The 144179-nt window shown below is 41.8% G+C and overlaps 1 protein-coding gene and 1 long non-coding RNA gene across 6 annotated transcripts; both read left to right on the forward strand.

The window, feature by feature from the left end:
• Window positions 1-4404: 4404 nt before the first annotated feature.
• DNAJB6 (DnaJ heat shock protein family (Hsp40) member B6) lies at window positions 4405-98809 on the forward strand. Of its 5 annotated transcripts, none has more exons than XM_070726453.1 (10): window positions 4405-4629; window positions 32874-32963; window positions 35288-35397; window positions 37626-37682; window positions 38282-38392; window positions 52210-52341; window positions 52839-52980; window positions 53422-53492; window positions 92225-92419; window positions 97220-98809. In XM_070726453.1, the coding sequence occupies exons 2-10, from the start codon at window positions 32899-32901 to the stop codon at window positions 97300-97302; spliced, it is 966 nt and encodes a 321-aa protein (XP_070582554.1). In that variant the 5' UTR covers window positions 4405-4629; window positions 32874-32898; the 3' UTR covers window positions 97303-98809. The 5 variants fall into 5 exon arrangements, with proteins under 5 accessions (XP_070582554.1, XP_070582556.1, XP_070582551.1 ...); XM_070726450.1 differs by having other exon boundaries at window positions 4411-4629; window positions 52836-52980; XM_070726454.1 differs by lacking the exon at window positions 4405-4629 and adding an exon at window positions 4864-5026.
• Window positions 98810-106156: 7347 nt separating this feature from the next.
• Window positions 106157-121157, forward strand: LOC139154919 (uncharacterized). Its single transcript, XR_011556984.1, has 2 exons — window positions 106157-106215; window positions 118337-121157. It is a non-coding gene; the product is annotated as an uncharacterized lncRNA (long non-coding RNA).
• Window positions 121158-144179: the final 23022 nt, after the last annotated feature.

Below are 144179 nucleotides of genomic sequence, written 5' to 3' on the forward strand. Positions count from 1 at the left end.
TGTGCCGGTGAGGCAGGTGCCGAGCTCTGGCTGTGCTGCCCGGCTTGCTTCCTGCGCCGGTGAGGCAGAAGACGCCGGAGCAAGAAAGTGGCGTGACGGTAGGGAAAAAACACTTTTACACTAAAGAGGCAGTGACGCAGAGGGAAACCTTTTGAACAAGGGAGGGAGGGGGTGGACATGGAGTTAGTTGGGCTGGGGAACCTTTTGGAACAAGGTGGGAGTTTGGGGGGGGGGCGGAGTTCTCACCTGTGCCGAGAGTTGCCATCTTTCTGCTCCTGGACCTCTTGCGTTGTGTGGTGTAGCTGGTGGAAAGCAAAGAAATCTCCCAAAATTGGTGAAATGTCGTGTGCGTGATTTGGCTTCTCAGCATGTGCAGGAAGCCAAAGTATACGTGCATGTGTACGCTCCCCGCCCACTACCGGTAGTGCTCCAGTAGCACCGGCGAGGAACTGCTCGTCACTGTGTATATGTATAACTTTCTTGAATAGTTTTTATCCCAGAATTATAGTTGCACTTAACAACAAACTAAAGGGTCGCCATCAGTGAGCTGTTGGACAGCATTACTTGTTCTGTTGTGTAGATGTTTGGGTGATTCAGGAAAGGCAATTTGTGGTGGGTGGGCATTTTTTTCCTGATGGTATATGTGGTGGGACTGGTCTATGGGCGTCCTGTGACTTTCGTTGTCAACGACAATTGGTTGTATTGATAATGACAATAAAGTACAGTGGTACCTCTACTTCCGAACTTTTCTAGATAAGAACCGGGTGTTCAAGATTTTTTTGCCTCTTCTTAAGAACCATTTTCTACTTAAGAACCCAAGCCTGGAAAAATTTCCCAGGAAATATGAGAGCGGCATGAAGGCCCGGCCAGTTTCCTGCCATTCCCCCTTTAATCCCAGCCATCTCGGGTTTTTCCGGGCTGCCACAGGAGCCTTTCAATGGCACTTAAGGAGGCTTTGGAAGTCCAGAGCGAAAGAAGCATTTTCCTTTCTATGGGCACTTGGAGAGGGCACTTCACTGTTATGACTCCCTCCTGGATCAATTCAGCTTCAGCCAAATCGAAGTGTCACCAGAGTGAAGGAAAGGCGCCGGCTACAAAGTGAGTGAGCGAGAGGAGAGGGGAACTCTTCAGCATGGGAAGGAAGAGGAAGCAGGAAGTAGTAACAGCAGCAGCCTTTCAGTCAAAGGAGCGGGAGGTTCTCCCCTCTTGCCTGCCTGGGTTTATCTCTGGCGCAGTGTAGGGGAGGCAGCCTCGCGTCAGCTGTATGGGAGGCGCATACTCCTCCCCGCCTCAAAGTCCCTATTTTTTTAAGCCTTAGGGTTTTAGATTTTTTTTATTCCCCTCCCCTCACCACCTTCCTTCGGCAGAGACTGTCCTCCTCCTCCTCCCACCCAAATTTTGAGCTTTTATTTCTTTCCTAATGGTTTTGCATGCATTATTTGCTTTTACATTGATTCCTATGGGGAAAATTGCTTCTATTTACAAACTTTTCTACTTAAGAACCTGATCACGGAACAAATTAAGGTCTTAAGTAGAAGTACCACTGTATTTATAGTATATGTATATGTTTAGACTAAAATAGAATTTTATCAGCCAAGTGTGATTGTACACACAAGGAATTTGTCTTTGGTGCAGATGTTTTCAGTGTACATTAGAAAAAAGTTTGTCAAGAATCATAATTTGAAACTACTAAAAATTATTGAGTTTTCGTCAATCTCAGAAAGTTCCAGAGATTGTGATGGCTATTGCTTCTTCATTTATAACTATATCTGGAATTCACACACACACACTTGTATGTGTTGGGCAGCTACTGGTATGCCCTGGAGTTGTGTTCTGGTAGTGGTCAGCAGATTGCACAATTTACATGTGATTACTCCGGTGCCGTCTTCGCTGCTCCTTCGGGCAGCGCCATTCCCCTCCCCCCAAAAAATATTTGGGCCTTTGGTTTCCTCCATACATGTGTGAGATTTCGGCAATATTTTGCTTCCGTGCATGCGTGAAAGCAAAGAATTGTTGATATTACCTGTGTGAGCTTCCCCTCACAAGATTTAGGTGCCTTTTTGCTTCCTGCACAAGGGAATGTGCGGGCAGGCGCAAATGCCCGAATCAGCAAGATGCGCATGCAGTGCACCAGTATGTAGATAAGTGGAAGCCACTGCTGATATATATAGGATGGTCCCATTTCGGCCTTGTTCTGGCCTCATCAGCTAGCCACACCCTTCCTTACTGGGATTCGATCCGGTGGACTCTGCCTTGTAAGGCAGAGAATTAGCAGTTGAGCTATCAGATCAGATCCCTTCCAGCTCTGTACCAGGGAGGGGCTATATGTTTTTTTTTAAAAAAAATGTCGGATCACCCTGGCATACTGAAGGAACGTCACAGCTCCTTTTTGCCTCTAGGCCCAACCCAGGACCATTTCAAGGCAGTTAATTATATACCTACCTCCATGTGGTCAGGTATTTAGGACTTCAAATCCATGAGGTCCTTTCCACCATTAAACCTTCTTTCCAAGCAGCCTCCATTTTTTCAGTTCCCATTTGGAACTGGAATTTCTTCCAACAGAAGCAAAGGCAAACCCTAGGAAGCTTTCAGGAATTAGCCGAGGCAGTTGCCGTGGCTCAACCTGGGCTTAAGAGGCACACAAACTCAATAATTTTAAATACCATCTCCGTGTGTATATACGCAGTGGTACCTTTACTTAAGAACTTAATTTGTTCCGTGACCAGGTTCTTAAGTAGAAGCGATTTTTCCCATAGGAATCAATGTAAAAGCAAATAATGCGGGCAAACCAATGGGGGGAAAAAACAAAAGCTTGGAATTTGGGTGGGAGGAGGAGGAAGAAGAGGAGGACAGTTACTGGCGAAGGAAGAAGGTGAGGGGAATAAAAAAAAATCCAAAACATTTAAGGCTTAAAAAAAGGGGACTGAGACAGAGGAGCACACGCTTCCCATAAACTGGCTGCTGCTGCTACCTGCTGCCTCTTCCTTCCCATGCTGAAGGCTCGCTCGCTTTGTAGCCAGAGCCTTTCCTTCGCTGTGGTGACTCCTTAGCTGCCCTTTTCTTTTCTCTGGACGCTGGCAGAGGTTTATTCCCTGTCCAAGCACCCAGAGAAAGGAAAATGCTTCATTCACTCTGGACTGCCAAAGCCTCCTTAAGCTCCACTGAAAGGCTCCTCTGGCAGCCCAGATGGCTGGGATTAAACGGGAATGGCAGGAAACTGGCCGGGCCTTTGTGCCGCTCTCTAATTTCCTGGGAAATTTTTCCCGGCTCAGGTTCTTAAGTAGAAAATGGATCTTAAGTAGAGGCAAAAAAAATCTTGAACACCCGTTTCTTATCTAGAAAAGTTCTTAAGTAGAAGCGTTCTTAAGTAGAGGTACCACTGTACAGGGCTAGCATGCATGATATTTTGCTTTTTAGCCTGGAATGCTTAACCATTACACGACCCTTCCTCTTTTCAGCGACTTAAAAGGAAGTATGCAGTGAACTCCAGCCTTTGAAAGCAATTTTTCTAATAAAAGAAAGAAAACAGGAAGTTGTGGAAAAGTAAGATATTTGAGTTTCACTGCCTACTTCAACTAAGTAAGTAGAGGCAAAAAAAATCTTGAACACCCGGTTCTTATGTAGAAAGTTGTTAAGTAGAGGCGTTCTTAAGTAGAGGTACCACTGTATACATTTTCTGTCGCCATCCTTTTTGTGTTGCGGGAGATGCTATTTTCGAGGTAGCCACTAGGGGGCGAATTCAGCACCAGCTTTTCCCAAGAGAAGGTGCGGGAGGAGGGAGTAAACATTCAGGCGACTTATTCTAGAACCTTCCGGAACACTGACCCCTGACGAAATTCCTCGGGCGGTACCTCCCTCTCCTTTCCCGGAAGTAAGTTACATAGAGACGCGTTGTTTAGAGTGACTCGCCCCATGACTTCAGGGGAATTTCCGGATCCAAAGCCAGCCTTGCTCTCCGCCCCCACTCCTTTGTTTCCGTTTTTTCCCCAGCCGTCTCGAGGAGGAAGTGAAACCGGGAACAAATCCCAGGTTTGCTCACGGCTGTAAAACAAGTTCCGGGCTAGAGTGGTCCGCATCTTTCTAAATTTCTTTTCTGTGGCGCGTGGAATCCCAGAGACAAGGCGAGGTATTGGCCCTCCTCGCTCCTTAATAGGCCTAAGCCTAGGAGGAAAAAGGTTCAAAGCATCCATGTTAGCCACATCTCCCCGGCCCGAAGGAGCTCTTTCTCAGATGTCACTCAGAGCACACTTCGATCTTTAAGAAAGGCGCGTCAGTCAGGGAACAGAGACCTCAGGCCTTCTCTTTCCGGGATTTCCCCCACCACCACCACCAAAGGGGTGGGAACTCTTATCCCGGAAGTTCGCAGCTCTCCGTGTATATATATACACATATATATACACACCCCTCTTCAGATTTTACTCGCTCTATGAGCGCGGGGAATAATACAGGACGTGCCTGCGCGTGGCGCACTTCCTGTTTGCGGCCCTGCCCAGAAGCGAGTGGAAGCTCTGCTGCTTCTGTTTGCTGCTACCGCCACCACCAAAGCCGGAAGGCAGCCGGGAGGAGAGACAAGAAGAGACCCGAGTGCATTTGTCGCTGCTCGCCAAAGGAGAAACGAGGAGCGAGCGGGTGAGGCGGCCAAAGGCGAGGGGGAAAAAAAACCCCAGTTACGGATTGTCAATCAATTTAGCGCGCGCACTTGCGCGCGCGGCGGGAAGTGGAGAGGGCGCGCGCACCACCACAGGGAAATTAAAAGGGGGGGGGGTCTCGTCTCTCAACGGGTTTTGCGTTCTCCCCCCTCCGCACCCCTCCCTTTTTTGGCTCGTGCTTTCTGCTGATTGGCCAAAGCGCGCCGCGCGCTGTGGGAAGGCGGGTCGCGGGTCGCCTGCAATACAGGAGTGAGGAGAAGGGGGTTGTATTAATTTGACAATCCCACCCAGTTTCCCCTGCCTTTACCTCCGGTGAGGAAACTTGGTGGAGTCCGGCGCTTTGCCTCCTTCATCTTTGGATGTCGCGTGAGCTCCAGGTCCTTTTTCTTGCCGTTTTCTCCGCGGCGTCGCCTTTGGCCTCGGGGGTGGGTTGAGGAGGGGATGTCTTATATCCAAGCGAAAACCGAGGCTCCGTTGAAGCACAAAAGGGCCCCGGCCTGCAGGGGGGCGGGAAAATCCGCCAGAGCAGAGTAGTTCAACTGTGACGGGCGGGCTTCGACTCGAGAAGTCTGGCCGACGAATGGTGGTGGGAAATTCTGGTGTTAAAATTTAAAGGTGAAATGTGTGTGTGTGTGTATATTTCACCTTTAAATATTTATATCTGGACCTGGAAGATTAGGACGGTTGGCAAACGAGGGCCATGAAGAATAATGAAAATGCCAGTATAACAACCTTTGGTGAATTAATCAGAAATTTATTTATTTAGGTTTATATGCCGCCCTGAACTCTGGGCGGCTCACAGCCAAATAGGCATAAAGTACAATATAAACCCCATATTTTATAATTTATATTATGTATTATAGTATAACATGTTATATATTATATATTATATTCACAACCAGTTACTAATAAATGGTGGAATATTTGCTTGCTGGAAAATTTGCGGAGTTGGAAGTCCACACATCTTAAAAGATGCATATATTGTTTCAGGATCATCCTTTATAAAATGGGTTTAAGGCAGTGGTTCTCAACCTGGGGGTTGGGACTTTTGGGGGGGTTGTATGACCGTTTCACAGGGGACACCTAAGACAACGGGAAAATCAAATTAAAGCTATTTTGGCCCCTTGGAACATATTTTTACAATCCACCAATCAGATGTTTACAGTGGGGATGTCCCTCAGACCTTCCTGCCAATCAGCTTAAAGTTCTCTTGGGAGAATTGGCACTAGACTTATGGTTGAGGGTCACTGCAACATGAGGAACTGTATTAAAGGGCCACAGCATTAGAAAGGCTGAGAACCACAGGGTTAAGGGGAAAAGGGTGCTGCAAACTTAAAAGGGTGTCTTATTTTAAGGGAAAATGTTGAGACAGATAAAATCATGCAATAGTATCCATTCTTGGGGGTTAGAGATAGTTTTTATTTCAACTGCTTTGTTTTTAAATAAAGTACTTCTTCACCTTGGAGTAACGTGAGTGGAAAGTTTGTGGTGCCTCTGAGTGTGTTTGTATGGAACAGGCAGCTGATCTCAGTAGCACCACAAGGATTCAGTGTGTTGCAACTAGAAAATGTGATGGTGTGTGGAATTTATTGCTGATAGCAGTATTTCTGTTCTGTGCATTGCCTAATGAAGTGGAGGAAGGGAACTTTTTGTCCTTTTTTACTCTAACCAGGTTTAATTTTTGTTCTTTGCCATCAAAATTTATATTGTTATAAGAAGGCTTATAGCCAGAAATTATTCTATAACACTTGGTCTCTTATGATTGAACCATTGATGGTAGTTCCTCCACCCCCCCACCCCCCGCCCCCAGCAAGTGTTTTAACTGAAATGAGAACTAATTTAGCCTCAGATTTCTCACACATCATGCATATAATCATTAAAAGTTCTATTACTTTGAATATGTCTTAAAATTTCTGTGATAGAAATTGAAAGAATAGCTGGCCGTTAAAATTTCCTTGAGGTAGGAAACAAATATTTTGTAGACAGTATTCAAAGAGTTTTAATGCTAGATGTTTTTTTATAGATAACATACTTTGCCTAACACTACCATTTTGTTAGTAAATCTGGAAGAAAAAATATGCATACAGTTCTTAACTTACAACCCCAATTGAGGCCATTTTTGTTGCTAAGTGAAACATTTGTTAAGTGAATTTTGCCCCATTTTATGACCACTGTTAAATGAATCACTGCAGTTGTTAAAATTAGTAACAAACTTAATAAGTGAATCTGGCTTCCCCAATGCCTTTTCTTGTCAGATGGCTGCAAAGGGGGGGGGGGTCACATCACTCAGGACACTGCAACCAATTTTCAAGCACCTGAATTTTGGTCATATGACCGTGGGGATGCTGCAGTGGTTGTATGAAAAACAAGTCACTTTTTTCCGTGCTGCTATAATGTTGAATGGTCACTAAATGAACTGTATAAGTATTAAAAAATCTTCCAGTGTATTAAAAAAAACTCACATCCATCTCTGTTCTAATAATTCTTGGCAGTAAGTGTTCTAAATAATATTTTGTGTAGTATCTTCATAAAGCTGCTGAATGATGTCGTTTGTCCACATGGAATAAAATATACTGATGATATTCAGTTGTCTAACTTTGCCTTGGGCTACTCATAATCCTGTCAAGTTCTTCTCTGTGTGTGGATGCTGTAGGGGCCTGCATAGAGAAGAATGTGCTTCAACTCCATCCTAGTGAGTCCAGGTAATTATAGGATTTTAGCCTGCCTGTATCTGGAATTGGAGATTTTGCACCTTTGCTTCTGGAGGAGTTTGCAGTCCCCAACTCCGAACCAGTGTGCACTTTGGGGAACCTTCACAGTTCACACTTCCAGCTCAAGTAGTAAAAGACATTTGTGGCCAGGCAGGCCTTTGCACAACTCTATCTTGTGTTCTAATTATGCTTGTTACGAGCATAATTATTTTGGGTAGTGCATTATATGGATTGTTCTTGAAGGCTGATGGAAGCTGTATTGATCTAGAGCAGGGGTCCCCAACCACCGGGCCGCGGACCAGTACCGGGCCGCGGGGCATGTTGCACCGGTCCGTGGAGTCAGCAGCTGCCGGCCCTCATGCCGCCACCCCCTCCCTCCAGCGCTTTGCCTCCCGCCAGGCAAGAGGCCTCAGGAGGCAGGTTCTGCCGGCCACAGGACGATGGACGGGACAGAGGGGCGGGAAGGACCGAGAGGCTCAAGCCTCTTTTGGCTTCTGCTGCGGGGCGCTTTTGCGTTTTTGGCTGGGGAGAGGCAGGAGGGCCAGCCTGACCCCCTCTCTCCAGCGCTTAGCTCCCGCTGGGCAAGAGGGCTTGGGAGGCAGGTTCTGCCAGCCATAGAGCGATGGCGGTAAAGAGGGGTGGGGAGGACCAGCACCCCCATGCTTAATCCCGCCCCCAACCACACCCCTTTCCGCTCTCACCGGGCCATAGAAAAATTGTCTTGCTGAAACTGGTCCCTGGTGGAAAAAACGTTGGGGACCACTGATCTAGAGGTCTTCTCTGAGGGCCTTTTTTCTTTGCAGTTGTTTCCAATATCTTCATGGTTCACAGATTCTATGCACTCTTTGGGATGGATATTAATTATCTCATAGTTAACTTTATGGTGTAAGCCTCCCTGAGTCCATTGGAGAAGGGAGGCCTAGAAATTCAATAAACAAATAAGTAAAAATAGTGAAGGTATTCATGGTAGAAAAATAGCATGAAATTCCAGATTCTGCAGTTTCTGACTGCTAACTAAAGAAGCTTCAGTCAAACTCTTTTTACTGACGAAGATATAATTACCATTTATAGTAGGCATATATAGCTTCTTCTCCCATGCTGTTCTAGAATTTTTTTAGTCTTTTGCAGATTGAATTTTCAAAAGGGTACTGAGGAGGGCACAATATTTTTTTTCTCAATCTAAGATATCTCAGCAGTTAATAATTCTGTTATTTAAAATTATATGGAATAGTAAATTAATATTCCATGGAAAATAGAATTTGTAGAGTCAGGAATTAGTTGAATTATTAATCTGGATGCTCCGAAGCAACCTAATATTTACATCTCCTTTACTTTTGGTCATTTAGCTTTTGAAATTATCAATCATCAATGACTTTGATGAAATAGAAGTAAATAACTATTTGTGAAATAGTCATCTGCATTGCTGTATCGCTCCTTTTCCTTCAGCTGCTACTATTTTTAGTATATCATCCTTCCAGATGTCCATAGATGTTTTGTGTAGTATACTGTCCCACAGCCCCTTTTTACTGTCATTTTGCCTTTATTAGCTATTCTTTCTATTTCCTGGCTCCTCCTCTTTTATTTATCATATATTCTTTAGCCTTCAGCCTTCTTTTTGACAACAGAACACACATGCACACAAACACATACACACTTATTTTTTGGAATATAAGCTGCACCTCTCCCCCCCAAAAGAGACTGAAAATTTGGGTGTGTGTTTTATTCCAAATGTAGCTTTTACTAAGCTTTTTTTCAGCCCTAACAAGGTGCTAACAGGATCTTTCATGCTTTGCTAGTGATCTATCTCCAACCTGTTCTGGTTTCTGGTAGAATTTTAGGTATTACAAATAACTTTTACTAAATGCAGTACAGTGGAACCTCAAGATACGAACTTAATTGGTTCCAGGGAAAGGTTCGTAACACGAAAGGTTCGTAAGACGAAACATTGTTTCCCATAGGAAACAATGTAAAGTCAATTAATCCGTGCAACAACAAAAAAACAACCGCAAAAAAACGCTGCCGCCCGGCTGTCACCTTTAAAAACAGCCGGGCGGCTTCCCTCTCTCTCTCTCTCCTTCCTCCCTCCTCCTCCTCTTCCTCCTCCTCCCGTATTCCACCTCCCTCCCAGCCCGCTAGGCAGGCCAGTGGTCCCCGTCACGGCGGCCCGATTGAGGGGCCGGCGGTCTCCGCCAGGGAGAGCTTCCTGGCTTTCGTTCTTGTTGGATTCGCGCGTTTTCATGCCCAGGAAGCTCTCCGAAGTGAGGAGAACCGCCGCTGTCGCCGCTCGGCCGCGCCTCCTCGCCCGCCGCCCGCCTGCCTGCCCAGGATGCAGACCTGCTGCCTCGCCCTGCGCCTGCTGCCGGCCCGATCCTGCGTCTATTGCTTCTGGGCTGGTTCCATTCTGTTCCCTACCGGCCCGATTGAGGGGCCGGCGGGAGGAAAGCGAATGCCTCTCTTCGTTGCGCTGCCTGGCTGGCAGCGGAAGATGTAAACGAGCCCACGGGGCCGGTCTCCGTGGCCGACAGGGAACGGAGCCTTCCATGGCGGCTGCCTGCTGGGCTGGTAAGAGGGGGAGCCGAGCCCAGCCCCGTGAGCTCGGTTACATCTTCCGCTGCCAGCCAGGCCATGCTGGTGGAAGCGCAACAAAGAAAGGCACAATCTTTGGGGTTTTCGCTGGGGGGGGGAGGAAGTTAGGAAGGTCCTACCTCTCCCCCCAGCGAAAACCCCAAAGATTGTTTGCTGCCATACGATTTAGCAGCAAAGTGACGTGGATGGATGGAAAGCTGAAACAGCCCGGTTTCAGCTTTCCATCCCTTCACGTCACTTCGCCGCTAAATCGTGTGGCAGCAAACAATCTTTGGGGTTTTCGCTGGGGGGGGGAGGAAGTTAGGAAGGTCCTACTTCTCCCCCCAGCGAAAACCCCAAAGATTGTTTGCTGCCATACGATTTAGCAGCAAAGTGACGTGGATGGATGGAAAGCTGAAACAGCCCGGTTTCAGCTTTCCATCCCTTCACGTCACTTCGCCGCTAAATCGTGTGGCAGCAAACAATCTTTGGGGTTTTCGCTGGGGGGGGGAGGAAGTTAGGAAGGTCCTACTTCTCCCCCCAGCGAAAACCCCAAAGATTGTTTGCTGCCATACGATTTAGCAGCAAAGTGACGTGGATGGATGGAAAGCTGAAACAGCCCGGTTTCAGCTTTCCATCCCTTCACGTCACTTCGCCGCTAAATCGTGTGGCAGCAAACAATCTTTGGGGTTTTCGCTGGGGGGGGGGAGGAAGTTAGGAAGGTCCTACTTCTCCCCCCAGCGAAAACCCCAAAGATTGTTTGCTGCCATACGATTTAGCAGCAAAGTGACGTGGATGGATGGAAAGCTGAAACAGCCCGGTTTCAGCTTTCCATCCCTTCACGTCACTTCGCCGCTAAATCGTGTGGCAGCAAACAATCTTTGGGGTTTTCGCTGGGGGGGGAGGAGGAAGTTAGGAAGGTCCTACTTCTCCCCCCAGCGAAAACCCCAAAGATTGTTTGCTGCCATACGATTTAGCGGCGAAGTGACGTGGATGGATGGAAAGCTGAAACAGGCGAAAGGCGAGGAAGCCTATTGTAGCAGCTGCCACAGCGGAGACATTTGGGGTTTTGGCTGGGGAGGGAGGGGAAGGCAGGAGGTCCGGCCCTTCATTTGCCCTCCCAGCAAAAGGCAAAGCCGCGCAGCTCCGCATCGCCGAAGGAGGCTTAACCCCACCACTCTGTCCCACCCCTCGGCCGTATCCGGCATAACTTCCTCCTGCCTATCCCCGCTCTTCTGCCGGCCACGGCCGAGGGGTGGGACAGAGGGGTGGGGTTAAGCCTCCTTCGGCGATGCGGAGCTGTGCGGCTTTGTCTTTTGCTGGGAGGGCAAATGAAGGGCCGGACCTCCTGCCTTCCCCTCCCCCCCCCCAGCCAAAACCCCAAATGTCTCCGCTGTGGCAGCTGCTACAATAGGCTTCCTCGCCTTTCGCCCGTGCCTGGCGGGAGCTGAAGAGTGCTTTGCCCAGTGCAAAGTTGACAGCAAGCAGCTCCGCAGTCCCGAAAGGAGGCTTAACCCCACCCCTCTGTCCCACCCCTCGCCCGTGGCCGGCAGAAGAGCGGGGATAGGCAGGAGGAAGTTATGCCGGATACGGGCGAGGGGTGGGACAGAGGGGCGGGGTTAAGCCTCCTTTGGGGACTGCGGAGCTGCTTGCTGTCAACTTTGCACTGGGCAAAGCACTCTTCACCTCCCGCCAGGCACGGGCGAGGGCGTGGAAGCTTATTGTAGCTCGCCCATGGCCGGCAGAAGATCGCTCTTGCCCGGCTTCCCCGCGAGGCATCAGGTCAGCATTCTGGGCGGGCGGGCGGCGGACGAGGAGGGGGAAAGCCTCCTGCAGCAGCTGCCACAGCCGCCGGCTTCCCCGCCGCCCGCCCCACAGAATGCTGACCTGATGCCTCGCGCGGAAGCCGGGCAAGAGCGATCTTCTGCCGGCCACGGCCGAGGGGTGGGACAGAGGGGTGGGGTTAAGCCTCCTTCGGCGATGCGGAGCTGTGCGGCTTTGTCTTTTGCTGGGAGGGCAAATGAAGGGCCGGACCTCCTGCCTTCCCCTCCCCCCCCCAGCCAAAACCCCAAATGTCTCCGCTGTGGCAGCTGCTACAATAGGCTTCCTCGCCTTTCGCCCGTGCCTGGCGGGAGCTGAAGAGTGCTTTGCCCAGTGCAAAGTTGACAGCAAGCAGCTCCGCAGTCCCGAAAGGAGGCTTAACCCCACCCCTCTGTCCCACCCCTCGCCCGTGGCCGGCAGAAGAGCGGGGATAGGCAGGAGGAAGTTATGCCGGATACGGGCGAGGGGTGGGACAGAGGGGCGGGGTTAAGCCTCCTTTGGGGACTGCGGAGCTGCTTGCTGTCAACTTTGCACTGGGCAAAGCACTCTTCACCTCCCGCCAGGCACGGGCGAGGGCGTGGAAGCTTATTGTAGCTCGCCCATGGCCGGCAGAAGATCGCTCTTGCCCGGCTTCCCCGCGAGGCATCAGGTCAGCATTCTGGGCGGGCGGGCGGCGGACGAGGAGGGGGAAAGCCTCCTGCAGCAGCTGCCACAGCCGCCGGCTTCCCCGCCGCCCGCCCCACAGAATGCTGACCTGATGCCTCGCGCGGAAGCCGGGCAAGAGCGATCTTCTGCCGGCCATGGGCGAGCGGCAGGGAGTCGGGGCTGCTGGCAAGCGCCCCAGCCTGGCTGTGACCTTTTAAAACAGCCGGGGGGCTTCCCAGGAGCCTCCGGAAGCCAAACGCCAAACCCGAACTTCCGCGTTCGGCGTTGGGAGGCTCCTGAGAAGCCGCCCGGCTGTTTTAAAAGGTGACCGCCGGGCTGGGGGGCTTCCCAGCACCCCCCCGAACCCCGAACCTGGAAGTTCGGCAAAAGTTCGGGATTCGGGAGGTTGCTGGGAAGCCCCCCAGCCCGGCGGTCACCTTTTAAAACAGCCCGGGGGCTTCCCAGGAGCCTCCCAATGCCGAACCCGGAAGTTCGGGTTTGGCGTTCGTAACTTGAAAAAAGTTCGTAAGAAGAGGCAAATTTTTTCTGAACCCCGGGTTCGTATCACGAATTGTTCGTAAGACGAGGGGTTCGTATCTTGAGGTACCACTGTATTTCATAAACAAAGAAATTCCATCTTTATTCTCTTCCTTCCGTATTCAAAATACACTTCATACCAGTGTTCCCTCTAATTTTTTTTTGGGGTGGGCGGAAAAGTATAGTGTCTGAGCGGCAGTCCCTTCGGGACTGGGCGGCACAGAAATATTAAATAAATAAATAAACAAACAAACAAACAAAAAACCCACCCTGTTTTGCCTCAGAGAATTTCAAAATAAAATACTGTACTGTGTGTCTATAACAGTGAGCTCATAATAGGGCAACTCTATCAATATCAAAATGCCACTTAAATAGTTGAGCTAGTTTCAAACTAGATTTTGATTTTCTTTCTCTCTTCCTTACTCCCATTCTTTTTCTTTCTCTTTTCCTTCCTCTCTTTTTTCTGTTTCTCTCTCTTCCTCTCTCTCTCCTTCCTCTCTTCCTCTCTCTCTCCTTCCCTCTCGGCTTCTGGGCAGGTTTGGAAAACTCTGAGTTGATGATGATTTTTAAGTGAGCGATTGCTCACTGCTCAGCTTAGAGGGAACTATGCTTCATACTAACACATTTCTTGTTCTCCCGTTATCTCTCCTAATTACATTCCTTTTGCATTCCTCCCAGCCTCCTCCGCTCACCAAGATTTATGTACTCATAGCATGATTCAAAAACAGCAGAAATGACTAGAAAATAACACAGAATGAGTTTGCTTGCTTGGGAGCTGAACGGGAACACATTCCGTTTTTGTTCTACAACATTGAAACTCCACCCTTCTTCCCCACTGACCCTCTGATTTACCAAATACATCACTCCAGTATTTAACCCATTCCTCCCCTTAATATCTTCTTCCAAACACCTGCTCCTTAAGTTTTTGGACCCTTCTGAATTTAGGATCGACCCAGCGAACGTCTGATTCTTCCTCGCTAGATTCTGGACTCATAGCAACATCCTGTGGCTGGCCTTCCACCTGTTCTACTACCTATAACCCTGGGCCCACCACTAATTCATAAACACTATCTGTATCAGAGTCCTCAAGTTCTTCATCATCCTCCAACTGACCAGGAATATGTACAACACAACCAGGAGATAAAAAGCAAACATGAGCATGCAAAACAAGCAAACTAATGCCCTGAAACTGACCAGACTAAGGACTAGCCAGATGAATACCTGATAAACAGATTATGTTTTCCCTTATTTTCCTTCTGTAAAATTAAGTTGTGTCTTACACTCTGAAAAATGTGGCACCTTGCTTTTTGCTATCTCAGATCTGTTGCTATAAGTCAGTGATGGCGAATCTATGGCACGGTGCACGTGTATGTGCAGGGGGCATTGAATTATGGGTGTGGGCACTAGTGCACGCAATAGCACACCAGTCACACTTTCGGCACCCAAGGGAAAAAAGATTTGCCATCACTGCTATGAGTTATACTGATCAGCTCTGGACCATCTAGAGGCCACCAAACTGCCAACTTCTGATATAAATCAAATAAATAAATAAATAAATAAATAAATAAATAAATAAATAAATAAATAAATAAATAATACTAAGGACATACTTAATACATTACCTTAATTAGCAATGGCTCCCAATATGAAATATTATTGAAAGATGTATGTGAACAGCTGATTTCAATGAAACTAGATTGCCTATCTAGTTTCATTGAAATTAGCTGTTCACATCTTTCTGAAGACAATGTTGTAATTAGAAAAACTTATTTATACTGTCTTCAGTTTAGTTTCCAAGATGTAATTATGTAATATCAGAAGAATGTTTACTTATCTATTGAGCCTTTGCAAGATAAATACTATTTAAGCACATCAATATTTACAGGGCTTTAAATAGGTACAATACATGACTTGATATAGGTTGTTACCTAATTAACCCTGGCCGAACTTAATTTTTTTAGCTGGGTTGCACCTGCTATTTGTTAGTGATTTATACTGATTTAATTATATCAGTTATCTCTTCAAATATTCATGCTTGCTTAAAGAAATAATAATACTAGGCCTGCAAGCTAGATTTAAATATTGGAAAAAATGCTGGAAGTTTAAAAATTAATTTCATATTGCTGTCAAGAAAACTCCATGTCCATGCCATGTTCCTAATGTAATCAAATATCAAGCTTGACTTGGATATCTGTATTTTATACGATTACTAGTTATTTCATAAATAATTAAATTGTGAATGGATGCATTATGATAAATCACAATATTACATCCTGTAGTTCACTTTTTTGTTTTTTAATGAACCATTATTTCACTTCTTTAAGTAAAGGAAGAACAGATTTAAATAGGGATGTCAAACTCAAAACCTCTGTGCTGAATCTGGCTCATGGGGTGCTTAAATCTGGCCTATGGGGCCAGCCTGTAAATTTCAAAGGACTGGCTCGCGTTGCCTCTGCTGGCCAAAATGGGTTGTGGGGGGCAGTTTTTAGCCTCCCTAGCCTTATGAAGCACTGCTAGCCAAAATGGCCTGTGCAGAGGTCCCTGTGAGGCCCTATATTGATCACAGAGTGCTGCTGAAGGTTGGGGAAGCCAAAAATGGACCTTATGGAATCCTATTTTGGCTGACAGAGTGCTGCTGGATGCTAGGGAGGCTGAAAACAAGGTGCAGGGGGGCCTCACGTGGCCCATTTTTGATCAGCAAGAGACATCGGGTCCCATCTCCCCTCTGCTCCCTCCTCCTCAGGCTTGTGGAGAACTGCAGTGCTGATCTGGTCCTTGAAGAAATCCAGTTTGACATTCCTGGATTTTAACATCTTTTCTTTCTTTTATGATACATTGTAGCATATTGGAGAGACTGGAATACATTCCTGCTGTTTTCTTACCCTAATCTTTATGCAAATGAAATATCATATTTTTCAGAGTATAAGATGGATTCCTCCCCCTAAAGTTGGATGGAAGTATCTGTGTGTCTTATGCAGCGAATGTTGCCGAAACCCTGCCTCCCCTCTTAATCTGTTTTTGGCCTCTACAGGTCATGTTTCTAGCTTCTACATGCTTCATTTAAGGCCCTATTACGAGCTGCGAGTATTGCCACATGGATTTCTGCTGGATGGAACTAGCCAAAAGCACAACGTACAAAGGTCAAAAACGGCTCATTTGGAAGCTAAAAATATGACATGGAGGTGGTGATCAGCAGCGATATGCTGTGGCATCCCCTCAGCCTGGAATGGATCTAAAGTGGAGCGTGTGGAGGCCAAAGACATGTGCATAGGTGGTGATGGGCTGTTGTGATCCCTGCCGCCTGGAACAGCTGATTAATGATATTCCGGGAGGCCAATCCAACCACCAATCAGCTACTTGTGCTGAATCAGGCAGTGATAACATGGTGAAACTACTAGGCAGTTGGCTGTTTGCTCCAAGGGTGAATATTAATAGGATACTAATAGGCAGGGGCATATTTTTTTCTTCTCCCAAAACTAATGTGTGTCTTATCTTCTGGAGCATTTTGTATTCAGAAAAATATTTTTACCTTCTGCACTTCTAGAAGACGTGAAGGAAGGTGGAGTTCTGGTCCTGACAGTAAAGTAATATCAAATTCTCCAGCTGAGAACCTCCCTGGTTCAGAAGCAATAGTATGCTTCTCTCAAATCTAGCTTGATAAATATCTTGTCTTTGAACAAGTGGTCTTTCATGAGCGGAAGTCGAAGTCCCTCGAAAGTCAATATGTAATCTGACCCCTCCCATATTTCTTCTTGAATTGCATGGGGGATGGCAACCCTCGATTTTGTTCATGACCCCCTCTCCACGTTGGCATCGATATACCTTCTTAGCTCTTCCTTTGGAAATGAAATACATCTTCGGCTTCAGGAGTATTGCACCTGGCTCGAATTCTGTCGCGCAGTTGATAGGCCAGTGGGGGAAAGTTCATTACATTCTTCCTCATGAAATACCCTCTCTAAGTCTCGATATTCTCTCGGCACCTGAAAACCTAGTGGAGTGGATTGGTCGGCGCCATTTGAGGATTGGTCGGTGCTCTTCTCAGTGCTTCTGGTCTGTCAGAGTGGGTGTTGGGCTGATGTGCACGGTTAACTTCTGGTACACATCCTCCATTCTTATGGTAGGCGTCAACTTGTCTAGCCACACCAGGCACAGGATGATGACCTCTGACATCTTGGGGGCTACTGTGAAAGGAAGACTTGTGCAATGTCAGCCCATACTTAACTCTACTTGCTCATGAGGAAAGTGGCTTGGGCTCCCCTGATTAGCAATCTGTTCACCTGTTGGTACTGGATGGGGCTCGCTAGGACTTTGGTATGAATACCCAGCTTTTCCATCACTACTTTTGCTGATTAGGCACTGTGAGCAACCGTGTTTATTATGGCATCTACCTCCCCCTCCTTTCCCGTTCTGGGCACTTAATCTTTGTCTTTATGAGGAACAGGCGAACTGCTTCACTCACCTTGGGATCATCTTCATCAATGTTCCCTTTATCACAACGGGTTCCTGCTCCTCCTCTAGACAAGGTCTCGTCATCGTCCGTAGGGGAAGGAGGCTCTCCAGACTGCATTGCTAGCCATCTCAATTCTGGTGCTCTTGGGCCCCTGTTCCTGAAAGTGGAAGATGGCCTTGCATTTGACTGAGGAATGGTGGCTGATTCCAGGCACTCAGCATGGTGGCCGCCCTGGCCAAACCGATAAGCATTTTATGCACCTTGTTGGCTCAAGCGCGGGGTTGCTGTGCCCTTTGGTAGAACCTTATGACCCAACTGCTTTCTGGATGGTCAGTTGATGGGAGTTTCCTTTTGCTTTTTGACCACCCGATGTAGAGCGATGGGGTAGAATACCAATGTTGGACTTGGCATTGTACTCCCCTGATCTCGCATGTCTCTTTCAATTCTGGGTCCAGCGCATCTTGGAATGTGTGCACCAAGAGGCATTCGGGCCAGTCTCGCACCTTTCTGGCTGCTGTTCTAAATTCTTTTACCAGTTCTTTTACTGGGCGCCCAGCTTGCCTCAACTTTTGAATCTGTTCCTCAGTGTCTACCTGCTGGGCCTTGTCATGGAATCTGACTTTCATTAACTGGATGAAGTTACCTGTGTCATCTAGCTCAGAGGTCCCCAACCTTTTTTGCACCAGGGACCGGCTTTCAGCTAGACCAGTTTTCCATGGCCCGGTGGGGGGGGGGGGGAGCTAGCTGTCAGCGGCGCCGTAAAAGGGGCGATCAAGAGAGGAATGGGTGAATGAATGGACGGAGGGTGGGAAGGAAGGAAGGAAAAAGGGAAGGTACAGGAACAGAAGAAGGGTGCAAAGAAGCAAAGAAAGGTGTGAAAGGGGAGAGCAAGAGAGGAAGGAGTGAAAGAAGGGAATGAGGGAGGAAAGAAGGGAGGAAGGAAAAGGAAAGCAAGAAATGGAGGGAGGAAAGGAAGGGAGGAAAGGAAGGAAGGAAGGAAGAAAGAAGGAAAGAGGGAAGGGACAGGAACAGAGGAAGGAAGCAAGGAAACTTATGAAAGGGGAGAGTAAGAGAGGAAGGACTGGAGGGAGGGAGGGAAGAAGGTAGGAAGGAGAAAGAAAAGAAATAGAGGAAGGAAAGGTAAAAGAGAGAAAGAAAAAGAGCAAGAAAGAAAGAAAGAAAGAGAAAGAAAGAAAGAAAGAAAGAAAGGCAACTTCAAAGAAAGGCTCACTGAGCATCTCTCACTCTCTCTCTCTTTCTATCCCTCTTTCTTTCTTTCTCTTCCTTTCTCTCTCTCCTCTTCCTTTATCTCCTCTTTCCCTCCCCCCTCTCTCCCCCTTTCCCTCTCTCTTTCTCTCTCCCTCTCTTGCTATCTCTCCCCCCTTTCCCTCTCTTTCTCCCTCTCTTTCTCTCTCTCCCCCCTCTCTCTTTCTTTCTCTCTCCCCCTCTTTCTCTCTCTTCTTCTCACTTCTCCGTACTGAAGGAGCGGGTCCAGCAGTCACATGGGGTTGCTCATGTCCAATCCGGTGGAACTGAGCCTAGTGTTAAAAAAGCTTGCCGGATCCGCCCCTTCCCCAGAATTCGCTCAGTTCGCATATCCTGCGGTTGTATTGTGATAGCTCGTTCAACATTCTAACACCTTCCCTTCGATCTTTTCCTTCAAAAGTAGTAAGAATTGTTTTACCATTATTATTTACTTGCACGAATAGCGCCAGCCGTTTGAGGCTCGGCTTTTTTCCTTTGGAGAAGTTGCGGTTTCGTTTTCCCCCGGCGGTTTTGCCGTGTACGATTCCCGCTGCCGCTTGTGGATTCCTTTAATCCTTTGGCCTGGAGGTCTCGGTGCAAGTATTGATTTATTGATTCATTATTGTATATGATTAAAGGGCTTTAATATACCTCCTGCGGAGTGAGACGCCTTTCTAGTCTCCTGGACTTAGTCGATCGCTTCCCCTTTAAAAATCCTATTTCGGAGCGATTTTTCGGCGCGAAGGCCTTCGCGCCCTTTTTAAATTTAGGCCTCTCGTGTTGGCCTTCTGCCAGCCGCGTAGGCCTCAGTCCACCGCGTGGATCCCGGAGCGGGCCTTGGGACGCCCAGGCTTAATTCTCCACCGGCTAAGCCTCCAACCAGAGTGCCTTGGTTTACTTAATTAAAAAGTTTAGGGAGGCTGGGCCCCGCTGGATCTGGGGACACGAACTCTGGGTTTGCCCAGATTGCCCTCAAGTCTCAGCAGCTTCGAGGCCTCGAAGCAGGATCCATTCCTCTTGGGAAGTACTTGAAATTCTTCTCCTTAATTATTCAGTTATTGGCTCAGCCTTGTCTTCTGTTAATTGTCAGACTATGGCTACTTTTCCCAAGAGAGGCACAACTAAAGGTCCTAGAGAGGCCAGGCCTACAGGCGATGAAATTACTAGTATCCCCCAGGCCTCTTCCTCCTCTTCTCCAGGGGCCCGCCCCTCGACCAAGGTCACCAGGGCCGAGAAGAGAAGGGACCTAGCCCTACAAAGAATCCATGATAAATCAGCAAAACGTTTGAAAGTACAGGCCCAAGTACTCAGTAGTCAAGACCCCCCAGAGGCTTCTAGTCTACCTCCTTCTGGGGTCCCTGTGTTATCTCTGGATGAGCCTAACCTAGACAGACCCCAACCTAACCTATGGGGCATAGGTCCAGAGGAACCAGATATTATTGAAGATTCCCCCCAGCCAGGATCCTCCCAGGCCTTTAGGGATTCTTCTGCCATTCCTGCTGATATTTCTAGTTTACCTCCTGAGTTCCAATCTATTTTTTCTGTGTTGTCCAAGGCCATTGATGCCAAACTCTCTACCATCAATGAGCTTTCCTTACCTCCTCCTCCTCCTCGCCCCTCCCGCCCCTTGGGTTCCTCCCCAGCGGTTAGAGCTCCTATTCAGGAGGATTCAGATTCCTCTCAGGACGAATATGAGGATTTGGAGGATGATGAGGATCCTTTTCAAGGCCTCTCAGATGATGAGGAATCCCAAATAAAGGTTCCTTCTCCAATTACTATTTTTCCTTCTCAATTGTTCAAATCTCTCCTCCTCAAAGCTAGAATTTCTACGGGATTAGCGGCCCAGGAGAAATAAGCCTCCACTTCCACTGATCCCCCGGAGGAGAATTTACCTTACTTCACAGAGGAACAGGAGGATAACGAGGTAATTCCTATGCCTAAATTGTTTAAAGATGCCTTACTTAAACAGTGGGATTTCCCAGCCTCTGGCCTTAATCCCTCCACCAAGGACAGAAAATTGTACAAACTTTCCTCTTCCTATGAAGAGCTCCTATCCTTTCCTAAACCGGATGAACCTGTCAAGATCCTTCACTCGGCAGCGGCTGTGCCAGGCGAAGCGGAGGAAGTCCTCCGCCCAGAGGACAAGCGGATTGAACAAATGCTCAAAAGAGGATTCACCGCAGATTCCTGGGCCATTAAAAGTTCTGCAGCAGCTTCCTTTTTCTCCAGAGCCATGCTTCTGTGGCTTCGCCAACTACAACAGCATATTCCTCCCGATGACTTGAGAGGTCAACAAGACTTCAACAAGGTCTTTGCAGCTGCCCAGTACGTGGCTGATGCCACCTTGCAATCTACTAGATTTTCTGCCAAGTCTATTGCAGCTTCTACAACGGCAAGAAGACTCCTATGGATTCGCCCTTGGCAAGCGGGAGTACGCCAGAAGTGGCAGTTATCCCAGGGCCCCTTAAAGCGCGACCTTCTCTTCGGTGATCTTCTGGATCCACTCCTCACGGAAACCACGGACAAGAAGAAAGTCTTGGGCCCAACCACCAAAAAGGCTACCAAAACGCAGTCCTTTCGTCGCCCAGGGCGCCAGCCAGATCAAGCGGCTTCCTATCAGAGATCTCCAGGTCAGTATTCCCCCCGCTTTCGTTCCCAAGGTAGGAACTCCAGGGGCAGAGGTTTTCGCTTCCAAAGGGGAGCGTCCTCTAACAGGGCTTCAAAAAAACCTAGATGGTAATTTTTCCTCAATTCCCATAGGGGGTCGCCTAGCCCATTTCGCCTCTAATTGGCGTCTCACCTCCAAGGACCCCTGGGTCATTGACACTGTTCAAACAGGCCTTCTGTTAGAATTTGTTTCTCCTCCCCCGAAACGTTTTATTTCCTGCCCTTCTCCCAGATCCTCCTCAGATTGTGACCGTATGGAGGAGGCCATTTCTCATTTATTGTCCATCAGAGCCATTCAACCGGTCCCTTCCGGTCAGAAGGGCCTAGGATTTTACTCCATCCTATTTATGGTGCCAAAGTCCTCCGGAGGTTGGAGAGCTATTTTGGATTTAAAGAAGCTGAACCTATTCATCTAATATAGGAAGTTTAAGATGCACTCCTTATCTTCTATTTTGGCCGCCATCCACACGGGAGATTTCATGGTCTCCTTAGACCTCACTGAGGCCTACCTCCATATTCCTATAGCCAAGTGCCACAGAAAATTTTTACGTTTTTCCTTTCAAGGCAGGCATTTCCAGTATAGGGCAATGCCATTTGGCCTTTCCTCGGCCCCTCGGGTCTTTACAAAGCTCTTGGGGTCCCTGGCGGCCTATATCCGGGCGTCTCCCATCCACATTTTATGTTATCTTGATGATATTTTGATTCATGGGAACTCCCTAGAGAAAGTGAAAACAGACCTGTCTGTCACCATGTCAGTCCTTCAGGACCATGGATTTTCCATCAACTTTGATAAAAGCCATCTCCAACCTTCCACATCCATCTTACACCTGGGTTCCATTATTAATTCAGAATCCTCCCAGGTTTTTCTCTCTCCCGAGAGAAAATTCAGTATAGGGGAGTTAATTTCCAACATTTTATCCAAACCTTCAGTATCCATAGTAACTCTGTCTTCCCTTTTGGGGAAGATGGTGTCATGCATAGGCATCATTCCCTGGGCTCGCCTTCATGCTAGGGAACTTCAGTGGCTCCTATTACCCTTTCAGAGATCGGGGCACAGCAACTCAAATCGTCGCATTGTCATCCCACCAAGTGTTCGCAGATCCTTCAAGTGGTGGAAGTCTCCGGCCATGGACAAAGGATCCCCGTTCAGGTGCCCGGATCAATTTGTCATCACCACAGATGCCAGTCTATCGGGATGGGGCGCCCACGCCCAGGGGATGATAGCCCAGGGCACGTGGTCCCCGGAGGAAGCTTCCAGGCCAATCAATTGGCTAGAATTAAGAGCCGTTTCCCTGGCTCTGAAACATTTCTCCCCTCGCATTCCCAACCGGCACGTTCTCATTCTCACCGACAACATTGCCACAAAAAGCCATATCTGCAGACAGGGGGGCACGAGATCCAAGGCACTCATGAGGGAGGCCCTCATGTTAGGCCTTTGGGCGGAAAAACATCTTCGGTCGCTCCTAGCCGACCACATCTCGGGGAGCCTCAACGTCCAGGCGGATTGGCTATCTCGAGCAACGATAGACCCAGGAGAGTGGAACCTCCATCAGGACCTGTTCCATCAAATCTGCCTCAGATTCGGCCTACCTATTCTGGATCTCTTCGCGACCAATGCGAACGCCCAACTCCCTCGCTTCTTTTCCAGATTTCCATCCCCGGGAGCGGAAGCAATCAATGCCCTCCGGAGCCCATGGCCTCCAGGCCTTCTTTACGCATTTCCTCCAATTCCAATTCTCCCGGACGTGATTCACAAGGTCCTCACCGAGAGGGCCCGAGTAATCTTAATCGCCCCTCATTGGCCCCGCCGACCCTGGTTCGCGGATCTCCAACAGTTGTCCGTCCAGGACCCCTGGCGACTCCCCGTTTCGGGGGATATGCTGCGGCAGGGGGCCTCATTCCATCCAGACCCGGAGTGGTTCCACCTCACCGCCTGGCTGTTATCAGGAGAGACTTAGAACTGCGTGGTCATGACCCCGATACAGCGGAGGTCATTTTAAAGGCCAGAAGGAGTTCGACCAATCGAATCTACGACCACACGTGGTCCAAGTTTCACCAGTGGTGTCTACAGGAAGGCCTCTCTCCTCTGTGCATCCCCATACACAGAATCATTTCCTTCCTTATGCAAGGCTTCCATAAAGGACTTTCTACCAGCACCCTCCGGCGACATCTGGCAGCCATTTCATCTGTCCTAGGGGGCCCCCGCAGACAGCCTCTCCGATCCTTTCCAGAGGTTCAGGAATTCCTCAAGGGCATAGCCAACCTCAGACCTTCCAAGGTCCACAGGTATCCATCTTGGGATTTGCCACGGGTTCTCCATTCCCTCACGCAGGCACCATACGAACCCCTAAAATCAGCGTCCCTAAGGTACTTATCCTTTAAGGTAGCATTCCTGGTGGCTATTACCTCTGCACGACGCATTTCGGAGCTGGCTGCCCTCTCAATCAGGCAGGACCTTTGTCAGTTTCATCAGGACAAGGTAGTCTTGCGACTGGACCCTACCTTCTTACCCAAGGTCAGTTCCATGTTCCACAGAACTCAGGATATTGTCCTACCTTCCTTCTGCCTCCAACGAGACCATCCCTTGGCAATTAGATGGCACACTCTGGATCTTATTAGAGCGCTGAGAATCTATATCCAACGCACAGGACCCTTTCGGAGGTCAGAAGCACTGTTTATAGCCTATCACCCCAGAGTCATGGGGGCCAAAGTGTCTTCAACAGTGATAGGCCGTTGGATCAGAGGGACTATATCTAAGGCCTATGAATCGGCCTCCCTCTCAGTTCCAAGGAACATCACAGCGCATTCCACCAGGAGCGCAGCCACCTCGGCCGCTTGGGCGACTCAAGCCCCGTTGGAGGAGGTCTGCAAAGCAGCCACTTGGGCCTCGCCAAATTCCTTCATCAGGCACTACAAGATTGATGCTTACGCTTCAGCGGACGCTGCCTTCGGCAGAAGGGTACTCCAATCCGTTATCTCACACGATAGCAATCTAATCCCACCCTAGGGACCATCTATTGGGTATGTCCCATGTGACTGCTGGACCCGCTCCTTCAGTACGGAGAATAGGCGTTGATTGCTTACCTGAACGCCTCTTCTCGTACGGTGAGCGGGTACAGCAGTCACTTCCCGCCCTTGTATGTGTCTTCCTTACCTTTCTATAATCCTTTTTCCTCTAACAATAAGAGTTGAACACTACAGAGCTTCACAGCTGAGCCTAGTCTATGGATTCGCGAATTCTGGGGAAGGGGCGGATCCGGCAAGCTTTTTTAACACTAGGCTCAGTTCCACCGGACTGGACATGAGCAACCCCATGTGACTGCTGTACCCGCTCACCGTACGAGAAGAGGCGTTCAGGTAAGCAATCAACGCCTATTTCTCTCTCTTGTTTTCTTTCTGTCTCTTTTGCTTTCTCTCTCTCTCACTCTTTCTCTCTTGTTTTGTTTCTCACGCTCTTTCTCTCTCTTGTTCTCTCTCTCTTGCTATCTCTTTCTCTCCCCCCTTTCTCTCACTCTCTCTTTCTCACTTTCTCTCTATCTTGCTGTCTGTTGCTTTCACTCACTCTCGTTCTCTCTCCGTTCTTCTCAGCGGTGACGCGCGCACGCCCTGCCTAGAGAGCCTAGGGAACCCCCAACACTGGCAGTTGGGAGGAGGGGAGTACCACCAGCCGGGGTTTCCCCAAGCGCGCGCGCGTTGCTGGGGCTGCTCCCCAGCTGGGGAGCGGAGCCGGGGTTTCCCCAAGCGCGCGCGTGTTGCTGGGGCCGCTTCCCAGCTGGGGAGCAGCCCCAGCAACGCGCGCGTGCTTGGAGAAACCCCGGCTCCGCTCCCCAGCTGGGAAGCGGCCCCAGCAACGCGCGCGCGCTTGGGGAAACCCCAGATCCGCTCCCCAGCTGGGGAGCGGCCCCAGCAGCGCGCGCGCGCTTGGAGAAACCCCGGCTCCGCTCCCCAGCTGGGAAGCGGCCCCAGCAACGCGCGCGCGCTTGGAGAAACCCCGGCTCCGCTCCCCAGCTGGGGAGCGGCCCCAGCAACGCGCGCATGCTTGGGGAAACCCCAGCTCCGCTCCCCAGCTGGGGAGCGGCCCCAGCAACGCGCGCGCGCTTGGAGAAACCCCAGCTCCGCTCCCCAGCTGGGCAGCGGAGCTGGGGTGTCCCCGCGCGTGCCGCCCGCCCGCCCACGCCGTTGCTCGCGCCGCCGCTGGGGTCTTACGGGGCAAGAGGGGAAAGACCCAGGGAAGCCGCCCAGCTTCCCAGCTGGGGAACTCCACCATCTACGCACACATGCGCAGATGGTGGAGTTTACTTCCGGGTTTAAAACTCGCGAAATAGCCCTTTCGCGATGCTTGAGGACGCGAAACTCGAGGGTTCACTGTATAATTAAAAAAACCAGGCATACATTACAATCAATCTGATTCTAGGCCTGCTGGAAAAGCCAGGTCTTAACAGCTTTCCGGAAGACTGGTAGGGAGGAAATAATGCAGATCTCTGAGGGCAGTTGATTCCACAGGGTCGGAACCGCCACAGAGAAAGCCCTTCCCTGAGGTCTCACCAGCCGACATTGTTTGGCAGATGGGATCTGGGAAATGCCGATTCTGGGGCCCTTACTGGTATGAGGATGGAGGCAGTCCCATAAATAGTCTGTCCCTGAGCCATTTAGGGCTTTAAAAGACGTAACCAACACCTTGAATTGAGTTCAGAGACCGACTGGCAACTAATGCAGCTCATGTAAAGGTTGGCCTAGGGATCAACCTCTGCCTTTCTACTAACACTGATAGCGATTGGCCAGAGAGGTAGGAGAACCATTGTAAAATGGGGCCTCCCACTCCCAACCCCTCCAGCCATTGCAGAAGGATACCATGGTCGATGGTATTGAAAGCCACTGAGAGGTCAAGAAGCACCAGGATAGAGGAGATCATCCATCAGCATGACCAAAGTGGTTTCCGTGCTGTAACTGGGTCTGGAGCCAGATTGAAATGGGTTTAGATAATTCGCTTCTTCCAAGATCTGCAGGAATTGGAGTACCACCACTTTTTCAACTACCTTCCCAACAAAGGGAAGGTTGGAGACAGGATAGTTATTCAATGAGGCTGGATCCAGGGAAGGCCACATAACCGCTTTCTTCAAAGGTTGCAGAAAGGACCCCTCACTCAAAGAAGCATTGACTAACACCTGGAGCCAGCTGCATGTCATCTCCCTACTGGCCGAGACCAGCCAGTAGGGACATGGATCCAACAAACAAATGGAGGTGCTCATCACTCCGATGGCCTTTATCAGAGGTCACAGGGTTAGAGTCCTCCCACACAACGGGAATAAGACTTGCCCCAGTCACCCAGTCATTGCCCAGAGTCCAGGTCTACCCGAATCTGAATGATTTTGTCTGACAGAAACTGAACAAATTCCTCGGCTCTAACCCTGCAAGGGATCTTCTGCTCTCTCCACATCAAGAAGCGAGTGGGTCACCCTAATCAGGGCATCTGGGCAGGACTGCAGATGCAATAAGAGCAGAAAAATACACACATTTTGCCACCCTTGTCGCTACTAAATAAATCCTAATATAGGTTCTTAGCCGGGTTCAATTGGACTCTAGATGTTGCTCTAGATATCTCTTGTGGCGTTTCACCTCCCAAAGTTCGTCGATAAACCAAGGAGCCCTTTAGGATTCACTGCCATGGAGAGGTCACACCAGTGCAATCTGATCTAGAGCCCCAGATGCCACCGTATTCCAGACAGACATTAGGGACTTCGCCAGACTGTGGACAAGGGAATCAGGTGGCTTCCCAAGCTCCCCCTGGAACCAGGCGACTGGGGCAGAACCATGTAATCTGCCGACAAGCCCGCACAGGGTAGGATGGGGGTGGGCAGCCGGTTGCAAGAGGCTTGTCTTCATATCTCGGCTTACCTGTGGCCCACATGGTGTATCAGGATTGCTTCCCTTCCTTTCCCAAGCTTCTGCTTTTGTTTACTGTTGGTGCTGCTGCATGAAGATGAGCCATGGTTGGCCACTGGTTCTAGCCTACAGACTTGGCTTTTCTCTATGGTGCATCAGGATCGGGTGCCTCCCTCAAAGAGCCTCTGCCTCAGTTTGCTTCTTGGACAAGTAATTGATTTACCTGCGCTGTGCTGGTTGGGCAGCTCCAGAGTGTGCTGACCATGGGTCGGCAGACTGCAGCTACTGCTAGACACATCGGCCCCTAAATGCTCACATCCTCTTGTCCATGTTCTGAGAGATGGGATGCCCAGCCAGGCTGATCAAACTGATATTGTGTATCCGGAAAATAAGTCATAATGCTTATCTTGAAGCCCCTACAAATATAAGACCAGGTCTTATTTTCTAGGGAAACATAGCATATGCTTAATTCTATTTCAGTTTTCCTTTATGAGAGTATAATTCATATGGGTGGAGACATTAATCAGAGATTATTAGAATTTGCCATACAAGAAAGATTGAAAATTATTAATACTAAAGTAAAGGAAGAGTTTATTTCAGAGGAAGATCTGATTCTACAGAATAACAATATTTTTTCTGTAATAATGGTTTATCAACATAATAAAGTATTCACTTCTTTTTGTGACTTTTCTTCTACTTTTTCTAGATTTGGCATTCTATTTTTCTTATAATCTAGATTACACTTCATTTGGTTATCAAATTGTTTCTTTAAAACTGAATGTTCTAATTAAACAATTATTTTTGGAAGCCTTTTGACAATGTTCTAAAAAAGTGGAAGATTTGTCAAGGATACAAAAAGTTAGGATACAATTACTACGGTGTTATAGTTTGGATGAAATTTAACATGACGATATAGGTGTACATTGCAATAGAAGAGGCCCTATAGCCAAAAAACTACAACCTAGATATTAGATATAATATTCCTTTCAGAAGAATATGATGGATTAGATTTATTTTCTTCTAAAAATGCTCCTTGTCTGACATGAAAATCTTCATAGTTCTGTGAGCAGCTTGGAGAGTCCAAGCATAGACTAACTTCTGTCTTTGCTCTGGGACTGAGTAAGGAAGATCTGATCATGCTGCTTCCTCACCTCCTCTGAGACCAGTTTTTCCACTCACTCTAGGCTAGAGGTACATACAAATCTTTCTCTAATCAGATTTTGAGGAAAAAACCAGAAGAATTCAGCTTGGGCTCTCCTCTAAATGCTTAATTAGCACAAATTAGATCCAATGCTATTTTGGAACTTCCTTGCAGCTCAGTGGCTTACTGCTGCTGGTAAGTGTGCTGGTTTTCCCAGCACCGGCAAGAACTGTCACCATCTATAGCATCAAGGCAGCCTGAAGTCACTGTTAGAAGATTGGATTACACTCTGAATACCACGAAAATCAGCTGAATATTGGGAGAGTTTGTTTATTTAGTTTGACTTCTATGCTGCCCAATCCCAAAGGACATGGATCCCATTTGGAAAAATCAATGATCGTGGCGAGTTTGGTGCCGGGAAAGTTCACACACCCTTCAGCCACCATTTTGTTTTGTTTGATTGTAGTGTGTGTCGCCAGCTCTGTCCTGCCGCCAGTGAGTGTGCTGGCCACACCTGGTTCGCTGGTAAGACCACCATCACTAGATTCCAACTGAAATAGGCGTCTCTTGAGTCCCTTCCCATCTCACAGGCTACACTCTATGATAGAGGAACACTCCTAAATGCCTTAGGCTTGGAGTCCTTGCGCCTAACAATAACATAACACCAGGGGGTGAGTGATAAGGACTTGATTGATTGATTGATTGGTTTGATTTATATGTTGCCCCTCTTTGAGGAGTTGCCTTGGTCCTCCATCGGAACTTGCTCCTTTTATTGCTCTTTTTCCCACCTTGCTATCTGAGCTGATTAAGATATCTCAGACTTCAGAGGCCCTAATTTGATCATAAGCCTCAAAATCCAAGGTAGGCAGACCTGAAGTGCGAGAGGCCTCTTCCAGGCACCAAGACACTACCAAATCTGCTGACTCTAAATGATACTGCAGATAAAAAAGCCCCTAACAGAGTAGAGCCCAGAAGGATCCCAATAGAAGGCCATGCTTGGCTGATGACAGGGACAATCCAAGGACTCTAAAGGCCCTAGAGAAGCAGTTCTCAAAAGAAAGGAAGCAGGTGGAAGCTAGCAATCCTCAGAACTCTCTCTTTTTCACAGCAGGACTGCTTTCCGATAGTCATTGATACTAATCAGGGTTGGTCACCTGATAATGCCAATGATCCTTGGGATCTTGAAGCAACAGGTTATAGGCCATCAACTGATCCCTTTATGGGTTGTAGCTCAGCTTATTTGGGTCCTCCTGTCTAGCCAACAGGGCTTCACCAACTGCTAAATTCACCCCCACAGCAGCTGGACTCTGCTCTGGAGATTTCCAGAAGATGGGCCTACCCGTACAAAATTTGGGATATTATATATCTATGGCCATTTCTCTGGAGATCACTGCAGCACTAAAACGAAGAGGCGTATCCCTTGGCTTGCAGACACAGGCCCAGTTTTCCTGGTCTTCCCTATAAGGGCCCATATTTTTCTCATTCCTCCCTTCCTAGTGAAGAGTTGGTAATGGGGACAAAAGCATTGTAGACCAGGAGCTATCTGATGATGAAGGTCTGGTTCCAGACCAACCTACCTTCTCTGGCCTTTTTAAACCAGCCTTGTTCAAGTCTGTTCTGAACAAGGAAAAAACTACTGCTTACATAGCGTTGCCAGACACCCAGGTGGAAACAATATTGTACCTCAATCCAATTGAAGGACTAGTTTCTGAGCCAGTTCTAGAGAGAGATTCCATTCCGGCCCCCAAGATTTTTGTTGATGTTATTCAATGCCAATAGAGTCAACCTGCCTCCTTCAATGCTCCTAGCAGTGCCGCTAGGAAACTCTAGTCTGGATTCTGAACTTGAGGAACTTCTTCATTTTCCTTATGTAGATACCCCAGTAGCCAATTTAATCTCTGTCTCTGAATTCTCAGAGGGCTTGTAGTCAGAAGACCATAAGGTTGAGATGACTTTTCTTAAGATGACCTAGCATTAATCAATTAGGGCAGCCACGGCTGCATCTTTCTTTAACAGAGCCTAAATCTTATGGCTCAGGTAAATGCAGTATAGAGTGTCTCCCAAGGACATACGCCTGTATCAAGTTTTAAACAAATTAGCAGTAGCAGCAGATCTACCAACGCAACCTTTAATGTGGTCAAATTTGCATCTAGGGCCATAGGAGTTATAGTAACATCCAATTGCCTTCTAGGGTTACACCAACAGCAGGCAGATATGAGATCTAAGTGGCATCTCTTTGGAGAATCCCTCGATTCCATCCTTGTGGAGAATAGGGATAAAAGGAAGTTGTTGCCTTATATACATTGATGAGCAGATCTCGGTATAATACCTTACTTTTGCCCACAGCCATTTCTGCAAGAATCTGGCCCATATCAAAGGCCATACTACCAGGAGACAGATCATTCACATGATAGGTCCGCAGGTCGGGGTAGAGGCAAGCAATTTACCCAGGCCAGGTGGCCATTTTGAGGGTCCAGCAACTATCCCTTTCACAAATACAAATGACTTCGGGTCAAGTGGTGCCATCGGAGGTTGTTTACAACTATTTCTCCACCAATAGGAGGTGACAATGTCAGATACCTGGGTACTTCAAACAGTGAGACTTGATCTCACAGTAGAATTCCTCTTCAGGCCTCAGAGACATTTCATTTGCTGCCCCATTCCTGTCAATTTCAATAAGAGGTCTCTCATGAAAACTGAAATCCAACACTTGTTGGACATAGCTGCCATAGAGACAGTTCCCTCGGGACAAGAAGGGCTAGGCTTTTGTTCTATCCTGTTCCTAGTTCCCAAAAGCTCAAGAGGTTGGAGAGCTATTCTGGGCTTAAAACAGCTCAACATCCACTGACCGTACAAGCGCTTCAAAATGCAATCCCTGAAATCTTTCTGGATTGCATCAGGCAGGACGATCTATTGACATCCACAGATCTCAAGGAAGCCTACCTCCATGTGCCTATCCGATCATCGCATAGCAGGTTCTATGGTTTTGCTTCTCAGGGTTTCTCTATGAGTTCAAAGCCCTGCCATTCAATTTGTCATTAGCCCCTCGAAGCTTCACCAAGTTATTGGCGGTGGTGGCGTCACATCTCAGGGCACGGCCAATAAGGCTTCAGTGTTACTTAGATGACATCCTGATCCAGTTGTCTTCTCTGCAAGCACATGAGGATCTCCAAGTTACAATCTAGACTCTGCAAGAGCATGGCTTCCCTGTCAATGCTTCCAAAAGACATCTGGTCCTGACCATCAGTCTTCTGCATCTGGGTATTTATTTATTTATTTATTGGATTTGTATGGTGTTAAACACCAAAACCTGCAAGGTTTTTTAATCTCAAGATCTCGCCTTCTATGGCTTCCTGTCTTTTATCACTTCCTGTCTCTTGTCATTCAAATCTGGAATCAGAGATCAGTCCACTGGCTGTCCTTTCTCAGCTTCTGGAAAAAATGATCTCAGAATGCGAACAACAGCAACTCTAGAACCAAAGTATAGGTTCCATTGACTGTCCTTTGAGCCCTTTGTTGGTGGATATCCAGCGCCATGATAAAAGGCCATTTATTCCAAGAGAGCCCCTGCCTCGTATCATGGTAACTACAGATGCCAGTCTCTTCGGGTGAACAGCTCACATCCAGTCCCAAGTGACACAAGAACATTGGAACCCATCAGACTTGTCAAACAATATAAACTGGATGGCGTACGCGGGGGGGGGACGGGACGTGATCATCACCATCACCCTTCATTAAACATTACCGGCTGGATGTTTTTGCTTCCGCAGAGGCCTCATTCAGCAGGAGAGTACTGCAGAGGGTTCACTCCATCTCAGGGACCCTGGACCAGGCTTTTCCCTACCCTTGAGACATTAAGTTTGGGTACATCCCATGCTTGGACTTTCAAGGCAGAGCATAGGAAAAGGAACATTGGTGTTACCTGAACATTCTTTCGCTGTGCGCTGCAGGAGAATACAAACCCATCATGAGGAGCGTCATGGTCCAGGTTGTAGGGATTATTGGACTTAACTACATTTTGGACTCCCTGGAGGTCTACACCTTCAAACCAAAACTGGACTCAGAGAAGCCAAGGCAGAGGCATGGCTGGATCTTTCTTTACTCAGTTCCTGGACAAACAGAAGTTAACCCATGCTTGGACTCTCCTGCAGTGCACATAGATAGAACATTCAGGTGGGATCAACGTTCCTTTTGATGGAATAAAAATATTTCAGATGATTGCAAAATGTTTGTCTGGTTGAGCCTTCTCAATTTTTTGGGAAAAGTTAAGAGTCAGATACTAATTTAGCTGATTAAAAACTTTATTAAAAACAGTTATTATTCAAAATTTTGCTATTTTTTTGTTTGATAATCGAGACCTGGAGTTCCCCATACCTGGGCAATGGTTTGGAAGCAGGTCAAGACCCCACCAAGTACTGACTACAAAACTCTTTTCTTACAGTTATTTTTTTTTGTGGCTGTCATTTAACAATCCATCTTTTTATAGAGTGCATCATATCTTTTAAGAGAAATGTGTGTGTTTGTATACTGAAAGTGTATTGAGGCCTTGTTTTTTACAGGATTCTTAGCCGAACACAATAAAACATGGTGGATTATTATGAAGTTCTAGGAGTGCATAAACATGTCTCCCAAGAAGATATAAAAAAAGCGTAAGTATTCATTTTTAAATCTATGGCAGGTTATATTCCTTGCATCAGCTGTTTTTTGAGGGAGGCTTTAAATCTGGGTGTCTATAAACAATTTTCCTATGCTTCCTTTACTACTACTTGGGTGTTTGTTTATATGTTTACCTAGAATCAAATCTTACAGTTGAAATTATGGTTGGTCACTCAGCCAAATATTCATTAGCTACAAAAGATTGTGTAAAGCAGAAATATTTTAAAATGTTCTAGCACAGAGGTCCCCAACCTTTTTTGCACCAGGGACCGGCTTTAAGCTAGACCAGTTTTCCATGGCCCGGTGGGGGGGGGAGCTAGCTGTCAGCGGCGCCGTAAAAGGGGCGATCAAGAGAGGAATGGGTGAATGAATGGACGGAGGGTGGGAAGGAAGGAAGGAAAGAGGGAAGGGACAGGAACAAAAGAAGGGTGCAAAGGAAGCAAGGAAAGGTGTGAAAGGGGAGAGTAAGAGAGGAAGGAGTGAAAGAAGGGAATGAGGGAGGAAAGAAGGGAGGAAGGAAAAGGAAAGCAAGAAATGGAGGGAGGAAAGGAAGGAAAGAAAGAAAGAAAGAAAGAAAGGGGGAAGGGACAGGAACAGAGGAAGGAAGCAAGGAAACTTATGAAAGGGGAGAGTAAGGGAAGAAGGTAGGAAGGAGAAAGAAAAGAAGAAATAGAGGAAGGGAAGGTAAAAGAGAGAAAGAAAAAGAGCAAGAAAGAAAGCAAGAAAGAGAAAGAAAGAAAGGCAACTTCAAAGAAAGGCTCGCTGAGCATCTCTCACTCTCTCTATCCCTCTTTCTTTCTTTCTCTTCCTTTCTCTCTCTCCTCTTCCTTTATCTCCTCTCTCTCTCCCTCTTTCTCTCCCCCCCCTCTCCCCCTTTCCCTCTCTCCCTCTCTTGCTATCTCTCCCCCCTCTCCCTCTCTCTTTCTCCCTCTCCCTCTCTTTCTCTCTCTCCCCCCTCTCTCTTTCTCTCTCTCTCCCCCTCTTTCTCTCTCTTCTTCTCACTTTCTCTCTCGTTTTCTTTCTGTCTCTTTTGCTTTCTCTCTCTCTCACTCTTTCTTGTTTTCTTTCTCACGCTCTTTCTCTCTCTTGTTCTCTCTCTTGCTATCTCTTTCTCTCCCCCCCTTTCTCACTCTCTCTTTCTCACTTTCTCTCTATCTTGCTGTCTGTTGCTCTCACTCACTCTCGTTCTCTCTCCGTTCTTCTCAGCGATGACGCGCGCACGCCCTGCCCGCCTCACCTTTGCGAGAGCACTTTCACCCCGGGCTCTCAGCAAGGGGGTTTGCAGGAGAGGCGGGGCCGGCGAAGGTGATATTGAATGTCGGGGGAGAACGGGCGGTTGCGCGCGCTCCCTATCCCCCTGCTAGCCCACTCGGAATATTCAAAATAAGAAAAGCCTTCGCCGGCAAAGGTTTTTCTTATTTTGAATATTCCGAGTGGGCTAGCAGGGAGATAGGGAGCGCGCGCAACCGCCCGTTCTCCCCCGACATTCAATATCACCTTCGCCGGCCTCCGCTGAGGAAAGCCTTTGCCGGCATTTCCTCTCGGCGTCAAGGAGGCGCAGCGGCGGGCGGAGAGAGGGAAGGGGGGGCAGCGGCGTCCCTCCTGGCCTTGGCGGGCCGCCCAACCCTCCCCACCTCCTGCAAACGCGGCGGGCGGCGGGGGGAGAGCGAGGAGCCGGTTCCGGCGGGCGCGGGGCTTGGCTGGCTGGCGGGGGGAGCGCCGCTGGTGGTGCGGAAAGGCCGAGGGGGCCCTGGTGCCGCGGACCGGCTGAAAAGCCCCAACGGCCCGGTCCCGGTCCGCGGACCGGCGGTTGGGGACCTCCAATGTAACTGCAGAAAAAAAAATCATGTAAGAAACTTACATCAAGAATAAACTTACAATCTTAGAAAAACTACTTCCTAGAATTGGTACAAATTTATTGATCAGCTGATAAATTAAAAAATTGGTGGGTAATATTGATTTCCTAATCATTTCTTCCTATATTTCAGTTGTAGATCAATAAAATTATCAGAATGGAAGCCAGTAAATAGTTAATAGTATAATTATTATGGCACTTTATATACTATTTAGAACTGCAGAGTATGGATGATACTTTAATTAATCAATTTAACAATTAATCTCTCAAATTTGAGTAATCCATTAGGGACAAATTATTATATTGATCATGCATTAGGAAATTAACATTTGCAACAAGTATTTCTTTAGTTGTTTAAAATATTAAAAATTCTTAGTTCATCAGGGTAACTTGTTCTTTGTTATTTTTTTTAATGCAGTGTTGTTCTTGAATAAAGTATACAGTATTTGGTTTTGATTTCAGATACCGCAAACTTGCATTAAAATGGCACCCTGACAAAAATCCAGATAATAAAGAGGAAGCTGAGAGACAATTCAAACAAGTTGCTGAAGCTTATGAAGTGCTGTCAGATGGTGAGTAATAATATGAAAGACTTCCACATCAATGTGGAAATTAGAATATGCCTAAAACTATTGAATATATATTTGGTGTCAGGATATCAAAGAAATTCTGCAAGACTGGACTGAGTGGAAGTAGTCTCCACCTTTAAACTTTACTTGAAAAAATAGAGAGACTCTGCACTGGATAATTGTATACAGCTGTGGAGAAGGAAGGAAAGGAAAGTGCTATCAAGATGGGGGTCAGGTGGAATATTTAAGGGAAAGTTAATTTATATTTATATAATTTATATTTAAGCACAGGTAGTTTTAGTTACGATGTCAGTAAAAAATATGACTTATGACCATTTTTCACTGTTATGACCTTTGCAACATCCCTGTGCTCATATGATTAAAATTCAAATCCTTGGTAATTAGTTCACATATGATTGTTGCTGTGTCCGAAGGTTATGTGATCACCTTTTGCAACTTTCTGACAAGCAAAGTCAATAGGGAAGCCAGGTTCACTTAACAACTGTTTTATTAACTTATTAACTGCAGTGATTCACTTATCTGTGGCATGTAAGGTCATAAAATAGGACAAAACTCACTTAACAAATGTCTCATTTAACAACACAAATTTTGTACTGAGGACCTGGATTGTGGGGGCAATAGCCTAGCTCTGTTTAAAGGTGCTATTGCTAACATGTTGTAAGCCGCCCTGAGTCTAAGGAGAAGGGCGGCATAAAAATTGAATAAATAAATAAATTGTGGTTGTAAAGAGAGAATTATTTGTAATGTAAATTATATAAATTAGGCCAAGCTAAGAACTTGATCTACTTGCACTCTCCTCGCCCACCAATATGTCAGTTGAGAATTTTAACAAATACAGTGTTCCCTCGATTTCCGCGGGGGATGCGTTCCGAGACCGCCCGTGAAAGTCGAATTTCCGCGAAGTAGAGATGCGGAAGTAAATACACTATTTTTGGCCATGGACAGTATCACAAGTCTTCCATTAACACTTTAAACCCCTAAACTGCAATTTCTCATTCCCTTAGCAACCATTCAGATTATTACTCACCATGTTTATTTATTAAAGTTTATTAAAAAAATATTTATTAAGGGTGGACTAAAGTTTGGCGATGGGAAGTATTTTTTAATTAATATTTTTGAAAAACCGTGGTATAGCCGTTTCGCGAAGTTCGAACCCGCGAAAATCGAGGGACCACTGTATACCATTTTTTATCATATGCTAGTTTTTCCCTAAGTATAATATCCCTTGGGGAAATGTGGAAAGAGCAAGAGAAAAGGTGTTAAGAATCTGTTGGTTGTGCATGTTGCAATAAATATATCTTTCCCAAAGTTTCATTGTATCCTTTTCATATCATTTGTGTTGATTTTGGTGTTTGGATTTTTGGGGGAGACATATAAATTAAGATTGCAAATAGTCCTTGATTAATGATGGTAATTGGGACTAGAATTTCTATCACTAAGCAATATAGTAATAGAATATGTGATGTTATGTGATTATGCCATTTCTATATGGAAGTTTTGGCAGTCCCCAGTTACTACTAAACAAATTACTGCAGGTTGTTAAGCAAGCACTTCGTGTGACCGTCGTTTCTGACTTCCTGTGGTCTTCCCCATTAACTTTGTTTGTGAGAAAATGATAGGGAAGATTCCAAATAGTGAGCATGGTGCTGTGTCAGCCAGAATGTCAAGATCTGATCATAAATGCCAACATTGTAAGTTTGAATGATACCTTAAGGGAAAGATTTAGGAACTTCTGTCATATAGTTCCTGAACAAATTTTGGTTGCAAAATTTAGGAAATCCTTCCTCAGTCTGTCATATTGAACATTTTGCTAACTTTTGACTGAATTGAAGAACAAAGTTTTTTGCTGCATAACCCAGAATCAAACTATTTACTCAGAAAAACGATGTCAGTTTTATCACATAGTTCAATTATATTCATGGTGCCTTTATAAATGAAATTGTAATGCACCCCCTAAAGTTTTTTCATAATCTTTGGATTTATGGCAAATACCAGAGATTAAGAAGTATTCAATGAAGAGACTGGTTTGTCTTCTCTTTTACCTTTGTATCCTCAATATGGTGTTTTAAAAGTCAGGGAATTTTGCTGAATAGGATTGTTAGGTTGGGAGATATTTAGAGGGGAATCCATAGAACAGAGCAAATATGAGATCTTCAAATTAGTTTGCCTTGGATTTATATTTGCAGTTTAACTATCTCCTTTCTTTGCAGCTAAAAAGCGTGATATTTATGACAAATATGGAAAAGAAGGGTTAAATCCAGGTGGAGGTATGTAGGGATTTAATTCTACTGTTCCTATTTTTTTTTAATATAAATGTGAAACTACTTATAGTTTTAATAATTAAAAGGTAAAATATGGAAAGAGGATAAAATAAAAAACCTGATAAAATAATTGCAATAAAAATGGAACATCTTCTTTGCATTTTCTTTTCTTTTTTCTATTTTTTAACCATTTTTAAAAATTGTATTTTTATGTGTAAATTTTTTTTAATAAAAAATAATTTAAAGTAGTAAATGTTTGGGAACAGTCTAGTAATGTATTTTAATATGTTTTGTACTGATTTGAGTAGGATATTGAAGATTTAAATCTGGATTCTGTCTTAGAAATAGAGATTATGATAGATATGTCACAAGTTTCATGGATTTCAGTAGTCTATTCCCAACTATGCTACATCTAATTCAATTTTTTACATCCTATCTGGCAGAAAGAAAAATAAGAGATCACATGCTATGCTGAGCTTCATAAAATGACAAAAATTCAAGAAATACAGTTATTACAACAATTAGTTATTAAAATGGTACTCATGCTAAATTATATAAGGAATATTTTAATAGTCTGTAAAATTGTAATATTGTTCTTTTTATAGGTGGAAGTCATTTTGACAATGCATTTGACTATGGTTTTACATTCCGGAATCCTGATGATGTCTTTAGGGAGTTTTTTGGTGGAAAAGACCCATTTTCTTTTGATTTCTTTGGTGAGTAATTTTAAATTAAATTTTCACCTTTCCCATACTTTTAAGAATTCGCATAATTGCTGCTTCTAATCCTCTGATTTTCCATGTGTGCTGGCAAAAAGATACTCTCAATATGTTCAAAATCTGATTTGGTTTTTTTGTTTATAATCCTTGTAATATTGAAGATCTGTGCAATAATCTGTGGTCTATATCTGTATAATCCTTTCAGATATTTCAGAATTATTATTATTTTATGATGGCCTTGAAATTGATTAATTCATAGTATTACAGTGCTGACAAGGACCTTCGAGGAATTCTAGTCCGTACCCAGGATAGAAAATCACATACCATCCTGAATAAATAGTAGTATTTTTCTTGAAAATTGCAGCCATAACTTCAGGAGGCAGGGTGTTTCATTACTTAATAATTCTAATCTTTTATAGTTGTATAGATATAATTTAACATTTTAGATGCAAGTTTTAATGTTTTCCAATGTAGGCAAAATTAGAACGGGTTCATTTTTTTTACTCAGTTTGAAATGAATAGCAAATTACATCCTACATCCTTCTTTATATTTGTGCAGTGGTCAAGAGGTGAAGATGCTCGCCTCCCACTCAGAAGGTTGAGAGTTCAATTCTAGGTAGTGACAGAAGTTTTTCTACCATGGCACAAAGAGAAATCATTTGCTGTGAACTCCACATAGGTGACAGGAAGGGCATCCAGCCAGTAAACATTCAGCTACATTCAAGTCATTCTGACTCTGCCCTCAAGCAATGGATTACAGAGTGGTAAAAAAAACCTTTATATGTTTGTTTGTTTATTGGATTTACATGCCACCCCTCTTTGAGGACTTGGGATGGCTTACAACATACAAAAAGAAACAATAAAATAAAGCAGGTAAATCCAATTAATTAAAACTAAGTAAACTACTCTAAAATCCTTAATTATATTAAAAATCAATCATACCCATTCAAACAACAACCATATGTAACATTTGTCAGCCAGGTGGCTAAGGTCTAATCGCCCCAAGCCTGGCTAAATAAAGACTCTTAACGGAAGGCGAGGAGGGTGGGGGCAGTGCAAATCTCTGTGGGAGCTGATTCCAGAGGGCCGGCCACAGAGAAGGCTCTTCCCCTAGGCTGCACCAAGCGACATTGTCTAGTTGATGGGACCTGGAGAAGGCTGACTCTGTGGGAACTAACCGGTCACTGGGACTCATATAGCAGAAGGCCGTGAGTGATTGTGATTAGAGACTCCCTGTCCAAATAGGGCCGCAACTGGTGCGCCAGATGGACCTGGCCAAACGCCCCCCCTAGCCACAACTGAAAGATGATGTTCCAAAGTCAGCTGTGGATCGAGGAGGATGCCCAAGTTGCGGACCCTCTCTGAGGGGATCAAAAGTTCCCCTCCAGAGTAATGGACAGACAGATGGAAGTGTCCTTGGTAGGCAGAACCCACAGCCACTCTGTCTTGTCAAGGGTTGAGTCTGAGCTTGTTAATACCCTCCAGACTCTAAGAGCCTCCAGACACTGGCACATTACTTCCAGTGCTCTACTGAGGGGACACAGGGTAGAGATGTACAGCTGAGCATCAGCATACTGAGAGTAACTCACCCCGTGCCCTCGGATGACCCCACCCAGCGGTTTCATGTAGATATTAAGACCGTTGGAGCTGGAGTGACACCATCTCAACAATCTTCGCCATAAATGGAAGTTTGGAGAACGGATGATAGTTACTGAATACAGCTGGGAAGGTTTCTTGAGGAGGGGGTACACAAGTGCCTCCTTGTAGGCATCCGGAAAGGACCCTTCCCTCAAGGAAATGTTGACAGTCTCTTGAACCCAGCTCCGTGTCACCTCCCTGCTGGCCGAGACTAGCTAGGAGGAACGTGGGTCCAACAAACAGGTGGCAGATCTTAAAATTCCCTTGGCCTTGTCCACTTCATCAGGTGTTACCAGGTCAAACTCTTCCCACACAACAGAAGTAAGATCGGCCCCTGTCACCTTGACTGACTTGTTATCAGCCGACACTGCATTCTAATTGTAATCAAGGTCCATCCGAATCTGGGTGATTTTATCTGCGAAAAACCTATTAAAATCCTCCTACCCTGCAAAGGTTCGTCAACAAACACACAAACACACTGGTTAAGGAGGGAGCAAGTCACTCTAAACAGGGTGGCTGGGTGAGATTCCATGGATGCAATCAAGACAACATGATATGCGCATTTTGTCGCCCTGAGCACCACTTTGTAAGTCTTAAACTGAGCACCGACAAGTGTTCGGTCAGATTCAGATTTGCTTTTTCTCCAACGCTTCTCTAGACATCTCCTGGCATTTAATCCCCCAGAGCTCTTCAATAAACCAAGGAGATCTCTAGGGTCTACTGCCACAAAGAGGACGCAAAGGGGCAATCCGGTCAAAAGCCTCTGCTGCTGCCATATTCCAGGCCGCAGCAAAGGACTCTGCCGAACTGTACACACGAATCTGGCAAAACCCCAAGTGCCCTCTAAAAGCCATCCGGGTCCATCAGACACCTGGGGTGGAATCATCTAGTCGGTTCCTCCTCCCTGCGGGGGAGGACTGGAGTCTTGACAAAAAATTATCTGACCATGACAAAGGCGAGATATCTAAGCCTCTTCATTTCAGATCGCTCCTCAAGAGCTCTGAGAGGGCTACTTTGTCAGGACTGTGTTCCCCCTCAGGAGTTGGACTCTGAATTACTTGGGTCAGATCCATGGTTGCCATGGTGGCCATGAACTCCTGCACCAACCCAGAGGACTTGCCGAGTGATGGTATGTTTCAGTCCCCCAAGACAATGAGTCTGCGAAACTCCATCGTCAACCCGGCTAACTCCTCAAGTAACGCAGGCAGGGCTGTTGACACACAGCTGGGAGCCAGGTACATGAGCAACAAGCCTGAAGCCCTAGATCCAACTTCACAAAGAGCGACTCACAACCCGTAATCTCAGAAGCAGCGAACCTGTATAGACCGAAGGTCTTCTTTACTATAATAGCCACTCCTCTTCCCCCTTCCCTGGGGTCATGGCTGGTGCTACACCTGAAACCCGTCTGGGCACATTTCAGAGAGAGGAACCCCTCCCTCTGGGCACATGCCAGGTTGGCCTCCTCATCCAAGAGTAGATCCTGGATGAGGGGAGCTTTATTTACAACTGACCTGGCTATAGCCTGAGCTCAGGGTCTGGATTTCGCTTGTCACTAATACCTTGGGCTGAGTTCATGGGGCCGGAACAAGGGATTGCTTTCAAGCAGCGAGCTCTTGTTCCCCGTGAGCAGTCCACCCCATGTCTCCTGCCATATAGCCTCTCCCTAGCAAAACCAGAATGTTCCAGCCCTCTTCCACTCCAGAGATGGGCTCCCCCATTCTTCCTGCCTCTATAGCACCAAGCAAACTGACCCTTCCATTTGTAGTACTCATCCCAATCATACTCTGCATACAATCATTCCTAATCCTGCTTCCTTAAAAAATTAACTCCTTATAAAGTAATTAAAATTAATTAATTTACCCCCCTGTTCACACCACTCAAACTCCATAAAATTATACGATTATTATCTAAAATCCAGTCTAGATAAATTAATCACAAAGTCGAAAATATAAAAGTTATTTCCCCTGCCAGGAGGTATCCTCATTCCCATAAAAGGAGGGCAACAATGTTTTTTTAAAGGCACTTTGTTATAAATAGTCCTGTTTGGGAAAAGAGTTGTCTTTTCTGGGTGGTCAACTGGTTGGTAGATGGTAAGCAATGTTCTGATACATAGTTCTTATACTGTATATGCCATTATTATGTCCCATAATGCTGTAAAAGCATGTGTCCAAGATCTAAAAGAGGAGGTCGCTAACATGCTGGTAAACTCAAAGAGTGGTCCTGTCATCAATGATTAGAATGAATTAGTAAGAATTATTTAACTGCTTTGTCCTATTTCGGGTGGGCTCAGCCTCATCCCCTCCTTCTGTGAGCTCCAATAAGTTGTCAGTCTTCTTTTATTTTCCTCCATGAGCAACTCTTACCTGCTCCTTCTATTCCTCTCTTGTCACCTCTTGCATGGCCTTTTTGCTGTCACCCGCCGCTCTCACCCGCTAATGACCAGCTAGACACGTGTATGGTGTGCATTCGCAGCCGATGCTGTTGTCCTGACCACTCTCACTTTTCGGTATGTCCGCATTGCCTTCCCCCATTCTGAAGCTCTCTGGTTCTCCCTGGATTTTCCAGCGCAGCCAATGTTCCAATTATAGTAGTTAATGGGCTGCTGTTTCCTTGCCGTGTTCTTGCCGCCTCTTCCACCACATAGTTCTGGTCACTGGCTGGTCTCATCTGCCAGTTTCCAGACACGTTTTCAGTCTCAAGGAGGTTCGACTCAGTAGTTGAGAGTACAGTTGATAATAAGGAAACAAGGTTCCAACTGCCCACGTTAAAAGTCAAATTGCCCACCCTGTGGGGCGTGGGCCCCACATTGGGAACATAGAAACGTAGAAGATAGATGGCAGAAAAAGACCTCATGGTCCATCTAGTCTGCCCTTATACTATTTCCTCTATTTTATCTTAGGATGGATATATGTTTATTCCAGGCATGTTTAAATTTAGTTACTGTGGATTTACCAACCACATCTGCTGGAAGTTTGTTCCAAGGATCTACTACTCTTTCAGTAAAATAATATTTTCTCATGTTGCTTTTGATCTTTCCCCCAACTAACTTCAGATTGTGTCCCCTTGTTCTTGTGTTCACTTTCCTATTAAAAACAGTTCCCTCCTGAACAGTATTTAACCCTTTAAAATATTTAAATGTTTCGATCATGTCCACCCTTTTCCTTCTGTCCTCCAGACTACAGATTGAGTTCATTAAGTCTTTCCTGATACGTTTTATTCTGGTTTAATTTACCACTGGTTTAATGAGAATTTTTATAATACTCTTAATGTACTCCTAATTAAAATAATTGTGTTTATAGATAACAGTTCATTTAAATTGAAAAAAACCAAAAAAGGGGGGGGGAAGGAAACATGGAGCAGCTCAGTTTCCCCTCACTCCTCCGATGCTCCTTTTTCTTTCTCTCATTTCAGCTCTCCTTCCACTACTCCCTTCCTCTTTTTGCAGCTGCTATTTTCTGTGGCGTTGACTTACTGCTCTCACTACACAGCGTTATACTCACTCATTCAACTAGCTATGGCTCGTCCATCACGTTCAATTTAACTCCACAAGACTGAGGTAGCCCCTGGGGTCTACAGTCATGATTTGAAGATCTTGTTGAGATGTTAAATCGATATTTAACCATCGTCCATGTCAGGGTTCTTTCTCCTTCCTTCTCCTGTTGTGATATGCTTACAAACATTGATTACCATAACTATTTGTCTACTTTCTATCTAGTTGTCATCCATACTAGTAAAGATATGTTTAACATATTTTAACAGAGGACCACAGTATAAAAGAACCAGAAATGTCACAATTGTGCAGTTGCTTTTAATCAAAATGCAGAAAGCATTTTTCTTTAACCAAATAGGCTGATTTGAATAACTTTGGTTTTAGCGGGTTATAGACATGAATATTGAAGATAAAATATTTCCCAGTAACTACCAAATTTCTCAACTAAACCAAGACATTGAGACAGTTAAGTATTGCAATTCACAATTGAATGAAATGGTGTCATGTTTTGGACCATGCATTTTCAGAACATCAGTTAATCTTGATCAATGGATTTCTCATTCTATGCTCTGTGAAGATGTTGAAATGCTGCTTGGAGATTGGAGGACATTTGCTGTTTATCTTGCTGTTAAAATTCAACAGCTATAGTTTTGCTAGGTAGACTGGGAAAAGTTGAATACTTAAATAAAATGGAGAATGTTCTTTTTAGAAAATTGAAATGGACTCTTCTGTTTTGGGGTTGACATAGAAAAACATTGTTTGATATGATGGATAATATACCGGACCTAGAGAGTATAGCTGCCGGGTTTTTTTCTGAGTCTTTTTTTGTTGTAGATATGATCAACTGATTTTCTGTGTTGCCAAGTCAGGATAGGTTTGTATAACTTGACTTTTGGCCTTCTAGGCAGAAAAATGTTTACTTGGTTGTATGAGATAATTTTTATTTTAATGCCTGGTGTCAACATTGAGAGCTTTGGATTAATGGTACCCTAAAATACTGGGAACATAATTGCATCTCTCATTTTCACCTAATAATTGCAGAGAGGCTATAGAACAGTGATGGCAGATCTATGGCACAGGTGCCATAATATATAATATATATTATATTATATATATATTTAATAATAATAATAATAATAATAATAATAATAATAATAATAATAATAATAATAATTTATTAGATTTTTATGCCGCCCCTCTCCGAGGACTCGGAGAGGCTCACAACAAAAATACATAATGTACAAATTTAATGTTAAAAAGAACAAATTAAAGCCCTTATTATAAAAAACAAACACACAACCTAACCAACCATACATAAAACACCATAGTAGCTAAGGGGCATATCAGTTTCCCCATGCCTGGTGACATAAGTCGGTTTTCAGGAGCTTTCGAAAGGCAAGGAGGGTGGGAGCAGTCCTAATCTCTGGGGGGAGTTGATTACAGAGGGCCGGGGTCGCCATAGAGAAGGCTCTTCCCCTGGGTCCCGTCAGACAGCATTGCTTGGTCGACCAGACCCAGAGAAGGCCAACTCTCTGGGACCTAATCGGTCACTGGGATTCGTGCGGCAGAAGGCAGTCCCAAAGATATTCTGGTCTGATGCCAAGTAGGGCTTTTTAGGTCATAACCAACACTTTGAATTGTGACCGGAAACTGATCGGCAGCCAGTGCAAGCCGTGGAGTGTTGATGAGACATGGGCATATATTGCTCTCACGGCCGAAGTTGGGAAATAGGCTGTTTTTGGCCTTCAGAGGGCTTCCGGGGAGGGGTTTTCGCTCTCCCCAGGCATTGAATTATGGATGGGGGCACTCACGGGTGTGCAATAGCGCACATGCATGCTCTTTCGTCACCCGAGGGGAAAAAGGTTCACCATCACTGCTATAAAACTTAAAAACTAGTCTGTTTTGGTGTGAGCAAAGATATAGAACTTAAAATCAAAGAGATTAAGTTATGTGGCTAGAGGTGATGAAGCTTGGGTAGATATGTCTGAGCTGTTCTAAAGGCATTTATTCTCTATGAAATCTCTGTCACTGTTATATTGAAATAGCTGTGAACCTAAGACCAACTGAAAATTTAATTATTTTTGATAGGAATTCCTTTTATTACCTAAGATTGCAAATCTTAGATTACTGTAGGCTGAATATTTATAAAATTCAAAAATTTCAGATAATATAAAATATAGTAACCTGGTTATTTCTATGACCAGGTATTCAGGAAAAATAGGAAGAGAAAGGAGCATTATGTATGTTTGCTGTCTTAAGTTATTTATAAAAATAACAAAAGAGGGATATAAATCAATATAAATGAATAAAATTTAAAAAATAAAAATGGATCTTATATAAAATATCTCAATTGCTGGATTTGTTTCATTGTCCAAATCAAGCTGTAATTTTTGGGCTTAAAAATCCATTTGAATAATTTGCCTCATCTTTAGAACAAATGATACAGACCTTCAGATGTTGCTCAACAACCATTGTTTAATGCACATAATAAACTCAACCAATGACTTGACCCACATCTAGGATAAATTTACATATATTTTAAAATTATGAAATATTTAAGTAATAATAATTTTCGTTAAAATAATTCTTCCAGCCCTACTTATGGATGGATGAAGCTCTTGGGTTGAACAACATGGTGCATTTCTGTTAATTTTAGTTACATCTTTTGATCTTGGCTGAAACATACTGTTTGAATTTTTGTTCTATTTTGGGATTGCTTAGGAAGGTGATTTTTTTCCCTTTGAATCCTAAAATATAACAAGTATAAAGTTCTTTTTCCTCTTTCCAATAGTATGATCTATTTTTGTGGAGAAATTGCTCGCCCTAGAATTCATTTCCTACATACTATAGAAATAAACATGGAAATGAATATGTTTAAAGAGTTGTTTTAACTTAATTGGTAACTATGAATAATAAAATTGTCTGCTTATCCCATTTATTCAATAGTTGATATCCTGGTATTAAAAATGAGTTTTGAGGATATCCAAAAACCCAAGTGTATTTTTTGGGTGATAAATCTGAATTTAATCAGTAGTTTAAAATTAAAAATTAGTAGTATTATATTTTGAGTATGAAAATGTAACAGGTTACACAAGAAGTCTTAAATAGTTATGTGTGGCAGTGCTCATATCTTCAGAGAACAGACGGAAATATTTAACTGCCATTCTTCTTTCGTAAAGAACAAGCATTTCAGATTATATAGCTTTAAAATTGAGCTTGGACTTTCACTGAAATAGAATCTTTATTTGCTGATGAATCTGGAAGTATTATCCAGCTAACCATTTCAAAATAATGTATTTAAATTTGTGGGAAGTTAAATTTTTAAGAATATACTTGGGGACTTGCATTATTCAATGGCCAATGTCTTTTATGCAATTACTGAACTACAATTGGTACTTTTCTTAGATTCCTACTCATTGTTTATCAGTTGGCTGCCAGAGGATTCTAATGAAGGATCAGAAGAAAGGTCTATAGAGGAGCTCTTGGAGGAGTATAGTTATGAGTCGATAGGAGAAATGGCAGAGGAGCTGGAGGAAGAGCTATATGAAGAGTATGGTGAAGATTCTGTTGAGGCATTTGAAGAATATGAAGGATCTTTTGAGCTGGACGATGTGCTAGTGGAGGAAGAGGACTTTTCTGAAGGAGCAGACGAGTCCTTAGAGGAGGAAGTGAGTTTAGTGTCAGAAGATTGGGTAGAAGAGCCTAGCAGTATAACTCTGGAGGAGTTGGAAGAAGAAATAAGTATAGGATCAGATTTGGAGGAAATTTACTAAATGAAAGCCTTTATATTAATAAATTCTATTTTAAGCTATCTGAAATGTCTCTTCGCTTCTCTAAAGGATGCTTACTTGGTATAAAAAAAGTCAAAATAACTGTGTTAACGAGCTAAATTTAAAGGCAATTTTAACATTATCACAAACTTTTAGTAGCTTTGAGAACTTTTAGAGTCACTTTGATGAATTCTAATTAGCAGAACACAAAGGTGTGTTTTATGATTATGGTATTGTAACTAGATATTTTTAAATGAGACAGAAAAAAGTATCAATGTAAAGTTCAACTACCAGTGTATTTCTAATCTCTTTCAAAAAAATAAGAACACTCGGAATATTAAATTAGTTGCTTTGTGTAGATGTACCAAAAACCTACATGATTCATTCCCTCCCACAAAATTCCTGTAATTACTTGTAAAACAGAATAATATTAATGATACAAATAGCTTTGTTGTTACAGCAGTCAGAAAATATAATTTTAACCCTTGAATGCTAACAAGTATCTTTGTAAGTCTTGCATTTTGTGGAGAAGAAAATTAGGTCTTGAGCCACGCTGGAGATACAGAATAATCTTCCTTTAATTACCATATTTTTCAGTCTATAAGACTTATTCCCCCCCCCTCCCTCCAAAAAAATGGGTGGAAATATCTGTGCATTTTATAGAGCGAATGTTGCCAAAATCCCATCCACCATCCTTTGGCCCTTTTCGGATCCCTGCTACCTGGAACAAGCTGAAAGTGGGACACAGAGAGGCTGAAAACAGGGTGTGTGGAGGTCAAAAACATGAAGCACGGAAAGGAAAATGGGGCGTGCAGAGGCCCAAAATGGGCTGCATGGAGGCAGTGATAGGAGCGGCGATGCGCGCAACATGGAACAACTGATTGGCAGTACTCCAGGAGGCCAACCCAACCATCAATCAGCTGCTTGTGGTAAATCATGCTGCAAGAACGTCCTGAAGCTGACCACAGGCTGTTTGCTGTTAGCATGCTACCCAGATGAATAATTAACTAACTAATTAATTAATTAAATGGATTTGTATCCCGCCCCTCTCCAAGGACACGGAATACCAATGGATACTGGAAGGCAAGAGGCAGATTATTATTTCTCCCCCCCCCCCCCCAAAAAAAAAGCTAGGTGCCTCTTGTGGTCCAGAACGTCTAATAGTTCAAAAAATACGGTAATTGGGATTCTTAGGATGGATCGGATGTCACATTTATTATTCTTATGCTAACAGATACCAAACTATTACACCTTTTCTTTGTAAGTAAACAAAAGAATAAAAGATCTTTAATTCTCCAAAGAGCCTAATTTTTCATATAGCATATTTTCCTAATACTAAAATACAAATGAAACTACAGTATAAAACAAAATGTTGGCTGTTGTAAACTAAGTCATTGACTGAGATGGGTGGCCATAGAGATTGAGCAAACAAATGAAGCTTTGTGTTAGAATTCTAAAATCACTGAGTTCTGTTCAATATAAACTTTTTTATATATATTAAAGATCAGCAAAAATTCCTGCTGTACTTCAGAAGCATCTTCATGTCTGAATGTAGTTGAGTGAAAGTGCAGCTGGCAACAATGTATATTTCCTTTTAAGTAATTGATGGAAAATCTGAATAACTCAATAACTTCATTTTGGTTTGGTTTGGTTCTTTATTGAAGATTTTTAAATGGGAAATATTTTCTTAATAAATCTACAGAACATTACTTGGCTGTACATACAGTTTTAAATCAACATGTCCAGAGTCTTTTGGGAGTTGGGCAGCATATAAGTTAGTTAGTTAGTTAGTTAAACAAACAAACAAACAAACAAGGAATTTCATTATTAAAACTGGTCAGTATAACTTAAGTTTCTGGATTCTTAGATACAAAATACAGATGAAATTAATTGCATACAACTAAATGTAATTCTATATTTGAAAAATTATTTAAACTCCTAAGTTTCCTTAGGAATATTTCCTTTAGTAAAAGGAAAACCTGAATTGAAAAAATAAACACCAGGTAACTCAGAAAAAAATGGCTATTTATAGATCCATAATATTGAGCAGTAATATAATATAGTTCATGGGTACACAAGTGACCTTCATACTTTGGTCATGAGTCAGTGTAATAAATTAGGCAGCTACACCAGTGGCTTTACCTGATAATAATTGAAGTTCAATATATAAAGACACTTGCTACAGGAATAGTATTTTCTCTGAAAAATTCTTAAGCTGTTGATTATGTTGAAAATAGTGCTAGTCATTAAAGAAAACCATGTCTACTACTAGTAGTTATAGTTTAAAGCATTAACGTGGACTGATTCATGTATCTTTTGTTGTGGAAGACTTCCCTTTTATTTAAATTTTCAATGAAGCTGATGGTACTTGTAACAGAATGTTAAGAAACTTGTACAAACTGAAAGTGAAATTAATATGTTTCCCTTTATCTAAAAAGCACGTTTCCTGAAAATGAAAAATAGTGTGATGATAATGTTTGGCATGACTGAAGTCAAAAAGATCCATTTGAAAGTAATCATTAACTTAAAAGGGCTGGAGGTTGAACTCTGTCATTAAAAAAATGATAAATATAAATACATGTACAGTACCTTGGTTTGAAGAATCAAATATTAAAACTTTAGCTGCCTGAATGGGTATATCTAGAAGTTGCTCATTAATTTTGTTCATTCATTTTATTTATTTATTTCATTTCAATTCTATTCCATTCATATCGATTGACTGATTGATTGATTGATTGATTGGATTTATATGCCGCCCCTCTCAGAGGATTTGTTTATTAGATGGCTAAAACTAGGGTCACATCATTTGGATGTTTTATGTAACTATAATATAATTAAAGTAAAAACAAACCATTGTAAATAGTTCTAATCTTTATATACGCATCGTTTGTATATAAACAATGTAAAGCCATTTCTTTAGCAAGAAAAACCACGTGTAACCTGCTTGTGGAATTCTTATTTTTAATTGGATCTACCAATTGTAGTAATCATTTTCCCTTTTCTTAGTTTTTAAATTACATAATTCATCTAGGGACTGTTCAGAACCATATATTTAAATGCAGTTTAGATGTATTTAATTTCTTGAAGTTATTCTGAATATTTGATGAGCTACATTTTAAAACAGTTTTAAAGACAACTTTAATACCCCATACATTTATTTCTGATTGTCCCCTCTTCAAATATTTTCTAAAAATAATAATAATAAAAAACAGCTAAATCTTAAGGACACATTGAACTTTTCAGTTCAAAGTTTCAGCATGGGCCTCTATACATTGGCAGAATAATATTTCCATGTTTCTTTTCCTCCTTTTAAAAAAATCCATATATTTTACAAAGCAGCAGTCGGCAATATGGAAGCTTAAAAGTTGCTAGTACTTTGATCTAAGTGATGTTGAACAAATTATTATTTTCAAAGTTTTTCAAATAAAGCCTATCTATCTACCCGGATTATAGTATTTTGGGTTCTGTGGAGATTTTAGGGACTTAGATTATATATTGATGTACTGTACTGATTATAAAGTTCTGTGATAGTCATTCTTCAATTAAATGATGAAGACTGCATTGTGCAAAGTCTTTTATTGTGATAATGTTTTGCTTGTATTAATTTATACAGTTTTAAGGTATCTCTGGATCAAACATACATCATATGTGAAAAAATGGTAATGATTTTAAGACTCTGAAATTTTTGGCTTAATAACTTATTCTTTGCCCTCACGTAATGTTACATTTTTAAAGAGAAATAAGCGATGTTTATAAGTTTTTTATGATTTCATTTACTGTTTTTAATACTTTTGTACAGTGTTTAAATTATTTATCTGGTTAAAACCTCATTAATCAGGCTAATATAACAGATTTAGATTTTTCATTATAGCTTTTTTTCAGGTTCCCAAGTTCCTAAACCTATAAAAGAACATAGTTGAAGTAGGCAGTGAAACTCAAATATCTTACTTTTCCACAACTTCCTGTTTCTTTCTTTTATTAGAAAAATTGCTTTCAAAGGCTGAAGTTCACTGCATACTTCCTTGAAAGTTGCTGAAAAGAGGAAGGGTAGTGTAAGGGTTAAGCATTCCAGGCTAAGAAAGCAAAATACCATGCATGCTAGCCCTGTACAGTGGTACCTCTACTTAAGAACGCTTCTACTTAAGAACCTTTCTAGATAAGGAACTGGGTGTTTAAGATTTTTTTGCCTCTTCTTAAGAACCATTTTCTACTTAACAACCCGAGCCCGGAAAAATTTTCCTAGAAATTTGAGAACGGCACAAAGGCCCAGTCAGTTTCCTGCCACTCCCCCTTTAAGCCCGGCCATCTCGGGCTTTCATGAGCTGCCAGAGGAGCCTTTCGGTGGCGCTTAAGGAGACTTTGGCAGTCTAGAGCGAAAGAAGCATTTTCCTTTCTCTGGGTGCTTGGTCAGGGAATAAATCTCTGCCAGCACCCAGAGTAATGAAACGCTCCCTTCGCTCTGAGCAGTGACTGTCCTCCCCCCTTCTTCCTCCTCCTCCTCCCACCCAAATTCCGAGCTTTATTTCTTTCCTAATGGGTTTGCATACATTATTTGTTTTACATTGATTCCTATGGGAAAATTGTTTCTACTTACAAACTTTTCTACTTAAGAACCTGGTCACTGAATGAATTAAGTTCTTAAGTAGAGGTACCACTGTATTAGGAAGAAGACAGTTGAGTGACTCTGGTAAAGGACGTATTGTAAATGATGTGTAATGCTTTTATGTACATGAATATAATGTAGTTTTAAAATCTTTATGTGACAATAATGCTCTCTTACTAAAGATGGAAATAGATTATGCTAGAGATGTATCTTAATATTTGAATGTCCATTAATAAATCTTTTAAAACCATTTTGTTTAATTATTACAGAAATTCACTAGTTAATTCAAAACTCTTTTTAATTTTATTTTTAGACGATCCTTTTGAGGATTTTTTTGGTAATAGAAGAGGGCCACGTGGAAACAGAAGCAGAGGCGGTGGTTCGTTTTTCTCTGCCTTTGGTGGATTTCCTGCCTTTGGGGGCGGTTTTCCTTCCTTTGATACAGGTAGGATGAAATTAATTACAATGTAGAAATTGAAATGTGGACAATTCTCTAAGGTTTATACCCTGCAAACTGTGATTCTGCCTTTGACACCATTTATGAAAGCTAGAATAATAGGAATAGACAACTTAAAGAGAGCAAGAGTTGCTTAGATGGACCCAGTAATTTGAGTTTTTTATGTTTATTTCAAGGTTGAAGAGTCTTTACTGCTCAAAAATATTACTGATTTACACCACTTGGCAGCTCTGTCAAGCACGGGAATCAGCAATATTTGTATTTCCATGTTTCCATATGTTTCTGTCTCTTCAAAGATGTAAAATACTGTTTAGTATTTTGAATGTATTCAGAACATGTAGTATTACTTAACATTTTTCAATATTGATGAACAGATATGGTTTTAATAAGAGGCCTGATAGTTCCAAGCATTAGTCTGCCCATTAATTTAAAAGCAGAAGTATGCCTCGGCCAAATATATTTTATCACTTTTTCTTTCTTAGCAGGTTTCACTTCATTTGGTTCTCTTGGCCATGGAGGCGTTACTTCATTCTCCTCCACATCATTTGGTGGTAGTGGAATGGGTAATTTCAAATCTGTATCGACTTCAACTAAAATAGTTAACGGCAGAAAAGTTACTACAAAGAGGTACAGTGATTTAAATTTAAATTTGTTAGTGAGTTGTTAATATTTCTTTCCATTCAAAACAAAATTAGAATATAGTAACTGTTTCAGTAAGGTTTGATTCATTGTTTTTATGTTGATGTGCTTGATTTTTTGTTTTTTAGTCCTCGAGTTAAGTGTAAATTAAGTTGGCATCCCTATGGCCTGAGAAAAAGTATATAGTGGTTCTGATCTGATTTGAAATAATAGTTAAAAAGGTAGCTCAACTAAAGAATCTTGCAAGGGTTTTGACAACTGGAGAATTAATTGCATCAAACTTGTGGATAAAATGAAGCTTTATTTTGCTGCTGTAAGATACTGTCTCATTGTGAATCTCTATGGGCAAGATCTCTCTGTTGTATTTTTACTGTTTAAAAAAAGACAGAAACCAACACCCATGCTCTTACGTGGATTTTTGTCCTGCAGAATTGTTGAGAATGGACAAGAGAGAGTAGAGGTCGAAGAAGATGGCATGTTAAAATCTTTAACAATAAATGGTAAGGAGCAGCTGCTACCCTTGGATAACAAGTAATTCATCGCACGCATTTAACAGAAATTTTAAGTTATAACAAGCATCCTTTGTGGATTAACACAAATATTTTTTTGAAGATTTTTTGAAGATTTCAGACGAACTCTTTCATTGTACTATACATAATCTAAAGTATTTAAAAATGGCTCATCGGAGCTCGTATGTCAGACTTTTTCCTTTTTAATTGCTGGGACCACATGAATAGGACCATTTTTTTTGTCCTTAAAATTGTTGTAAATTTCTGTACGCTTTTTGCTTTATATTAAATATTATTTCAGGTAAACGTTTACCCTACTTTACTGTTAGGGATATAAATTGTACCAAATGTTAGCATGAATTTTGCTTTTTGCTATTTTTTGTTTTTAGGTGTTGATATGTGAGCCAATTAATATTTTACTGTGAAGTTAACATTTCTGAGGCAAATTTAATTTCAAGCATTTGGCTTTTAGTAGTGAATAATGTTAACATGTTACTGATGGTGCATTTCTGGTTTAAACTAATTAAGGACCTTTTTTTTAGTTTTTGCATGATTGCTGGCAATTTAGTTCATTTTGACAAAAATGTATAATGTTTAAGCCTAAGCTAATAAATTAAAACTATTGAGCTTAGGTATTTTGTCATTTTTGCTAAAAAGTTAAAAATGAATAAATGCTGATATTTGTGGTGCTTCTTTCTTGGAGTAATACTTGTAGCTTTTATATGTGCCTATGTACTTTGAAGGATACTAATTCTATTTTGCTTTCAGCTCTTCCTTTGCACACATTCTTTATATAAAACTTGGATTCTTCTTAGTGTCCGACACAACATTCTGAACTAACACAAATATAATTTCATTAAATTAGGTAAACTTTAAAACGGCAATTTTAAAATTAATTTTTAAGACTAATAGAAGTTTTAAGTTTCATTATAGGTAGTTCTCAACCTACAACCATTTGTTCGTGCCTGTTTGAAGTTATAATGGCCCTGAAAGAAGTAGTTTATAACCAGTCCTTGTACTTTGTACTGTCAAAGCCTCCCTATGGTCATGTCATCAAAATTCGGGCAAACAGCATTTATTTACAATGGTAGCACTTCCCCGGGTTACGTGATTGCTATTTGTGACCTTCCCAACCAGCTTCTGACTAGCAAGGTCACTGGGGAAAGATGGATTCACTTAACAACCATGTGATCCACTTAACAACCTCGGTAATTTGCTTAACAACCATGGGAAAAGGTTATAAAATCAGACATGACTTGCTGTCTTGTTTAGCAATGGAAATTCTTGTCCCAATTGTGGTTGAAAGTTGAAACTACCTTTACTATGTTTAAATGCAGTTTTAAGCCAGATGTCTTAAAAATAATTTTAATAGTGTAAGTGAATTGTGGAAAAAACATTAGTTTGATTTTTATTTTATCCAAAGCAATGGATGAAGGCAAAAGGACTTGTTTTTTTCCTTTTGTTTTGTTAAGACCATTAGGCAACTTTATGGGCTACTGTGATTTTGAGATTCACCCTTTGGATTATTGCTTGCTTTTTTCCTAAGGAGAGAGTGACATTCTTTGAGAAGAAATAAAGTGCTTACTTACAAAATAAGAATCTTTCAGCAGGCTATAATGAACTCTCAGTAACAAAACATAATACTGTAGTTAAAAATAATAAATACTAACATGGAAACACATTACCTATCTCCTGTTGATTTCTTTCAGGTGAGCAACAGATTTCAGATTAAGTTCCAAATTGTTCATTGGCTGTTATTGAATGTTAGAATTACTGAGATTTCAGTAGAAATTTCAGATAAACTCAGAGATCAGCTTTCGCAAGTTGTAACTATCTGTGCACTTAAAACATGCATGTTCCAAGATTATGCTCACTCTAATGCAGTGGTTCTCAACCTAGGGGTCGGAACCCCCTTTGGGGGCTGAATGACTGTTTCACAAGGGTCGCCTAAGACCATGGGAAAAGACAAATTTCCCATTGTTAGGAACTAAAGCTTCTATTCTGGTGCTTTGGAACATATTTTTACAATCCAACCAATCAGGCATTTACAATGGGGTGTCCCTCTGACCTTCCTGCCAATCAGCTTAAAGCTCTGTTGGGACAATTGGCGCTAGACGTATAGTTAAGGGGTCGCCACAAAATGAGTAACTGTATTAAGGGGTCGTAGAATTAGAATGGTTGAGAACCATTGCTTTTAATGCCTAATGACAATTGTGATGAAAAAGTGCTTTCAGAGCCTATCTGAAGGCCCATTGAAGCCCAAATGTACATTTGTCATATAAAATCTTTATATTAAAATTATGGACGTTAAACTTCTTTGAATGAGTTTTCCAATAATAGAATTTATCTTGACTGGCGAACTAGAAGAAACAAATCAGAATAAAAGTGCAAACCAAGACATTTTTCTGTTTAATTTTTAATTAAGTCTTTGAAAATTGCTGAAGTACATCATGAACAAGCTATTTTTATTTAAAATGTTCCTGTTAACACTCTCATAGAACAGCTATTAAATTTTGTATTAAGCAAAACTTACCAGAAACCAGAAGAGTAACTTACCAGCTTTCATGCTACTTCATTACAGCAAAGTATACTGCACATTATATTCCTAGCAGCACACAGCAGGTTTAATTTGGGCACTTTTGCTTGACTGGTGTATTGAAGTTAACTAAGACTATGTGTGACTGCAGTTCAAATACTAGAATTATATATGGCTGTTGTCACAAAGAAGGGGGAGTCATACTATTCTCCAAAACATCTGAGAGTAGAACCAGAAGGAATGGATGGAAACTAATCAAGGAGAGAAGCAACTTAGAACTAAGGAGAAATTTCCTGAGAGTTAGAACAATTAATCAGTGGAACAGCTTGCCTTCAGAAGTTGTGAATGTTCCAACACTGGAAATTTTTAAGAAGATATTGGATAACCATTTGTCTGAAGTGGTGTAGGTTTTCCTGCTTAAGCAGGGGGTTGGACTAGAAGACCTCCAAGGTCCCTTCCAACTCTGTTGTTGTTATTATTATAATATCAAAAAACCCACATTATACATCTACCCCCCCCCCAAATACAGTTTGGCATATTTGAAATTTCAATAATCAGATTATAGATTATTTGCAAAACATTAATCTCCAATTTTAAGTGAAAACACAGCTTTAGGGAAGTTTTGACAAAATACTGTATCAATTATTCCATTTAATGAACATGTGGTGTTGCCTTCCAAGAGCAGATATGTGCCAGAGTCCTTTGCCAGTTAATTTCTGCATTTGCCCTGCAAGATCATAGCATTGACAAAGCCCTGGCCTCATGCTTGCTGGCTTGCTTGCTATCTTGTTTCAAATATATTACATACAGGTAGTCCTCACTTAGTGACCATGATTGGAACTGGCAACTGTCGCCAGGATTGCTAAGCAGAAATTCATGTGATTGTGTCAGGCTAACTTCTTCTTGTTAAGTGAATCACTCGGGTCATTAAAAACATTGTGGGGTGGTGACTTACGACTTCTTCCTTCTCAATTAACTATGCTTGTTGCAAAGCACACAAATGGTGATCATGTGACTCAAGGATGCTGCAGTGGTCCTTGCAATAATTGGTCATTGCAGTTATGACCATTGCAGGACCATTGCAAAGCATCTGACTGGCAATTGTGTTGCCCTGCAATGGTCATAATCTTTACACTAGTTACTGAACAGTTCCTAAATGAGGCAATTGGATGAAGACTATATCTGTTGGCATGTAATCATTTGGGTCTTGAATCTAACTCTTAAGTTACTAATCTTTCTGACAGTGCAAGTGAATTAGATATTTCATGTTCCTTCTTTGTCCAGTACAATTTATCTGGATAAATAAGTTCTTGTAATTTCAAAGAGTGAAAGTCACACAAAGAGTGAAGGCATGAGATCTTTAATTTTAAAGAATGTTTATTTGGTTCATTTGTTTGCAATTCTCACATCCTGATGAATATGTTGCTTCAACCATATGGTGAAATATAGTTCCCTAGTTTATAAGCAAAATATTAGATTCTGCCCCTGAAAATTGCCGCTAAGAAAAAAAATAATGGGTAGCATTATCTACTGCTTGAGCTAGTGAAGGAACCGTAGAGCCGTTTGCCTTTGATAGATTTTGATCTGATTTGTGTGATAAAAGGAAGCAGTGTGCATGAGTAATAGAAATATTATATGTTATGAAGAGAATGCCTATAGTAGAAACCCAATTATATCCACCAGATGTCTTTGAAGATGGGAATACCGTCCCTGCTAGGCTGCAGCTGTCCTGATTATTTCTTTCATCTGTAGGTCGTCCCTTCTGCTCATACATCTTTTCTTCGGTTCTGGCTAATTTTCAACATATGAAATCCTTTCTTGAGCAAAGCAAAATGCACTGCCTACCAAGCTTAATAAGAGGAAGTAGATGGTCTTTGGTGCTCTCTGATCTTGATCGTTTTCTTGCAGATCTTACATAGCCTTACTAGGCAACATCATCCAGATTAGAAGGAAATGGAGTTTGATCTCTAGAGGAAGTGGAGTCTATTGTGCAGGGGGAGTTATATAGGGCTAACTTGTTTTTTCCAACAATTTCTTAACTATAGCTTCAGAGCTGCCAACTAAAGGATTGGGAAAACACTCTACACAAATGCTTCCTATTGAAGTTTACTTGCTTAAAGTAAAGGACACTTCTCTTCAATTTAACATCTTCCACCAATATTTCCATTACAGTACTTCCTGCTCTTCCTTTTTTCTCACAGTGACAACATTGTATCAAATCGTGTAGTTAAAAGTCACTATTTGTGAACAATTGTTCATACTGTGTTGATTTTTTTAAATCTGAATTTTATCTTGCCTTTATTGTTTTATAAGAACTAACTCATGGCAGTGAACATAATTCCATCCTCCTCCTATTTCCCCACAATAACAGTTCCTGCAGAAGGGTCAGGCTGAGAGAATGACCGGCCCAAAGTTATCCATCTGGCTTTCATGCCTAAAGGGGGACTTAGTTACATCTAATTCTCTTTCAATACTTGAGACAAATCACTTATTTGTCTTATCAATTTCAATTGAAATTTATCTTGAATGGACTGCATTCAGCCTGTTATTTATCAATGAATGGACTGCATTCAGCCTGTTATTTACCAGTGTATTTCAAAACACAGTGTTTTGGCATGATGAAAGATTTATTTTGCCTTCAAACTTAGGTAAATTTCAAAATATTTCAAAAATTTCAAAATAAACCTACTATTGTGGTTTAAGAATAGCCCTGAATAGCTGCTACAATCTGATTTTTTTTAAAAATTGTTCCACTTTGAAATAGAGCATGATAAATTTAGTTTGCTATTCCATTGTCTACATTGTGAACAAAGTGCAGTTTTTATCTTAAGTGCGTTTCATTAACCTGTCTTCTATCCAGTTGCTAGATTGAATGTTTTCATTGTAACTTCGGATTGATTGATTTCTGACAAGGTATTTCTAAATAGTTCTTTTTTTAAAAAAAAATGTGTTTTTTTTGTAAAAGACAAGTGTTTCTGCCAATTGTGCAAGAGAAAAAAATTTCATCATTGAATATTGTTACATTCATATTTGGACTTTTTCTATTCTACCTGCTTAGCTATAGTTGATTTGTAATTGACAGTATTGTCTCAGTAGTATTTTCATTACTGTGCTGCAGTGTATGTCTGGAGTATTTCTGTGGGCTAACTTATTTGCAGGCTTATGTCCCAAACTCTTTTAAGTTACTTAGCTTCAGTTTCTTCATATGTAAAATTATTTTACTGATTTGAAAACATCTCGCTGATTAATATATGTTTAATAAAATGTATCAGGTTATATAAGATTATAAAAACAAAAGGTCTTTGATTTAATACAGTTTATTTATAGCACTTATTCCCAAACCCGGGGGGGGGGAGATACTTATCAAATATTAGTTTTAATTAGGGATATTTTGGACTGCTAGACCTCAGCTCCAAAAAATCTGACCAATTGCTAGACAAAAGGGGAAAAAACATGTAGAAATACTGTGCTATCATTTTTGCAGGTCAAGTCTCTCTAGCTCTAGCAGTGTTGAACTACTATCTAAAATAAGTAGAAATTCTTATTAGAATCTCTACTGCCTCCTTTGTTTGGGCATCCTTTTTCCATTTTTGTTTGTAATCTGAAACTATCATGACAGTAGGATACTAATGAATATTTATTTAATTGGTAGAAATAGCCATCTGTGTCTCATACAATTGACTCACAGAATATAATAAACCAAAACAAAACCCTTGGTACCCAGTGATAAATGGTAACCCTGCTAATAGAGAAAAGCACATCTGTATCAGCAGAATTCATCTACCATCTGACCCAAATTCCTGGGAAGTGGCTAGGTATTCAGTACCTTTCAAAATGCTAACTTGGATTAAGATAACTTATTTATTCACTTACTACAATTTCAGACAAGTGAATGTGGGTAGCAAACAATAATAAAGCAATTAAAAATTACAATGTCATAGAAAGGTAAATATGTATGGCAGCCAAAAATTATGATGAATATAGCTGGGAAACAGGGTGGTTCACACACTTGGGATCCCCGGCCATGGCACACAGGTCTTCAAGATCTTAAGGAGAGGTCAGTGGAGTTGGGGTTATCGTAATCTCTGAAGGGAAAATGTTCAAGAGGGCAGAGGCTCCATTAACACCAACTGGAACTGACCTGGACAAAAAAGGAGAATCGGTGTAATATATTGGTGCCCACTCCAGCGCCTGAAGTCTGTCCAGAAGAATACAGTAATTGATGGTATTACTGAGGAGTCAATCTCAGTCCTGTAGCCTGGCCTGAACCCAAGCAGAGGGTGCCAGCTCCAGAATTCCTGAGCTGAGGTAGCTTTGCTCAGAGCGCCTTCGCCAACCACTGCGCACTCCCAAAGGCACCCCTGCAGGTGGGAGATTGGGGTGGGGGCTAATGGAGCCAACCCCCGTCCCGCCGGATGATTGAAGCCACCCCGCGGGCTCCTCCGCCGGCTGGATGCATTGAGGGGACACCCGCCCACTTCTCTGAAGCTGCTGCCACATGCCCCACTCATCCCTGGGGCCGAGTCGCCGGCCTCCAGCCGAGGACTGCCGGGCAGCCTCAGGGACGGCAACTGCCGCTGCTGGCCGCTACCCAACATTCGATGTATAAGACGCACCCATTTTAACACACTTTTTTGAAGTAAAAAAGTGTGTCTTATACACTGAAAAATGCGGTATACATATTTAATGTGATGGAAAAATAATGAATATTTGGTAAAGGTTGATCGAGATAATAATTTCAGTTTTCATTTACCGGTAGTATTCCCAAAATAGGCCTTGTACAAACCATTTTGGAATTACCCATAATTTTGAATATTCACCTGAGAATAATTCTTAAATCTTTATCAGCAAAGTTACCACTTTAAGCAAGTCTGGTTTATAATTTTATTTTATAGTACATTATATTAGGGTCCAGTTCCTTTTGTTAGCTTTGCCTTCCATTTGAAAGGGCTGCTGCATTCAGTAGTCACTTTAGTGAATTCAGTTACATTAGAGTTCACTGAGCAGCAGTAGGCACAAGTATTAATGTTCACTGACAAGGCAGACTAAAAAGTTGCTTTTGTTGACTTAAAATGGGGTTTGAATTAATCCCTTAGTCTGCCATGGAGAATTGGGAGTTGCTGGTCAGGCTATTATTGTGTTTCATAAGAACTGACTTGATTTACATGACACACTTCTTTAGGATAATTCTCAGCATGGCTTATCTATATAGGTCAATCTCAAATCCTTCTCATCTGTGTTCCTGACATACATTCTTTTGATTACTATAGATTAGCAAGAAAATACATTTGTCTGATTTCTTCACTGCTCTTTTTTACAAAGAATTCTGACATGCTTTTACTCATTTTCCAATTCATAAATATTTGTGGTATTTTTCTTCTTCTGTACACTTATGATTTTAATTTGAAACATAAGAGTGGGATTTAGGTAAGATGAACTAGCCATAGAAACAATAGAAATATGACTTCCATTGATGTCAACATCAAATCTAAATTTATCTGAATGTAGACTGCAATTAGAGAATAATGAACATACCATAAAAATGGAATCATAAAATGAAAGGGTTGCAATGTACACCTTCTAGTCCAACATCCCGATCAGTATGCCCTAAATGAAAAAAATGAAATATATTACTTGGCTCTCCAGTTAAATAAATAACGTTTCTAAGTTAATAATGTTTCTAAGTTATGCATTATAGAAAGCATTTCCATATGAACTTCTCAACTATGACCAATGCAGATTCCATCACTACAACAACATGTCTGGTTATAAAACACAGAGACAGACAGATAGACACATTTCCAAACTCCATTGGCTATGGAAGAGTCTACATAAGTTCCTTTCTTCATATGCTAATGGATATAGAGATTTTGACCTCTTTGTTTCATAAGACTAAATGCTAATTTGTTGTATAAAAATTCATTTGCTAGCTAAACATAGAGCAATTATATTAGTAGAAATTCATATCAGCTAATCTTTATTTGACCCTCCTAATTTTAAATTCCATCAAATCTTTGGCAGAAATCCTCCAAACAACAACGACAGCAGCTGCCAAGGAAACTACAGTTAATAGTTGAGAAGTTCATATGGCTATACTTTTTATAATGCACAACTTAAAAGTATTGTTTACTTAACATAGTGTTGGAGAGTCTGGTAATATACCATATATACTCGAGTATAATTTGACCCAATTATAAGTCAAGGCACCTACTTTTGCCACAAAAACTGGGAAAATTTATTGACTTGAGTATAAGTTGAGGGTGGAAAATGCAGTGGTTACTGGTAATTTATAAAAATGAAAACCAATAAAATTACCTCAATTGAGGCATCAGTAGATTAGATAGAGAGATAGAGAGATGATAGATAGAGAGATTATAGATAGATAGATAGATAGATAGATAGATAGATAGAGATAGATAGATGATAGTTATAGATGATAGATAGAGATGATAGATAGATGATAGATAGATAGATAGATAGATAGATAAGATTGATAAGATCGATAGATGGATAGAAGGTACATAGAGATAGATGTCGAGGTTGGATTTTTCAGCACATTTTTGGTGCTGAAAAACTTCACTTATAGTCGAGTATATACGGTAATTCCTTTTTTCATTTAAGACACACTGTTCTTAAGATTTAAACAAAAGAGGTGTCAACATACTTTTTAAACTGTAGCTGTACCACTTGGTACTTAAAAGGGCAATTATCTTCTTTTCTTCTGAGCTGTCCATGGAACATTTACTTAAGATTGGAGTCATGGCAACAGTCGTCCCCCCCCATATATAATTAAAGTTAGATGCACAAATGTTGCCTTCACAAGTAACATACTTTTCTGTTATGGGATCATTCACATCGAGTGATGGATTAAATTTCTGACGTGTATTTAAACTAAGCAGTATAATATTTATCTGGACTTGGATAAAGATCAAAGTTTATTGTGGGTGTGTTGGTTAAAATTCCCTAAATTATTGCTGTCTCACACATCAAGTTTAGGCTTGTTGATGATAGTCAGCAAAAACTGAAATTTGAAATAATACTGCAGTATGTTTAGAATAGTGGGTGATGTTGGTCAGTAGATGCTAAATATGCCCATAATATGCCATAGTAAAATATGGAGCATTCCTTGGGGAAATTGATCTGGAATAAATGGTAAATATTGACAATATGGATGGCATAGTCTATTAATTATAACATTTACGTGTTGTCGAATAGGACTTTATGTTAGTAATGCTAATTATGCCTTGGGTTCTTATTCATCTTTGAAAAAACAATGTTTTTTTTTTAAATGCTTACCTTAAGCTTTGTCTAGCACAGGGGTGGGCAATTAGGGCTGCATGAGAAATTGGGAGGGTTTTAGAGGGCCGGACTAATATAATTAACTCAGTTCTACCCAATACTGTATATTATTGGGTAGAACTGAGTTAATTATATTATAAAAATAAATTATAATTATATATTATATTATGTTATATATTACATATTATATATATAATTATATGTTATATATTATATCTTGAATACCCAGTTCTTATCTAGAAAAGTTTTATATTATATTATATTATATTATAGTCTTCGGAGAGGGGCGGCATACAAATCTAATAAATAATAATAATAATAATAATAATAATAATAATTATTATTATTATTAATTGCTCACCCCTGGTATATAGTATACATATGCTGGTAACAGATGCTAAATGAAAAAACCTGAAATCATTTGGTCATTATCACTTCCCTATAATTCCAAATTATGAAAGATTATGATCCTGGAAAGTTCCTTTATCTAATTTTAAGTTAATAATTCATCCAATTCATATAATGCAACCTTCATTATTTCATTTTTTTTTAAAAAAACCCTAAAGTTGTCTAGTTTCTTTTTACTTCTATTTTTATCTATCAAGGAACTTGTTTGCTTTTCATAAAATAGTTTTATATTTCCAGAGTAATACCATTTCTCCTTCCTTCCTTCCTTCCTTCCTTCCTTCCTTCCTTCCTTCCTTCCTTCCTTCCTTCCTTCCTTCCTTCCTTCCTTCCCTTCCTATCTTTCCTTCGTCCTTCCTTCCCTCCATTCTCAGTCTTCCAATTTTTTCCCTGCTCCCCAACCTGATTTCCCCCCATTGGGGGTGGGAGAGGCTCCGCCATGAATTTCCAAATAAGGTTAAGTCAACTTACGGGAAAGGTGGAGAGGGCGAGGCAAGAGCTCCGGTGTAGACAGTGCTGTCAGCCGAGCAACAGGCATGACACGACTGCCGCTTTTTCGCTTTTTGCTTCTGCGCACAGGTGGTGAGGCCATCTGACTCCACCATGCGGCTTTTAGAAACGCTGCACGGCTTTTGTTTTTTGCCTGTGCGCGCATGTGTGCGCGCACAGGTTGGACTGACCTCCACAGGCTGGTCACAGACAGTGTATGGGCCGCATCCGCTCCCCCAGGCCGCATCTTGCCCAGGTCTGGTCTAGCATATGATAGTCCATGGTCGTTCTTAGGGTAGTCCAGATTAAATTCTGCAAACAACAGACAAATCTTTATTTCTAAAGATCTTTCATTTTTAAAATGAAAGGTTCCATGGTTATGGAAGTATTATCAAGAGGAATGGACTTTGTGTATTTTCATGTTTCTGGAATAAGGAAATGTTTTTAAAAAGATTCACTACATTTGATCGGGTGAATAGGTTTTGGTTGTTCTCATGTTTTGCATTCCAAAAGAACTATCCTACTCCATTCCTTCTCATTTTAATCCCAGATATGTGCAACAGACCTCTGTTTAATATGCTATAGTTAAATATGGGGCTATACCAATCAAAACATGTTTGTGTCCAACTCCTTTAATTTCACTGATATTATTTTGGAAATCGAGTATGGAACTTACAGTACATGCTACTTAGGTATCACTGATTCAGAATATTGATCAGGCCTAGCAGAAAATTGTAATAAGGTTGTTCCAAAGTATATTAGTCTGCATTGTAGCTATTGAATTCTGGAATGGAAAAGAATAGAGTTGCTGCTACTTGGATAAGAGCTGGATAAACTGGTCCTTGTTATTTTCAGCTGCATTTAGCCACATGTCGATATACATTGTAATTGCATTGATTTTGTATGCAACTTTCCTTCATTTATGTATATTATATACATTATTTATAGACATTATGTAACTGTTGTATAACTCATTTTCTTAAATCTAAGATTTTCTGACAGGGAAAGGACAGACTGTACTTTGAAGTCAGCTGAGGAGAAGCAGCTCTTTTGAGATGAAATGAGAAAGGTTTTAAATGGGATACAAGATCTCTTTTTACAGAACTGAGCCACGATTGAAGATTAGTGGAAAAGGTTAACTCACAACAAAGATTGCTTTGTCACAAGGTGTTTAAGGAATCCTGTGCAGCTCTGGAGTAGAATATTTCTTGGGAAACTGTCAGATAAGATAGAAGGAGGGATTAAATTAGGGTTTAGCTTGGAGACTTTGAGAAGCGGTAAACATAGTCCTCCCCTAACCTATGGCCATTCTCAAGGGAAGGCAAGCAAGTGGGTTGTGAGGAGTTTGCAATTGGGCTGTTGAAACAGCTGGCAAGCAGGCATTGCATTCACAACCATCCTCACTTGGACAAGCAATGGGCAAGCATGTGCGCATGCACTCGATTTGTGTGAGTGGCAGACATGCATGCACACTGTTTGCAAAAGTGGAGTTGGAAAATTCTGACATAAATGATAGCCACTAAAGTCAATTGTAGCTCTGTTTGCTTCCATCTGACATTAGTCTTGTTTAAAAGTATTCTAGATGACTATCGCTAATTTTGTCATTTCCCTTAGAATTACTCTTTTATTTATTCCTGAAAAAGTATTGCTGGATGTGCAATAAATGGATGGTTTCAAGTAGGACAGAACAGTAGGTTTCCTGGCTTCTCTAGATAAGCTTAATAGACTAGTCTTGCAAGTTGCACAAGTTATGAAGAAACGAGTTTGGCATTCTTAACTCCTTTTCCTTATCCTGCAGAAGGTTTCAAAGGTGAGAGAGAGATATATATTGAAGACAGATGGTGCAAGCGTAGGCTTGATTGCTTATCAGCTGGTATCTGGGTTCAGGGGGAAAAAAAGGATTTTCAGACGATGTGACATCTGCAGTCTGTACGGTGCGTGCCAGATCAAGGAAGCGTTCAGGATTCACTGGAGAGATAATTTGTTTTTCTCAAATTATGAAAGCTCCCTGAAGAATATCACTTCTTCCAGAGGAAGCAAAATTACTAAGCTGTGCAAACCTCACAGCCTTCTGTGGTTTGGGAAGGTGTGAGAAGCACCAGATTGTTGGGTTTTTTAAAGACGCTTTTTAGTGATGTTTTATATGAAACCGTGGGACAAGTATTCTCTTTAAGATTTGGAGCACTAATTAGGGAATGTAAAGGCTGTTTATGTAAGATGATTGAAAATAATTGGGACTAAAAAGCATTTCAAAGTAACTTACTTGTAAACTGATGACTAAATAAATATGGCTTAATTTTTTTTTAAAAAAAATCTTATTTTCTCCTGTAATAAAAACCCAAGGGCTTACATCAGGGGTGTCAAACTCAAGAGCTGGGGGCCACCCAAGGTAGTTAGATCAAGCCTGCGGGGCTGCCCTGGAAACAGCAGATTGGCCACAGTGTCTGCCAGCGAAAAAAGAGCATATGGCCCTCTCGAGCTCTGTTTTCGCTGGCAGGGGTTGCAGGAGGACATCACAGCCAAAAATGGAGCTCGGGAGCCCATTTTCTCTGGCAGAGCACTTGGGTTATCACAGGTGCCCCTGACATGAGTGACATTGAACTGGCCATGCCCACCTTGGCTACGCCCATTCCACCACTATCCGCCCCCCTCAGGGCAAACAACCCTGATGCATGCCTCAATGAAATTGAAACCCCTGGCTTCCATAGTCTGCATCGTATCATACTACTCGTTCTTATAGAGCAGGGATGGGAAACCATGGCCCTTTTATGACCTGTGGAGTTCAACTCCCAGAATTCCTGAAACACAAGTCATAAAAGGGCCATGGCTCCATATCCCTGCTATAGAGCATGGCAAGAACCAGTTTGGCTTAGGACATCAGGCTAATAATTGGGCGACTTTGAGTTCTAGTTTCACTTTAGGCACAAAGCGAGCCAACCTTGGACCAGTCAATTTGAGCAGAAGAAGAAAAAGTAGAGTGTGGCAAATTTAACTATTTCTTTGACATATTGCGTAATGTAGGGCAGGTGAAATATATGAATCATTTTATAGTGATATAGATTGCTGATAACCGTGTAGCAAATACTAAACAATTCAGAAATACATTACAGCTTGTTAAAATTGTTCTTTACCCAAATTAGGACACTATAAAAGCATGTAGTGTAGTCTTCCATTTCCCCTTTCTCAACTTGAAGCTGGAAAAGAACAGAGTCACTGCTAGACTTTTTCCAATAATTTATTTTCTCTGCCAAGACCATCATAATGAGAGGTGAGTATTGATCAGTATTCTGCCTCATCCTCAAAAATGTTCTTCACTATAGGAATTTGTTTACTGTGACCATGCTTTTGTGTTTCATTTCTTCAAAGTTCCTTCCTTCCTTCCTTCCTTCCCTCCTTCCCTCCCTCCCTCCCTCCCTCATATGTGTATTTTCGAGAGCATGAAGCTGCATTGTGTTGGTTTAAATTTTGTGATTCTGTAATCTAAGTAACTTTGAATTTGCATTTTGCCTAGTAAGCATCTCCATAGGGATATTCCAGATTAATGTAACATTCACCTTTAAGCTTCAGAACTGGTTTATTTACTGGAAGAAGCTAATTTATTTACAATACCTGAAAGCATAGATATGACTCAGTGCAAAGTTTCTCAAGTGAGGACATTTGTAAGGCTACCACATTAATAGTGGCAATCTTCCCACATTTCAAAATGTTTCCTCTGGTTGATCATTTATTAGTTGTGATATCCCATTAATGCATAGTTCTATAGTCCTGACATAATGAAACTAATAAGTAATAAAAGTAAGCTTATGACTTTGCAACTTCAGATACTTGAAAGAAAAAAGTTCATTCAGCTTCCTTGGGAATATAAATGACTGTTTCTAATTTTACTTGGCACAAAAACATATCTGCATTTTGATAATATCTGAAAAGGAGGGAGGGAGGGAAGGAAGGAAGGAAGGAAGACCTCGACATAACTTTGACACACACACACACACACACACACACACACACACACACACACACACATACTTCCAATGAGATAATAAAAGTTCAGAAAACTAGTAAGAAATAGAAAACAAAATCAGTTAAAAGAAAACGATACGGTACTGCATATTTCTTTTACTTTTTTTCTTACAATATGGAGCCTTTGATAACCATTCTGGCATTAGTCAGTTGAGGTTTTCATATAGTGCTTTTAGTCAGAAAATGTCTAAATACATTTCATTATTGTTTTTAAAGATACCTTAAAACAACGAAGATCAAGTGGATAAATACCTTTTAAATTTTTGTTTATTCTAATTGAAAGCAGAAGTTTTATCATAACCTCTTACACACAGGCTTTGAGAATAGGAATGTTATATAAGTTCTTCTTATTTATTTTTTTGTTTATTTATTTGCTTGTTTGTTTGATTTTTATGCCATCCCTCTCTATGGACATGGGGCGACAATTTAGCATGCTTCTGCCAACCTAACAGTTCAAAAACATGTAAAAATAAAGTAGAACAATAGGAACCACCTTTGGTGGGAAGGTAATAGCGCTCCATGTGCCTTCAGTGTTTAATCATGCCGGCCACATGACCACGGAGACGTCATCAGACAGCACAGGCTCTTCAGCTTAGAAACGGAGATAAGCACTGCCCCCTAGAGTCGGGAACAACCACCACGTATTTGTGAAGGAAACCTTTACCGTTTTAATTTATAAAGCATTATAAAACATTGTTCAACTTCATGTTGTGCATCAGTTACACCCTTTCCTAGAAAAGGAAGCTCTTTGTCACTTATACGATGGTCATCTCCTCTTTAGAGTATTGTAGTGAAATCTGCAATCCTTGAAAAGTATCTGGAAGCTTCAGCTGGTACATGCTCAAAGAATGGTGCATGTTACATCTTTCTTGTGCAAGTTGCATCAGTTTGCTTTTTGTTTCGTTCAAGCTGTTGTGGCTTTTAAAGCCCTGTATGGCACAAGGTCAGGTTACCAACGGAGCTGCCTGAACCCTATCACATCAGCCTGCCCCATCTGATCTCCCAGGGAAGGTATTTATGATCCCCATCAGCTAAAGAATTCTTAGTGGGAGGAGGGAGTGGATTGGTCTTTGGCCCCATTGTGTAGAACACTCAACCCCTGCTCATTTCCCAGGTGATCCAGCCTCTACTGGCCTTCTGGAAAGGCCTTGCTTGGCCCTTACAAATGAGTACACAGCTATGAGCCTGGTTAACACCACTGGCAAACAAAGAGGCAAATAAATATACCGAGTATTAACTAATTAATTAATTAATTAGATTTTTATGCTGCCCTATTCCTCAAACTCAGGGCGGCTCACAACAAAAGTGAATACATAACATATAGAAATCTAAAATTAAAATGTACCAAAAACCCAATTTCTTAGAAAAGTTAATCACTCACATTCATTCAATCAATTGATCAAACATATACATTCTTTCACCGGCCGGGGCAAGATGATAGATTTAATGGCTCCAAGCCTGCTGGCAGAGATAGGTCTTTAAACTCCTGTGGAAGGTGGGGGCAGTACGAATCTCTTTAGGGAGTTGATTCCAGAGGGCCGGAGTCGCCACAGAGAAGGCTCTTCACCTAGGTCCCGCCATACAACATTGTCTAGCTGACAGGACCTGGAGAAGGTCACCTCTGTGGGATCTGACCGGCCACTGGGATATATAAGGCAGAAGACGGTCCCATAAGTAATCTGGTCCGATGCCATGTAGGGCTTTATAGGTCATAACCAACACTGAATTGCATTTGGAAACCAATCAGTAGCCAATGCAGCTCGCTGAGTGCTGGAGACATGGGTGTACTATCTCAGAAAGCCCAAGACTGCTTGCATAGCTGCATTTTGCATCATCTGGAGTTTCCAAACATTCTTCAAAGGTAGCCCCATGTAGAGAGCATTGCAGTAGCCAAACCTCGAGGTGATAAGGACATGAGTGACTGTGAGAAGAGATGTATAACTGAGTATCATCATACTAATGATAACTCACCCCATGTTGTCGAATGATCTCACCCAGCTGTTTCATGTAGATATTAAACAGAGAGGAGAGGACCAACCCCTGAGGCACCCCACAGAGAAGGGGCCTGGGAGTCTACCTGCCCCTCTGCCAACACCGATTGAAGAGGTAGGAGGCGAACCACTGTAAAACGGTGCCTCACACTACACACTCCAATCAGCACAGAAGGATACTATAATCGATGGTATCGAAAACCACTGAGAGATCAAGAAGCACTAGGATAGAGGATTGACCTCTATCCTGGGCCTCCAGAGATCATCCGTCAGTACAACTAAAGCAGTTTCCGTACTATAGCCGGGCCTGAAACCGGACTGTTGAGGGCCCAGATAATTGGCTTCATCTAAGGACCATTTGAGCTGGAGTGCCACCACCTTCTCAACAACCTTCCCTTAAAAGGGGAGATTGGAGACAGGACAATAGTTATTCAGAACAGCCGGGTCCAGGGAAGGCTACTTGAGGATGGGGCACACGAGTGCCCCCTTTAAAGGAGCCACTCAAGGAAGCATTGACAACCCCCTGGACCCAGCTCCATGTCACCTCCCTGGTAGCCGAGATCAGCCAGGAGGGAAGGGTCCAATAAACTGGTGGCAGAGCTGTTGGCCTTGTTCATTTCATCAGGTTTCACAAGGTCAAACTCCTCCCACACAACAGGACAAAGACGAGCCCCTGTCACCTTGAATGACTCGTTGTCAACGCAACACTGCATTCCAGTCAAGGTCTGTCCAATCTGAGCGATTTTATCTGCAAGGGTTCGTCAACCCACCCCCTGGTTAAGGAGGGAGGGAGTCACCTTAAACAGGGTGAGATTCTGCTGATGCAATCAAGGCAGTATGATGCGTGTAACTGATATGGCCTTAATTCTCAGTTTTAAAATGTTTTCTGTTTTATTTTCTCTTGTGCAGAAAACATCTGTATGCATAAAAGTCTGTGCAATAAAATATGCAATTGCTGACTCCAACCATCGAGAAAGGGCATTCAGGTAATACAATGCCCATTTCAGGCTCCCTAATCCCTTGCAAATAATTGGTTGAAATTACCGTATTTTTTGGATTATAAAATGCACCGGATTATAAAACACGCCTAGATTTTAGAGGTGCAAAACAAGGAAAAAAGTATTTTGAACCAAATGTTACAGGAATATATTGCAGCAGAATACTTTTTACTAACATGCATACTGTTTACAACCATGTACACTTTTTACAAACTTCAAACTTGACAGTTTTAAGAGTTGTGGACTTCAACTCTCACAATTCCACCTCCAGTCATGCTAGGTCAGGAATGGGAGTTGAAGTCCACAAATCTTAAACCTGCCAAGATTGAAGACCCTTGCACTCCTAACCCCTAACAGGTGGTATTCAAACTTGACAGCTTTAAAACTAATGGAATTCAACTCTCAGAATTTATTTATTTTATTTATTTGTTGGATTTGTACGCCGCCCCTCTCCGTGGACTCGGGGTGACTAACAACAGTGATAAAAATAGCATGTAACAATCCAATACTAAAACAACTAAAAAACCCTTATTTATAAAACCAAACATACATACAAACATACCATGCATAAATTGTAGAGGCCTAGGGGGAAAGAATATCTCAGTTCTCCCATGCCTGACGGCAGAGGTGGGTTTTGCAGAGGTGGGTTTTAAGGAGCTTACGAAAGGCGAGGAGGGTGGGGGCAATTCTAATCTCTGGGGGGAGTTGGTTTCAGAGGGCCGGGGCCGCCACAGAGAAGGCTCTTCCCCTGGGTCCCGCCAAACGACATTGTTTAGTTGATGGGACTCGGAGAAGGCCAACTCTGTGGGACCTAACTGGTCGCTGGGATTCGTGCGGCAGAAGGTGGTTCCGGAGATAATCTGGTCCAGTGCCATGAAGGGCTTTATAGGTCATAACCAACACTTTGAATTGTGACTGGAAACTGATCGGCAACCAATGCAGACTGCGGAGTGTTGGTGTAACATGGGCATATTTGGGAAAGCCCATGATTGCTCTCGCAGCTCCTCCTCCAGGCATGCTAGATATGGTAATTTGAGGGGAATTTTTGTAAAAAGCAGCCCATTTTTGCCCATTTTGCAAGAATTGGGCGGGCAAAGGGTCTGGGAAACCTGCAGAGAACTTCCTGGGTGCTTGGGTATGGCAAAAATGCCCATTTTTGTGAAAAAAAAGTCCATTTTTTACCTTGCTTTCCGTAAAAATGGGGTGAGCAGAGAGTGGGCAGAGAACTTCTGAGTGCTGGGGGATGCAAAAATAGGGGCATTTTTACTTTCCCCCATCACCCAGGAGCTCTCTGCAGGCATCCCAGACCTTCTATCTACCTTATTTTTGTGAAACTAGCCCCATTTTTCGCAAAAACGGGATGCTGGGCCAGGGCTTTGGGACAGCAAAAATGGCTCTATTCGGTGTATAAGATGCAACACGATTTCCACCCTCTTTTGAGGGTGGGGGAAGGTGCATCTTATACTCTGAAAAATACAGTAGATGTGTGATCTTTGACTTCAAGATGCAAAAATAAGGTCAGAAGCAGGGGTGCCAGGTTTTCAGTTCGTACTGTTCATAACCCTGGAAGCCTAAACAATTACAGTGGTACCTCTACTTACGAATTTAATTCGTTCCATGACCAGGTTCATAAGAAGAAAAGTTTGTAAGAAGAAGCAATTTTTCCCATAGGAATCAATGTAAAAGCAAATAATGGGTGCGATTGGGAAAACTACAGGGAGGGTGGAGGCTCTGTTTCCTTGCAGGAGATTCTTTGAGAGGCCCCATGGAAGCTTCCTCCTGCCTTTCCTGGCCCTGTTTCCTCCCAGGAGATTCCTAGAGAGGCCCCACAGAGGCTTCTCCCTGCCTTTTCCTGTTACAGTTTCAGAGGCTCAGGTTTGTAAGTGGAAAATGGTTCTTGAGAAGAGGCAAAAAAATCTTGAACACCCGGTTCTTATCTAGAAAAGTTCGTTAAGTAGAGGCTTCCTTAGGTAGAGGTACCACTGTATTTTGAAATGGGCTGAATCCACTTGGTCCCATCCTTTAGTGACAACCTTGTATCATTCTGCAGATCACTAAAGTTTTAGGTGTCATAGGCTGGAAAACGAAAAGATCTCTGTATATGTTGCCATTAAAGGGTACTTTGTCACTCATCTACTTAATTCCAGAAGGTAAGAAAATACATAGAATTTATGGTGAAGCCAACCAAAAACCAGTAAATTTATTTAATTATTTTACATTTGACTTACCAGAGATTTTTTGCATTAAAATAAGTTTCCGCTTTGCAGTCCTTGGCATAATAAACCAGTCTTAATAAAGCACTCCTTCACTTTTAGATTGAGGCTCCCAGTGCATGGTTTCTACATGATTCATGACATATTTATATCAAATAAATCAATAAAATTTAAAGATAAGCGAAGCAGTGCCCTTGGAGGCCTGGAAGTGTCACAATTATCACACAATTATACTTTATCGTCAATAGAAGGCCATCTTTTCTGGGGAATAGTCATGATCTGCACAATAGGAGTGGGTACCTCAAAGCTAAATATTTCTACACAGTTCCTACTGGGCCAGTATCATGAAACATCAGCAGCTGAGATAATGGATGCTGATGGAAGGAAGGAATCAAGTTCTTGAACACATATTCCAGCAGTTTTTTGAGGCAGATCACTTTTTTTTCCTCTACTCTTATTTCATCCTGGTTTTTAAAGAACTGGAAGTCTGGTACTAGCTATATTTCTTTAGGCTCAGAGTAGGTTTTTTGAGTATCAAATCCTGGGGTATGTAGCATAATATAGCCTCTAAAATATTTATTAATTTTATTTATTTATTAGATTTGTATGCCGCCCCTCTCCGTAGACTCAGAGCGGCTCAGAACAGCAATATATATTTATTTGAAATCATGTTCTAACTGGAAATAAGTTTTAGTATTCCTCACAAATAAGTTATGTTGAGCATTTTCCAACAGACTATCACTACGGGAATCCAGGAATATAGGCTAGGTGCAATCACATTCGAATTGATCTTAGGAATACTGCACTGTCATCATTTTAGAGATAGTTGTTGAATTGGAAACAGATCTGTTTTTTCACATGGCAGTTACTTAACAATCACACTGCATCTCTGTAAACTATTAGAAACCTCTCTTACTGTTAATTACATTCACTCATAATACTGAGCCACAAAGTCTGCTATTAGTTTAGAATGATGTGTGAAATGGTGACAGAGTCTTAATGCGTAACCCTCTCCTTATAACAGGCATGTCACACTCAAGGCCTGGGGTCGGGGTCCGGCCTATGGGGCGCTTAGATCCAACCTGTGGGGCTGCCCTGGAAATAGTGAAGGACTGGCCCGTAGTGTCTCTGCCAGCGGAGATGGAACTTGCAAGGGCTGCAGGCAGCCCTCCTGAGCTCTGATTTTGCTTGCAGAGGGTTGCAGGAGGCCATCATAAGTGAAAACGGAGCCTGGGAGCCCATTTTTGTTCGCAGAGTGCTCAGGCTACCACAGGCACCCCCGATGTGAGTGATGTTGCTGGCCATGCCTCCCCTGCTGCCCCAGAAGTCAAAGACAACTCTGAAATAGAATTTGACACCCCTGCTCTATAAGGATTTTTCCAAGAGGCAACTGAACTTTCTGGTTTTTCATGGTCACGGTAATCACATGGTCATTAAGCAAATCCGGTTTATATTGACTTAGCTTGTTGGAAGCCACCTAGGAAATTCATAGGTGACAATCAGGTAAGCTTGGGATATTGCAACTGTCATGAATACATACTAGTTGCCAGGTGCTCAAATTTTAATCATGTGACCATAGGAACACTGTGACAGTCCTAAGTGCAAGGACTTCGTTGTACGTCACTGTTTTTCAGCGCTGTTGTAATTTAGAATGATAATTAAATGAATGCTCATAAGTTGAGGACTAGCTCTGGTCTAGAATGAACTGATAGGCTAATTTTTCATTTGATGTGTTTGAATTTTAGTAGCTCGGCTTGGTGATTAAGCTGTTGATTTGCTTTCTGAGATTGGTAGTTTGGCTGCAAACGTTTCGTCATCATTCAAGTAGGCATTGTATTTTGGCACAACTCAAAACGCACTGACAATGTCTCCTTGAATGGTGACGAAATGTTTGCAAGTCAATTGCTAATTTTTCATTTGATTGACTCTAGCCTGAAAACGTATGGAAATAAGTCTATTTCTCTTTTTGGGGGGAAGGAATTGCCAGGGCGGAGTGTTTTTATATATGTTGTATTTCTACAGCACATTCATGACAGTGGGAGATAAGGAATGATGTTCTGTTCCCCAGGACTGCACATTTTTAGCGTTCAAGTAGAGGAAAATTCTTTTTAATGGATGAGAATCCATCTGATCACATCTATCCATTCCTACCAGAGATTGTCCTTGTCCACTAGGACTACGTCACTCATTCTTTTTAAAAATATATGCTCACTTTGGTGGGACACAATTGACATAATGTGGGAATTAATATTCTTCAGGTAGTACAAGGATTTACTGTTTCTGTCCTACATGGCTACAAAGCAGGGCAGGGACCTGAAAATGAATTATTTTTTTTAGAATTACAAGCACTGTGTTTGTTTTGCTTTGTTCGTGTTGGTACAATCATTTTAACGCGTGAGCATGCTGAAATGAAACTTCTTTTGACAGTAGAGACCTTTGGGAGACTGTATCTTGCTAAGGTCTATTTATTAGTCCAGCACTTCTTTTGTTTGGCAAACTATTAAGCATTCTTCAACTGTTAAGTGTTAGCTTGGTTTCAAAATAGTTTGTCTGAGGTTTAGGCTTGCCAGATCAAATCTTCCAAAAATAGGAGCCTCTAGCAGAGTGCAGGAACAGGCTGTCAAGGTTTTTTTGTTTAGTGGAGTTAAGCTACCAAATGCTGTTTATTACAGACTAACACTGATTCTCTAACTGTGAAGCCTCCTTCATATGGATTCCTTCTTCATGATTAACATTGTAAGTTTATGGATTCCTCCTCCATGATTAAGCTAAGCTTGGAAAAAAGTATTTTTAGAAGAACTGTTTAAGGTCCATATTTGCTAAGAGGGGAGGAAAAAAATATCTTAGGAAGAGGGGGAATTATCTTCAAAGTATCTTAATATTGCATGCAGTTGTAAGACTACTATGAGCTGGTTTGAAAAGGAAAGAAGAATGCAATTATTGAAACTTCCTAAAGTTTGTGAGAATTGAGACCTGGCACAGAAATTATAATGCATTTGCTATAGTGTTCCCTCGATTTTCGCGGGGGATGCGTTCCGAGACCGCCCGCAAAAGTTGAATTTCCGCAAAGTAGAGATGTGGAAGTAAATACACTATTTTTGGCTATGAACAGTATCACAAGCCATTCCTTAACACATTAAACTCCTAAATTGCAATTTCCCATTCCCTTAGCAACCATTTAGATTATTACTCACCATGTTTCTTTATTAAAGTTTATTTAAAAAAATATTTATTAAAGGTGGACATAAGTTTGGTGATGACATATGACGTCATTGGGTGGGAAAAACCGTGGTATGGGGGGGGAAAACGCAAAGTATTTTTTTAATTAATATTTTTGAAAAACCGTGGTATAGACTTTTCGCGAAGTTCGAACCCGTGAAAATCGAGGGAACATTGTATTCACTTGTATATTATAACTGCAGCTCACAGCCTCTTCTCCATAGCTCTTCGATAAATTTGATACACTCATATTTCAGCATAATCTATAAAGGCAGTTTTATCAACCTTGACAACTCTATGACCTGTTAATGTCAACTCCCAGAATTCCCCAGCCAACATGCTGTCAAAGGCTACACATTTTAAATTTGCTGAGGTTGAATCTTGCCAGACCCCATATCAGAGTCTTTGGCTCAGTTCACACATCCTGCTAAACTTTGGCATTTATTCATAGTTGAATAAATGGTGTTATTAAACAATATCTCACAAATCTAAGCCAAAAATCATGTTAGAAGCCTCAATTGGTGGGTTCATCCATCCCATTAAGTCAAAACTAAACAAGCCACATTACATCTTAGTATTAGGTTTGCGAAGGATAGTGCCTACAAAGGGAAAGGTGGAATTATGTATTACAGTGGAACCTCGACATACGAGCAGCTCTACTTACGAGCTACTCGAGATAAGAGCTGGAAGGGGAGCGACATTTTTGTTCGCCTCCCGAGCTCACATTCGGGATATGAGCGCCAAGGAGCTGTCACATTCGGGATACGAGCGCCGCTTCGCAGCTGTCTCCTGAAGCCGAACGCGGAAGTTAGCGTTCGGCTTCAGGAGACAGCTGCGAAGCGGCGCGCGTGTTTTAAAAGGTTGCAGCCGGCCTGGGGGGCTTGCCAGCACCCCCCCCGAGCCCCCCAGGCCGGCTGCAACCTTTTAAAACACGCGGGATACGAGCGCCAAGGAGCTGTCTCCTGAAGCCGAACGCGGAAGTTAGCGTTCGGCTTCAGGAGACAGCTGCGAAGCGGCGCGCGTGTTTTAAAAGGTTGCAGCCGGCCTGGGGGGCTTGCCAGCACCCCCCCGAGCCCCCCAGGCCGGCTGCAACCTTTTAAAACACGCGGGATACGAGCGCCAAGGAGCTGTCTCCTGAAGCCGAACGCGGAAGTTAGCGTTCGGCTTCAGGAGACAGCTGCGAAGCGGCGCGCGTGTTTTAAAAGGTTGCAGCCGGCCTGGGGGGCTTGCCAGCACCCCCCCGAGCCCCCCAGGCCGGCTGCAACCTTTTAAAACACGCGGGATACGAGCGCCAAGGAGCTGTCTCCTGAAGCCGAACGCGGAAGTTAGCGTCCGGCTTCAAGAGACAGCTGCGAAGCGGCGCGCGTGTTTTAAAACGTCGCAGCCGGCCTGGGGGGCTCGGGGGGAACCCCCCGAACCCCCCAGGCCGGCTGCGACGTTTTAAAACACCTGCGCCGCTTCGCAGCTGTCTCCTGAAGCCGAACGCTAACTTCCGCGTTCGGCGGCAGCGGTTTTTTTTGTTGTTGCACGGATTAATTGACTTTACATTGTTTCCTATGGGAAACAATGTTTCGTCATACGAGCGTTCCGACTTACGAGCCTCCTTCCGGAACCAATTAGTCTCGTAAGTCGGGGTTCTACTGTATAGAGAAGTGGCTGTTTCCCCAGGAATGAGGGAGAAAATTCAGAGGTGTCAAATGAGACAATAGCTGAATAGGAGACAGGAAGAGAATTAGCATAGGCACTCCCTAAATTTCCCAGGATATATCTATTGTGGTGAGATGAAGCTTTAATCTGGCAATCTTTAATCTGGTTTCTAATGGAATTTAACAGAAATTTAACTATTAGATGTAAGCAAGTAAAGAATTACACTTCATTCTTCTATGATGTTCTTGGGCTGGACCTGACAATGTATAATCTTGACTATGTATTACTGAGTATGACAGAGACAATGTCTAATCGTATCCATTATAAATTAAATGAAAATATACTGTTTTAAACTTCTTAAATGAAGGACTGGAGTAAATTATATAATTAAGAAAAAATAAATAACTGAAACAGCACTTGAAAATTGCTTGGATATTTTTCATCCAATCATCTTAGTTTCTAATGGAATTTAACAGAGATGCTAAATGGCAAGTGAGTGGAGTATAATTTTTAGAAACATGAAAAAATGTTGATGTACATATTATTATTATTACAGTATTATTATTATTATTATTAGTAGTAGTAGTAGTAGTAGTAGTAGTAATATTATTATTAATTGGATTTCTATGCTGCTCTTCTCCGAGGATTCGGGGCGGCTCACAACATATAAAATATGCAATACTGTACACAATATCTTACATATAATCTTTGGTTTGGGGTATATAGAAGAAATGTCACAGTAACTTACATATGATTTCTCAAAAGGAAAACATAATAAAATGCTATTCACCTCACTGCAAGATCCATAGTTTTCTACTGATGTTGACATTAGGTAATCTTCCTCAAACAGGAAATATAGTAGCCTACCTGAACTAGTTAGTACCTTACCTTGAGCAAAATAATCATGTCGTCTGTGATAAAATGACAATGTATAATCTTGACTATGTATTACTGAGTATGACAAAGACAATGTATAATCTTATCCATTATAAATTAAATGAAAATGTACTTCTTAAATGGAGGACTGGAGTAAATTATAAAATTAAGAAAAAACAAATAACTGAAACAGCACTTGGAAATTGCTTGGATATTTTTCATCCAATCATATCTTGGTTTCTAATGGAATTTAACAGAGATTTAACTAAGGCAAGGTTTAGAGTAGACAATGCTAAGTAGCAAGGGGGTGAAATATAAGTTTTAGAAACTTATGGAAAAATGTTGATATACATATATTTTTGGTCCGGGGTATATAGAAGAAATGGCATAGTATCTTATATATAATTTTTCAAAAGGAAAACATAATAAAATGCTATTCATCTCACTCCAAGGTCCATAGTTTTCTTCTGATGTTGACGTTAAGTAATCTTCCTCAAACAGGAAATATAGTAACTTATCTGAACGAGTACCTTATGTTGAGCAAAATAATCATGTAGTCGGTGATAAAACCCTACTTATTATATTCTGAGCTGTTAATGACTTAAAGGAACCAGAATAATAAACAACATCTATACAGAGCAGAAAGAGAAAAATATGCGACTGTCCTATTTTTTCTTGTGGCCTTCAAATTCTCATGCAAACTCTCTTCTCTGGTGCCTTTAATGAGGTCCCTCTTTGTCTTGTTGATCCTTAGCTTTAAAATATGTCCTCTGTGATACCCAAATCCTTGAATGAAAAAGAACTTTCTCATGGATTCTTCTCTCTTCTCTTCAGTTCTACAGGATTTTTTCTGATCTTTGTTTTGGGAGTTTCTTTCCATTGTGTTTTGGGTTCTAGTGGATTGATCTTGGGTAAGAACTGTAGTGCTGTCATTTATAGAGATGCATGAAACATTACAGAAAACTGTGATGGATCAGGGTGCAATGCAAACCAAACTGCCAATAAACAGAAGTAAATAATCTGATCAGGATACACTTCATAATTTTACTGCACTGATATACTTGTGGGATGAGGATATCTTAAATCACCTTTGTCCCACTCACGGAGATATTGGGGGGGGGGATAAATGGGGGAGGAGCTTATTCCCGCCCGCCCCCCATTTTTTCTCCATTTGTCCCAAAGAGAACTCCCCACCACCGATGTAGAAAGTGAAAAGAAATTTTCCCTTTCAAAGTCCAGGGGGAAAAATGTTTAACAATAATTAAGCTGAAACAACAATAACAGCAACAGCTAATCCTAAAATTGATTAGTTATTTCTAAAGAAAGAATAGCTACCCAAAATGGGAGTCCACCATTTATAATCCACCAGAATCTCTACTAAAATCATTTGTTTACATTTTATATCGCAATAGTGAATATGTTACACAGATTCTCCAAGGGATAAATTCCAGTATTTAAGATTATTTTAACAAATGACCACTGCCTTTTAAAAAGCAATTATAAACCTCCTAGCTTTTCAAACATTCCAAAGATGTTTCTTAGATTGCTTCACTTTCTACGTTTTGGTCAGGAAATTTTTGTCCTTGTGTGCAGTTCTTTGTAAATAAAATAGTAGTGTTTTTTTTTAAAGCAAATGCATTTTTGAAATGTTGCCTTGTTTGTAATTTCAGATGTGTTTAGTGGGTTTTGTTGGAATTTCAGACAGATTTTGTGCCTGAGAGGGAAGTGGCTCTTACAGTAGAAAGAAGGAACCAGCTGACAAATTTTAGAAGGTGGTCTTCCCATTTCTTCCCAAATATAGTTACAACCGATCCAAAGAACCCTATATATTTTCTATCTCCTTCTAACAGACTTGCCCAAAATAAGGCCCTACTATTTTGACTTAATTGGTTGTTACATTTTCACCCTGGTTTCTCAAATGAGCATTGTCTCCCAAGCCAAGCTAGATGACAGCATCTAAAGTGCACCAGAAAAAAAAAAGCTCAATAGCTATTGACTATACAGTAGTGTGAAGGCTAGATAGAATACATCCTGCTTTCTGATCTGTTCTGTTGCTTAGAGCAAGATTTGAGTTATTGGACTCCAAGGGCAAATGTGGCCACTTGCATTACTTGCCATATCACAAGAGGATTTTCACATCCAATATCCCAGCCATTGGAAATATTGCTCAGGCATTGTTAATCTATTATTTATATGCCCCTTTAAATTTATACTCTCTGTTGGAAAAAAACAGCCCAAAGGGAACTGAATTACAGATTATTGTATTTCTTTCTGGGCTCTAATCTACTGTACATACTGTAAGTAGACTGATAAGTATTGTTCAAGCAGTGGTCCTATGAACCTGATACATAGAACAAATTGGGGAGTCCTATAAGGGGGATTGTACTAATATATTTATATTTTATCACTTTATTTCCTCTTATCCCACTTTATTCTGAAATTATATTATGTACTATATTTTATTTTATCAATAAGGTCTCAAGACTAATTAGTCAATAACCTACTACTACGCCTTCTGCTACTATTACCACTACTATTATTGTATTGTTGCTAAGAGCACAAAATGGGTATTTGCACATGTTGGACTTGGAATTTTTTTATAAAAACAAAAAACTTATGTTTGTCAAAACATCCCATATTAGAAGGACATCTTTCACCTCAGATTTAAAATCTAAAAGAAATTAAAAGAGGCAGGAGAGGAAATAATGCCAGAATGATAGTAAAGTGTACACTGGCCTTTACATTCACTTGCCTGAACTCACCTTATTATTGTTTAGGACAGTGATTTTCAACCTTTTTTGAGCCGCGGCACATTTTTTACATTTACAAAACCCTGGGGCACATTGAGCGGGGCGGGGGGGGGGAGAGCTAAAAAAAGTTTGGACAAAAAATTCTCTCTCTTCCTCCCTTTTGCTCTATTTCTCTCTCCCTCTTTCTCTTCCTTCCTTCCTCTCTTTTTTGCTCTCTTTCTCTTTCCCTCTCTACCTCCCTCTATGTCTTTCTCTCTCTCTCCTTCCCTCCCTTTCTTTCTCTCTCTTTCTTTCTCTTGTTCTCTCTCTCTTGCTTTCTTTCTCTCTTGTTCTCTTTCTCTCTCGCTCGCTCTTTCTCTCTCGCTTTTTTTGTCTCTCTCTCTTGCTTTCTTTCTCTCTCTCTTGCTTTCTTTCTCTCTCTGAGCTTCGCGGCACACCTGACTATGTCTCACGGCACACTAGTGTGCCGCGGCACACTGGTTGAAAAACACTGGTTTAGGAGATGGATAGGGCCTGTTCTAGTGCTTTTATTTTCCTTCTTATTTGGTGTAAGTAGGAAAGGGATGAAACACAAATTTCTGCTTTCCATGGAAATAATAAACATAGCACATTTCTACTCAATACACATACTCACTCCTGCATAGTCCTCTAGGTCTGTGGTGCCTGGGACATAAAGCATCACGATTTCTGCCAGAATAGTGAAGATTATTTGTGTGCTGTAAAAAGAATAGAAAGGCCAAATAAAGTCTCAAATATTTGCTGTTCAGTGTTCCAAAATGAATCTTGATTGTTAAAATCAGGTTCTTTTTCTAAAATTGAACTATAGAAACCTTGAAAAACATCTTCACTGTTTAACGGTTCAGTATATTCCCGAAAAAACATTTTGCTAGGCATCATCCATTAGTTTCTGTCCCATGATCTAAGGTGTTTGCTCCTTACTGTAATTTTGGTTGTGAATGGAACTTGAAGACTCAGATGTCCTGAGTTATCCTTGACTGTAATTTGACCACAACATAATTGCATAATTATCCCACAGTTTCTCCTTCCAGAAGACCTATCTGGGAGGGGTACTTATGATCCAGATTCGAAGTTCCAAATGCCCCCCCCCCCCGGGGTCACATACCTGAACTTCAGGCACTTGCCAGTATAGCTGCATTTGCAGCCATTTGCAATATCCTGACTACAGTATAAACATTCTGTAGTCACATGACCATCCTGTAGTCACATGACCACGGTTTATAATAATTTTGCCCAAAACTGATACTGTACTTACTTCTCATAGGGAACCATTGGTTTGCTTAACAACTGCAGCATTCGCTTAACAATGTCACAAAAATATTAAAATTTAATGGGTAAATTATAATTGTAAATAAAGAATTATCTGTATATTGTTGAACTTTTCCTTGTAGAATATTTTGGAGCAAAACTTAATGCTTATTTTCATTAATTTTCTCTCTTTCTCAAAAATCATCTTCTTCATCCATTAATTGGAGCCAGTTTATTAAACTATTAGTTTTCATTTTGGACACAGCCTTGAAATATTGTTAATTTCACCAAGTAATACTAATCCCAATCTGTGATTTGATATACTGATTTTGAAGCACCAATATTAGACTTTCTCTAACCAATCTTAGTTTTCTGTATTGGAGATTATTTGGTATCTCCCTCTAATTGCTGTGAGAGTAGAATGAGGAGAGGGGGCATATTAACAGATAAAATAAAAAGAATACACTTATAAATTACAACCTTGGGAGCTTGGCAGAGGGAAAATTGAAGATGATTCTTGGGCAAGAAAAAATATACATGTATATTGCTGAACAATAAGAATATATATTGTTTTTATGTGTACAAAATGCAGTGATAAATACTATACGATTATTTTTTCTCAGAAGTCTATAAAACATGCAGTCAGTAAATAAAAGTATGTCTTTAAATTATAACATCATAAAGACTAATGAAGCTAGTGCCACATAAATGTTTCTGGATCATAATCTTCAGCCATAATTTAAGCAATATTGTTAATTTTAAGATACTCAGACTCTTCAATGTTGTACTATAAAATATTAAGATAGTGACACGTTTAGTTATCTTGGCAGTGAAGAGTGGCATCAGGACTATTAAGAATGAGGTTTGTAACATATAATTTATGGTCAATATAATGGAATCTTGCACCCCTTTTAAATAACTACTGAAGTAATAGTTGCTTGCATTAGCAATAACATATGAAGTGTTCTTGAAATTCATTTGCTTGCTAATGAGTGCATTTGAATGCTTATCAAAATAAAATAACTCACCCCCTCATTCTACTTCTGATATGATTCATGTGGTCCAGCTCAGATCAAGGTGTGAAACAGGATGTTGCCACACAGAGGGAAAACATCCATCACACCTTGTGTTAAGATGATTCCTTTGCTATTTCACTCCAGAAATTACAATCTCTTGTCTTACTTCAACCACACACCCTAAGCCTGGAGTATTCTATGGGAATCTTGATACTTATGTGGTATTAGAATTCATAGTTTTTGTACTATCACAATATATAAGCTTATTCTTCTCAAGGTGTATGTAGGTAGTGAATCTATACTGAAAAATCATCTGTGCCTTCGAGGTATATTTGACAATTGGATATCTTCTCGTCCAACTACCTTGATAGAGTACATGCCATGCCAAGTGTGTATGTTTACAGAAACATATACTGTACTATAGGGTCCACGGTTCTGGTTGAGCTTGGTTATTTTCTTGCAGACATTTCATTACCCAACTAGGTAACATCAACAGTGCTCTCTGTTTAAATAGCCATAATATATAAACCACAAACCTCTGCCCCCTTCTAGCACCGATTATATTATCTAGTTGGGTAATGAGACATCTGCAAGAAAACAGCCAAGCTCAGAGAGCACCAAGGATCACGTAATTCAATAGAGCTACATATATTATCTCCTAACAGAAGCAAATGCTTTCTCCTATCTAAGCTTACTAAATTCTAGACTAAATCCTGCAAAGTGGAGTGGGCTTTGTTTTTATATCCTCCCATGCTCTTGGTTAACTATTAAGATACTAAAATGTGAAAGAACATGGAAAGGCAAATGACCTTATCCCACCAAAAGCTTACAGCAAGTGTAGATATATTATTAAGCTCATTTAAGTCAGTCATGGCGCAGCCTGCTTTGTACGAAAGCGTGGAACAGTTCTGCCCAGGGTAAATCCTGCCAATTAAGCTTAGCAAATCTCAGGCTAATTATACACGGTACTGAACATTGCGTAAACGGCCTAGAGCTGCCTCTGGTGAGATGGATGACATACAAATGTAATAAATAAATAGCACAATCACTTCCCTAAAATGCAAGAAACCCTTTGTTCATTCTTACTGTCTAGTGCAGGAGTCTTGTCTCCAATAGTTCTTGGACATTTTTGGCTAACTCAGAAATAGACGGGATATAGCTCTACCCATTTGCAACTGAGCTGGTGCTTTCCAAAGAAGGCAGGGCCTTGTGATCTGTTAGGAATTTTTGGAGTTTATATGTGAAAGACATTGGGGAATAGAAACCTTCTATCCGAATATGGAAATTCTGTTTAGTTGTCATTGTTAACATCCAGCCTTTTTTTTTTTTTTAATCCTTTTATAATGGCACTTGAGCAGGATATTACTGCAACACATAGAAGGCTAAAAATAAAAGTCACGTTGAGGCCTTAGCAGCCCAAATATGACAATTAAAGTTGTGTGCTTAATACATTTTATTTTAAAAGGATGTGCAGTATAGATTTGATTTGAACAGAATACTGCTTCTGAAGTGTAGAACTGCCAGCATTTGAATTTGGCATCTTTAGACAACAAGGTACTATCTTATCAACACACCTTTGTTCAGAAAACACTAGAAATATATTGCTCCAAATATTGATAGATGGTTTCTCTGTTGATCTTTTTTCATTGTGCAATGTTGCCATCCAGTGGCTAGAAAGCATGTTATCTCACAGAACACTGACTAATACAATAAGGAATATACAGTGATCCCTCGATTTTCGCGGGGGTTGCATTCCAAGACCTCCCGCGAAAATCGATTATCCGCGATATAGTGGTGCGGAAGTAAAAACACCATCTGCGCATGCGCACCCTTTTTCCATGGCCGCGCATGTGCAGATGGTGGAGCCAGGGAGCGACGAAAGTGCAACTAATACATATCTATCTAAATAAATAAAATAAACATCTCGCCGCTCGTCTGTTCGCCCGCCGCTCGCCGCTTGTCCGTTCGCCCGCTTGTCCGTTCGCCCGCCCGCCGCTTGCCGCTTGTCCGTTCGCCCGCTCGCCGCTTGTCCGTTCGCCCGCTTGCCATTCGCCCGCTCGCCGCTTGTCCGTTCGCCCGCCTGCCGCTTGTCCGTTCGCCCGCTCGCCGCTTGTCCGTTCGCCCGCTCGCCGCTTGTCCGTTCGCCCGCCTGCCGCTCGCCGCTCGTCCGTTCGCCCGCTCGCCGCTTGTCCGTTCGCCCGCCCGCCGCTTGCCACTCGTCCGTTTGCCCGCTCGCCGTTTGTACGTTCGCCCGCCTGCCGCTCGTCCTTTCGCCTGCCCGCTCCACCTCTCTTTCTCCTCTGCTGCAAGAGAGGTGGGACAGGCATTCTCCGGAGGCTGGTGGGTGCACGAGAGAGGGAAAGTGAGAAAAAGAGAGAGAGCAAGAGGGGGAGAGATAGAGAAAGAGAGAGAAGGAAAGAAAGAAAGAGATGAGGAAGGAAGAGAGTGAGAGAGAGGAAGAAAGAGAGAGAGAGAAGAGTGGAAGGAAGAGAGAGAGAAATGATAGAAAAAAGGGGAGAAAAGAAGAGAAATGAGAAAATGATTGAAGCAGAGAATGACAGGAGAGAAAGAGACAGAGAAGTGACTCTTGGTGATGACGTATGACGTCATCGGGTGGGAAAAACCGTGGAATAGAAAAAAAACCGTGGAGTATTTTTAAATTATTATTTTTTGAAAAACCGTGGTATAGCGTTTCGCGAGAATCGAGACCGCGAAAATCGAGGGATCACTGTAATATGGTCATTTGGATTAAAAACAAAAGCTCTATTGGCTGTTAATAGAATAGAATAATTTTTTTAAAAGCTAGTATTGAACTTCTGAGAAATATGAAAAGTAGCCTCTCAAAGTTAGTTCATGAAAGTAAAAACATATAAATGTGGGCCCTTTTATTATGGTAATAGCACGTTCAGCATATAGTGCCCATCACCATCTTATACTGTAGACCTAAACCTTCACTATAGGAAATGAGTAATTACTCTGCGTTGACTGTGGTTCATTGTTCGCTGCTTGTGGAGCAGGTTGAAGAATCATGGATCACAGGGACTTCCCCTGTGATCTTCACTGTGGTGTTTCCAGAGAAAAAACACATACCGGTAGTTCATGGATATCACAAAATTGGAGCATAAATTGAGCATTCCTTGATGCTTCTTGAGTTAACCTTATCTTCTGCACTGATTTGATTTAGAAATTCCATTCTTAATAAATTCGTAACCAAGAGAATTTTCCACCGCACTGAAGAAATAACATGGAAACAATGACAACACCCAATTATTTAGAAACAATCCCGAGATCTGTCGTGAACCCGTCAGTTTGTTCAAAATTGTCTTTTTAAGCCATTCTACAATTAAGTTGGACAATTAGAACTTGACGAAAGAAACAACCAGTTTTAATGTTAATACTTTCTGTTGCCTTGAGTTCTAATCTTTTAATTGGGGTAAAAAGGAATAAAGTCAATGCTGCTCTGTATTTTAATTTCAGGGTGATATGGGGGCAAAAAACATTTGCTGTTTGGAGGCCTTCTAGTCCAGTGATTTTCAACCTTTTTTGAGCCGCGGCACATTTTTTACATTTACGAAACCCTGGGGCACATTGAGCAGAGGGGGGGGGGGGGCGGCTAAGAAAAGTTTGGACAAAAAAATTATCTCTCTTCCTCCCCTTCACTCTATTTCTTTCTCCCTCCCTCTTTCTCTCCTTTCCTTCCTCTTTCTTTCTCTCTCTCTCCATCCCTCTTTCTTTCTCTTCCTTCCTTCCTCTTTTTTGCTCTCTTTCTCTCTCTCTCCCTACATCCCTCTATGTCTTTCTCTCTCTCTCTCTCTTGCTTTATTTCTCTTTTTCTCTCTCTCTCTTTCTTTCTCGTTCTTTCTCTCTCTCTCTCTTGCTTTCTTTCTCTCTAGTTATTTTTCTCTCTCTCACTCTTTCTCTCTCTTTCTTTCTCTCTCTTGCTTGCTTTCTCTCTTGCTTTCTCTCTCTCTTGCTTTCTTTCTCTCTGAGCTTTGCGGCACACCTGACCATGTCTCGCGGCACACTAGTGTGCCACGGCACACTGGTTGAAAAACACTGTTCTAGTCCGACCCCCTGCTCAAAGAGGAAACTCTATACCAGGGATGTCAAACTCAATTTCACTGAGGGCTGCATCAGGGTTGTGTTTGACCTCAAGGTGGTGGAACGGGCATGGCCAGCTCAGTGTCACGCGTGTCAGGAGCACCTGTGGTGGCCTGAACGCTCTGCCAGAGAAAATGGGCTCCTGAGGTCCATTTTTGACTGGGATGCCCTCGTGCAACCCTCTGCCAGCAAAAACAGAGCGGGCTGTAGGCAGACCTCCCAAGCTCTGTTTTCACTTGCAGAGGCACAAGTTGGGCTCCCGGACCTTGAGTTTGACACTCCTGCTTTATACCATTTTAGATCATTGGTTATCAACCACTTTTTTAAAAATTAAAAACTTCCAGTGTTGGAGCCACCCACAACTTGAGTTTTAACATTTTGCTCCCGCCGTTAATTTGGCATGAATGAATGTGAGAGTGAGTGTATGGGTTTTTTTTAATGAGTCCTTTAGATTATTATTAATTGGATTTTTTAGATTATTTAATATGGGACTTTTTAAATCTGTTTCTGTATTTTGTATTTTTATACGTTGTAAGCCGCCCTGAGTCCTCGGAGAAAGGCAGCGTATAAGTCCAATGAATGAATGAATGAATGAATGAATGAATGAATGAACAAACAAACAAACTTCTAGAGGCAAGCTTCTATAAGAAGGCATGTGTAAGATGTACTCCTTGTAAATTAGCATGCTTTAACATACAAAGAGTATTGCTAACATTTTAAAATAATCCATATTCAATAATAAATAAAACAGGTTTTATAAATTGGAAAATAGACTATTTTGCAAGTCTCACACATTTTGCTGGCAAGATTATAGTAGCAAAATTATTGAGGCAAAGGGTAACTTTAAAAAAATTCATTAAATTTCAGGAAGAAACATTAAAATACATAGAGCATAAAAGAAAAAGGGGAGGTGAATAATAGTTCAATTTAATGATGATGATACATCAATTTAGTCGATTTAGAAAAACAGTATGATTAGGAAGGATAACAACTCATTCTAGAGATAAATTTGCTGTTCCCATTGTAAAGTTCATAACCTCTGATTTGCCTTTTATGCTAAATGAGATACATCCTTCCTCTCTTACGACACTCAAAAGTTAGTCAGTTTCCAGGAAGTAAGAGATTGTAAACTAAATATTAGTTTCTCTTTCCACAAAATCTTAAAAGGAAGAATTTCACAGCTCTTCCAAGATAGAGGGATCCCCTCCCCCCCCCTTTTCCCTAAAGCTCTCTGGTTGGCAGGGGAGGAAGTATCATTACTAAAAATCAATTCAAGGGAAAGGATGCTGTAGAAAAAGGTCTCCAACCTTGGGCACTTTAAGATTTGTGGACTTCAACTCCTAGAATTCCCCAGCCAGTAGGCCTGACTGAAAAATTCTGGGAACTGAACTCTACAAGCCTTTAAGTGGCCAAGGTTGGAAAGCCCTGCTGTAGAATATTCTTCTGTTCATGAATTTGTAGTCTTTGCCATTGTATTTGTTTTGAATTTAATTGTATTAGAACTGAAAAGTGAGAGAAAATAGCCTGGGGGAAAATATGTGGCTTTCAGGATCAGAATTAAACCAATCAAAATTAAGACTAACACATCTTTTGCATTTGACCAAAGGGTTTCATTTGAGCTAAGTAACTGACATCTCTTGGTGTCTCTCCATTTTTAATGTTAGGGCCCAAAAGCACTGTTGCTTAAGCTAAAGGTTTTGAAAACTTGTTTTCATCTTGAAATGGTTTTTATTTTTTAACGCTATACAGTAACCACTTGTCTTTGCTGTGCTTCCTAGTTATTAACTCCTGCCTCCTCACCATCCTAAGCAGCTGATTCATGATCCAGCAAAGAAAACATGCACGTAATTTGGCACCACCTGGAATGACACTATGCTTAATGAGTATTATTAGGTGTGGTTAAGAACATGAGCCCAGCCATGTACTCGAGGTCTAACAGCTCTTTCAATTTCTAAAATGTTTCTTTAGTAGTTTAATGCTCTATTTTTTAGCCTATTTGATTTGTTCTATTTAGTTTAGAACATAGTTCAAAGAATGATACATTCATAAATCTTTGGAATATATGGTGCTTTATTTGATCTCAAATTTTTTTATCAGTATTTTCTATATGAAATCCAAAGAAAACAACAGCTTTCAAGTATCAGAAGGCAGGATCAGACCTAGTGTTTTAACTCTACAAAGATGTAGGTTCATACTAGATGTCAGAAGACGTTTCCAAATTGTGCAGGTGGTCAACTGATGAATCAGGTTGGCATAAGAAGTGGAAAGCTTTACTTTGCTAGAGATCTTCAGACAATAGCTGTCATTTGTCAATGATACAGTGATATTGTACTTAGCAGGGAGCTTGACTAGATAACTACTGAAGTCACGCTTAGTCCAGGGATGAAATCCAACAGGTTCTGGAGAACCGTTAGCAGAAATTTTGAATAGTTCAGAGAAGTGGGAAATGCTACATCTGGCTGGCCCCAGAATGGGATGGGAATGGAGATTTTGCAGTATCCTTCCCCTGCCACGCCCACCAAGCCACGCCATGTCTACTAAGCCATCCCCACAGAATCGATAGTAAAAAAATAAATGGATTTCACCACTAAATCAATCACTCTATGATGTTTCTTCTTCATTATAACAAATATTAATTATTATTATTTGTTGTTGTTGTTGTTGTTTGTTTTGTAATAGTTTTCCCATAAATAGTCTGTCCTAGTTGGTTACAAATTCTATATGTACAATATCTGGAATTCTGACTCTTTACCTACTGCCCCTTCTGACTCATTACAATAACAGGGTACCCAGAATTGGATTCAGGAGTTTATGGATTTCTCAGATTGAAGGATAGTATCAGTTCAGTAGCTTCACAAGAAACTGAGCCTAGATTATAAAATCTAAATAATAGGTAGCAGGTTAGAGATATATAGCTGAGAAGTCTGATACAGCTACTGCAATTCTTGCCTGCTGTGAAATCTTGTCTCATAAAATCACAGGGAATCATAAAGGATTCTTTGGTTCTTTCCACCCATCTTATCTGTTTGCATTAGTTTTTTAATCTTTTCTTTTGCTCTACTACAGTTGGCTCTTCATCACTAGTAAGTCTCTGACCATCTTTTCTTTTTAAAAAAACCTTTTTCTTTTTAGAAAAAGACACCATTGTTAAACTATTCCTAGTATTTCAGAGTATTGGGTGTATATCTGAACTACCTGGCACATCACAACTTGTAAATTTTAAGATGATTTCTTTTTTCATATGGGTTTTATAATTCCACTTGGATCCTGTTTTCAGACTGTGGCTGCCTGTCTGTGGTTTATATTATACCTTTTCATTGGTATACACACTTTTTTGAAGGAACTGGGCATCTAGATGAATCATGGTGATTCCACCATTTGATTCATCACTATTATTGTGTGCTCATAGGAAACTTCATCAGGAGTCACCCTCCAGTGTTTTCCCTATCTCAATTTCCTCCCCGTTGTTCCAAATACCACCAGTGTAGTTTCTAGGCACTGTGAGTTGGGTGGTGTCTTAACACAGAGAAATACTGCTGGGTTACACATGAAGAAACTGAAGAAACACACACAAAAAACCCCCTGAAGTGATTTTCTCCTTTCAACTTCCAACCCAACTTCGGATTACAGACCTGGATGCGGAAGTGTCCCAAAAAATCAGGTGATATCATTGGTGATCAAGATGATGGTTCGATCAAGTCTTGTTTATGTTCAATGCCTCTCAAACTTTGTGACCGCACCCTATGGCCATGTCTTAGATGGTGTTTTGACCAGACCCCAGAAACCCCCTGCTTAGATGCTGCTTTGCTTTGCTTTTATTTTCCATGACATGTAAACCTCACCTACTTGGTCATCTCCTTCCTGTCTTGAATGGTTTTTTTTTCTTCCCTTCTTCAGGTGTCCCCAATGAAGAAGTTTTTGCAGCAGAATGCACCCGCAGAGGACAAAATGCCTTACCTTTCCAGCCGGCTAATGTCCGTTCTTCAAAGTCCCTGAAGCCTACTACCTACCCCAAGCATGTCTTTCACTGTAATAGCGATGAGGACGACGACTCGGTGATGACCAACTGGGAGAGCCCCTTTTATTCCTCAGGTGTGCACAAAACAGGGCATGAGAAGCACGTAAATAAACGGGAACTGGTGGGAAAACCAGGGGGGATAGATTCGAGTAATAGAGCGAAACTGAAAGAGAAGAAGCGAAGGAAACCATGGGGCTGCGTCCTGATTTAGAGCTAGCATTTCATGTGCATTCTTTCAGTCCTCTGCTTTCAGAGAGGCTGCAAAATATTTTGCGACCCATCCCTCCCCTTGTGAAAAATGCCCAGGTAAAAATCCAGTCCCTCTGACCCATATCTATGAAGAGCTAAGCTGCATCTTCTGCCTGTTAATTGGAATTTTGTCTGGCTTCATATTCAGGCTTGGCAATTATTGAATAATCTCGAGTTTTGGAGTGTAGGAGTGTCTGTCGTATTTTCTTCCGTTACTTTTAAATTGTTCACCTGCAATCAGAACTTTTCATGGAAGGCTCACGTGCATCTTTATATTTTCTTTTGCAAACTTACAACTCTGCTGAAGGGTTGAGATGCAGAGTACCCTGCTTGGTATTTTGCTCATTTCAGTCATTGCCAGACCTAAAAAAATACCTAATTTGCAGCTTAATGTTACAAGACTCACGTTTTCTTTGGTATCCAGGATTAACAAGAGCTTTAACATGAGTAATCCGTTATTTATACCCCATTTGTTCTACGGGCTGCCATCATAGGAGAGGCATGTACATTAAATTGCTGTTTTATGAACATGCTGAAATGAGAAATTGCAGCACTGTGTACGTGGCTACACAATTGTTCAGTTTCCTTTGCTCTACTGCAGCTTAGAATTCCTCTTCAAAAATGGTTGGGTTTTCTCCCCCAAGAAAGCTAATGTGTTATGCAGGGCATCCATTCTCCCTTTCAAGCCTTGTAGAAATTGGAAGAAAATTCATCTGTAGATCAAAAAGATTGTAGGTAGTCTTTGTTTAGTGACTTCCTGGTTTAGTGAATCTACGCAGCAATGACAGTGAAGGAAAAGGAACTTTTCCTTCACTTGCGTTTACAAACTGTGTACATTTGTGAAGCCAAGAAAAGTTGGAAGGAAGATCATGAGCGTTGGGGTTGCTAAACAAGGCCAACCAATCTGATTGTGAGAATGACCTTGAACTTTCAGAGTGTCCCTTTCAGGCTTTGCAATTCATTAAGAGCTGGGAGGGGTGGGTGGGTTTAAAGGAATTTTTAAATTGTGTACATTTAAGAATTCAGAAACAGCTGCAAGAGTTGCTAATGCCTCACTTTACACTCATAACATCTGCTCTCCTATGATTTCAGTTACATCTCAACTGAGTTGCCTTTATTGATTCTGTAATGGTGGGGAAAATTTTATAGGCTCAGGTAGGCCAACTTCCTGGCTTTTCTTCATCTCTCATCTGGGCTTAGGAACAGCAAAGGTGGACTTGTTGCAACTTTAGAATACTTTTTGGGTTTTTTATTAAAGGATCCCTGCCTCCTCCTTGCCTTTCTTCCTGCTGTTCTTCATGCCCACAGAGGCCACTCCTAGACACAAAGCTTCGGTGTGCTGAGCAGATTGGGAATGCTCAGTTGTCAGAAACAGTGTGTTGTTTTCAGAAGGATAACTACAGAAGGATGATGCCTTCTGTAGTTATTAATAGAACAAAAGATATGCCTCCAGATAGCAGAGTTGATGCATTGTGTCTGTCACCCCTATTCCAGCTGGACAGCTTTTGCTTGGTGACTTCAAATAATTTCTATCAGATCTCTGCACAATTTCCCACAGCCTACTATTCCTTATTTTAAAATGCTAAACACAACATGCTACAATAGACAGTGTCCATTCTTTCAGCAATGTTCAATGAAGGCGAGAGGGGTTTGTGGAAATGACAATTGTTGTGACTGTTAAGCACATATATGGCAACACGGGTGGAAAGGTTATGGTATATTTATTTTGTCTTGGTGCATAGCTGTCAGTGTACATAAAAGAAAAGATACATTTGTCAAGAATCATGAGGTACAACACTTAATGATTGTCATAGGGGTCAAATAAGCAATAAGCAACATTAATAAAAATCTTTAAAATTAAAAAAAAATCTTAAGGATACAAGCAACAAATGTTTAGCAACCAGATCCTTTTTACAACAATTGCAGCATTCTGCAGTCATGTGATCATAATTTGTGACCTTCCCAGCTAGCTTCCAATAAGCCAAGTCAATGAGGGAAGCTGGATTTGCTTAATGACTGCATGATTCAATTAAGGACAGTGTTAATTCAATGAACAACTGTGTTAAAATGATTGTAAAATCAGGTCCGATCATGTTGCATTGTTTAGCAACAAGATGGGCCAAAAATCTGGGATAACTACCGGTTAAATTCTCCTTTGCAAATTATCCAATTGTCAGTTGTAGCCCTTTGTTTTGGCTACTGAGTCTTGCTAAAAATATGGGAGAAATAGCTTGTAATAGAAGTGGAAATTCAAGCATCAAAAGAAGAGTTGTGGGGTAGCTTGTAAGGACAAATAGAAATATCTTGTTTACTGAGCAGTCGTTCTTTATTTGCCTTAACCATATATGTTTCTTTGGGATAAAGAAAGATTATATAGAATCATTTTCAAGATGATGATGATGATGATGGGGAAGAAAGAAACCCACTTGTTTTTGTGTATGTTCTTCTTCTCCAAAATGAAACTTCCTTTGCTTGCCTTTAATTTGCTTATGCTAACCGGTGAACGTCCTTAACATGTGGCTCAGCCACACATTTCAGAAAGTTTTTGAGCTACAACTACTTAAAAGGGTGAAGGTCTCTTGGTATATAATAGGGGTGTCAAACTTGCATCACCATGGCGGTGTCAGGTGACCTATTGCTTCTAATTTCCCCTCCTTCACTAAACCAGGCCTGGGTGTGGTTAGTGCATGATGCTTCTGGCCCCACCGGCTGCGAGTTTGACAGCCCTGCTATATGGTAAACGCTAGCTCATGCGATGAGCTTAATTATGTCAGGAGGTGAAGTTTTGAGAGGATTTCCCCAGCCTCGTGGGCATGAATTCTCCCTTTCCCCAATGCCATCGTCCATCTTCTTCATGGTTAGGGAGAGCAATGCATGGGAAAAAAACTGGCTATGCTTCATCTGCATCTCCTCTTTGCCCAGGAAAGGACAAGAATGGAAAACGTTTTCACTCTTGTCCTTTCCTTTTCATTCTTCTGGATGTATTGAAAGCCATGCCTAGTTCATACTGTTTTGGCAGAGGTTTAGAATAGGCTGTTCAATTCATTTTCCATGAAAAGGTCCATAACTAAAGCTCAGGCCATGATTCATACCATAGAATACAAGCCTTATAGCAGTGTTTCCCAACCTTAGCAACTTGAAGATATTTGGACTTCAACTCCCAGAATTCCCCAGCCAGCATTTGCTGGCTGGGGAATTCTGGGAGTTGAAGTCCAATTATCTTCAAGTTGCCAAGGTTGGGAAACACTGCCTTATAGGATGGCTTCTTAAAAAAACCTGAAAGGATTTCTGTGGCAGGGATGCCTGTAGTGATGTCAGAGCTTCTAATGTTGTTTGAAGGTCCTACATCAGCCCGTAGGCTTAATACATCCTACACTGGCCAACGCCCATGCTCGGTTTAACGGAAGGAGGTAAAGTCCTGATGCTGCTGGGATGACCGAATTTGACACCCCTGTCCTACAGCAAAGATGTGCCTTGTTGAGTAGAAAGCCACACTAGTAGATCCAATATCGTTGCAGTTGCCTAAGACAGTGTTTTTCAACCAGTGTGCCGTAAGACATGGTCAGGTGTGCCGCAAAGCTCAGAGAGAGAAAACAAGAGAAAGAAAGAAAAAGAAAGAGCAAGAGAGAGAGAAAGAAAAGAGAGAAAGAAAGCAAGAGAGAGAAAGAAAGCAAGAGAGAGAAAGAAAGAAAGCAAGAGAGAGAGAGAGAGAACAAGAGAGAAAGAAAGCAAGAGAGAGAGAAAGAAAGAAAGAGAGAGAGAGAGAGAACAAGAGAGAAAGAAAGCAAGAGAGAGAGAGAAAGAAAGAGAGAGAAAGAAAGAAAGAGAGAAAGAAAGAAAGAAAGCAAGAGAGAGAGAAAGCAAGAGAGAGAAAGAAAGCAAGAGAGAGAGAAAGAAAGAAAGCAAGAGAGAGAGAGAGAGAACAAGAGAGAAAGAAAGCAAGAGAGAGCAAGAGAGAGAGAAAGAAAGAAAGCAAGAGAGAGAGAAAGAAAGAAAGCAAGAGAGAGAGAGAACAAGAGAGAAAGAAAGCAAGAGAGAGCAAGAGAGAGAGAGAAAGAAAGCAAGAGAGAGAGAAAGAAAGAAAGCAAGAGAGAGAACAAGAGAGAAAGAAAGCAAGAGAGAGCAAGAGAGAGAGAGAAAGAAAGCAAGAGAGAGAGAAAGAAAGCAAGAGAGAGAGAGAACAAGAGAGAAAGAAAGCAAGAGAGAGCAAGAGAGAGAAAGAAAGAAAGCAAGAGAGAGAGAGAGAGAGAAAGACATAGAGGGAAGTAGGGAGGGAGAGAGAAAGAGCAAAAAAGAGGAAAGAAGGAAGAGAGAAAGAAGAGGGATGGAGAGAGAAAAAAGAGGGAGAGAAAGAGGGAGAGAGAAATAGAGCGAAAGGGAGGAAGAGAGAGAATTTTTTGTCCAAACTTTTTTTAGCCCCCCCCCCCCCCCCCCCCCAATGTGCCCCATGGTTTTGTAAATGTAAAAAATGTGCTGAGGCTCAAAAAAGGTTGAAAATCACTGGCCTAAGAGATTTGCTTCTATGCCTCTTTTCAGAAGATCTGGCTCACATTTTGAGGGAACAATCTTTTACATTGGGGTAGTTCTGCTATATGAACAATGTTTTACAAGCCATGTTTCCTCAGGACACAAAGAAGGAAGCAAGAGGAAGAAGCAGAAGCTGAGGGAGGAACAGAAGAAGAAGAAAGCAGCCAAGGCTCCCTATTAGAATGGATTCTGATGTCCCAAGATGCTATTCTTTTGTTGCTCTACCATTTGATCTCGGTGCATATATTTCTTAACAACTATTCTCACTTAGCAAATGAGATAACAGTTAAAATACATTAAAGTTGCACTATTACGCTTGAGCACCACATATTTCTTGAAGTTGCAGTATAAGGCACCCCAGTTAGAAACTCCATCCCAGTTAGAGTAAACTAGTGTTAATGGTCAGGATATCAGATACCATAAAATAGAGTAGATTTTGATTAAAATTGTTGAAGGCATAGTGATGAAATGGGGCCTTTTTATCTCTTCCTGTCCTGAGTTAAGCATGTTTATTCAAAGTTTGGTAAGGTGTAAACAGCATGGTTATTCTCAAAAAAATAGATATCATGAATATTTCTTTTAAAAATTTCTGAGCGAACCCCAAGAGTACCTTAACATATTTAAATTTGCATCCAATGAGAATGGGATTAAATTATGCATTTAATCATACATCTGGGAAATGTTAAGAATTGAGACTTCCCTTTTGACCTGTGCTATTATTTATGTATGTTGTGTTACGAAGAACATCCTATAATGATTGAACGGAATACATTCACAATTTTGGGAACTAGTTCTCTGTGAGCATGATATGACACCAATATTTCTATCAGGAGAAATTATAGCTGGCCTTGGAAACAGTATGTGATTATCATTGACTGGAAATAAGTAGTCATTGCAAATTGCGTGTATGTGTGTGTGGTATAAAATAATAATAATTACATCTAGGCAGTCAAAATTCATCTTCTTTTAGCACATGATACTATATGGCCAAATTGATATATAATATTATTCATATAGTATATGTTTCCTCCAAAATAAGACATCCCCTGATAATAAGCCCAATTGGGCTTTTGAGTGCATGGCAATAAGGCCAAGCAATTATTTCAGGGTTCAGAAAAATATAAGACAGGGTCTTATTTTGGGGAAAACACGTAGAATTAGCTTGCATTGACTGGGTGGGGCATGCACATACATAATTGGAAATTTAAATTTATTTACATAATCCCAACTTTATACATGTGTAATTTGCATGGTCCATGACTTCTTTTTAACGTCATAACAAAATACTAAGCCAGAACCTTCTTCCAAGCATGAGCTGCCTTCCTGCTATTTAATCTATAAATTAAAATAGTTGAATGTTTTGGTCTCTTTAAAAAAATTCCCTTTCATCAATACATTGTGTTGCCTATTCTCTCTAATTGGAAACCTTCCTTTCTTAGATAAAAATTTTAATTACACCAAAATGTTGTAGCTTAGGTCAGGAAGATGGTGATGTAAGTGGATTTACAGTACTTCAATTGTAATGCTTCTATTATAAAAATGTAATGTTGTGCAACTCATTAGGATATGTTTAAAAGGAACAAGTCTGAATCAAGATGGAGAACAAATTTTTGTTATGGAAATACCACTGAATTGTTGTGCTGTGTGACTAATATTTAAAGAAATAAAGTAAGTTCCCTTATTACTTAGCTCTTATTTTTTTAGTTTGATTATTTTTAGAAAGGAGAGAACAACCTCATTGGGATATAAAAATCAAATGGAAGGTATATATATATCTCAATAATTAAATATAGTGTTGAAAGTTTTCTGATTTACCGTAGAAAAAAATTAATTGGGATTTTTACTGAGTCGATAACAAGAAACCATGAAAATGTTTGTGGGTCAAAAAGATAGTAGCTAAAATGGCCTTTTATTTAACTGAGGATTTCTAAATATTAGACTTCTAGATAATTGTTTCAATTATAGAGTAGAAAATTTTACAAAATTTTTAAAAAGAATTTAATGTATTATTTATTTAACTTTATTATTTTTAATGCGGAGGGATCAAGATGGTAGCTGTGGCTATAGCTGTCCTCTTTTTTACTTAACACACCTAACAAAGACCATAGTGTTGATGGCATAGTCACAGTTGCCACAATCTTGAAATTTCCCCCATCAATGGATGCTTCTGATCCTAGAATTTCTCACCAAAGCAAAACCAGGTTACGAGTTAAAAATATTTTATAAGGAGTGGATATAGGGAAAGGAGAATAAAAAGCAAATAGCCACCAATCTTTTATCCACAAATCAAAGGGTCAAATTCAGAAATTCAAAAGTCTACTAGTAACCACAGTCACAACTCTGAGCATTGCCCACTGGTTTAGAGGATGCAAAACATGGCCTAATCTATGGATTGTGTAGCCATGTTTTAATGATTCAGTCATAATTGACGGAGTTCCATAATGGACTTAAACTGAAAACAGATCATGATTTAGTCCAGTCTGGGAATCCTGATAATTTGTCTTTTACCATGTCTGTGAAATGCTGGTCTCCTCCAATACAGCATTTAGAAGCTTAATGTTTGTTGATGGTTGATTTGATGGTTGGACCAGGTTTAACCAGTAATATTGGTCAGTTGTGGCCAAATATGTACAGGTGATCCTTGACTTACAACAGTTGCTTAGTGAGTATTCAAAATTATGGTGGAGCCGAAAGAGGGGACTTATGACCTGGATCACAAGTTCCGGTGGCTCCCATACACACAAACACATTTCAGGGGCTTAGCAACACAGCCACATTTACAGATTTTTGCTGAAATCTGGTAGTTCCAATTTTTGACAAAACTATGCCATGAATGGAAAATTGGATTAGGTTAATAACTATCTTAATAATAATATTTAATAACATAAAGTATTTGCTTTATGATCTCTGCAAAAAAGATTGCAATTGATTTTATGACCATTACAATTTACAACCATGAAGGGCAATCACAGTCATAACTTGTGGACTACCTATAGTGAAGGCCAGGCTGAGTGGAATTTTGGGAGGGAAACAGTCTGTCTGATTGACATCAACTGGAAAACATTTCAATCAGTCAATTTATCAGGACTATATGAAGATAATAACAAACATCCCCACTTAATATACAATTACACAAGACTACTGGCATTATAAACACAAGCCGTTTTATAGAACTATATATCAACATGCAAATGAGAGTAAATCACCTAATATACAGACTGGATATTGATATAATACATATACACATATTGCAATCAGGAATGGGCTGATAAAGACGACAAAGGCAAGGCAATAACCCTGAGTGACAAACTGTAATAGCTGTGTTCTTACACCATACTGCAGAAAGTTAGCACCCACTCCACCTAGAAGAATGAAATGTTTTTGGAAATATTAAAAGGGCAAGATAAAATATTTCCCCTAAAAGAGAAATAAAATCACGATGCAAAAAGGGTGTTGAGACTCTAGAAAGAGTGCAAAGAAGAGCAACAAAGATGATTAGGAGACTGGAGGCTAAAATATATGGAGAACAGTTGCAGGAACTGGGTGTGCCTAGTTTAATGAAAAGAAGGATCAGGGGAGACATGATAGCAGTGTTCCAATATCTCAGGGGTTGCCACAAAGGAGAAGGAGACAATCTATTCTCCAAAGCACCTGAGGGTACAACAAGAAGCAATGGGTGGAAACTAAAACAGGAGAGAAGTAACTTAGATCTAAGGAAAAAAGTTCCTGACAGTTAGAACAATTAACCAGTGGAACAGCTTGCCTCCAGAAATTGTGAATATGCCAACACTAGAAGTTTTTAAGAAGATGTTGGATAACCATTTGTCTGAAGTGGTGTAGAGTTTCCTGCCTAAGCAGAGGGTTGGAGTAGAAGACCTCCAAGATCCCTTGCAACTCTGTTATTATTAAAAATCTTAAAGCTCCCTGACCCTAACAGATATTTGATGCACATTAAGAAAGACTGGACCAGCCTACAAGACAAAAAACCTCCAGCTCCAGAGTGGTGGGATTAAAATATGACCCCCTTCTACGTATCTAGCAGCAGGGCTCACTGCATTGCAAAATCACCTGGGGACATTACAGCAAGGTTCAACCAAGTTTATCTCAGACAATTTCAACTGTGACCCCAGCGTAGTTCCATGGGAATCTGACAGCAGCCAATAAAATACACATTCTTGCATAGGAACAGGAAGTTCAGGTTCAAAGCCCAAGAAAGGGTATAAATACCTCTCACTCTCCACTCTGTTCAACTACCCAGGACTTCAAACTCACGTGGTCCTGTCTCAATAAACCGTCTTTCCAATTCGTCTCCATGTTTCCAGTGTCTTTCTCCCCACTTGAAACTGAACCAGATGGATATTAATTCCAACAATACCATCACAATGGTTGGGTTTATTCAATATGTAGACACAACTATGGTGCACAGCTAAAGGAGGGGAGGGGAGGGGGCTTTCCTCCTCCCCCAAATTTGCTATTGGACATATTATATTGCTGCTATTATAATTACTGAAGGAGAATAGGAGAGAAGGGATCATTTGATGCCTGGAGGTTTTAGGTGATAGCAGAGAGAGAATCAAGTTTCTTATTAATTTTATTGGTTTCAAGTTGACCAAGACCATATACAACCTCTTTCACGTTCAAAAATAAGTAATTTTTAGACTACTGACTTTGAGCTGTAAAACTACTTTGATACTACTGGGAATTTTAAGAGTTACAGGTTAGACCAGGAAGTGAAAATGCATCAAGGAAAAAAGCAACCCATTTCTGTAGAATACTGTTGTCAAGGAAACTGCACGGACTTCTCCATGAAGCCACCACAGACTGAGCTCCATTTAAAGGTTACTCTCCCTTTAGGCTCCTTCAACTTATTGCACTCAAGTGTCTTTGCAGACAACTCAGAAATTTGCCTGTTAGCAGACGACAGTTAATGAAGACTGGAATAGACAACATTAATGCCTCTGAGCTGCTAAAAGCAATTGAGTCCAGAGATGTTTCCTATGATAATTCCCTATTTAATAAAAGGGAAGTTCTTTTTAAAAAGAAAATCAAGTACACTGAAAATCAATATTTTGGCTAACCTGTTTGTTTTAAATGATTAGCAACATCAATGGTACTCTTAAGTGCTGACCAACAGGTACTGGTATTTATATTTATTTATTGGTATTCGTATGCCGCCCAACTCCCAAGGGACTCAGGGTGGCTTTTAAAAAATTTTTTTTTTACATTTACAGTATTTCCCCAGGGGAAACGTGGTTGACTTTCCATTTTGACCTATGCTTTTATTTATGTATGTTGTATTACGAAGAACATCCTATAATGATTAAATAGAATACATTCACAATGGACTGTTTTGGAAACTAGATCCCTGTGAGCATGATATGACACCAATATTTCTATCAGGAGAAATTATAGCTGGTCTTGGAAACAGTACATGATTATCACTGACTTGAAATAAGCAGTCGTTGCAAAGTGTTTGTATGTGTGTGTGGTATAAAATAATCGTAATTACATCTGGGCAGTCAAAACTCATCTTTTAGCAGGAAATTAAAATTTTACCAGGAAATTAAAATTTATTTTGGCAGGAAATTAATTTTTTCATTTTTACCTTTACTTCCCTAGGGGTTGGTTGACTTTCCATTTTGACCTGCGCTATTATTTATGTAAAGTGGAGTCTTTTCTTTCTGAAACCTGATCTTGATTGCTTTTAAGTATTTCAGAATGGGAGGAAACTATTGATCAAACTGATTTTCAAATGACGCAGCATTCGAGGGCCCCTTTTTGCTTTCTGAGCTTGGTTGTTTTGTAAGCATTTCATTACCCAACTTGTTTACATCACCAGTGCCAGTGTCTCTATGGCATCCAAGACCCCTCATTTCAAGCTTGGTCTTGAAATGGTCTAAAAATGTTCTCCTTTTTTGATACAATATCTACTGTGTTTCCCCGAAAATAAGATAGGGCCTTATATGTTTTTGAACCCTGAAATATGGCCTTGGCCTTATTATCCGGGGGGAGGGACTTATTATTTTGGGGGTGCAGTAGGTGGCAACCATGGATGTCCCACTGCCGCCGCCTCCCCTTCCTGTTCTTGGTGCTGGTTGAGCCGCCACGGCCTCGTGGAGCAGGACTCTGCAAGGCTTGTAGGGCTGTTGCATGCAAGACCTGTAGGACTGCTGAAAGCTTCGTCATACAGCACAGCCGAGGTCCTGCTGCCGGTCGTGCATGCAACAGCATAAGCTTTGCAGAGTCCTGCTCCATGAGGCAGTGACGGTGGCATGATGAGTCTCACAGAGACTCATGTCTGGTGGGTGGGACATGCTGGGCTGCAAGACACTCATCCTACCTGATGCTCCATCATGTTCCTCAGTGCTATGTCCAGAGAAGCCCATTGTAAAGGAAAACTTTTCACGAGTTCAATCAATCAAACTTCTCAAACTCATGAGAAGTTTTCTTTTACAATGGGCTTCTCTGGACCCAACATTGAGGAACGCAACAGAGCTACAAGTGTCAGGTAGGATGTGCGTCTCGCGGTGGGTCACAATTTGGGGGCGGCAGGTCAGGCAGGACAGAGTGGGATGGGCTACAAGATGCACATCTTACCTGGGACTTGTACGCCTGCCGCATCCCTTGTTATTGTGTTCACTGATGTTCTACCGCCTCCAGCTCTCGAGCTGCCTGAGGAAGCTGAGCTAACAGCCAAACATATAACTGGGTTCAGTGGCAGAAGCAGCTGGGCACACACTCCCTTGTTTCTTCCAAATGCACCCCTTTCTCTCTCAGCAGGGGATGAGATTGAACTTAAGACATGACACCAGCAGAAGGAACCTTTTGGCTGCACGCTGAACGCAAGAAATCTTTTCCCCCTTTCACTCCAAGAAGCTGTGCAGGTGCAATGAAGTCTCATGAAGACTCATTTCTGGCAGAGTTTGGAAGAGAGAAAGATTTCTTGCATGCAGAGTGCAGCCAAAAAGGATCCTACTAAGGGGAGGTGGGGGGGGGGGGGAGCAGGGAAGGAAATAAAGAGGAAAGGCAGGTGCTTTGCTTCAGGCAGCCTGCAAGAGTTTCTTGCCCCTCCAGCTTTGAGAGCCAGAGCAGGGCAGGGTCAGTGGACACGACACTGACAAACGGATGGCTTTTCCTGCAGGGGGTTCCCACACACTGTCCTTGTCTGCATCCCCCTTCTGAAGGACGTGGAGAGGACAAGTGGAGGGTGAGCGGCTCGAGCCAGCGAGCAAGCGAGGGACATGGGGGCAGGAGGCAGAGCTGAAGGGGCGGTGAGGACAACCCATGGCCTGACACTAGCTGACTGTAGGGTTCTGCAAGGTCAGTAGCCACTGAGACACAAGCAACGAGTGCCCGAGACTCACGGCACACAAGCATCTTCACTGCAGGGAATAGCAACAGCAACTCCAGGGCAGCACACAACTCCTGGCAAATGCCTGGAAAGCCAGCCACTGCATGTGCAGCAACGGGGATGAGCTGGATGCGTCTATCTGCTCAAGCCCTGCACTTGTGGTCTTACTGTACCTGACTGGCCCCATTGCTTCCTCACTGTCAGGAACGTGTTTCCATATTTATTTATTCGATTTTTATGCCGCCCTTCTCCTTAGACTTAGGGCAGCTTACAACATGTTAGCAATAGCACTTTTTTAAACAGAGCCAGCCCATTGCCCCTACAATTTGGGTCCTCATTTTAGCCACCTCGGAAGGATGGAAGGCTGAGTCAATCTTGAGCCGGTGATGAGATTTGAACTGCTGACCTGCAGATCTACAGTCAGCTTCAGTGGCCTGCAGTACAGCACTCTATCTACTGCACCACCCCGGCTATCCTGCTAGAAGCAGCCCAGAGGAGCTGAGCTAGACCCGGGAGTATGTGTGCGCACCTGCCTTTCACTCTTCCAGCTTGGAGCAGTTCTTTCTGCAATGGGCACTCTTTTGGCTGGGGAAGAGAGGGGGGGGAGGGAGGGAGATATGTGCACACCCTGCGGGACCTGCTTGGGTCCTCTGGGCTATCTCCGGCAGCATTTTATTTATTTTTAAATATTTTATTGATTTTTCACAAAAAGACAAGACATACGAACATCAAACATATACAGGGGCTACAATTGCCCCGCTCAAAATAGAAGTCTTATTATTGGGAAGGGGGGGACTTATTTTGGGGGTGCAGTAGGCGGCAAGCGTGGGACTGGATGTCCCATTTCTGCCGCCTCCCCTTCCTTGTTCTTGGTCCTAGTTGAACAGCTGGGCCACCGCCACGGCCTCGTGGAGCAGGACTCTGCAAGGCTTGTGGGCTGTTGCACGCAAGAACTGTAGGACTTCTGCAAGCTTCATCATTTATTTATTTATTTATTTATTATTTAGATTTGTATGCCGCCCCTCTCCGCGGACTCGGGGCGGCTCACAGCAAAATATAACAAATCGTAACAAATCCAAATAAATTTAAAATATTTAAAAAAGTTTAAACACAGCTGAGGTCCTGCTGCCGGTCGTGCAGGCAACAGCATAAGCCTTGCAGAGTCCTGCTCCACAAGGTCTTGGCGGTGGCCCAGATGTTCAACCAGGACCAAGAACAAGGGGAGGCAGCAGAAATGGGACATCCAGTCCCACACGGTGTGATGTGTCTCACAGAGACGCATGTCTGGTGGGTGGGACATGTTGGGCTGCTAGACAGCCATCCTACCTGACGTTCCATCATGTTCCTTAGTGTTGTGTCCAGAGAAACCCATTATAAAAGAAAACTTCCCATGACTTCAATCAAACTTCTCAAACTCGTGAGAAGTTTTCTTTTACAATGGGTTTCTCTGGACACAACACTGAGGAACGCAACAGAGCTACAAGTGTCAGATAGGATGTGTGTCTTGTGTTGGGTCACAATTTGGGGGTGGCAGGTCTTGCGGGACGGAGTGAGATGGGCCGCAAGATGCGCGTCCTACATGGGACTTGTAGCTCTGTTGGGTTCCTCTATTGTTATTATTATTATTATTAAATCCAGTCCTGTAAAATTGCTTATGTTTCTTGGCAGTGGGGAGTGGATTTACCTTATTTTTCGGACTATAAGATGCACCGATGTATAAAGGCGCACCAAGATTTCAAAGAGGTAAGTAAGAAAAAAGGGGGGGGTTTCCTCCCCAGCTCCCAAGAGCACTCTGCAAGTCTCCCAAACCCATGTGCGCCCTGTATTTCACAGGAATTGACCCACTTTTGCAAAAAATGGGGCATGCAGACAGTTTTGGAAGCCTGCAAGAGTGCTCCTGGAAGGTGGAGAAAGGCAAAAACACCCCTGTTATTGCAAAAAATCTGCCTGGTTTTTGGGAAAAACTGGGGTGTTTTTGCTTTCCAAAAGCCTCTGGGAGCTGTCTGCAGGCTTCCCAAACCTCCTGTGCACCCCATTTTTGCGAAAAATGGGAGGTGGGATTGGGGCTTCGGGAAGCCCAAAATAGCTGTATTCGGTGTATAAAATGCACCAACATTTCCCCCTTCTTTTACAGGGAAAAAGGTGCATCTTATACTCTGAAAAATACAGTATCTCCCCCCTTCCCCATTTGCTCCTCTCCCCTGTCCATTAAGTGGCACGAAAAAAATGTACTTTGAAGTACAAATGAGTTTATTTTCATCTCAAATTTATGTTCTTTCTAAAGATGCCTGGTCTCACTTGAAGAGATGCTATGTGTAAATCATTGATACACATACTGTATATCACATTCCATGTCTTCAATCTTTTAATAAGTATAGTGTGTGCCTAGGAAGTGTGAATTCCTTGCCATTTTCCACATGCTTTTTCCATGTGAGAACCTAGATAGGACAGAATGGATCAGAAAGGTTTCAGATCTTTTCCCCTAAATAAGTGGGCAATAATCAGTGTTTTTGGATGTTTTTAGATATATGAACTACCATTTCCCCCCACCCCTCCTTCTCCTTCCCCTCCCTTCTAATTCTGTTATTCTCTGAAGCTTCTTGGATAAGAAGATAATTTTTTTCTTCTCCCCCTCCCCCTTCTTCTCTCCCCCCCTTCCCCCTTCTCCCCCCTCCTCCTTTCCTCCCTCTCCTCCCCTTTCCACTTCCGCACTGAGTCCATCTACATACTTTTATTGGCTCAAAAATGTGTCGATCCATTGGCTGCAAGAGAAATTAGCCCACCAGCCAGACATTCTGGGGTGGTGATAGGGGGGGAGGGAGAGAGGGAGGGAAGGAGAGAGAACTGGGACCTCCATAAGATCACATAAGAATTTCCATAAGATGACATAAATACTTCCTTATCAAAAAGGTTTTTAAAAAAAATGCACTGATCAATGGCTGTGTATGAGAGAGAGGGAGGGAGAGAGAGACAGACAGGGAGGAAGAGAGGGAGAGAGAGCAGGGGAGGGAGGGAGAAAGACAGAGCAGGGGAGGGAGGGAGGGAGAGAGAGAGCAGGGGAGGGAGAGAGAGAGCAGGGGAGGGAGGTGGCCCAAAGTCACTCAGCAGGCTTTCATGCCTAAGGCATTAACGTCTGCTGGCTTCTAGCCCAGACCAAACTGGCTCTTAAACAAATTCCATCCACACTGTTGGGAAAATCCACAAGGCATCATGATTACTGAATGATTTCTTGGGTAAATAAGCCCCCGTGTGGTGAACACACCCAACCATGATGGGCAACGTGGAAATAAATGAAGGGATCCAGATGAGGAAGGGTGAATTACACAAGAGATCTGATTCCACACTGTTTGGACATCTAATTTTGAATGACATGATAAGGGTTGCAATTAAAATGCCTTGCAGCTATTTTGCATTCCTTTTTTTCCTTCCCAGAACTTTACATTTGTAAGATCTACTTCCTCTTAATATAGAGCGTTGGTAAATAGTGCAGGTTTCATCACGCTCAAGAAAACAGAGATACCTTCCCCAAACAGTATTCATATTCCAATAAATTCAACTCCAATTGTCAGCATGAACTTTTCAAAATAATGTCAATATAAAGAACAATATTTTATTAAAATGTCAGTCTAGAGATGAATATATCAACATCCTACTTATGAAAAGCTAACTTAGCTGTTAGTTTAGTTTGTTGTGCAAATATCACTAGTCAATTTAAAATGTTATTGACAATGATTCTACTAGCATCTTCCTATATTTGTAGAATCTTGTAACAAACTTTATTGTAATAAAGTTGTAATAAAACTACTCCTCTTTTATTTTTAATTCATATGTCAATCTTCCAGATAGTTTTCCCCATATGTTGCAACACTCTAAATCTAGATATGCACTGTTTCTTCCTCTCCCAGAAAAAATGAGATTTTTAACATAAAATGGGCGAATTAAGATACACAAATACAGTGATACCTTGTCTTACAAACGCCTCATCATACAAACTTTTTGAGATACAAACTCGGGGTTTAAGATTTTTTTTGTCTCTTACAAACTATTTTCACCTTACAAACCCACCGCCGCTGCTGGGATACCCCGCCTCCGGACTTCTGTTGCCAGCGAAGTACCTGTTTTTGCGCTGCTGGGATTCCCCTGAGGCTCCCCTCCATGGGAAACCCCACCTCCGGACTTCCCTGTTTTTGTGATGCTGCAGGAGAATCCCAGCAGCGCAAAAATGGGTTCTTCGGTGGCAACGGAATTCCGGAGGTGGGGTTTCGAGGACTTTGGTGTTTTTGCGATGCTGCGATTTCAATGATGCTCCCTTTGCTGGGAAACCCCACCTCCAGACTTCTGTTGCCAGCAAAGCACTCATTTTTGCAATGCTGGGATTCCCCTGCTGGGATTCCCCTGCAGCATCACAAAAACACAGAAGTCCAGAGGTGGGGTTTCCCAAGGAGGGGAGCCTCAGGAGAATACCAGCAGCGCAAAAACGGGTGCTTCAGCTGGCAAAAGGGGTGAATTTTGGGCTTGCACGCATTAATCGCTTTTCCATTGATTCCTATGGGAAACATTGTTTCGTCTTACAAACCTTTCACCTTAAGAACCTCGTCCCGGAACCAATTAAGTTTCTAAGACAAGGTATCACTGTACAGTAATACCTCATGATACGAACTTAATTGGTGCAAGGAGGAGGTTCGTAAGACGAAAGGTTCGTAAGACGAAACATTGTTTCCCATAGGAAACAATGTAAAGTCAATTAATCCGTGCAACCCAAAAAACCCCCGCAAAAAAAGGGCTTTCGGCGACTGCTGGGAAGCCGCGCGGCTGTTTTAAAAGGTGACAGCCAGCCTGGGGGGTTTCCCAGCACCCCCCGAACCCCAAACCCGGGTTCGGGGGGGTTCTGGGAAGCCCCCCAGGCCGGCTGCGACCTTTTAAAACAGCCGTGCGGCTTCCCAGCAGTCGCCGAACGCCGGTTCGTAACTCGAAAAAAGTTCATAAGAAGAGGCAAAATTTTTCTGAACCCCAGGTTCGTATCACGAGTTGTTCGTAAGATGAGGGGTTCATATCTTGAGGTACCACTGTATTTTAAAAAGGTAGAAAAACCATAGGGCCATTCTAACCACAAGAGTTAGCTTTGCCAGCACTTCCGCTCCAGTTTTGAAGTAATGTCTCTATATCTAAACTTACTTCATGGTTTGGATCAATCAGATTCTGTTTTTAGCAGATGCTATCAAGGAGCTGCTTAAAGACACTTGAAAACATTTGAGGTTGGAAGGGGGAAAACATGTAGATTGTCACTCCTAACATGGATTAAATCAGTTATATTTTTCTTGCAGCTGCAGCACAATATTGGATAAAGTTGAGTTTGGTTTTAATGTGATATGCTCCAAACCCCATAATCTCTAGGTGAGTGATGGCAAACCTATGGCATAGGTACCACAGGGGACACGTGGAGCCATATCTGCTGGCACATGAGCTGTTGCTCTAGTTCAGCTCCAATGTGTCCGGCCAGATGATTTTTGGCTCGCACAGAGGCGCTGGGAGGGCGTTTTTGGCTTCCAGGGAGCCTCCAGGGGATGGGGGATGGAATATTTGCCCTCCTCCAGCTGCAAGGAAGCCTTTAGAGTCTGGGAAGAGTGAAACATGAGCCTACTGGGCCCACCAGAATTTGGGAAACAGGCCGTTTCTGGCCTCCAGAGGGCCTCTGTTTTTGCCATTCCCAGACATTGAATTATTGGTTGTGGGCACTCGCACATGCGCAAAAGTGTGCGTGCACACTCTTTCGGCATCTGAGGGAAAAAAAGTTTGCTATCACCGCTCTAGATTAAGGTTTTTGAATCCTGGGTCAACAGACTTGAAATACTGGTGAAGCAAGTGGAAAGGGCAAACGTCTTCCAATCCAGTGGTATGAGTGTTTCAGTTTCATGCAGTTGACCATTGGGCAGCTGACAATCCAGTGCTAGGTGAATTCAGGGCTTTTTCTTTGGCCATCTTCTCAGAAGCATTCTTCTTTTTACTTCCTCATTCTGCTCTCCAGAGAATAATTGTTCAATCCTTGTTGAAACCAGCTGACTACATACCAAAAGCCATTGCTCTGGCCTAGGGGTAGGCAAAGTTGGCTCTTCTATGACTTGTGGACTTCAACTCCCAGAATTCCTGAGCCAATCATGCTAGCTCAGGAATTCTGGGAGTTGAAGTCCACATGTCAAAGAAGAGCCAACTTTGCCTATCACTGCTCTGGCCAAATGTTTCATATTCTTGTTAAAGCAGTGGATTTATTTTATTTTTTTATAGAAAATGAAACATTTTGTTCAAATGGACAGGCATTTTGTTGCAAAAGTTCTTTAGTTAGTTCACACTATTTTAACTGACTTTTGTGTTTTAAAATATTTTCAAAGTAAGATTTATCTCAGATATGCAAACATTCTATCTAATTAAGAAAAAAATAAATACCATTTGCTACCAGCAAGAACTGGTGGGATGATAAAATAGAGAAAATAAAAGAAAGAAGTTAAATTGCTTTGAGATTTTAGAATTCAAACAGACAGGTATCTGCCACACCATAACATGCCAGATTATTAATCAATTGATAAAAACTTTTTTAAAACCTGCATCGTGGATACGGAGGTGCTTGGTAATAGGAGAATATAAGAAACGAACGGGAAAAGGTAGCAAAATAGAAATAGAACTACAGCAAAAGAATGCAAAAGTAGCACCAATCGTAATAGGAGCTTTGGTTGCAATCTTGAACATCTGGAGCACTAATTGAATGTCATCGGCATTGACAAAAATCACCATCAATTACAAAAGGCAGATTTACTGTACTTGGAACAGCTTACATCCTGCCTTGATACTTTAGTACCATCCACCATTAACGACTGTCTATCCCAGGTCCTTGGAAAGGACTTGGTAGGTGAAGAGTAATGCCAGATCCAAAATAATCATCTAGCTGGCTGTGAAATGAATCATTATAATATAGTTATAAAATTAGATTTTAAAAAAAACAACCCCAACCTTGTAACTCAAGTTATCTGATAACCAATCCATTGATTAATTATTCAGGTATAATGTCTATGCTTAATCACAACTCATTCTATCCATACTTTGACCAAGACTTAAAATATTCTTAGTATCAGTTCTTAATCTTTAATTATTAATCTTACTTTTCCTATTTTAATTCACAGGTACAGTATATGTGATACATTGCTCAATAGTAGTAACTATGAGAGGGATCTTGGAGTCCTAGTGGACAACCGTTTAAATATGAGCCAGCAGTGTGTAGCAGCTGCCAAAATAGCCAGCACAGTTCTAGGCTACATTAACAGAGGGTTAGTATCAAGATCACGTAAAGTGTTAATGCCACTTTATAAGGCCTTGGTAAGGCCACACTTGGAATACTGCGTTCATTTTTGGTTGCCACGAGGCAAAAAGGATATTGAGACTAGAAAAAGTCAGAGAACAGCAACAAAGATGATTAGGGGACTAGAGGCTAGAACATGAAGAACAATTGCAAGAACTGGGCATGGCTAGTTTAATGAAAAGAAGGACCAGGGAAGACATGAAAGCTGAAGAAGGAGTCAACTTATTCTCCAAAACACCTGAGGGTAGAACATGAAGCAATAGATGGAAACTAAACAAGGAGAGAAGCAACTTAGAACTAAGGAGAAATTTTCTGACAATTAGAACAAACAATCCGTGGAACAGCTTGCCTTCAGAAGTTATGAATGCTCCAACACTAGAAGTTTTTAAGAAGATGTTGGATAACCAGTGTAGTGTAGTGGTTTCCTGCCTAAGCAGGGGGTTGGACTAGAAGACCTCCAAGATCCTTCCAACTCTGTTGTTGCTATTATTATTGTTATTCTACTCAAAGTCACAAAATCAGACCTTTTATTAAACTCTATCACTTACCATAGCTTCTTGAGCCATCCAGTACACTTAGCTCAGTCAGATGCAGAGGTGGGTTTCAGCTAGTTCACACCAGCTCTCTAGAATTGGTAATAGGAATTTCCTCCAGCTCACTGAACTGGTAGTGATGGCCAGCTAGACATGCCCCCTTACTGGTCCTCTGACTTGAAATCTGTCCACCGGAGCCAAATTTAAGCAAAAATAATCCTCTGAACATTCATTCATTCATTCATTCATTCATTCATTCATTCATTCGATTTTTATGCCGCCTTTCTCCTTAGACTCAAGGCGGCTTACAACATGTTAGCAATAGCACTTTTTAACAGAGCCAGCATATTGCCCCCACAATCTGGGTCCTCATTTTACCCACCTCAGAAGGATGGAAGGCTGAGTCAACCTTGAGCTGGTGATGAGATTTGAACCACTGACCTACAGATCTACAGTCAGCTTCAGTGGCCTGCAATACAGCACTCTACCTGCTGCGCCACCCCGGCACTATGGGTAAAGCCTCCTGTGCATGCACAGTTGAGTTTAACCCAGGAGTGTAGCGAGCACACACATACGAAACATACTTTTGGCATGATCCAAACCGGTAGTGAAGGTAAATAGAACCCATCCCTGGTCAGGTGCCATCCTCAGAGGTATGTTGCAAGGTGTTTAATATTAATACAGTCATAAGTTGCTTGCTCCAAATCCAACTCAGGTGTAAACCAACTCAGTGAAGCACAATTAACAGGACTTTATTTTCTTGGCAATAATACAACCTAACGTTTAGCAGAAAGATTGTGTGGTACGTTTCAGAGCCAGTGGCAATATTGAAGCAAACACAATGTGCTTGGCGAGCTCATAACTGGTGAGCCTGCATATCAAACCCAACCTATTATTTGCAGCAAAAAGGAAGGCATAGTATTCCCGAGATAAATTTGCTATCATGGCTAAATTGTTTTCCTAGATGAGATGTGACAAGAATACAGCATCACAAAGGCATAGACCATGCAAGACCATCTGTTAGGTGACCATAGCTGAGTTAAGAAAAAAAATAAGTAGCATGATGTAATTTTTGCCAAAAAGGGCGGGGGGATTTCAGCAAAAAAACGCTGGATCAGATTAGTTGATAGATATACACTGAGTATTCAATTTCAACGAAGCATGTATTGCTTACAAAAATTGCCTACACTCAGCTATGGTCACCTTTGATCGCCTGTGGAACTAGAGAGAAGATGCCATGACTAAAGATAAAGGAGGCACATAAACAGGGTGAACAACAGTAATGAGTTTCACTTACCTTTGCTACCGTTTTGGAAATGTGCATACGCAGATCGTCTGTGATGACACCCACCAGTCGCTGCTAATACCAGTAAACCTCCACTGGTGAATAATATCCAGCAACCCTGTGGAATAGAATAGAATAGAATTCTTTATTTGCCAAATGTGATCGGACACACAAGGAATTTGTTATTGGTGCATATGCTCCCAGTGTATATAAAAGAAAAAGATACATTTGTCAAGAATCATGAGCTACAACACTTTATTTATTTATTATTATTTATTAATTATATGCCGCCCAACTTTTGAAGGACTCTGGGCAGCTTCCAGCGAATAAAAACATTTTCTAAAACAGTATAAAGTATTTCATTAGCATTTATTCCATTAAAACACATATACTCTCTCAATCATTCATTCATTAATGATTGTCATAGGCAGTGATGGGCTACGAGCCTAAGCGCTAAATTGCGCTCACCACCGCGGCTCGTAAGTTCTTGCAGGACCAGCGCGATTTTGCTGCTGCACCTGTGGAGGTAGAAAAATTGCGCCCGTGTTTTGTCGAGGTTTTACCTGCGATTCTGTGCGCAATTTTGCTACCTCCACAGGTGTAGCAGCAAAATCGCGCTGGTCCCGCAAGAATTTATGAGCCGTGGCAGCGAGCGCAATTTAGCGTTCTAGCTCGTAGCCCACTCCTGGTCATAGGGTACAAATAAGCAATCAGGAAACAATATTAATATAAATTGTAAGGATACAAGCAACAAGTTACAGTCATACAGTCATAAGTGGGAGGAGATGGGTGATAGGAACGATGAGAAGACTAATAGTAATAGTAATGCAGCCTTAGTAAATAGTTTGACAGTGTTGAGTGAATTATTTGTTTAGCATAGGGATGGCGTTCGGGACAAAACTGTTCTAGTGTCTAGTTGTCTTGGTATGCAGTGCTCTACAGCCTTGTTTTGTGGGAAACAATTTATGTCCAGGATGCAAGGAGTCAGTATTTATTTTCACAGCCCTCTTTGATTTGTGCAGTGTCAGGGTGTCCAGCAAACCTAGAAAACAGGGAAATAAGGGAAATATCAGAGAAATCAGCAATTCAGGAAATATCAGGAAATTATTATTATTATTATTATTATTATTATTATTATTATTATTAATAATAATAATAATTAGATTTGTATGTTGCCCCTCTCTGCAGACTCGGGGCGGCTCACAGCAATGATAAAACAATATACAATAACAAATCTAATATTAAAAGTCTAAAATAACAATTTAACATTAAAAAGTCTAAAAACCCCATTATTTAAAAAGCATACACACAAACATACCATACATAAAACTACATAGGCAAGGGGAGATGTCTCAGTTCCCCCATGCCTGATGGCAGAGGTGGGTTTTAAGGAGCTTACGAAAGATGAGGAGAGTGGGGGCAATTCTGATCTCTGGGGGGAGCTGGTTCCAGAGGGTCGGGGCCGCCACAGAGGAGGCTCTTCTCCTGGGTCCCGCCAGCCGACATTGTTTAGTCGACGGGACCCGGAGAAGGCCAACTCTGTGGGACCTAACCGGTTGCTGGGATTCGTGCGGCAGAAGGCGGTCCTGGAGATATTCTGGTCCGATGCCATGAAGGGCTTTATAGATCATAACCAAATATCAAGGAATTTGTGGAAAAAAATGGAATAAATCACAGGGAAAAAAACAAACACTATTAAAATGTTTAAAAGTCAGGGGGAAATCATGTAAAAAAACCCCTGATACCGCTGCCTTCTCCGGGTCCCGTCGACTAAACCAGTGTTTCCCAACCTTTTTTGAGCCGCGGCACATTATTCATATTTTCAAAATCCTGGGGAACACTGAACGGGGTGGGGGTGGCTAAAGAAAAGTTTTGACAAAAAAAAATCTTCCTCCATTTCGCTCTATTTCTCCCTCACTCTTTCTCTCTCTCTCTTCCTTCCCTTCTTTCTCTCTCTCCATCCCTCTTTCTTTCTTCCTCTCTTTTTTGCTCTCTTTCTCTCTCCCTCCTTCCCTCCCTATATGTCTTTCTCTCTCCCTTGCTCTCTCTGCTTCTCTTGCTATCTCTCTTTCATTCTCTCTCTTTCTTTCTCTCTCTCTCTGTCTCTCTTTCTCTGTCTCTCTTTCTCTCTCTCTTGCTAGCTCTCTTTCTCTCTCTTTCTCTTTCTCTGTCTCTCTCTCTCTGCCTCTCTTGCTATGTCTCTCTTGCTCTCTCTCTCTCTCTCTCTCTGCCTCTCTTGCTATGTCTCTCTTTCTCTCTCTTCCTTTCTTCTCTGCGGAGGCCGGCGAAGGTTTTTCTTATTTTAAATGTTCCGGGTGGCAGGGGGATGCGGAGCCCGCACGCACACACCACCGACATTCCAAATTCTGCCTCAGCTGTGAGAAGAACGCCTGCCCCGCCTGTCCTGCAGCCCTTTCGCTGACAGCCTGGGACAAAAGCGCTCCGTGAAGGGACTGCAAGAGGGGCCGGGCGGGCATTAGCAGCCCGATGAGGAGGACGAGAAGCCGCTGCAGCCACCCCCAATCCCCCCCCTTCCCTGGGTGCCTTCCAAAGGCCCCTGGAAAAAGGCAGGAGGTAGCAACAAGGCGCGAGGACAAGCAGGCAGCTTGGCGGAGGGAAAGCGCTGACGGGCTCTCCTCCTTCCCCACCCCCACGCTTCTCTCCCGCCCAGGCTTTTGCTTTGCCCGCAGATTTCCCCGCAGTTCAAAAGGAGGCAAGAGGTGGCCTGGATGAAATTGCGGGGAAATCATGGGGCGAAGCGAAAGCCAGGGCGGGAGAGAAGCCCGGGGGTGGGGAAGGAGGAGAGCCCCTCAGCGCTTCCCCTCCGCCAAGCTGCCTGCTTGTCCTCGCGCCTCGTTGCTACCTCATGCTGCTCCCACCATGGCTGCGCGCGGTTCCGGTGCCCCTGGCTGAAGGTCGTCCTGTGGCTGGTCTGGGGCTTTACGGTTGCTTCCTGGTTCCCTCTTCTCCCTCCACCTGTGTCTACCGCCAGCGCCTCATTCCTCGGAGCTGCCGCTTCCTTCCAGGCAGCCCAGCCACGCTGCCGTAGAAAGTGCAGAGGTTATTGCCGCCACCTCTGCCTCCACTCAGGGAGCCACCGTGGTTGAGCTGAGGGAGAGGAAAAGGCGCGGTGACCACGGTGGCTCCCTGAGTGGAGGCAGAAGCGGTGGCAATAACCTCTGTGCTTTCTACGGCAGCGTGGCTGAGCTGGACGGAGGGAAGCGGCAGCTCCCACTCGAACCCATGGCAACGGGCGACGGCTTGGTGGGAGGCGACGGCGGGAGACACAGGCGGTGGGAGGAGAGGGAACCAGGAAGCGACTGTGAAGCCCAAGACCACCCACAGGACGACACTCAGGCAGGGGCGCCGGCAGCACCCCGCCCAGCTTGAGCTTCTCGCAGCACACCTGGCCATGTCTCGCGGCACACTACTGTGCCGCGGCACACCGGTTGGGAAACGCTGGACTAAACAATGTCGGCTGGCGGGACCCAGGAGAAGAGCCTCCTCTGCTTGAGGGCTCAGTCTTTAGAAATCACAAATCAGAAATTCAGGCACTGAAAGAGGAGAAATAAGAGTCCAATGACAGTTAGAAGGTTAGAGTGGTTAGAAGTTTCAACCTTTGATGGTGCTAACTCTACCTAGTATGGTAATTTTGAATGTTGATCGACTTATCATATTTTTCAGAGTATAAAACGCTCTGAATTATAAGACAGACCTTAATTTTGGGGAGGAAAATAGAAAATAAAAAATTCTGCCTCTGCCTACCTGCATCCCTGCCTAATGTTTGGGAGGAAAGCTTCAATTGGGAGGGGCTGCCTTTGCAAAATTCAAAAGCTCCAGTTTTGAGGTGATGGTCTAGCAATCCCTGCAGGCTGGAACAGTATAAAACAGGACATGTATAGGTCAAAGGATGGGTGGAGCTATGTTTGGTGTATTAGGCACACCCAAATTTTTACCCTCTTTTTTGGAGGGGGGATGCGTCTTATACTCCAAAAAATACAGTACATCATTTGACTCTGCTTTTGGAAGTTCTTGTGGACGAGAACCATTTTAAAACAGTCACAATTATCTTCTGATTCTGCTGATCGCCTCTTTGTTGATCTTGACAGTATAGAAATAATGCATTTGACAATATTCTTTTGAAAGAGGTAGTTCTAATTTTCCCTTTTGGTCATTTAAAGCAGCGGTGATAAGATTTGGGGATGGGTTTTCCATGTGTTCTATCCCAACTTCTTTTGCCTTATTTTTCTTTGTTTCCTTAACAGCTTAGGTCTTTGTTATCTACCACTCCTAAAGGGATCTTCTACACAAGACAGTTGCACGGTTCTGCAACCCAACAAGACAGACACAAATTTCAGAAGATAATCAGAACTGCAGAACATCAGTTACTGCCAACCTGCCTTCTGTTAAGGATCTGTATACCCAGCGTGTTCAGGGGCAAAGCATTTTGAAATTCCCTGATATTTCCCTGACATTTCCCTATAACTTGTGATTTAGTTAAGGGACCTAACTGTGGCAACAACTTCCGCAGGTATTGATATTTCTCCATGGCTTAGCCATTTGGTATGACATCACCTACGACATGTCCCTTAACATTCAAAATTACCATACTAGGTAGAGTTAGCACCATCAAAGGTTGAAACTTCTAACCACTCTAACCTTCTAACTGTCATTGGACTCTTATTTCTCCTCTTTCAGTGCCTGAATTTCTGATTTGTGATTTCTAAAGACCGGCGTCTGGAAGTGTCTGGAGGCATTTGGAGGAGGTAAAGAGAGAGATGGCATCTGAAGGTGTTTGAGAAACTGCCGGGAATGATAGCCAAGTTCCAGGGACGACACCTGATGCGAAAGGCAGTGGAGGGAGTGACAAAATTTTTTTTCCAGTATGCTGAGAGAGACAGTGAGTCAGCGAAAGGCGGTGTTTGGACATAATGGCTGATGGCGGTTGAACATATCAAGCCGAGGAGGACGTAGAAAGTCTGATCCAAACACCGAAGAACGGTGACCATGGCAGATGTGCCAGTCAGGCTCTTCCTGTGGGAGGAACTTTTCAGATCATTTGGTTGAGGGGCCTAGTTGCCACCCCCCTGCCGCCATTATGACAGCTTCCCTCACCACGATTATAGTGGATAGCAGTAATGGCCCCTTTTGTGAAAATCTTTTATATGTATCCAGGATCCCTGGCTATGGGATATTAACCGGGGGTCTGAAGCTTAAGACCTTGCCTGTGATAACTGATGCTATTGTAATCTCCCCGGACAGCAGACACTTTGCCTTGGACTTTGTTATTGCCTCGAGATCAAATTTCAGCAGACTTGCTGGACTATCCACTTTCCTTGCCACGTCAACTCTCTTTAATTCTCTGGAAATTGGGTTACCTCCGTTAGGTTTTCCAACTTCTAAAGGAGATCCCCCCCTGGACTCGTTTTAAATTGGAAAGACATTATAGTTCCAACCATCATTGCATTTATATGACTCTGGACACAAATCCTGACTGATCTGGGTGCCTTTATAGATGTTTTTACCTGCCTTGTATTAATTTTATTGAGATATTTTTATACTGACATTGCTATTTGTTGGGAGGGTTTTTTGCTATTTTAAACTTGGGAGGGGTGATTGTATAAGGGTATATTAATTGGTAGAATGGGTGACCTGGGAGCAGGAGCTGAAGCCCCGCTCCACCCCGCTGGGTTTGCAAAGAGAAGCAGGTGGGGACCCAGCCATTACCCCTGGCTTGGTGTGGATGGAGGTGGAATGGATGGGCAGGGGAATGACTTAGCTAAATATGGATGATGGATGGGGCCTGCCGGAAGAGAGGGAGGCCAATGGAGTTGGGGAATGGATCACTGGGGGACAAGAGAGCCAGAGCATTGTGATTGTGACAGGAAGAGTTAGATAAAATGGGAACTGAGGGGCGGCCACTCATGGGGAACCAGGACTTGCTTGTTCCAGCCCCTTGAGTTAACCCTATATAGCTGGTGACCGAGGATGTCAGGGCCCTGGTCTCAGGCTGCTGCTGCTGAATGCCAGGTCTGTAGTTAGCAAGGCCCCTCTGGTCCGGGACTTGCTCCTGGAGGAGAAGGCAGACCTGGCATGCATAACTGAGATCTGGCTGGCCCATTAGGGGGGTGTTCCCCTTTTAGAGATGTGCCCAGATGTGTTTCAGGTGCTGCATCAGCTGTGACACCAGGAAAGGGGTGGTGGAGTGGTGATTATTCTCCAGAAGACTCTTAGCCCTCACAGGATTCCTGCACCTGAGATGGTTGGGTGTGAGTCTCTCCTTGTGAGATTGGACCTAGGGGTTCAAGTGGGCTTGTTCCTAACGTACCTGCCTCCCAGCTGTGTTGCAACAGCCCTGCCTGCACTGCTAGAGGCGGTAGCCAAGTTGGCGGTGGAGTTCCCCAGCTTCATGATCCTGGGGGATTTCAACCTACCGTCACTCGGTGAATCCATGACAACCATGACAACCATGGACCTGACCCAAATAATTCAGGATCTGACTCACAAGGGTGGGTGTGACACATGCTTGATTTAGTGTTTTTCTTGGGGCAGTGGAAGCATGATCTGATATTAAACGGTATAGACACCTTTCCCTTGTCATGGTCAGATGATTTCCTACTGAGGCTGGACTTTAAGATGTCGATCCTTCACCGTAGGGAGGCGGCACTGATTAAGTGGTTCCGCTCCAGACACCTAATGGATCTGGCCAATTAGAAGTTCACTCCTCCTTTTTGTTGTCAGACGTCCTCAGGAACATCTTCAGCTTTGGACAGTTGCAGCTAAGTCTTCCACACCTTGGCCCATTTCTTCTGTAGCTGAAGAAGCTCTGTTATCGGCTCTGTTATTGGAGCTCTGTTATCATTTACACAGGCTTCAGAAAAGCCTTGCCGGCTGCAGAAGAAATGGGTCAAGATGTATGAGGCCTGGTTGCAACTATCTGAAGGTAAATTTCATTTCTGTTTCATTTCCAAACTTCCGATTGGCCCATTGGGCTTCAGGAGGTTTTCCTAAACTCTGGGGAGAGCAAAAAGCAGCCCAACGGGCCAACTAGAAGTCAGGATACTTCAGTGAGGTCTGTGTGCATGCATGGAGTGGGTTGCGCCTATACAAGAGGGAGTAGCATGGGGTTGTGTGCATATACAGGTGGAGGGCATTGCATTATGGGTATGGGCATATGCGTGCGTGCTATTGTACAAACGCACATCATTTTGGCACCTGAGCTGAAAAAGGTTTGCCATCACTGGTCTAGAGCAGGGGTCTTCAACCTCAGCCAGGTTTGCTGGATGAGGAATTCTGGGAGGAAGTCTTAAAGTTGCCAAGTTTGGAGACCCTTACTCTAGAACAGTGTTTTTCAACCACTGTACCACGAGACATGGTCAGGTGTGCCACAAAGCTCAGAGAAAGAAAGGAAGGGAGAAAGAAAAAGAGAAAGAAAGCAAGAGAGAGAAAGCGAGCGAGCAAGAGAGAAAGAACAAGAGAGAGAGAAAAAGAAAGAGAGAAAGAGAAAAAGAAAAAGAAAGAGAGAAAGAAAGCAAGAGAGAGAGTGAAAGGGAGGGAAGGAGAGAGAGAAAGACATAGAGGGAGGTAGGGAAGGAGAAAGAGAGCAAAAAAGAGAGGAAGGGAGGAAGAGAAAGAAAGGAATGGAGAGAGAAAGAAAGATGAAGGAAGAGAAAGAGGGAGGGAGAGAGAAATAGAGCGAAAGGGAGGAAGAGAGAGAGAATTTTTTTGTCCAAACTTTTTTTAGCCCCCCCCATCCGTTCAATGTGCCCCAGGGTTTCGTAAATGTAAAAAATGTGCCACGGCTCAAGAAAGGTTGAAAATCACTGCTCTAGAAGACCAAGAGGACCAGGACAAGTTGAGTGACATCCTCAGCTCTATTCCTTTAACAAAGAAGAAGAATGAACGAATTCAGGAGCAAACTGGGAGGTTTAAAAATAGAACTGGATTTCTAATGAAACATTTAAGGATTGTGTCAGTTAAATGCTTTTACAAACATAATATTGCAGGGCTCAGGTTAGCTTTCTTTTCATTGTTGTCGTTCCAGAATGTTGCCACAACACACTTTCCCACCCTTCTTCTCCCGGAAGGGAAAAAAAGCTGTTTCTTGACCACATTAAAGGAATGTTCACTCAGACTTGTTTGTACTGGCAGAAAATGAAGCAAAGTGGGATGGGACTTTAGAAGAAATTTCTGCTTTTTCTTTTTTGAGTTCAGCTCCAAATGTCCGATGCCATATGCTACCTCCATCACCTATCCACAGGCATCTAAAGTTTGTAATTCTCTTTAAAAGACTGGCCAAGTTTGCCAAATGCCAAGGGATTAAAATTGGCCCAAGAACCTGGCGTCCATCTGAAAGTACAGATGAAGGGCTGGGAAAAGTTTGCCAGAAAAGTTTCCCCAGCACAGCTGTTGTTGACTAATACTATAATGCTACAAGGCATTCCACCACTTCCTCTCTCTCTCTCAAAAAAATAAAATCCTTGAGATTTTTATCTGTAGATTAGAATAGATCAAGCTCTTTCATCAGCAGTTGCTATTTTGGGAAGAGGGCTTATAGCAGCGATGGCAAACCTATGCCATGGGTGCCACAGGTGGCACTCAGAGCCATATGTTGGATCACACCTATTCTCAGTTTTACTACCGTGTTTCCCCGAAAGTAAGACAGTGTCTTACTTTCTTTTTACCCTCAAAAGCCCCACTACGTCTTACTTTCGGGGTATGTCTTACATTGGAAAAAAATTGAAAGGGTCGCGTTCCCGAAGGCATCTCCCCAGAGTCCAGAAGGGCAGCCGCGGGACAGGAGCCTCGTGAGCCCTTTTCCAAGTTCAACCTCAGGGCTCCAAGCGGCGTGCACGCGTGGAGCCACAGACGCGTGTCGGGGAAGCGTGTGTCTGGAGGGGAGGAGCCGCTCTGTGCAGTTGGGCAGCCCCACCTGCCTGCCGGAAAGGAGGCGGGTGAAGGAGGGCGCAGCTCCGGCCGCTCGCCTCGGAGCTGGTCGGCCTTGCTGGCCGCTTGAAGCTGAGCTTCGGCAGGACTCGGTTGCTGGGACAAGCACCTTCGCTGCAAGCCGCGGCCCGCTCGGATCGCTTTGGACCAGCGCCGTCCTTTGCTTTGCCAAGCCGGGGAAGAGGCGGTGGTGCCGCGGCGAGGCGAAGACGAGGGGCGCGCGGGAAGCTTGGAAGCGACGTCATCGGGCAATACCCCCGTGTTTCCCCGAAAGTAAGACATATGTCTTACTTTCGGGGTACGGCTTATATTAGCCGACCCTCCCTGAAACCCCCGATACGTCTTACAATCGGGGGTGTCTTACTATCGGGGAAACAGGGTAGTGCTTGTTTTTTTTATAATCATCATCAAGGATTTTTCTTCTTGCATCAGAATACAGAATAATAGATTGGAAGGGGCCTTAGAGGTCTTCTAATCTAACCCTCTGCTCAAACATGAGACCCTATACCAGTGACAGCAAACCTTTTTTGGTTTCCAAGCCAAAAGGGTGTGTGTGTGTATGTACTATGAGTGCACATGCCCACACTCATTCCCTCCCCTGCATGCACACTCACCACGCTGCCCTCTGCGTGAAAACAATCCTCGCACAGGCTTTATTGAAGCCTGGCATGGAGAAAAAAATGGGTGAACTGGAAGTTTGGAAAACTGGACGTCCGGTTTGCCTGTTGTGCTGTTTTTTGCACATTGGAGCCTTCGGGAAGCTTCCTGAAGCCTCAGAGTGCAAAAAACAGCGCAATGGGCAAACCGGAAGTCCGTTTTCTGAACTGTTAGTTTTCTGGTTTGGCTCTATTTTGCATTCTGGGGCTTTAGGAAGCTTCCCTGAAGCCTCCAGAGTGCAAAAAATCAGCACGATGGGTAAACTAGAAGTCTGGTTTTCCGAACTTCCAGTTTGCCCATTGGGCAGTTTTTTGCACTCTAGGGCTTTAAGGAAGCTTCCCTGAAGCCTTCAGAGGCTGAAACAGCATTCCCCAAGGTCGAAAATTAGCTGGCTAGCAGGCACATTTGCACTAGAACTAACATAGGGCAAGGCCTTGCATGCCTTCCAATATGGCTCTGGTTGCCACCCGTGGCACACCTGCCATAGGTTCGCCACCATGGCCCCATACCAGGGCCCTATACCAGGAGTAGGCAAAGTTGGCTCTTCTAAGACCTGTGGACTTCAACTCCCAGAATTGCTGAGCCAATCATGCTAGCTCAGGAATTCTGGGAGCTGAAGTCCACATGTCATAGAAGAGCCCACTTTGCCTACCTCTGCCCTATACTATTCCAGACAGATGGCTGTCCAATCTCCTCTTAAAAATCTCCAGTGGTGTAACAGCCACAACTTCTGGAGGCAAGCTGTTGCACTTATTACTGTAATTGTTCTCATGGACAGGAAATTTCTCCTTAATTCTAAGTTGCATCTCTCCTTGAATAACATCCATCCATTACTTCTTGTCCTGCCCTCAGGTGGTGTAGTGTTCTCCACCCATCCCCACTTGGACAGAAAACTAAAGGTCTCCCTGCTGCTACTTTCCCTATTCCTAATCACTGCTGGGAATGATTTTTGCAGGTGAGGCAAGAAAATGCTGCTTTAAAGCAGGGGTCTCCAGCCTTGGCAACTTTAAAACTTGTGAACTTCAACTCCCAGAATTCCTCATCCATGAGCTGGCTAATGAATTCTGGGAATTGAAGTCTATAAGTCCTAAAGTTGCCAAAGTTGGAGATTCCTAGCTTAAGGAACAGTCAGTGAAGAGGAAACACAAATCACATGTCTGTAAACCAATTACATAGTGATTACAGCAAAAGTTTGAGGAGAGCCCATCCCTAAGTTAAAAGGATATAAGGTGATGGGAAATTTATACTTTCAGACTTGCAAGATTCTGTAAACGTAGCATTATAACAAAGCAGAAATAGGTTATCTGGATGTGTTTCCTGTCTGGTCTCCCTAGTAAGGCTGACATCAGTGCAGTCCTCTAATCTCCCCCCAGGCTAGTGGTGACAAAGCCAAGCTTCATACACTATGAAGCTGTTTTAGATAGAATCAAAGTAAAAAGGAAACACTGTTTTAATACCAGAATCGACATATATTGAGTCCAAGTTAGATTGGACTCCTGGCAACTGTTGGACTAATCCACACAGTTTTCTTGACAAAGTTTTTCGGAAGTGATTTATCATTGCTTCCTTCCAAGGGCTGAGAGAAAATGACTGGCCGATGGTTACCCATCTATCTATGTGCCTAGGCACAGAGGTAGGCAAAGTTGGCTCTTCTATGACATGCGGACTTCAGCTCCCAGAATTCCTGAGCTAGCATGATTGGCTCAGGAATTCTGGGAGTTGAAGTCCACATGTCATAGAAGAGCCAACTTTGCCTATCCTTGGCTAAGGTAATGATGGTGAACCTTTTTTGGCTCACCAAAAGTGTGTGTGTGTGCTAGCATGCACACACATGCCCATACCCATTCCCATACCCCATGCTTCCTCTGCGCATGTGAACAATCTCCTCCCCGCACCCCAGCGCATGTGCACAGGCCACACTGAAGCCTGGGATGGTGAAAAAGTGGCCAACAGGCAAACCGTTCAGAAAAATGGACTTCCGTTTTGTCCGGTGTGCTATGTTTCTCACTCTGGAGCCTTCAGGGAAGCTTCCCTGAAGCCTCCGTAGGGCAAAATGGCATTTTCCAAGGCTAAAAATTAGCTGGTAGGTGTTGTGGTTAGCTCTGGCCCAGCTCCTGCCCCAAGGACTGTGGAGGTGGATGTGGGGGAAACATGCAAATGTCACAGGCCTGTTTTGCTGCCGACAGAGTCGGCCAGTGAATTATCAACTGAAGAAGGAAGTGTCTGTGAGATGGAAGAGGGGGGCCTGGCAGACAGCCCAGGAAGAAGCTAGTCCTCATTATCTTCGATAGACTCTGATGAGGAAACAATGATAGACCCACGCATGCGTAGAGCTGTGCATAGGAGAGATCAGCTTCAAAAATATTACAGGCAATAAGAGAGTCCACCTGTGGTTGGATGGGGTTCAAGTAATTAGGGCTGCTATTAAATGGGCAGCGGGCTGGCCTCACAGTGTGGAAGATTATCTGATCGTACTTGTGGACCTTGACTTGCCGTTCAGGATTGTTCTCAGGACTCTGTTTGGATTTCAGGACTTTGACCATAAATCATAGTGAGTTTTACAACGTCTGAAGACTAGTGGCTGTGACGAATTTCACAGTTACTGGTTAATTGACTGGAGTTTTATTGTCTTTGCTATCTCACTGCATTCAAGTGTGTTTTGTTTTTACAAGAAATCCCTTTGAATTTAAAAAGGGAGTTTTGCTTCTATTTTTCTTTGGATAAAGAAACTATTGTTGCATTTTCCCGTGTGTGTGTCTGTTTTGGCTACTTTTACCTTTAATTGAAGGCTTGTGTCATAAGCCAGCAGAACAGTAAGCGCACACATGCATGCTGGAACTGACATAGGGCAATGCCTCGCATGCAGCACGCATGCCATAGGTTTGCCATCATGGGCCTAGGTCAAGACTAGAACTCAGAACTACTCCAGTGCTTTAATCACTACACCGAGCTGTCTCTAAATACCACTGCAGCTCTCAACACAAAGAATCAGGTTCATTTGTCAAGTTGCAGAATAGTTTATATATTGAAGCCTATATAATTATCTAGAATCTAGTCAATTGTCAGTCAGCATTAAATTGGCACTAGATAAGGATCCATGAAATTCAAGGAGGCTGGGCTTGGATCTGCTATGGCAATGCAAGGACTCTAAACTGATGACATGTTTAATTCTACTCCCAGCCCTGCCTGCTCTTTTCCCATAGTAGCTAAGAACAACATAGCTCTCTCATGTTTGATTTTCAATGGCTCAGAAAGTCAAGATGATGGTTGCAATTGGTTTTTTTGGTGCAAGGAATAGAGGTTTTTTGCACCGAACAAGAGCACACAGCACGGAGCAGGAGATATGAAGTATAGATAACAAACCCTTAAGAGACACCATGGAAAAATATTTAACAGGGATGAAAAGAAAGGAGGAGAGAGATGGAGGTAATGAGACAAACGTAAGTCTTCTGAAAGCTAAGATGAGGAAATGGGATGAAGTGTATGTAGAGTTTGGCTTCACTGTGAGAGATGAAGAAAGACTGGTATATTTACTGTGTCTAAAATTCAATTCATTTCAATTTATTAGAATTGTATGCCGCCCCTCTCCGAAGACTCAGGGCGGCTCACAACAATAAAAAAATGTTGGCAGTGGACGGCATGAAGCGAAATAAATTAAGGCATCACTTAAACACATTACACTTGTGTTTGTGAAAAAAAACCTTGAGTTTTTCAGTGAAAACATGCCAAATATTGCAAAGAACCATCCTGGCAGAGAATTGGTGTGTGTGTGTGCAAAATGTTTACTTCTTCCTGGGGATGGGGGCATAACAGAAAGTTTAAATATGTTAGAAGGAACTTTCATGACAATAAGGCGGAGTTTAATGATAATGATGTTACAAAGAGTTACTTAGGGTCCAGACTGAGCAAAGGTTTGTGATGCAGTCCTAAATGTTTACCCAGAAATATGCAGACTCCCACTAAATTCAGTGAGATTTATTCCTAAAAAGGGACTTCTAGGATTTCACTTTTTGGATACAAGTTATATTAGCTGGCCTGGTAGGAAATGCTATTAGAACTCCCTTGTTTATTTTCAGTCCCTTATCAATTATACATAAACATTAATTAGTTCATATTGTGCCTAATGTTGCACTTATGCTGCTGACTAATCAAGCCAATTGTCCTTGATTGTAGGGTGAAATTAAATCCTTTGTTAAGGAACACTAAACCACTCAACTACTTTAGGAAGCCTTGATTTTTACCAAGGAATGATCAATTCTTCTGACCTTTTCTAATGTAGCCAAAATCTCATTCTTAAAGTAACTCGAACCGATGATTATCCCGATCCTTGCAACCTGGGTCTGTAGAGCTAGAATATATACATGGGAATGGTCCAGGTCCTTGCCCAGATACTTGGCCATCAACAGGCCATCATCAATGGCCTTTAAGATCCTTGCCTATCTGGCCAAAAAGTTTAAAAAAAACAAAAAACTGGTGGTCCTCAACTTGCAACCATTTGTTAGTGACTGATTAACTTTACAACAGCATTGAAAAAAGTGATTTATGACCAGTTCTCACACAGTACATGATCATATGTTGCAACGTTCTACCTGTCAATGACTACTTCAGCTTCAATCGCAACAACACAAGAGGACGCAACAGATTCAAACTTAATATTAACCACTCCAAACCTGACTGTAAAAAATATGACTTCAGCAACCGAGTTGTCGAAGCGTGGAACTCATTACCTGACTCAGTAGTGTCATCCCCTAACCCCCAACATTTCTCCCTTAGACTATCCACGATTGACCTCTCCAGGTTCCTTAGAGGTCAGTAAGGGGCGTGCATAAGTGCACCAGTGTGCCTTCCGTCCCCTGTCCAATGGTCTCTCCTTATCTCGTTTATCTTGTCTTCCTTTCAAATATGTTCACCTATTCTTTCATATCTTTTCTTCTATTCTTTTCTTTATTTATATTACTACATATCTATTCTCTTCAATGTGTATTATGTATTGGACTAAATAAATAAATAAAATAAATAATTCAGGCACTTGGCAACAGTTTGTACTTACAACAGATGCTGTGTATTGGGATCATGCGATGACACTTTATGACTTGCATGGCTAGCTTCCAAAAACCAAAGTCAATGGGAAAAGCTGGATTTGCTTAATGACCACGTGATTCACATAATAACTTCAGTGATTTCCTCAATAACTGTGCAAAAAAAAAAACCCCAGGTCATAAAATTGGGTTCAACTCACTTAGAAACAGTCCTGTTTAGAACAGAAAATCTGGTTACAATTGTGTTTGTAACTCGGTGACTATCTGTAGTTTTGCTCCTTCCTTTCCCTTAGTGCTCCAATGAGTATTTAGCTGGTTTTAAGAATGGTGTTTCCTCCCCACTTAAATGCTGGAAGACCTCTTCCTTCAACCTGGGACTCTTCCAACATTGGATTGCTTTGGCCAGATTGGTGGCAATCATTCAGGACATCTTAAGAATACCATGTCGCCCTCGAGCAGTGTTTCTCAATCTTAACAATTTCAAGATGTATGGACTTTTGTTGTTGTTAGTAGCGAAGTCATGTCCAACCCATCGTGACCCCATGGACAACGTTTCTCTAGGCCTTCCTGTCTTCTACCATCCTTTGGTCCATTTAGGGTGAAACTTACTGCTTCAATGACTCCATCCATAGAAACATAGAAACATAGAAGATTGATGGCAGAAAAAGATCTCATGGTCCATCTAGTCTGCCCTTATATTATTTTCTGAATTTTATCTTAGGATGGATATATGTTTATCCCAGGCATGTTTAAATTCAGTTACTGTGGATTTATCCACCACGTCTGCTGGAAGTTTGTTCCAAGGATCTACTACTCTTTCAGTAAAATAATATTTTCTCATGTTGCTTTTGATCTTTCCCCCAACTAACTTCAGATTGTGTCCCCTTGTTCTTGTGTTCACTTTCTTATTAAAACACTTCCCTCCTGAACCTTATTTAATCCTTTAACATATTTAAATGTTTCGATCATGTCCCCTCTTTTCCTTCTGTCCTCCAGACTACAGTATACAGATTGAGCTCATGAAGTCTTTCCTGATACGTTTTATGCTTAAGACCTTCCACCATTTTTGTAGCCCGTCTTTGGACCCGTTCAATTTTGTCAATATCTTTTTGTAGGTGAGGTCTCCAGAACGGAACACAGTATTCCAAATGTGGTCTCACCAGCGCTCTATATAGCGGGATCATAATCTCCCTCTTCCTGCAGTCAGTCCAGCCATCTCATTCTCTGTTGTCCCCTCCTTCTTTTGCCCTCAATCTTTCCCAGTATTAGGCTCTTCTCCAGTGAGTTCTTCCTTCTCATTTGGTGGCCAAAGTATTTGAGTTTCATCTTCAGGATCAGGCCTTCTAAAGACCAGTCAGAGCAAAGATGAAATAGTCTTGGTTCGCTCGTGACTGTTGGTCGTTGGAGAGCTGGTCGTGACGGGAGTGTGAGGCTCCACCCACCTGCCCAGATACCGCTATTTGGGTTCTTTTACCCTCTGCACATGTCCAAGCATTCTGCGCATGCCCAGAGGGTAAAAGAACCCAAATGGCAGCATCCAGGCAAGTGGGTGGAGCCTCACACTCACTTTGCGACTGATTCTCTGACGACCAACAGCCACGAGCGAATCGGGAGCATTTCACCCATGAGTTAGGGTTGATCTCCCCTAGGACTGACCGGTATGTACTTTAAGTTCCATGATTCTTTCTTAAAGTGAACTCTATCAATGTGGATCTTTTTTTTATTTTTTTGACAGAGAATTCTGAAGTTCACCCATCTTAAAACGGTGAAGGTTGAGAAACCCTTCCCTAGAATGGCTATGGAAAGGACTCTCAATCTGGCAATATCTCCAGACCTATTTCAAAGCTTTGATATGCCTTTATCACTGACTGCAAGGCAAAGCCTGAAATATAAGCATCGGCCCCAAATCCACTACTCTAAAATCAGTTTTGCAGAGCTACGGAATTACAACCATAGCATCTTAGAAGTTCTTTATAAATACTTCAAGAGTTTTTATGGCTGCCAGCTGAGAGCAAGAATAGAGATTCTTCTCCAGCATTTGCCCACCATCTAAGGACCACCTGACCACCAGTAGATAACTTTTGGTAGCCCTGATCCTACATGCAAGTTTGATTGTAAGAGCTATATACCATCCAGAGGTCACATAGTCTTCTGCAGTAAAGTTTTGGTAGCTCTGACCATACATGCAGACTTGGTTCTATAAACAGCTAAACCTTGGTTGCAGTACTTCAGCATTTGAACACTTCTCTTCATAAAAACGTAGTATATTGTTCCTTCTTCTATCTCAACCAAGTACAGTGATACCTCGTCTTACAAACTTAATTGGTTCCAGGACGAGGTTTGTAAGGTGAAAAGTTTGTAAGACGAAACAATGTATCCCATAGGAATCAATGGGAAAGTGATTAATGCGTGCAAGTCCAAAACTCACCCCTTTTGCCAGCCGAAGCGCCTGTTTTTGCACTGCTGGGATTCCCCTGAGGCTCCTCTCCATGAGAAACCTCACCTCCAGACTTCCATGTTTTTGTGATGCTGCGATTTCGCTGAGGTTCCCCTCGCTGGGAAACCCCACCTCTGGACTTCCATTGCCAGCGAAGCACCCGTTTTTGTGCTGCTGGGATTCCCCTGCAGCATTGCAAAAACACAGAAGTCCAGAAGTGGGGTTTCCCATGGAGGGGAGCCTCAGGAAAATCCCAGCAGCGCAAAAACGGGCGCTTCGCCGGCAACAGAAGTCCAGAGGCGGGGCATCCCAGTGGTGGTGGCTTGGGTTTGTAAGGTGAAAATAGTTTGGAAGAAGAGGCAAAAAAATCTTAAACCCCAAGTTTGTATCTCGAAAAGTTTGTATGACGAGGGGTTTGTAAGATGAGGTATCACTGTACGTGGAATATTTGTATGAAGGATTCAGGATTATGCTAATTTTCCCATAGGAAACCAGCCATCAGACAATACTATAAACCTGGATTTGTTAGAAGGTTAGCAGCATTCTCTATCACTTTCCACAAAAAATGCCATCTTTTGTTTTCTTCTGTGATGTAAGTCCTCCACAAATGAAACTGCCTCCCCAATTGGCTATATCAGTGTAGTTTTCTTGAGAACAATACAAAGATAGCTCTTCCTGAATATCTTTTTCAGCTTTCCTGTCTAACATAGGACCCAAGGATTTCCTGAGGACATCCCCTCCAAGTATTAACCAAATGTGACCCAGCTTAACTTTTTCAAAGTTAGTCAATGTCACTTAGATATCAAAAAACTTAGAGAAACAACAGTAAATTATTATTTTTGCTGCAGTTTCTGAGGAGACCAGTAGAGGGACATGTTGACTACAAAAAAGAGAGATTGAGAAAATAATTTATCTGGCATACAATAAAAGACTTAACTACTGCAGAAAAAGATCAGAGAATAAAGGATGCTAGAATAGCTGCAGATTTATTAGTAAAAATCCATACCTTTGCCTTCCAGTATTTGCAGGACCTCGTTCCTATATTCTCGCAGTCTCCCCAATCCTTGGATTTTCTTGCAGAATCCATTTGTGTATTAATCACACCTGAACCTGTTTAATTTTTCCCAGTTCAGGCAGCATTGCCTAAGTTGCTGGTGGCAGTGGTTTTTATTTTTTAAACCATAACACATATTACTAATTTGAAATTAATATTGCCACTTGCTCTATGTTCTTGGAATTAGCTATAAGTATGTAAAATATAAAGTGGTGATTGAGTAGCAACTTTTCCTGCCTTTAAAATTATTCTAGATTGTTAGTAGGGGAGTTGCCTGTGGTTGCTTGTTGAAATGTGGCTTATAATTAGGGGTGGGTTCTTCCCAGTTCGGACCAGATCACCCGAACCATTAGCAACCCACTGATGATGTAATTTTAGGCATCACAGATCCAGTTTTATCTGTGCTGGTTGTGCATCTGTTTTTCTGAATTTTCAGCTGGTTTTCCTGTATTTTGATATCTTTTCCTTGTTCTGTGCTTTGAAAAACACTGTCCCGCCTGCCCCTGGTTAATACTGACCTTTATTTCTTCACCTGAAGCACAGCTGATCAGCTCCTGATCTGTGTTTTGGGCTGAATACACATTCTGAGCATGTGCAGAAATGAAATCGCATCAGCCGACTTGCGTGATGCAAACTGGTGGTGAAGATAAGTGGAACCCACCCCTGCTTCTTCTGGTATTCTAAGCTACAGTTCCAATTGTGTAGAACAGGGGTGGGCAATTATTTTTTGCCGTAGGGCTGCATGAGAAATTGGGATGGTTTTAGAAGGCCGGACTAATATAATTAACTCAGTTCTACCCAATACTGTATATTATTGGGTAGAACTTAATTATATTATAAATTATAATTATATTATATATTATATATTATATATTATATATTATATATTATATATTATATATTATATATTATATATTATATATTATATATTATATATTATATATTATATATTATATATTATATATTATATATTATATATTATATATTATATATTATATATTATATATTATATATTATATATTATATATTATACAGTGGTACCTCGAGATACGAGTTTAATTCGTTCCGGACCTGGGCTCTTAAGTCGAGCAGCTCTTATCTCGAACGACTTTTCCCCATAGGAATTAATGTAAATAATTTTAATTGGTTCCAGCCCTCAAAAAACTCACAAAGTTAGTCTAAATTATGCAGAAAGACATGTTTTTAATGAAGAAATGTACATGTACATATAAATGAATAATGAAGTTTCTTTCACTTAACTTGTAAACTTTCTTAAACTTTTAAATTTACATATGTTCAACTTCTCTGCCACCCAATCCTGTAGGACAGAGGTCCCCAACCCTTTTTGCACCAGGGACCGGCTTTAAGCGATCAAGAGAGGAATGGGTGAATGAATGGACGGAGGGTGGGAAGGAAGGAAGGAAAGAGGGAAGGGACAGGAACAGAGGAAGGAAGCAAGGAAACTTATGAAAGGGGAGAGTAAGAGAGGAATGAGTGAAGGGAGGGAGGGAGGGAAGAAGGTGGGAAGGAGAAAGAAAAGAAGAAATAGAGGAAGGGAAGGTAAAAGAGAGAAAGAAAAAGAGCAAGAAAGAAAGAAAGAAAGAAAGAAAGAAAGAAAGAAAGGGGGAAGGGACAGGAACAGAGGAAGGAAGCAAGGAAACTTATGAAAGGGGAGAGTAAGAGAGGAATGAGTGAAGGGAGGGAGGGAGGGAAGAAGGTGGGAAGGAGAAAGAAAAGAAGAAATAGAGGAAGGGAAGGTAAAAGAGAGAAAGAAAAAGAGCAAGAAAGAAAGCTGCAAGCACCCCCCCGAGCCCCCCAGGCCGGCTGCAACCTTTTAAAACACACACGCCGCTTCGCAGCTGTCTCCTGAAGCCGAACGCGGAAGTTAGCGTTTGGCTTCAGGAGACAGCTCCTTGGCGCTTGTATCTCGAATTTGGGCTTGTAAGTAGAACAAAAATATCTCTCCCCTCCCAGCTCTTATCTCGAGTTGCTCTTAAGTAGAGCAGCTCTTATGTCGGGGTTCCACTGTATATTATATATTATATATTATATATTATATATTATATATTATATATTATATATTATATATTATATATTATATATTATATATTATATATTATATATTATATATTATATATTATATATTATATATTATATATTATATATTATATATTATATATTATATATTATAATATAATATATAATATATAATATATAATATGCAATATGCAATATGCAGTATATAGTATATAATATATAATATATAATATATAATATATAATAATTATATATTATATATTATATATTATATATTATATACTATATACTGCATATTGCATATTGCATATTATATATTATATATTATATACTGCATATTGCATATTATATATTATATATTATATATTATATACTGCATATTGCATATTATATATTATATATTATATATTATATACTGCATATTGCATATTATATATTATATATTATTTATTATATATTGCATATTGCATATTATATATTATATATATTATATCTTGAACAATTGGTTCTTATCAAGAAAAGTTTGACCGACCTCCGCGGGCCGGTCACAGGCAGCGGGCAAGCCCAGGTCTGGTGTAGAACATCACAGGTCAATTAGGTCTTGTGGTTAAGGCCTCAAGCCAGGAACCAAGAGATGGTGGGTTCGATTCCTGCCTTGTTTGAGGCATGACAGCTGGCTGATGACTTTGGGTTAGTCACTCTCTCTCACCCCAATTCATTTTATAAGGTTATTGTTGGGAAGATAGGAATAGGAAGAAGTATTAGGTATATTCACCACTTTATGTCACTTATAAACATACTAAAGGTAGGATAAGAATAAAAATATGAAGGATTAGATTCTTGACCTGTTAGCTGATGTTTAGAAATTGGTGGGTTTCCATCCCACTTCCCAACTTTCTTAGCAGCTTCTTTACAAATTGACAGATAGATGTATTCTCCTTGTAGAGAAGAAATTCTCTGAGACATGTTCTTTCATATCTTTCATTAGAATTTTTTTTAAAAAAATTAGTGGCTGGGCAGGGAATTGGTTGTCATTCACAGGCATTTGTAATTTAATTTAATTTTAGAGTAAATAAAGCATGCACACTTCTAAACCAACAGCTTATATGAAACAGACATATTCCCAAATGTATCATAGCTCAAACTACAGCTTGGTAGTCCTGTATTTTTGTATTCAAATTAGTTAATTATTGGAGTGAAGTTAGTAATCTTGTCATAATAAATCTGAATTTTTTTGCCGGTATGTATCTCATCTTTCTTCCCCTGTATCAGTAAAAAAAAAGACCAAATTCAAACCATGTCTGAGGTAAATTCTTTTTTACACACCTTGAACATAATCCCCAAATCTTTATAATCAATCTTATAGGGCAAAATGCAAAATTCTTATTTGCATTAAAGAGACAACATGCCACAATGTGAGAGCTGTGCTGTGTGAAGTGTGATAGCCAATCAAATGTGCAGGAAACCTACTGATATATACACCAGGATAATAAATTCTGCTTTTGTCCCAGATACAGGCTCTTGACAGCTCCTGAAAACAGCTCCAAGGCTTTCCCAGATTTATGAAGGAGTGATAAAACTTTCACAGTCATAAATGCAATTCCAAACTTACTTCGATTTGCTGAAATCTAACCATCGATCTGGTTCACATTGCCAAAGTTTAGTTTATTGAATCATGGTTTGCTGAGTCAGTCACAGTTAGTTGGGCTCTAAGATAACAGGAAGTCATAAATTAAAATTTTCAAACAACCACAATGTTTAGTTTTACACAGCTGTCTATGTCAAAGCACGCCACCCACTTTCCTTGAACATAGACATATATATGAAAGGACAGGGCTTCAACTGCAATGTCATATATGTTCCCCAGATTTCTCTTTTCTTGGCAGAGACTTGAGTTGGTAAATACCAAAAATATTTCTGATTGCATAAAATATTCTCTAAAAATGTGTAAGATTGCCCATTTTTCTGAGGAAAAAAGGTGAATCTACTACTTGAGGAAAGAAAGAAAAACAGGAAAGGAAGATAACTATGATGATTTTAGATAACCTGATCCTATGTAGCTTCTGCTCTGGCAATCTCACACTACTGACTAGAGCCTACAAAACTTATGCCAGACCCATCCTCGAATACAGCTCATCTGTCTGGAACCCACACCACATTTCAGACATCAACACTATCGAAAACGTCCAAAGATATTTCACCAGAAGAGCCCTTCACTCCTCCACTCGAAACAGAATACCTTACGAAAACAGACTAGCTATCCTAGGTCTTGAAAGCTTAGAATTGCGGCGCCTAAAACACGATTTAAGTATTGCCCACAAGATCATATGCTTCAATGTCCTTCCGGTCAATGACTACTTCACCTTCAACCGCAACAACACAAGAGCATGCAACAGATTCAAACTTAATATTAACTGCTCCAAACTTGACTGTAAAAAATATGACTTTAACAATCGAGTCGTTGACGTGTGGAACTCATTACCGGACTCTATAGTGTCTACTCCCAACCCCCAACATTTCTCCCTTAGACTCTCCACGATTGACCTCTCCAGGTTCCTAAGAGGCCAGTAAGGGGCGTACATAAGTGCACTGATGTGCCTAACGTCCCCTGTCCAATTACCTTTCCTTTTCTCATATATCCTATACTGTATATTCTCTCCCTCTCATCCACTCCTCTTCTTTTTTACTTACTATCCCTATACAGTATATACTACTTAATGTCTATTTCATTCCATATGTATTGTATATTGGACAAAGAATAAATAAATAAATAAATATTTTAAAAAATAATAGAATTGAGCTGAAAGGGACCCTGGAGGTCTTGTGGTCCAGCCCCCTGTTCAGGTAAAAGTCTGTATATCATTCCAGACAAGCGGCTGTCCACTTTCTGAAGGCAAGCTGTTCCACTGGCTAATTGTTTTCATTAGCCTCACATTTTATTTTATTTTTATTTTAAACATTTAGACAACTTTCAGTCTTATACAAACACTGGGTGGTTCCTATAAAAAAATTAAATAACATTAATAATAATAATAATACTACCAATAAACTATAGCAAAGGTTTGCTTTGGCTCTGCCTTTTTATTTTTGTAATTGCCCCTTTTAATTTCATCTTAATATGGGTTTTTTTTGCTTTTATATCATTTTACTGTTTTTATCTGTAAACTGGTCAGAGGCTTACAGGAAGAGGGAGATTGCGAGCCCGCTGAATAGAGCGCTGGTGAGACCACATTTGGAATATTGTGTTCAGTTCTGGAGACCTCACCTACAAAAAGATATTGACAAAATTGAACAGGTCCAAAGACGGGCTACAAAAATGGTGGAAGGTCTTACGCATAAAACTTATCAGGAAAGATTTAATGAACTCAATCTGTATAGCCTGGAGGACAGAAGGGAAAGGGGGGGACATGATTGAAACATTTAAATATTTTAAAGGGTTAAATAAGGTTCAGGAGGGAAGTGTTTTTAATAGGAAAGTGAACACAAGAACAAGGGGGCACAATCTGAGGTTAGTTGGGGGAAAGATCAGAGGCAACGTGAGAAAATATTATTTTACTGAAAGAGTAGTAGATGCTTGGAACAAACTTCCAGCAGACGTGGTTGGTAAATCCACAGTAACTGAATTTAAACATGCCTGGGATAAACATATATCCATCCTAAGATAAAATACAGGAAATAGTATAAGGGCAGACTAGATGGACCATGAGGTCTTTTTCTGCCATCAATGTTTCTATGTTTCTAGTCCTTGATTTACTACCATAATTGAGCCAACATTTCTGATGAAACATTTGTTAAATGGGTTTTGCCAATTTTTATGACCTTTCCTGTTAAGTGAACCATTGCAGTTATTACATGAATCTGGTTTCCCCATTGACTTTGCTGGACAAAAAGGTCACAAAAGGTGATCACTCTGGGACACAGCAAATGTCATAAATATGTCTCAGTTGCCAAGTGTCAGGATTTTGATCACATAACTAATTTTGATTCTGCAATGGTTATAAGTGTGAAACTTTTATTAATTTATTTATTTATTGATTGATTTATTGATTGATTGATTGATTGATTGATTGATTTTGTCCAATACACAATGAGAGTTTTAATGGATATACACATAGTAAAATACATGATGAAGGTTATAGAGGATATACTCATAGTAAAATATATCTAAGAAAGAATAGAAGAGAAGATATAGGAATAGTACATATCAATGAAAGAATAGAAGAAGAGATATAGGAATAGAAGAAAGGTATAGGAGATATAGGAGAGCAATAGGACAGGGGACGGAAGGCACTCTAGTGCACTTGTACTCGCCCTTACTGACCTCTTAGGAATCTGGATAGGTCAACAGTGGATAATCCAAGGGTAAAGTGTTAGGGGTTTGGGGATGACACTACGGAATCAGGTAATGAGTTCCATGCTTCCACAACTCGATTACTGAAGTCATATTTTTTACAGTCAAGTTTGGAGCGGTTAATATTAAGTTTAAATCTGTTGTGTGCTCTTGTGTTGTTGTGGTTGAAGCTGAAGTAGTCGCCGACAGGCAGGACGTTGCAGCATATGATCTTGTGGGCAATACTTAGATCTTGTTTAAGGCGTCTTAGTTCTAGGCTTTCTAGGCCCAGGATTGAAAGTCTAGTCTCGTAGGGTATTCTATTTCGAGTGGAGGAGTGAAGGGCTCTTCTGGTGAAGTATCTTTGGACATTTTCAAGGGTGTTAATGTCTGAGATGCGATATGGGTTCCAAACGGATGAGCTGTATTCGAGGATGGCAAAATAATCCTAAGCAGGAGTGAAATGCTCCCGGTTCACTCGTGCCTGTTGGTTGTCAATATTGTTGCCTGTACAATATTGTTTTATCGCTTGTTGTGAGCCGCCCCGAGTCTTCGGAGAGGGGCGGCATACAAATCTAATAAATTATTATTATTATTATTATTGTTGTCAGAGAGCCAATCATGAACGCAGAGCGAGGCTCTACCCACCTGCTTGGCCACCGCTACTGGGTTGTTTTACCCTCTGCGCATGCACAGAACTCTTTGCACTGTCCTTCTGATCTGCCAAAACTACGGAATTTCAAGAATTCTCTAGTTTTGGCAGAACAGGAAGGAAGGAAGGAAGGGAGGTTAATTTAGTAAGAGACAGAACAATGCTGTAGAATTTGATTTATTTCTATATTACAAATTAATTTAAAATTGCTTTAATTAAATGGATTTCTTAGAACACCAGCATCATTTTATTTTCAGCTTTGCCTGGAAACCTGAGAAACCTCTAATGGCTTTAATGGATAGGAGAGAAAAGCTGTGGCTTTGTGATGTCCAAATCAATTCTTCCAAATCAGTTTTGAAGGGTACCTGCCTCTGAAAAGTACCACTTCAGATAGCTGCTATGTTTCAGGATACTTTTATGACCTCCCACCAGCATTGCTATAACCTAGAAAACTGTAATATTTAAAGTTCTCATACAGACAGAGCTAAGCCAAGAAAAGCTTCTTGAAAGTAAAAAAAGTGAAGTTAACTTAGACTAGATGATATTTTCCAATAGTTCTCTCCCCTATCTGTGCTTTCAGCATTTTGGAATGACTTTTTCTAAAGTTAATTCATCCTGAGTTACACATAGTCCTTGACATACAACCACAACTTTTGCCAGACCCATCCTCGAATACAGCTCATCTGTTTGGAACCCATATCGCATCTCAGACATTAACACCCTTGAAAATGTCCAAAGATACTTCACCAGAAGAGCCCTTCACTCCTCCACTCAAAATAGAATACCCTATGAGACTAGACTTTCAATCCTGGACCTAGAAAGCCTAGAACTAAGACGCCTTAAACATGATCTAAGTATTGCCCACAAGATCATATACTGCAACGTCCTGCCTGTCAGCGACTACTTCAGCTTCAACCACAACAACACAAGAGCACACAACAGATTTAAACTTAATATTAACCGCTTCAAACTTGACTGTAAAAAATATGACTTCAGTAACTGAGTTGTCGAAGCGTGGAACTCATTACCGGACTCCATAGTGTCATCCCCAAACCCCCAACACTTTACCCTTAGATTATCTACGGTTGACCTATCCAGATTCCTAAGAGGTCAGTAAGGGGCGAGTACAAGTGCACTAGAGTGCCTTCCGTCCCCTGTCCTATTGCTCTCCTATATCTCCTACACCTTTCTTCTATTCCTATATCTCTTTTTCTATTCTTTCATTGATATGTTCTATTACTATATCTTCTTTTCTATTATTTCTTAGATATATTTTACTATGAGTATCTCCTCTATAACCTTCATCATGTATTTTACTATGTGTATATACTGTAGATATATACCCACTAAAACCCTCATTGTGTATTGGACAAAATAAATAAATGAATGAATGAATGAATGAATGAATAAATAAATAAATAAATAAAATAAACAACTGTGACTAGAATTAATTTTGTTAAGCAAGGCACTTGTTAAGTGAGTCATGCCCAATTTCATGACTTTTTACAACGGCTGTTTACCAGTTCACTGCAGTTGTGATGTGAAGCTGGCTTTTCCCATTGACTTGGCTTGCTAGAAGCCGACTGGGATGCTTGCAAATGGCGTCACAGGACCCAGGACACTACAATTTTGGTTACCAAGCAAATTTTGATCATGTGACTGTAGGGATGCTATGTCAGTAATTTGTGATATCCTCAGAGCGGGGCAGCATATAAATCCAATAAATAGACAAACAAACGAACAAACTTACAAGGACTTTTTTTGCAAGCCACTTTTTTTAATGCCATTGTAACTTTGAAAAGTCATTAAATAAATGGTTATAAGTCAAAGACTACCTGCAGCGACAATTAGTTTGCTTCCTTTTCCTTTCCTTCCTTTCCCCCTTTTCCTTCCAATCATCAATGACATTTATCTTTCAGCGCATGATTAAAACATGTGCATCAATTAAGAAAGAAATGTTACCTATGATTATTTCTTCAGTATTTTCTTTCCAACTCTATAAATTGGCAGCAACTATCTTTTGGGATGATAAAGCAGGAGGCTGCTCAGATTTCGGAGGAAGAAATACGTTCTTCTGTGATTTAGGTACATGCGGCATATATGGCTTTGATTCGTGAATCACATCAAGGGTGCTATTTTATTTAAAGGGCATCTTAAAAGCAAAATTTTGTATATCAACAGGAATCCTGGGATCAATCCAGAAGCACCGAGGTTGTTCGGGAAGTGAAAATAAAGAAGAAAGGATTGGAGCTCAATTTTCATTTTGGGATTACAGATTGGCATTAGTTTAGATTTGTAGCGGATATTGGCCTTTCTACTTCTGCTTCTCTCACTCTTCCCACGCAATTTTTGAACTAGCACTTTCCCTTCATTAAGGTTAGTTGATTACCGCTGCCATAACATGAACAAAAGAAAAACTAGGAAGATTCAAAATTTATGAAGTATGGAATGGTTTTTACGAATGGCTAGGAAAAAAAGGAGGGGAAGCTGTATGAAAGATTCGCAAATATGTTTAAAAGTTTTTAAAATATTAGATTTGTAAACTTAAAGACGAAATAATCAAAATGGATGTAGGAAGATAGGAAAATAGGATTTAATTCGAAAAGAGGTTATACATAAAACCGGATATTAACCGTTGGTATCATACACTTTAGAATAATTTAAAAGTAAAGATGAACCTGTCAAAGAGACAGCTGTGGTGTGTGTGTGTGTATGTATACTTGTTTTTGTTATGCCTTCGTTTTCCCCCCCTTCTTTTTTTTCTTTTTCGTATGTTCTTAAATGTAGACAGAATAATGATCAAATGTAACTGTGCAATGATTGAGAAAATGTCTTTTTAAAAATGTATATATTCTGATTAAAAATTATTTTTTAAAAAGAAAAAAAAAAGAAAAATTAATCTGGACCACTAACTTGACAGATTACTCTGCTATAGGAGTATCAAACTCAAGGCCCAGGACTCTGGATCTGGCCCTCAGGGTGCTTAGATTTAGCCCATGGTGCCTGCGAAGGACCAGCCCATGGTGCCTGCTCATATAGCTCTCCCAAGCTTCATTTCCACCAGCAGAAGGTTGCAGGGGGCCATCCCAGCTGAAAATAGAGCTCAGGAGCCCGTTTTCACTGGCAGAGCTCGTGGGCCACCATGATATGAGTGATTTCATGCTAGCTATGCCCACTGTGGCCATGCTGGCCCTGGTCCCCCGAGGTCAAACGTGACCTTCAAGGAAATTGAGTTTGACACTCCTGCTCTACAACAAGAGATCCAAAAACGTATTTGAAATGAGACGATTCTTGTGGGTAGGGTTATTTCTCCACGAAGATACCCTCTGTCACTGAGAAAGATGTCATATACAAATTGCTGTTTAGTCAACTTCTCTCTCTCGTTTATCATTGTCAGCCTGACAGCAAGGCTGCCCTGATTTGTATGTCGTTTATCAGTGTTAAAGGTAACAGTGCTAATCTCTCTCTTTAAAACCTGAGATTTCTCACAAGCTTCCATACATACTATGCCACTCCTGACTCTAATATTCCATTTTGTTGCTCTACCTTTCAGTGTGGTGAGTTTCTCAGTAATAGAATAGAATAGAATTTTTATTGGCCAAGTGTGATTGGACACACAAGGAATTTGTCTTGATGCATATGCTCTCAACGTACATAAAATAAAATATACATTTGTCAAGAATCATGTGATACAACACTTAATGATTGTCATAGGGGTCAAATAAGCAATGAAGAAGCAATATTAATAAAAATCTTAGGATATACGCAACAAGTTACAGTCATATAGTCAACATGGGAGGAAATGGGTGATAGGAATGATGAGAAAAACTAGTAGAATAGAAGTGCAGATTTAGTAGAAAGTCTGACAGTTTTGAGGGAATTATTTGTTTAGTAGAGTGATGGCGTTCGGGAAAAAACTGTTCTTGTGTCTAGTTGTCTTGGTGTGCAGTACTCTGTAGCGACGTTTTGAGGGTAGGAGTTGAAACAATTTGTGTCCAGGATGCGAGGGGTCAGTAAATATTTTACCCGCCCTCTTTTTGGCTCGTGCAGTATACAGGTCCTCAATGGAAGGCAGATTGGCAGCAATTGTTTTTTCTGCAATTCTGATTATCCTCTGAAGTCTGTGTCGGTCCTGTTGGGTTGCAGCACCAAACCAGACAGTTATAGAGGTGCAGATGATTAAAATGCCTATCAGGGTTCTGAGAAATTGATTTTTTTTAGAAAAAAAGAAACTGTAATAATACTCTTTCCCCATCTTCTTTCAAAAGAGATTTAAAAAGGAGAAAAAAGAATATCTTACTTCAAAACATTGGTCTTCAGCAGGCAGATAATATCATCATTGCACTGTAAAATAAGTTTGTGCTATATAAAACGAGGAAGCAAAGAATAGTCATTCCTTAAATATTATCTCATCTAGTCAAATTCTCATGGAAGGACATTAAAACATATTTATAGCTACTGAAAACAACTGTAACTTTGGACTGGTTGCTAAACTGACCGAAATGCAGATACATGACTATGGGGTGCGATGAGGCTAGCCGTCAGAACTTTGGAACTGGATTGCCAGTACCGACTTGGTTCTGCAACCCAACAAGACAGACACAGAATTCAGAGGATAATTAGAACTGCAGAAAAAAGCAATTCCTACCAACCTGTCTTCCATTGAGGACCTGTATACTGCACGAGTCAAAAAGAGGGCTGCAAAAATATTGACAGATATCTCACTTCCTGGACATAATTTTTTTTCAACTCCTATCCTCAAAATGACCCTCCAGAGCACTGTATACCAAGACAACTAGACACAAGAACATTTCACCCCCTCAACGCTGTCAAACTATTTACTAAGTCTGCACTGCTATCAATGTTCTCATCATTCCCATTACGCATCTCCTCCCACAAATGATTGTATGATTGTGACTTTGCTGTTTGCATCCTTGCAATTTATAGTGACTGGTTCTCAATATGATTGGATTGCTTATTTGTACCTGGACTATCATTAAGTGTTGTACCTTATGATTCTTGATGAACTTATCTTTTCTTTCGTGTACACTGAGAGCATATGCACCAAAGACAAATTCCTTGTGTGCCCAATCACACTTGGCCAATTAAAAAAAAATCTTCTCTTCTCTTCTCTTCTAGCAATAGTTGGAATTTAGACATATTGCTTCATAGTGCTTTTACAGCCTTCTCTAGGCAATTTACAGAGAGTAAGCTCCACCCCCCCCCTCAAAAAAAATCTGGGTCCTCATTTTACTGACCTTAGAAGAATGGAAAGCTGAGTCAACCCTGAGCCTACTGAGATTCGATCTGCCAAACTGGTGGCAGCTGGTGATCAGTAGAAGTAGCTTGCAGTACTCTTCTATTGAGTTTAGAATAGAATAGAATAGAA

The sequence above is a fragment of the Erythrolamprus reginae genome, chromosome Z, assembly GCF_031021105.1.
Source record: "Erythrolamprus reginae isolate rEryReg1 chromosome Z, rEryReg1.hap1, whole genome shotgun sequence".
NCBI lineage: Eukaryota > Metazoa > Chordata > Lepidosauria > Squamata > Dipsadidae > Erythrolamprus > Erythrolamprus reginae.

What these genes read in the sequence shown, in the direction of transcription:
- DNAJB6 (XM_070726450.1), top strand. Translation starts at nt 32,899, where the DNA reads ATGGTGGATTATTATGAAGTTCTAGGAGTGCATAAACATGTCTCCCAA. An exon ending in CAAGAAGATATAAAAAAAGC is followed by an intron (nt 32,964 to 35,287) that starts GTAAGTATTCAT and finishes TTTTGATTTCAG; the next exon opens with ATACCGCAAACTTGCATTAA. An exon ending in ATTTTCTTTTGATTTCTTTG is followed by an intron (nt 38,393 to 52,209) that starts GTGAGTAATTTT and finishes TTTTATTTTTAG; the next exon opens with ACGATCCTTTTGAGGATTTT.